Raw genomic sequence first — 125,452 nt, 5'->3', positions numbered from 1 at the left:
GCTCTGAATCTAACAATAGCAGTATTGCAGCATCTCAAAAGAAATACTCTCTTGTCTTCCATAAACTCATTATACTTGAATATTCAATTTATACTCATAAATAATTTATGTCATCACTTCAAATTCATTTATTTTCAGGTTTTCAGGCCCATTAAAATGAGCTCCAAATCATCTGAGGTAGGGCGCATTGCAAATTTTGGCAAGGGTCAAATTAGCTTTTTAGAGGGATTTTCCCATTATCTCCCTGGGCCTGCACCTTCCCATTAGTGAGGGTTGTTAATTAGCAGGTGCTGGGCAGATAAGCTAAACTTTCTGGTAGGCATAATCCCTTGTCCCTTAGCTGTGAACAAAGCCTTCTGCCTTACCCCTACTGATCCTGTGACACATCAGTGTATGCTTCCAAAGCAACTGAATATCCCTGCTGTTTTGGAATGGCTGTACCGTATTACAGATTAAATCCAGATACTGAAGGTTGAAACAGGCAACTAAGAGTTGTGAGAAGAGGCTCATTCTTTGTCTACTTAACCAAACAGTTAGTGGATATTTAGTGGATATATCTCTTCTTAGAGTAAGAGCTCAAAATTCCTTGGGTCACATAAGCTTTATAAAATCTATTGGTCTTACTATAAACCAAGTAGTGGTTTAGATGTAAACACTTGGTTCACATCGAGACAAATAAGAGAGCACCAAAGCTTACCCTGGTTTCTTAATGTACAATACTGACCCTTTATTTCTTGGCTTCACCAAAATATTAACTAATATTTTAGAAAATATTAGTAATTTCAAAAATGAAAATGATGATGAGCTGGTCACTGTGCCAAAGGCAGTGACCTGGGTTTCATCTTCCTCTTTGCCAGAGCCATTTACTCAATTCAGCAAATCTCCCAACACCACTGCACCCAGGCTTAATGTCTACTAGATGAAGAGTTTTAGCTAGCCCTCAAACACTCTAATTTTTATACATCCCAAACAAGTACAGCTTGAGTGTGTAATGTCCTTTGAGTTGCTTTTTTTCTTTTAAATATTTACTATAGTTTTCTTAATACACTTAAACCTTTTATCTCCTTGATGTAGAAATTGATTTCCCATCAGCAAAACTCTCCTTTTTCAGTTCTAATAGCAAAGACAAGAATTCTGTAAATAGCCACACCCCTTTTGCAAAACCACATCACACCAAAAGGAAGTTTCTTTTCTGAAATTCTACTGTCAGTAAAATCAGTTTTGGAGACTTACTATAAATTTTCTTTTAGTTGTTAAATGTGGGCAGAATAAATTCTTTATTATCTTCCTATATAATACGTCCCACTGTGTAAGTGTAATGTGTAACCTCATACCAAAAAAAAGATATTTTTGAAAAGTAGATAAATCACAAAACTTGGCTAATATGGTTCTCTAAAGTGTTTGTCACAGGTCTCTATCTTGTCATACGAATGGACATCCATTATTAAAATGTTTAGTTTTGAAGTGTTTGGTTTGGAAATATTGACTGAATGTGAAGAATTAAAACAAAGTAAAACACATTCATTAAAAGGCCAGGATCCTGGTCCTCACTTGCCATATGCTATGAGATCTTAGTTAAGACACTTACTTTCTCTAGACCTCTGTTTCCCCATTTAGAATATGAAGAAATTAAATTAGATGCTTTATTAATGGCTTATAGTCCTTCAACTCTATGTCAAATAGTTTTTGGATTGTTTAGAAGTCTCAAATTGTTAGAAGAACTAATATTCCTAATTTACAGAAGAAGAAACTGAAACTCAGATAAGCTAAGTAACTTGCCCAAAATCACAAAGCTAAACTGTGGAACAGTTGATCCCTTACCCAGGTCTGTCTGATTCCAAAGCTCATGCTTTTAAGCTCTACCTCCGATGCAATTCTCCCCTTTCAGGAGGCAAAGAAACTTTGGTTTCCGTAACTGTAGCATAAAATCTATATCCTATAGGAGAGTCACCTTGGAGGAAGTACTGGATTGCTTAAGGGTTGGCCTCTATACCTTGTCCTTCAATTAACTGAGACAGTGGTTCTCAAACTGTGACCTGGACCAAAAGCATCAATAACACCTAAAAATTTGCCAGAAATGCAGATTCTCAGGCCCTACCCCATGCATACATACTGAATCAGGAATCTCTGAGAACAGGACCCAGCAGTCTGTGTTAACCAGCGCTTCAGATGATTCTTTTACATAGCACAGCCTGAGAACCACTGCACTGGGATGTGTGACCTTGGGAAATGCATGCAAGAACTCCGAGTTCCAGCTGCCAGCTCTGAAATCCTGTGATCCTTCTGTGACCTAACATCTGAATTATTAATAGGGGGGTAGATCAGATTCATATCCCTAATTCTGAGAACTGATACCCAATAAAGTGAAGAAGGAGAAGGCAGATGAGGACTAAGAGGTCAGCTTTACATATAGCCCCCAATTAGTCGAAGCAGCAGTTTTGTTTGTGATGATTTATAGCAGTGATGCCTGTGACATCCCAATATAGAACATCCTTTTTGGAGCCACTCTGAATGCAACTAGCTCTTTGGAAATTTAAAAATTTATCAGACAACTTGGAGCTCACCTCAAAGAAAGACAAGGATCAATTAAAAATATGCATTCTGTTTCCTTAGCCCTACTTTAAGTCATTCAGGAGACAGTTTCGGGGAATGGAGTCTAATAGATCATTTTTGCAAACTTGAACAAAGTAATATCTCACTTCCCAGGAGTTAAAACCTCTCCCCCACATCCCCACCACCCGAGAAGATGACATATATTTCGGGATTCATTTCAGCCAGAGATGACATAACCAGCCTTCCAGTAGCTTCAGGAACTCATGTTTCCCCAGCTTAGCATGACTCAGCAGATGGCTGCAAGTGTGAATGGCCTTAAGTGCCATACTGGCGCCAAGGGTCCTAGGTCATTATTTATTAAATATTTTACTTGCCCACAGCCTAAATCCCTGTAACTCCATTCTTACGTTTTGCACGCTTTGGGTCAGAAGCTTTTTCATTAGGCCTAGCCCTGAGGTTAGAAGAGATGCCGTTTTCACTTGTGAGGCTTAAGCTACTGATCCGTCATCAAAATATCTGGTGCACAGTAACCATTCAATGAATGTCACATAAAACAGTGAGATAGCTAAAGTAATGCCCAGGCGCTAATTCCGTTTGCAAATAACAGTGATGGTTTTATACCCTTTTGAACACAGACTCTTACCTATTTCTTTCATGATGAGGAAGAACATGAACACGTTCTGAGTGCTAATTAGTGTTCTGGATACTTGTGAATGTTTGTCTCGTTTGATCCTCATAGCAAGTCTGTGGGGTTGGAGTTGTTAGTCCCATTTTGTAGGCAAGAAAACTGAGGCTGAGATTCCTCAAACTGTACAACTGATAAATGGCAGAGCCAGGCCTGGAATGTAATTCTTACCCTCTTACCCTGCTGTCTAATATGGGACTTAGTACTTAGGTGCACTGGCTCCTCAGAACAGGCATTCAGATGTTGGCCCTGAAACAGGGTGATATTCAAGAATCATACATCCTACCTTGAAATAACAAAGACAACTGATTATGGCAGATAAAGGGAGAAATTAGTAAACCTGTACTGTTTTTAGCAAATATTTCATCCATACAAAATAATTTATGGATATGTCATTTATATATAAAATATATATTATATATAGATATTTATATCTATCTAAAAGTTCATATATATATATGTATACATATATACATATATATATATATATACACACACACACACATATAAAGTATCTCTTGACCCAGAAATAACCATTATCTTAAATTTTTTTGTTTATTTTTCCCTTGCTTTTCTTTATGGTTTTATTACATGTCTATGTATATGTATGTGCAAATATATTCTTAACTTTGTTTTTATACTTTATATGTAGGGTATTATCCTGCAAGTATTCTTCTGCAACTTGCCTTTTTTAAATTAACATTATGTTTCTGAGATTCCATTTTGTCACAAAGAGCTGTGGTTCATTTTTACTGCTGTATAGTATTCCATTGTATGGCCATACCATAATCCATTCTTTCTGTCGGTTGGCATTTGGATTGTCTCCCATTTTTGACCATCACAAACAATGCTATCATGAACATCCCTGTACATGTCTCATCCCTGTACATGATCAATATGTTTCTCCAAGTATATACTACCTAGAAGTAAACTGCTGAGTCACAGAGTATACACATTTTCACCTTGATAAAGCAATGACAAATTGTCTTCTAAAGAGTTCGAACCAAAAAAAAAAAATAAAGAGTTTGAACCAGTTTACACTGCTATCAGCAATGGCTAAGTATTTATATATCCTCCCAACATTTGATGTCACACTTTATCATGTTTGCCAGTCTGATGGTGTTTATAACTTTTAATTTGTAGTTCCTACATAATCAATTTGGTTGAGCATCTTTTCATGTGTTTATTGGCTTTTCTGATTTCCTTATCTATGTAGTAAAAATAGTTCATGTCTCTCTTTTATCTTTTCTCTCTCAACCTTTTTATATCCACATGTGGATGAGGAGTTGGAGATAGATGAGTAGTGCTGAGGCAGATGAAGAGGAATGGGGCAGGATGAGTGTTCCAAAAGGAGAAAACACTGTGTTTCAAAGGCCAGAAATCAACAATAATATGGTGTGTTTGAGAAACCAACAGAAATCCCATGCAATATGATGCTAAAATGCAAGATTTTTCTTAAAACTGAGAGAGAGCTGAAACTGAAGCAAGTTCCAAGACAGACTACCCTATAGTAGTTTCAAAGTAAATATCCCAAAACTGGTTATAAGTACGACTTTTGAACCCCAAATGAGGGAATAATTTGGGGAGATGATTTTTTGGAGGAAGAGCTATTTCCTCCAAACCCTCCGAGGGCGAGGGCAAGGGGGTTCTCCTTTTCACCTCAAGATTAGAGAGAAAGATGTCAGTGGGACCAGCAGTATAATTTAATATGTATCCTGAGGTGTTTAGGGGATGTGGCAGACTGATGTCAATTCATTCTTTAAAAATTAGGAGTCATCTGCAGTTACAGAGTCAGAAGAGAGGTCAGCGGACAGCAGCGTGACTTACATTTGGTGTGGCATCTTTGGATAAAATCAGCCAGGAAAGAATTTTAACCCTTTCCCTTACCTCTCCTCTCTTCCCTGCCTTCAAGCCTGTGGTGGAATCAGAAACCAGATTTAGTACATTTGAAGTGGGTATGAGAGGTGGGAGCACTCTGTCAGAGAAAAAAAGAAGAGACTATGACCCACCTCTTCCTCTACAAGCGACCAGTTCACACTGGGCTCCAGCATTGAGGAGGGGCACAATTTAATTTTAAATTGAATTTAGTGTTTTCAATGTCATATGGGACCAGATATTTTGAAATATTCAGCTGAGAATGTGTTGACACTAGAAGTGATCATAATATTGTCTGTTACCCAATAGGAAACTAAAAAGTTATTGAAACTGCTAGCATTTTCATCCAAGTGTGGAAGAAGAGACAGTCACATGAAAGGCTAAAGGGACAGGGGAAGACATATTAAGTTGTTTCCTAATGATGTTCTATGAGTCTTGGTTTTCAAAAATTATGTAACTGGAGAGCAGCAAGGACAGAGATTATAGAAAAGGGACAAAGACTAGATCTGAAGGCAAAATGAGTCACATGAGGATTTGGGACTTCCCCCCAAAGGCCCTAGAAAGCCACTGAAGAGTTTTGGGCAGTGGAATTTTGTGTTCAAAATTGTGCTTTAAAAAAAAAAACCCATCTAGATTTAAGGTAAATGATGACTTGAAGGGAAGTAGAGGCAAAGGTCACCCAGAGAAGGCCATTATTTAGAAAAATTATGTGGTGGCGTGGTCCAGATTAGTGGCAGTAAAGATAAAAGTGAACAGAAAGTTTTGAGAGAAGTGATAAGCTTGAGAGTAATTGGTGATGGACCTGAAGTGGGAAGTCAAGGATGGCTTCTACATTTCTGATTTTAGCGACTAAGTAATTAGCAGCACTATTTCAAAAAACTAGGAATTTTTTTTTAATTTAATTTTTTTTATTGAAGTGTAGTTGATTTACAATGTTAGTTTTAGGTATACAGCAAAGCAATCAGAAACTAGGAATTCTTTTAATCTTTTAATCTTTTGGGAGTATACGGGGCAAACAACAGCATCTCCATCTTACTGATGTGGTGACTAATATTCAAGAAAACCATGTAATTTGCTGAAGTCCACATAACTCATTACATGCTGAGAGCTGTTATTGACTTCCTGCAGTTTCTACTTCAAATGGCAATGCTTGAACTTGTTCTCTAATTGCATTTAGAAACAACCTACCATAGGTAAAGTTAAGTGTGTAATTTAAAGGAAGAGAGAAAGAAACTGGGTTCTGATATAGTCCTCAAGCTTAAGATATTTATATTTTTGACAATTTCAGCAAAAGATAATTATGCATCTTGGAATCATGGAAACATTCTGTGAAACCCTCGATTTTAATATACTTGAGAAAACTCTGAAGTGGCCTAGGTAAAGTTTTGTTTCTCTCCCAGCCACAATATTCTGCAGTTCATCTTTTAGAGTAGTATTTCTTAAACCTTAATGTGCTTATGAATCACTTGGAGATCTTGTTAAAATGCTAGTTCTGCTTCAGTAGGTTTGGGGTGGGGCTCAAGATTCTGCATTTTTAACAAGCTCCCAGGAGATGCCTAGGCTCCTGGTCTGACCTTTGAAAAGGCAAGGTTTTACATGAGCCCTGAAGTCGATGTGGGCACTGAAAGAGGTCAGAAGGAAAGGACCCAAAGGAGCCCCAGAAATGTAATTATGTTGAGGATAAACAGATCTAACTCTTGTGAAATGGTAAAGTGGATAAACTTTGTCAGGCCTATTTCCCTACTTTCTAAATTCCTTTCCTCATTCAGCACCTGCCTACGCCTTAGTCCATCTTTCTATAGATTAACTAATGAATCCTTGCCTAGAGGCAGATTGGAAGGTGGTTTTTTCTGTTACCCTTCCCGGAAAGCTGTATTTTCAACTGTACTCTTTTTTTTTTAACCAGTCAGAAGTGTTTTATTTTTAAAAAACAGAGTGAAACAAACAAAGAAAAAACATTTTAATCAGAAAGTCTGATTAAATTCAGTATTAACTCAAGCTCTCAAAAACCGATTAGGGAAAGCCAACAGGTGCATGAGAGAAAAGCAGGCAGCAGTTGACAGTTCTTTGATGGAAAAGCAAGTTGCATACTTACATAAGCTGCCTTAATGATTATCAAGCCCAAGTTTTGTTTTTCAAAAATAGGTTTTGAGACTCAAAGAATAATTAACTTTAATGTGGAATGACAGGGGATACTTTGATATTTGTGGGGAAGGGTCCCTGATTAGCACTCCTTCAGAGCTGACCTAGACAAATCCTAGAGAAGAGACTGCCAGTTCAAGTGGCTCGTCTTATAGGGAATATCTGATGCTGCTTAACTCCCCATGCCTCCTTGAAATCAAATCTTTAAGATAATCAATCTTTAAGATATGCCAAATATTGAAAAGGAAAGAATTTTCCCCCAAAGAATATTGGTTGGCAACTTCACCCTTGCTTGCTCTGGACAGGACTGATGTGGAAGGTAGGGACATTGTTGAGCTCTCAGTGAGTCAAGGGATAAACAGGTGGAGTTAGATTGGATTAGACAGAATTGTTCCAATTAATCACGCTGAATTTAGAGACAAAAGATGTTAGGTTCTGTTCCAGGTTTGGCCATTTACGTTCTATGTGACTTTGGGCAAGCTATTTCACAACTTTAGTTTGTCTCTTCACAAATGAAATGAAACAACGGGACAAAATGATCTCTGTGTTTCCTTCTGGTTCTAAAAACTGTGTCCAAAATTGTTTCAGGTGAGCTTGAAAAATAGATAGTTTTTAAGCTGCTGGTTTTTACACTGGCTGGTCATCAAAATCACTTTGGAGAGCTTTTCAAATATACAGATCTTCTACCCTGTTCTGATCATCAGTGTATGCAGCCTTGGAAACTGTTTTCATTAAGTTGTCCAGGTAAAGTCTGTCAATCAGATAAGTTTGGGAATCACTTAACCAAGCCACAAGGCGGCGCCTGGGGGATGCTGATTTCCATCTCAAAGATTTTAAACTATTTTGAATATTAAAATGCAAGTAAAATTGATTTTCCATTTCTGTATCTAATTTTACTTCATATAATTTGAAATGAATTTGTAGTTGAAAGCGTCTCTTACTTTTGGTATTTTGGGTGTAGTTTTCTTTTATGTGAGCTAAAGCTATGTTAATATAATACGACTGTAATTTCCAGCATTACAGACATAAAATTAATGTAATCTTTACTATTCAAGTTAAGATTGGAGGTTTAGAGAGTGGCAAACTATCTCCTGATGTGAATGAAGGATAAATGTTCCAAATTTTCTAAGATAATCCCTTGACCCATGGCCCCTACATTTCTTCTGCCCCTTTTTTTTCTTTTGTTTTTTTAAATTGTAGTTGATTTACAATATTGTGTTAGTTCTAGGTGTACAGCAGAGTTATTCAGTTATATATATATGTATTTTTAAAGATCATTTTCCATTATAGGTCATTATAATATATTACATTTCATTCCCTGTGTTATTCAGTAAATCCTTGTTGCTTATTTATTTTATGTATACTAATTTTTATCTGTTAGTCACATACTCCTAATTTGTCCCTACCCATCCCTTTCCTTTTTAGTAACCATAAATTTGTTTTCTATAAATGTGTCTGTTTTTGTTTTGTATGTAGTTTCATTTGTATTATTTTTTAGATTTCACATACAAGTGATATCATACAATATTTGTCTTTCTCTGTCTGACTTACTTCACTTAGTATAATATTCATTAGATCCATCCATGTTGCTGCAAATGGCAGTATTTCATTTTCTATTGGGAAGTAGTATTTAGTTGTATATATACCACATCTTTATCCATTCATCCGTCAGTGGACATCTAGATTGCTTCCATGTCTTGGCTATTATAAATAGTGCTGCTGTGAACACTAGGATGCATGTATCTTTTTGAATTGGCATTTTGTTTTTTCAGATATATACCCAGGAGTGGAATTGCTGGGTCATATGGTAGTTATATGTTTAGTTTTTTGAGAAACCTCCATACTGTTTACATTCCTACCAACAGTGTATATAAGGATTCCCTTTTTTCCACACCCTCTCCAACATTTATTATATGTAGACTTTTTGATGATGGACATTCTGACTGGTGTGAAGTAATACCTCACTGTAGTTTTGCTTTGCATTTCTCTAGTAATTAGCAATGTTGAGCATCTTTTCATATGCTTGTTGGCCATCTTTATGTCTTCTTTGGAAAAATGTCTTTAAATCTTGTGCCCACTTTCTAATTGGGTTAGTTGGTTTTTTGTTATTGAGTTGTATGAGCTATTTGTATATTTTAGAAATTAACCCCTTTTTGGTTGCATTGTTTGCAAATATGTTCTCCTGTTCCATGGGTTGTCTTTTTGTTTTGTTGATAGTTTCCTTTGCTGTGCAAAAACTTTCAAGTTTGATTAAGTCCCATGTGTTTATTTTTCTTTTGTTTCTTTTGCCTTGGGAGACTGAAGTAAGAAAATATTGCTGATTTATGTCCAAAAATGTTTTGCCTGTGTTCTTTTCTGGGAGTTTTATGATGTCATGTCTTATATTTAGGTCTTTAAACCATTTTGACTTTATTTTGTATATGGTGTAAAGGAGTGTTCTAATTTCACTGACTTACATGAGGCTGTCCAGCTTTCCCAACACCACTTGCTGAAGAGACTTTTTTCTCCATTATATATTCTTACATCCTTTGTCTTAGATCAATTGACCATAAGTGTGTGAGTTTATTTCTGGGTTCTCTATTCTGTTCCATTGATCAATATGTCTATTTTTGTGCCAGTACTACTATGTTTTGATTACTATAGCTTTGTAATATTGTCTGAAATCTGGAAGGGTTATGCCTCCAGTTTTGTTCTTTTTCCTCAGGATTGCTTTGGCAATTCTGGGCCTTTTGTGTTTCCATATAAATTTTAGTATTATTTGTTCTAGTTTTGTGAAAAGTGTTCTGGGTAATTTGATACAGATCACATGAAACATGTAGATTGCTTCGGATAGTATGGCCAGTTAACAGTATTAATTCTTCCAGTCCAAAAGCAAGGAATATCTCTCCATTTCTTTGTGTCATCTTCAATTTCCTTTAGCAATGTTTTATAGTTTTCAGCATATAGGTCTTTCACCTCCTTGCTTAGGTTTATTCCTAGGGTTTTTTGTTTTTTTTTTATGTGACTTTAAACAGGATTGTTCTTTTACTTTCTTTTCTGATATTTCATTGTTCATATAAAGACATACAACAGATTTCTGTATAATAATCTTGTATCCTGCTATCTTGCTGAATTCGTTTATCAGCTCTAGTGGTTTTTGTGTGGATTCTTTAGGTTTTTCTATATATAGTATCATGTCATCTGCATACAATGACTGTTTTACCTCTTCCCTTCCAGTTTAGATCCCTTTTATTTCTTTTAATTGTCTGATTGTTGTGGCTAGGACTTCCAACACCATGGTGAATAGAAGTGATGAGAGTGAGCATCCTTGTCTTGTTCCAGAATTTAGCAGGAAGGCTTTCATCTTTTCATCATTGAGAATTATATTGGCTGTGAGTTTGTCATAAATATCTCTTGCCATGTTTTTGGAAGTTTCTAGAATCTGTAGGTTTTGCTTACTCTCTCAAAAACTAAAACTCCATCATTTCCCCTCAAAATATCCCCTCATCTGTAAAATAAATAAGAGAACTCAACCTCATAAGGTTGTTGTGATGATTAAATGAGTTAATATATCTAAAGCATTTAGAGCCGTGCTTTGCATGTAATTAGCAGAAAGAATATGTTAGTTATTCATATTTTTGTTGTATGGTTATCATTACTGTCTATCTTGGCAAGGCTTCCACCACTCAGTTACCCAGTCGCACAACCTGGGTTCCACTCTTCCCTGTCCTTCAGAGAGGCTGAAAATGATAAAGCTAATGGGACAAAATGTTAATGGGTGAATCTGGGTAAAGGATATGCAGCTGATTTATGTACTTTTTTTCAATTGTTGCAACTTTTCTATAAGTTTGAACTAATTTTCAAAACAAAGTTAAACAAACAAAACAAAAACTTCACTGGCTTCCTCAGCATAATGTCCAAAGGCTTTACCTACTTCTTCAGACTCTCCTCCTACTGTGTTTCCCTCTTGATGTTTAAATTTCAGCCACAATAACATGATTTTAGTTCATTACTTTTGTATTTGCTGTTCTCTGAGCTGGAGTGCTATGGTCTTCACCCATTTTCTACCTGGAAAACTCCTATTTATACTTCAATACCTGGTATATAATCCCTCCTGTGTGATACATATGTTATTTGATAGATTTAATCATCTCCTGTGATGGGCTGACTGTGTTTCTCATTTTGACTCCTAAGCCCCTTTCTCATATAGAGTAATTACTGCTAAACTCAGAGTTCTTGGAGAAGAGTCCCTTATGTTTTATCTATTATTGCATCCCAGCATCTGAGATTCTGATTTCTCTCCTCTTGTACTCAGAGAACCAGGCCATGCTGGTTCCTTACCTTTTGCCTTTTGAAGTGGCCATAACGACACTCAGTTTGCTGCTGCCTCTTATTGTTCCTGGCTGAAGCTTGGCTCTGGCCACTCTCCTTGTTTTTCTTCTTTCCTCCATGAGGAGGAAGTGAACCTTTACTGATGAGGAGCTGAAATCTAGTGGTCATCGTTGTTAGTTACAGAAATCTCCCTACCCCAGTGACCTCCTTCCTTTGTTCTGTGTTTAGAATCATTTTACCTCTTGGAAGTCTCAGTTTCCCCATCTATAAAAAGAGTACTTCAGTCCAACATCCCTTATAAGAGAGTTGGGTAAGGGAGGAAAAATAATTTTCCCTCTACCCTTCAGGATTCTTGGCTGAGACTCCTGATGGGGAGCAGAATATGCCACCCCAAAGTATGCCCCTTTGGCATAAGGATTATCTTGAATAGGTTTATTTTTAAGAAACAGCAGACATAGGAGAACCTCTGAAGACTGAGTAGAAGTTACCTTTTTGTAAGAGACATTTACATTTATAAGGGAAATCTTCATTTGTAAGAATGTCTCCTCAGTACCCAGGAACAGAAGGATGAGACTCTAATCTCTAGAAACTCTTTATTAATGCAGAAGGTCCGACTTAAATCTACATAATAAGCAAACCATTGTTTACTATGTTTTCCTGGTAACCTCCCCTAACTGACTTGCCCCACCCCCCAACATCTTTCTTTTGTCCTTAGCTGAAGATGGTTTTCAAAGTGTGTGGAGGGTCTCCTAGAGGATGGAGGGAAATTCTTTTTCCTCCCATACAGCTTTCTGTAATAAAACACAGAGTAACAAGAGAAAAACAAAGTTAACAACATGTATACCTTCTGTATACATGCCAGAGACCCAGGAAGACTGATTAATTCCTCAAAATGGCTCAAGCTACCACCTTAAATACCACCTTCAGCCAATGACAAAAGAAAGATGTTTGGGGTGGGGGTGAAGGTAGGGGAGCCTGTAATGAAATGAAAGGTTACCAGGAAAAGCACTGTAAACAGGGGTAGTTTGTTATGCAGATTTAAATCTGATCTTCTCTGTTGGTAAAGAGTTTCTAGAGATTAGGAGTCTTACCCTTTTCTTCCTGATAACAAAAAGGGAAAAAATCCTTACAAATGGGGATTCCCCTGTACATGTAAATTTCCTTCCCAAAAGGGCAACTTCTACTCTGTTTTCAGAGACTCTCCTGTGTCTGCAACTTCTTGAAAATAATCAGCCCAACATAATCCTTATACCAAAGAGGCATATTTTGGGGTAGCAAATTCTGCTCCCTTTCAGTTCTATGTTATTTTCTATTCCATTTGCTTAGGCTTTCTTTTAGAGTAGGTCATTTCATTTAAAACTTCCTAATTTGTCAAAGTTCATCAAATGTCACTAGAAACTAATAAGGTATTTTTTGAACTTTATTTAAGTCAAAGACCAGTTTGCTCTGGTGAACGTATGTCCCTTTGGATTCTTACGTTTTTATTCTATGGAGATTTTAGGGTACGGCAAGCTTAGCATAGTTTATAGCAATAATTGCCTCTTCTGAAAGTTCCACATTTTCACTGCTTGTTTTTACTGCCATTTAAAACAATATGTTTTGTGGTTAAAAAGTGACCTGACTACTTGAAGAAGAAAAATCTCGAATTGGCAGTAAAACGCATTCACTTTGAAATACCATTGTGAGGACTGAGTAGTTTCTACACTGTTGAAATAGATCATATGCTTAAAATTTGCCATTGGGAGAAGAAGTATGACTCTGGAATGAATGCCTTGTCTTTCTTACTCAACACTCTATTCTGGTGCCTCAGACAGTGCCTGGCTCAACAAACATTTGGTGAATGAATAAAGGAATGAGGTCAGTAAGCCTGTTTGGGGAAATGTCAGAACTTAAAGGGCCTAAATATGTTAGAGCAAGTGACAAAGAAAACCCTGAAAAGAAAAGTTCTTCAAAGTCCAAAATTTGCCATTAAGAAACCATTTGGTGCTTCTGATTGATCTATGATGAAGAAAATCAGCTGCACCTGGTCCAGGACTTTTCATGGTGGATAGTCTTCAAATGTTTCTGAAATTGAAGGTTGTAACAATATTTTTTGGTCCCTTTGTGTTCCTTCTGTTTGTTGCACGCTGTAGTTTTTTGAGCAAGGGTTTTCTGGAGAAGTTTTACTGGAATAAAGGGGTGACTTACTGACAGCCCTTCCCTTCTCATCTGCTCTTTATCAACATTGTACAGTTTCCTGTAGCTGTTAGTAATGGGGAAATGATACAGGGACATTAGTACACGTGAGTAACCCAAAGTTATGTTGTATTACTCTTCCGGCTCACATACTCTAACTTTATTTGTATGTTAAATGATTTGCAGTTATTTTCTTAAAAACACATTTTATTTTCTTGTTGAATTACTGTTTATCTGCTGTCTCAGGTTTTCTGAAGGCTCTTCTCTTTTTGCTGCTCTTCCAGTCTGGAGAATTAGCAAATGACTATATTGGGGCAGTGGGAGAGTGAGTACTCTATAAATCATCAAAATGCGATGTACTGTATATTCTCAGCATGAACTGAGATGGAAAAAAAAAATCTGCAAATTGGATTGATTCCTTTGGGCTTAACTTGGATTGGCTGCAACACAGATTCTGCTGTGGGTTGAAGTCATTTTCTACTTTGGCACTACGAAGTCCATGGGGAGTGGTGGAGTCATGATATAGCAGGAAGATTCTGGGAGCAGGCCAGCATCTACATCTGTTCTGAACTGTAAGTGGACTGGAAAAGTGCTTTGAAAAAAGAAAACCAGAGGAGGGAGGTGAAGGAAAACACAAAACCTTTACCCTCAAAAGGCCACGGAAAATGACTTGATCAATTGCAAGGAGATTGGATTTAGAGAAAAATTTTTATAGAAATAAAATATATACAATTCTTTCTATGTCTTTATCCTTTAAGTCTCTCTCTTCTTATAATAAGAGAATCATAATATATAATACAAGAAAATCTTATTAGGAAGGACTAAAGCATCACTTACTGTACTTGGGTTGAGTCAGTGATGGAGTGCAAGGCCTTGATAACACCTTCTGACTTTCAACATACTTTTAGTGAATTGCGTAATGGATCTCTTTTCTCCAAATGTTTGACTACACCATCTTGTAGGAATCCTTTATTTTTATTTTTTTATTTTTTTTCTTTAAGTTGTACTCTATCAATTGAATGTCATGAAGACCATGGGTGGGAGAGTGTGGCTGATTTACTGGAAAGAATTCACAAACAGGCTGGCCTGGGTTCAAATCAGACTCTATCATTTCCTGTCCTGTGACTTCATGCAGATTGCTCTCTGGCCCTCAGCTTCTTCACCTGCAGTGGGGGTAGTAGTATCTAATTCACAGGGTTGTTGTGAGGATTAAGTGAGCCCCTTAATGTTTCCCTTCACATGGAAAGCAAGGGATAAAATATTAGGTTTCTGTCTCTCTATTCTCATGAGTTCCCTTTCCCTTTATCTTATTGTGCTGCAGACACTGTTCAATATCCAGAATCTTGATTTCCAGAGAAGGTAGAAGGTATTTTTGTCTGATTGAAATCAAAGAAACAAACTTGGCTTGTCTAAACTTGAAATTATTTTTTGTAACTAGCTAAAAGTGGCTAGAGAAACCAAGAGAGGAAACAGGCTGCATGGCACGTACACACAGAAAGGGAGATTCTAAGTCTACTTGGAATAAACAAAATGGATTTTGCAAAAAAGCTGGGGCAAGGATCAATTGAGTTGTTTAGCTAACATGCCAGATTCTTTTTAGAAAGACTTTCTGAAAATAGCAGTCAAATTTCAGTAAGAGGCAAATAGAAGCTTCAAAATAATGGAAATCATAGAAATAAGTTCCACATGATTTAGGAGAATTTTTTTTCGTCTCTGAAAAGCACTTTACATTTTCTACTTAGTCCCTGGGATGTATAAAGAGAATAAAATAGCTCTGAGGGGTCCCAGGGCCCTACTCAGCCTCTTTGAGTCACTGTAAAATGAGAGAATTGAAATGAAATTCATTATTTCTAAGGTCCCTTTTAATTTAAAATTCAAAGATTGTGTGCTTTGTTTAAACTGACATTAAAATTATTTTTATACTTTATATATTAAAAACAAATAAGAATGATTTACTGAGAACTTAACTTGGTGTGCTACAAGTTTTTTGCTCCCTATAATTACCCCAGGAAGCAGGTACTATTTTTTTTTTAACATTTTTTATTGAGTTACAGTCATTTTACAATGTTGTGTCAAATTCCGGTGTAGAGCACAATTTTTCAATTATACATGAACATACATATATTCATTGTCACATTTTTTTTTTCTCTGTGAGCTACCACAAGATCTTTTATATATTTCCCTGTGCTATACAGTATAATCTTATTTATCTATTCTGCATATGCCTGTCAGTATCTACAAATTTTGAAATCCCAGGCTGTCCCTTCCCACCCCCCGCCCCCTTGGCAACCACAAGTTTGTATTCTATGTCTATGAGTCTGTTTCTGTTTTGTATTTATGTTCGTTTTTTTTTTTTTTTTAGATTCCACATATGAGTGATCTCATATGGTATTTTTCTATCTCTTTCTGGCTTACTTCACTTAGAATGACATTCTCCAGGAACATCCATGTTGCTGCAAATGGCATTATGTTGTCATTTTTGTGGCTGAATAGTATTCCGTTGTATAAATATACCACATCTTCTTTATCCAGTCATCTGTTGATGGACATTTAGGATGTTTCCTTGTCTTGGCTATTGTAAATAGTGCTGCTATGAACATTGGGGTGCAGGTGTCTTTTTGAAGTAGGGTTCCTTCTGGTTATATACCCAGGAGTGGGATTACTGGGTCATATGGTAGGAAGCAGGTACTATTATTATTCCCCTTTTATAGATGAAGAAACTGAAGCCAAGAGAATATAAGTAATTTTTCCAAGGTTGTCCAGTTAGCAAATGGTAAAACTCAGATTTAACTGGAACTCTGATTCTGTCTCATGCTTTTAACCTACACCTATATTGTCTTGCAGTGTATAGTAAACACATTGCTTACTGACAGTGGGATAAGTAGCTACATTGGCAACAGAAAATTCTACCTTGCTGAAAAACATTCTCTTAAATAAATGATATACTGAATAATTATACATATCAGAACCGGGAAATTTGTCAGTGCTTTGGACTTTGAGTTCTAAGGGTAGGCAAAATGTTTTTTTATTTTGTTTTGTTTTTAACCTTGACTCCTGCTTCCCAGGTACAATAGGCACTGAGTAAATTTGTATTGAATGAAATGTATATTGTATAACTTCATTATAAATCATTATAAAGATTTTGAAGGCTAGAAGCAACTTTATAGCTCATTTAACCTATCTACCCCCCCCCCCCCACTATTTTATAGAAGAAGGAACTGAAATTCAAAGAGGGGAGTAAGGAAAACAAAACTAACACCCCAAGACTCCTAATTCACAATCCAGAGCTCTTTCCACTTTGCTGTTACATGGAATCCTTTGCTTCCTGGTAGTGTATTCACAGGGCTAAATGCCTATTCTCTTCATCGGTTGAGATGCTCAGGTCTCCAGTTTACAGGCTCTACTTTTTTGCCCATTGTCCACCCTTGAAACAAGCAGAGAGCATTGCAGGAAATTCCAGCTGGCATGGAAAAGCACTCCCTTGAGAAAGGACCAATTTTGCCTGGCCTTGGGGAACTTGCTTGCCTTTTTTCAGCTGTGTCTGAACCAATATGGCTGGATTTACAAGAGCCAAGAGGATGTTTCACCATCTGCCTGTTAGTGGGGGAACTGGCCTTTCTGTTACTCTAACATGGCTCAGGGCCAGTCCACTAAGGCACTCCTCCTTGGATTGATTGCATGTGGCTAAAGGAAAGGAAGCTCGGTGCTGAGCTCCAGAGCCAAGGGTGACAAATGGCTTGCATAAATGTGCAACAACAGCAAGTGTGATCTGAACACAATTGCACACTGTTACAACTTTCTCCTAAATACATGTTGTTATCACATTGGGATAGTAAACTGAGAAAGGCTTGGCTTTAAAGAAAAGAAATTTTTTCCTAATTACAAAAGTACTACAAGTTTTTTGTAGAAAATTTAGGAAGTACCAAAAAATAAGAAAATAAATGTCAACTATTAGATTACCATTCTGGGAGAATCATCAGGAAGTTTTTGTTATATATATTCTTTATAGCTTTTAGAACATATGTATATGGATTTCACATGTGTGTATGTGTTTTTTTCTTAAAATATATCATAAACATTTTTTATACCATTAAATCTTATTTACACTATTTTTTAGCAGCTGCTTAGTATTTCATCATGCCTGTAACCCTATTGCTGGGTATTTAAGTGCTCTTCGGCTTTTTGTTTTTTTAAAGTAATGTGGTGATAGACCTCTTTTTTGTGCAGCTCTGATTGTATTCGTAAGTAAAGTCTTAAAAGCAAAATTGTTAAATCAAAGCTGTGACTAGCGGGAGGCTATAGCTTGGTGGTAGATCACATGCTTAGCATGCACAAGGTCCTGGGTTCAATCCCCAGTACCTCCATTAAAATAAATAAGTAAATAAATAAAACCTAATTACCTCCCCCAAAACAAATAGACAAACAAAAAAAGCTGTGACTAGTTTCTAATTTTAAAATTTTAAAGCTTTGATATCTACTGTCAAATTGCCTTCCAGCAAGGTTATGCCAATTTACATTCCCACCAATGGTATATTAGCAAATTGCTCAGTGTCTCAGCTAACATTGGGAGTTGTCTTGTAGAATCTTTGCCAATGTGTTAAGTGAAAAATGTTAGCAGTCCACCTTAACACTTAAATATAGGTGGCTAACCACCACAGGTTGCCTTAATTGAAATGCAGCTGAAGTTACAAAGACTCATACACAGGTAGGTTTGTTCCCAGACAATCATAATTGAGCCATTTCTGCATGTATAATTTTTTTCTAGTTAATTACACAAAAGCAATGATGCCGTCCTAGGCTCAGTTTTTCAGTTTGCAGATGGTAATATTCACCCTAGAGTAGATAAGCCTTTATCTCTCTTTTTTTTTTCTCAGAGAAGAGAGGTGGTCATTGTGTCTTTTACAGTTATGAAAGGAATATTTTCATCAATTGTTTATTTCATGGGTGTCATAAGTTTGCTGCCAGGAAAGTCAAGGTAAATGCTTCTGTGTAGCAATATTTTGATAAGAAGGAAATGTATTGTGTTTTGTGTTTCACACAGTAGAGGTATTGTTGGAGTAGACTTTTTTTCAGTTTCTGGAAAGGAAAACTTGAAACATTTTTGGTGGAGTTCTTTACGGGATGTTAGAGAGGAGCATGTCATTCTGGTTGGATGATTTCAATCATCAGGAGTAAGTATGCCTAGGTGGTTGTGCTCAAGAGAATGACTTACTCGTCTTTGTATTCCTAGTGCCTACAGCTGTGCTAGAAAATATGTTCTATTCAGAATTTAGTATTTCTCATGAAAGTCTGCACTTGCTCTGAGAACAAAACCATCCATGGTAAAGGAGGTGAAAATAAGTTCATTATGTTTCTTATCAAAGAAATGGAGATGATTAGATAAATGTCAATTTTAAGAAATTTGTGTAGTTGTATTTTATTTTGAGTAAACTAGTACAGTGATACCTACTTTTGATTTCTCTAATATTTGCAAAATCACCTTTTATAGAAATACATACACAAAAAATACACTATATTTCTGAAGTATTTATAGTTTACCATTTGGATGAAAAATGTTTGTAATTAATACTTTATTTAATATTGAATGTTTACTCTCAGTATAGCAGAATAGTTTTTCTGTAATTGTAGAAGGGGGAGAAAAATTCTAAGAAAGCTGATTTAATTTCTGTTTTAAGATGTTGGCTTTTCTTATGTTATGGAAGATCTCACTATAATGCAAGTGCTGTAGCTAAACTCTTAGCTCAGTGTACTGTGCTAGAATGGACACAGGAGGTCAGGGTCTATGGATCTAAATTCTGATCCCACAGCTCTGTGACCAATGAGGGAACTTAAGCAGTTTAGCCAGGTAATGCCAAATTTGGCTGATGTTGAATCTAACAAAAGCAAACATCATTTTGTGAAGTATTTCTTTACAGAATAAGTTCCTTTCTCTTCTGTTTTTTTCCCTTCCCTTTTTGGCTGTATGATATTCCTATCACTTAAAACAATTTTTTATCTTTATTTATTTATTTGTTTATTGGGGGAAGTAATTAGGTTTATTTACATATTTATTTATTTTTATTTTTAAAATTTTGTTTGTTTGTTTGTTTTTAATGTAGGTACTGGGGATTGAACCCAGGACCTAATGCCATCACTTCTTATGTTGTACAGGTAGAAATACAGTGTTTCCCCTTTCCTCACATTCCAAAGGATATCATATGCCGAGAGAGGAAATGGAAAAGAAGAAACCTAAATTATTCTACAGAAGCAAGCATAAGGAACTACCTAAGGAAAGAAAGGAATGAGGAGCAAGAGAATTGGGAAGGAAGGCTGGAATGGTGAATGCTTTAAGGAGAATGACTGAAGAAGTTAGAGCAGCTGACATTGGGGAAAAGAAAAGGTAAGTATTTGCTAAGGAAGACATTATAAAGGTTTGCTCTGTGTTGTACAATAAGACCCAGAATTAAGATCTATAAAATTCTTTGTTGCTCTTTGGAGCAGGATCTTTCTTTCTTATAGACATGACAATGTGATGAACCTGGACATGAGACAGTCCTATTGTTTTCAGGTTAGACTTAAGAACTAGAGAGCTATTTCAACTGTAACCATCACTCACAAAATAATGTTAGGAATAAACAGAAAAACAGACCATTTATTATGTGCCAGCCACTTTGCATATATTTTGTCTAATATTTTGAACAATTCAACAATGTAGGGTTTTATTTCCCCCGTATAAAATTCTGCCTCTGGAAAGGTGGGCATTTTTATCTTGAAGCATTGCATGCCTATTTTTAGGAAAGTCTTAATGAATTGTTGAATCAAATCTTCAAAAGTTTGTAAATTTCTGCAATAACCTCAGCCATTGCTATCTGTTCTTTGCTGGGTTAAAAATTAAGTAAGTCTGAATTATATTAATATAACATTGTTAATATTAACTCTAGTTAAATCTTTAAGTATACCATGGATAAAAAAATATGAATATATTCTTTCAAACTAAATATTTGAATGAATATTTAAATGATAGAAATACAAATTTTCATAATTATAACAGCAAAGTGAAAGAAATATGAATCCTTCTTACACTGAAAATGGGTAATTAAAAACCAGAGCAAAGCCTCTAACTGTATGTGGAACTTGGTTCCCCCTCTTTCTTTGTATGAAGTTACTCAGGAATTGGTATAGCTGAAAATAGAACCAGGTCTCCTGAACCCTAGGCCTTGTCTGATTTTTGTTGCATGAGCTGCCTCAAACACAAAAGACCATGTTCTCAACTCTCACTCTTTGTCCATTTTGCCAGCAGCCTCTAAAAACAGCCATTCAATTAAAATATTTGGAGTCTGAACTCAGGCTCTTTTGGGTGCTCAAATGATCGGGGCATCATAAAAGGCTTAAAGTTCCACACAAGTGCTGTAGCAACCTATCCCCCGACCCTCCCAGCTCTGATCTCCATTCATATCCACACTGGCTGGGTTATTATTTCAAAGAGGAAGAAACCAAGAGCAGGAGGCAGATGTACTTAATAATTTAAGTCTTTGGTTCTCTCTGCCTAATAGGCAGTGGTGCCCTCTCCTGGCAGAGCATAGCATAGCACTTCCAAAAAGGAATGGAGACTGGCTGATGGCTTCAGGTGCTTGAATAAATCATTCCATAGCACACACTAAGATCTTCCAACTAGTTTTTATTTATTATGAGCTTTATTTGAGGTAAAGGTAGAAAATAATGTACTTAGATTCGCAATTTAAAATAGTTTACAGTAATTCCTTTTATATATACTTCATATTATCCTTTTAGACATTTTTTAATATATAAGGAATAAAGTTAATCATTTATGAAGTTTAACAATAATCAGAAAATTGTCTTCAAAAGAATTTTCTTAGTGTGCTATTACTATAAATCTCATAATAGCCAAGATATTTATATGAAGGGCACGATCCCAAGTCATTAAATAAAAATAAAAGTACACTTCTTAAAAAGGGGCTAAAGAAGAGAGTACACCAAAAATATGCATATGCATACTTTTCAAAAGGACATAAACTATACTTTTAGCTACTGTCTTCTCTTCAGATTTCCTTTACCGACAATATATGGCAGAACTTTTGATGTCAGGGTGCTGCTGCAGGAAGATCTCTAAGGCAATCGTGTACAGAAAAGTTTGTGTATAATACAGGGAAAATATAAAGATATCATTCCAGAATTAAAGTTTGCAATGATAATTGATACCAGAAAGGACTGGAGTGCCTTCATATAATTATAAAAATGTACATCTATGTATAGTATGCCACTGGAGTTAGGTCTTGAATGTACTTGATGTACAGAATCTCCATCTTTAAGTGACTTAAAATTTACCACACAGGCAGATATTTCACTTCTGTGCTTTTTTTTAAATAGGCTGACTATGTATAATAAAGTTTATTTGTAAACAGGATGTTTATTTATAATAAATAGCTGATCATTCATGAGTGCTAACTCGTAAGCCCTAGTATAAAATAAATAAATTCTAAATATAGGATGTTTAACATATAGGATATTGGATTTTAAAAAATGACAATCCTGAAATCCCCCATGTTTCATCATATTGCATAGCTGAAATTCATCTACTTTTATAAAAACATATTCTTTTTATTCACACAGAATTTTGCTCCAATCCCCTTCAATTTCTTTCTATCATACTACATAGTGGAACCACAAGTTTATTCATTAAACCTTTAAGCAGTTCACAGTTTTAACTCTTAATTTTAAAGCAGCATATTCATCATATACAAAAATAGTAAATGGTTGCTGCTGGAAAGGTGAAACTGTCCACATGTGCCTGACTCTTTCCTCTGTTGCCCCATACAGGGCAGATGCTTTGTTGTGCTTGTTAGGAAGATAATTAACCCCAAAATATAGATCTATTCCTCCAGCTTCTTTTCTTTTCTTTTCTTCTCTTTTCTTTTCTTTTCTTTTCTTTTCTTTTCTTTTCTTTTCTTTTCTTATGCATCACATTCTGTTTGTAAATCTGCAGCATTCCCATCAAAGATGTGAACGTTCTTAGGATCTATGTCAATATGCTTTAAAAAGTGATTCCATGTGAAAGAATAGTAGCTTTCAGGATGATTGCTGGGAAATCCTATATGTTCATGCATGTTAGGTGTCTTCACATATTTAAAAGAAAGGTATGACATTCTGTTAGATTTTTTATAAGATACTGTAGGCATTCAGAGCAGGCATCCCCAAGATGCGCCACCTTGGCAGTGATTATTTTGAGCAAAAGGCAACGAAGACTCTGTGAACTGAAGAGAAACTACTGCCCCTCCCTTAGGTATCTAGAGTAGTTTAACTGGGGATTTTTTCTTCCCAGAAAAAGAATTACTACCAGAGATAAATTTTATCTAAGTGGCCCCATCTGTATGGCAGGGCAAACATCTAGTTATCAAACATCTGCTCTTCTTATTCTGTGAATGACCCTACTGTCCTTGGAAGCCCCAGGCCCTTATCCCATTCCTAAGCTCAGGATGGCATACAGACCTCGTTTTACTTTTCTGTCTTAAAACCTCTCATGTTTTTGAGGTCTCTGACTCTCTCGTATATGTACGTACAAAATTAAATTTGATTTTTCTCCTGTTAATCTGTCTCATGTCAATTTAATTCTTAGATCAGCCAGAAGAACCTAGAAGGGTAAAAAGTGTTCTTCCTCCCCAACAATACTAGTGGTGTATATTTGTACACCCAGTGGACTGACAGATTCTTCTGATGCTAGAGCAACAGGAGCTTTTCCAGAGAGAAAAATCACCTGTTTTATCTTAAGTGATTACATACTCAACTATGATGCTTTCATTCTCCTCCCTTGGAAAGAGAGCTGACCACCTACACAACACTAGCTTCTGAACTTGCAGTTATTTACAGAGTAACTCGGGTGATGCTACAATTTTAGGTGCAATGACCCAAACCCCATTCTACACAAAGAAATAGATTCCACTTTCTTTTTTTTTTTTTCATTTAAACTATTCTGTTCTTAATCATGATGATTACCTAGCTCTTTTGTGCTGGTTTAGACATGTATTAGCATCATAGCCAAAGATGATGAGTCATTTGACCATGAACCAGATTTGGGGGGGGCAGTCTGCGTGCCATTTATTACCAGAGTGCAGCAAAATAACGATACTCACTCTGTATTTTCTTTTCATGGTGTTATTGCCAGTAGAGGCCTGATGCGATCCCACAGCCCACCACTAAGGACTACTGCATTTTGAGACATGAAGGATTTGTCACAAGCAGCCTGACATTACTGTGTGGTATGAATTGCTCCCATCTTATTTTTATTTCCTGTACATAGCATGAAACACTTCCTTAAGAAAGGGCTCTCTTTATCTATGGTAAATATTCTAATTCAAGGGCCTACCTGCCACACATAGTAAATGGCCTAGAAAACAAGTTCGGTTTCAAACACTTGGAACTGGGGCAAGCGGGCCTCCTTTTCTCTCTGTTGGCACCCCTACCAACCTTGCTAAAACACTATATTGAATTTCCTTAAAGCAAGGGAAAACAAAAGCCTTTTATATTGCCATGTATTTTTAAACCAATGGCTTCTTTTGCATAGCTCTATTTATTGTGTAATTAAGAAGAAAAAAGACTATTCATGCTGAGATGAAAATTCTTTTTAAAATGTTGTTGCAGCTTTTGGATCTCAGTGTCCTCATTTTCAGATCTTATTGTCCTCCTGGTCCTTCAACCCTCCCCCAAAGCACCTCAATAAAGTAGTTTGACCCCCAAAACATTTTTAATAAACAAACAAACAAAATGTTGCAAACCTTGTAAAACACAGCATATTATGAAAATTTTATTTTCTTTCAATAAAATTTTTTTTTTTAAGATTAAAGCTTAATATTGACAATCTAGTAATTTTAGGAGTCTATGTAGTAGTAGGTTTCAGTGTAGTAAAAAGTATTCTGCAGTGATGGAAGTATGCCACACTTTATATGTAATTCATGCTCTTTACAAAGAATATGACATCTTCGAAGACAGAACAGATAGAAAATGGAACCATATGTTTAAAAAAATGATCTGAGGCAACTCCAAGCATCACATATGCTGAAACTTGGCTTACCCTGCTCTTGTTAAAGGGCTCAGGCAAATTTAAGCCTTCACAACATTTATATATCTCACATGTTAGAATAAATATTCAAAGACAAATAATAATATTAATAAAAATAAAATGCTCTCTGTCTTAACTTCCTCATTTGAAAAAAATCTCCTCAAAGCTAGACTCATATTATTAAAATTTGCTAGAGGCAATAATATTAAAAATTGTAAGCCCATGTACAAAATTCTTGAGCTTTGCTTAGTAACAACTCAGAACACCTACTGCAAGGAAACTGAAGCTTAGCCTGTCAGGCCTTTTAGAAAATCAGCTTGAAAAATATTTGGTAACCTTACCCATGCTTACTAATGACCTTGTTCACAGAGGGAAGCCCAAGTGGCTTACAGGTCACACCATTATTCCTATGGATCCTATTTCGAGCTGTCGGTTAATTTTACAGCTTGGTTCTTTCTGTTTAGGTAAGGTATGAAGGGACCTGTACCCATTTTAATCTCTATTTTATTTTTTAATATATAAATGACCATGCTGTGAGTAATTTTTAACATCAGGTAAACTTTTAATTTCTACAGTTTTAATTTTGAGTGTATTGTTTCCTACTGAGAAACTTATGAAAAAAGGTAAATAACAAGTTTAAAAGAAATTATATTGAATGTAGTACTTTTCCAAAGTTCTCATTTGTGGTGCTCACTAAATTGGTGGATTGTTGGAGAGTGTCACCTTCTAACTCAGTTCACTAAGCTTATTCTGGGAGGCAAAAAAGTATCTTTTTCTGAAAAGACTGCACAAAGCTTCACTGTAAGGCTATCGTTTAGATAGTGCTGTAATATTGTTATAATGTGTGACAGTTTATAAAACATTTTCACATTTGTTAATTCATTTATTTCTCTTAACAACCCTAAAATAGTGAAAACAGACACTATTATCCTGTTTTATAAGGTTCCAAGGGTAACATATGCAAGGCTTTAAGAGGTAAAGGCAAGCTTTGAACTCCAAATTTTTGTGATTCCAAATCTCAAGCTCTTTTTACAACCTTAGAGTAAAATTTTCTCAATTCTTTTTTTTTAAATTGAGATATAATTGACATATAACATTATACAACCATTTGTACAACATAATGATTCAATATTTGTATACATTGTGAAATGGTCCCCACAGTAAAAAGTAAGCGCCTTCCAAAAGCAAACTCTTACTGCCACCAGTATTCCTCACTCCTCACCAAACCCAGCTACTGGGCCTAAATGGTGGCCTTCCTGGGTCACAAGGAAAAGAAGGAAAGACAGAGGCGAGTCTAAATTCCTGATGCTCACTGGAATCTTGGCAGCGAGTTATGCGCTGTCACAGTTTTACCCTAAAGGAGTAAACTTTAGTAAAGTTTAAATAGATTAGGACCGTCTGTTATACAATTCCTTCCCATCATCCCATCGCCATAGCAACCCACACTCCAAATAAGCAAAAATATATCAGGAAAACTTAAAAGAAGGTGCCAGCAAATGTAGCCTCCATTCCTGGTTCCAGAGTTATTTCCAGGATCTCAGCTGGTGCTCCGTCTCCTTGCTTCCTAGCATCTTGTGACATTCAGCTCTCACCCACGAGCACTGGAAAAGTCCCAGATGGATTCCCAATACTCCCAACATTTGGCACCAAAGGTCTCACTTGGGTTTTTTCATGACTTTCCCAATATCCAGCCCCCATAGATAAGAACGATACTAACATTGCATAAACACCACTGGTTTAAAAAAAAAAAGGAAAAGATTTCTGTTCTAATAGATTGTACAAATTTCAAAAAGGATTACCATTTATCCCTGAATAGCCCTTATGATAATAATGGAAAACAAAATTTATTGAGCATTTCTTATATACCAGGGAGTGTGCTAAGAAATTAACACGCATTGTATTATTTAATCCTTGAAACCATTTCATGACATGAGTATTATTCCTGTCCCCATTTTACAGATGAGGAAACTGAGTCTCAGAAAGTTAAAATAGCTTACCCATGCTCACTTCATTTGAAAATTAAGGAGCTGAAATTTTCATCAGGGCTCAGAGCAGGATGTTGATTATAAAAGCACTGAGACAAAAGGAAGGACGTATGGGCCAGGGGGTGGTTGAAATAACCAGTGACTTCCTTCCTTAAGCCTAAACCCAGTTTCATTATATAAAGCATCTATGATTTGGCAGGAAACAAGTGAAACTAAAATGAGTCATGAATGGGCTCTAATTCTACTAGGATCTGGATAATTGATCAAATATTTGTTGTGCTGTTGTATAAATGATGTCCTATGAGAAAATCCTTTTCTGCCATGCAAGTCAAATGCAAGAAGCTTGCAGGACAAACACATAGTTAAGACTGGACTACAAAGTAGTTTCTTAGTGCTATAAAAGCAGATAGAGTAAGTGATTTATTATTTTTAAGACATGTTTATCTTTTTGTATTTGTGCTTTAATATAGTAAAGAAGGCCAAGAAACAATTTTCATGGTGGCCTTATTTTGTGTCTAAAATGCTCACAAATACACCTATGTTATTTCTTCATTCATTTCATCCTGACAGTTATGTCAGGGATTTTTCCCATGTGAAGCTACTAAAGGAGAAATAAGTTATTTGTCCTGCAGATACTGGGTAGGCTATGATTCAGAGGGAGAATCTTCCAATCCTGTGAAGAAATTGAAAGAGGAAGAAATGCCTCTCACACACAGGCTTTGATGGATTATCTCTCTCTTTTTTTCCCTCTACTGGAAAGTAGCAAAAACAGTTTTCTGAAGAATAGTAAACGATACTCAACCTGGGAACTTCCTTTTGGGTGCCTGTACTTGGGATTCTTTTTCATAGGAGAAAATAAAAGCAAAGAAACTAACAAACAAAACTACGTAGCTGAATTTCCTGACTTTTCCTTCATATGTCATTTTTAAAATTTAAAATTAGTTTATTAGTATAATCTATTCATTAAGTATACTTTCATTCACAGATTTTTTTTTAGAGTGTAAAATAAACCTTATTTTTAAGAGCAGTTTTGGGTCACAGCCAAATTGAGTGGAATGTACACTTATTTCTGATATATTTTCTGGCCCCTCACATTCATAGTCTACAGCATTATCAACATCCCTGATCAGAGTGGTACATTTGTTACAATTGATGAACCTACACTGATACATCATTATCACTCAAAGTCCATGGTTTATTCTAGGGTTCACTCTTGGTGTTGTGCATTCTACATGTTTGGACATATGTATAATGACACCTATCCACTTTTATTGTATCGTACAAGGCAGTTTCACTGCCATACAGATCCTCTGTGCTCTGCCTCTTCCTCCCTCTCTACCCCTCACCTCATCCTCTGGCAACCACTGATCTTTTATTATCATGGATCCATGGTTTTGCCTTTTCCAGCATGTCATATAGTTGGAGTAACATAGTATGTAGCCTTTTCAGATTGGCCTGTTTCACTTAGTCACATATATTTAAGACTTCCCCACTTTTTATGGCTTGACAACTCATTTCTTTTATCACTGAATAATATTCCATTATTCAGATGTACCACAGTTTTATTTCCAGCCACCTACTGGAGGTTATCTTGGTCGCTTCCAAGTTTTGGTAATTTTAAATAAAGCTGCTACAAACATTAACTGCAGGTTTTTGTGTGGACATATTTTCAACTCCTTGGGTAAATACCAAGGAACACAATTGGACCGTGTGGTAAGAGGACACTTAGTTTTGTAAGAAACCACCAAACTGTCTTCCAAAGTGGCTATACCGTTTGTCATCCCCACCAGCAGTGAAAGAGAGTTCCTGTTGCTCCACACCCTTTCCAGCATGTGGTATTGTCAGTGTTCTGGATTTTGGCCATTCTATGTATGTAGTAGTATCTTGTTTTAGTTTGCATTTCCCTGACAATACATGATGTGGAACATTTTTTTTTCTCATTTGCCATCTGTAAATTGTCTTTGAAGTGTCTATTAATGTCTTTGGGTAATTTTTTTAATTGGGTCATTTATTTTCTTATTGTTGAGTTTTAAGAATTCTTTGCATATTTTGGACAGTAGTCCTTTATCAGATACATACTTTGCAAAGTATCTTCTCTCAGTCTGTGGCTTATCTTTTCATTGTCTTCATAGAATCTTTCACAGAGCTGTTTTTCATTTAATGAAATCCAGTTTATCAGTTATTTCCTTTATGGATCATGCTTTTGATAGTGTATCTAAAAAGTCATTACTAAATCTATTGTCATCTAGATTTTTCTCCTATATTTATTTCTAGAAGTTTTATAGTTTTGTGTTTTACATTTAGGTCTGTGATCCACTTTGAGTTTATTTTTGTGGAGGGTATAAAGCCCGTATCTAGATTGATTTTTTAAAATTTTTTTTGCATGTGGATATCTAGTTGTTACAGCACCATTAGCTGAAAAGACTGTCGTTGCTTCATTGTATTGCTTTTCCTCCTTTGTCAAAAATCAGTAAACTATATTTACATGGGTTTATTTCTGGGCTCTTTATTCTGATAAAATCCTGGGAGGTTAGGATCTGGTCAAAGAGCCCTTCCTGAAGGTAGATCTTGTTAAAAAGAACAGAACGATCTGGTGTATTTCAGAATGGTTTATTTTCCCCTCTGCCTGCCAGGAGAGACTCTGGTAGAGCTCTAGGAGGTTAAACTTACAAAAGTGTGTGGTCTTCCTGATATCTGAGTCCTCTAGTGTTTTTCTCTCTCAGACTTGTCCCCATTGAACCTCTAGCAATTCATTAATTACAGTTCAGGTTTCTGTACCCTGGCACTGATTCCCGCCGAGGTTTCTGCCTTGGCAATTTATAATTCTCTATATCGACCTATTGGTCTCACCAATTTCAGAGGCAGTGGTTTGCCCTGTGACTTCCTCTAATGAATCTGGGAATTGTTGATTTTTCAGTTTGTTTAGCTTTTTACTTGTTTTTACATTGGAGTGGCAACTTCCAAGTTTCTTATGTGCAGGATCCAAAACCAGAAGTCTCCATACATCTTTTAGGACTGAGAAATACTGAGATTAAAACCTGTTTCCTTTCTTCTTTCTATCTGTAGATTTGTAGCAAAGATTTTATTCACAGAAGAATCTGTATGTATGTAACTTAGTCTTACTACCTAAAAAGAAATACATTTTATGTGTTAGAGGCTATGATTTGAGATATTACAATATCTAGTGAACTGTATGGCTTTTGGAGGCAGATATACTGCGGTTTGAATATTGGCTTTGCCATTTAATGACCTGTATGGTCTTGAGCAGGATATTTAACCTCCCTGAGTTTCAGTTTTGGATCTTTAAAAAAATGGATAATATATAAAAATATTAAAATATATATACTTAAAGTAAATATAGAAATAAAATAGCATATAAAATATAAAATTTGAAAATACAAAACATGTTTTGAAAAGGATAATAATGCTTATAATGCAGAAAAGAGATAAAAGATCATAGCGTAAAAAGACAAAGCAGTCCCTAGATTTCTGTCCCTTGAAAGGCCTGCCTGCAAGCCTAGCCCCTTGGCTGGCACCTGGGAAGCTGCATTTGGGGAGAGTTCCCACCATTTTCTTATAAGAGGAGCTCACTTTGCTTAAACCATTTATGCAAACAATATGGTTTGTATTGGGCACCTGTTTTCCTTCTGAGTGTCTGGAATTTTAGTATATGCTAAGCAGAGAGTGTCTATGTGTGCAGCCCTCAGTAAAAATCCTGGGAACCGAGTCTCTAATGAGCTTCCCTGGTAGACGTCATCTTACATGTTTTGTCACAACTCATTGCTGGAGTCCTCTGTGACTCTCCTAGGAGAGGACTCATGAAAGCCCATGGTTTCCTCTAAACCTTCACCCTATCTACTTTTTCCCTTTGCTGATTTCTCTTTGTATCTATTTACTGTAATAAATCATAACCATAAATATGACTATGTGCTGAGCCTTGTGACTCCTCCTAGGAAATCACTGAACTTGGGATTGACCTCATGGACCCATCACAAGCCTCCTTTACTAGATTTTCCCAAGTATTAAGTGTAATTACACTTAGCGCAATATAGTAATAAGTAATAATAAATACTAAGAAATGATACTTTGGAGTATTATTTATCTTGTGATAACCTGGTAGATTTGAGTCATATGCTAAAGGATATAGGACAGAAAAATGGCACTAACCAAACTTGAACTTTTCTGAATGCTTTTCAAAGCAAATTCCCTTAAAGTAACCACAAATAAGTACTCAACTTTTATTTATAGTAGAACAATTAGGATGCTATATACTTCTTGGATCCTTCTTCTAGACTTGGGTCAATGACAACTTACACATAACAGCCAGATATATTCTCAGATATCTTTTGTGTGTTGGGGGGAAGGGTGGAGAGGAAGGAGCATAGTACCATTCTGAGCCTTTGAGAAAATAATTTGCCCTAGCCACTTCCTGTGTTTGAAGAATTGTAATGTAAAAAAAAAAAATTGCTATGTATTAGCATCTGACAAGAGCCCATTTGAGATTAAGAAGTGTAGACAACAGGATGTACTTTTTTCTTGTCAAGGTAGAACTCTCACACCTGGCTAATCAACTAGAAAGTTTGGTTTTTGCATACCTCAGGAAGAAAAAGTCCTAGTGGCTTTGGGGTCATATTCTGCAGTTTTTACTTACTTTGGGTGGGTCCCTACATGCAAATTGAAGTACTTCTGCTGGGTCCCCCAGCTTTCAACTACTTTCATCATCATGTTTATCAAAAACAGATGAAAACTTGAAGCCATATGTATGTTATGGTTACTGCTTCAGCTCATAAGCTCAGTGACATGAAAGACTGCCAGGTGCACGTAGGGCCTTATGCAGGAAAGTGCTCTGCAGTGGGTCCAGGCTGAGATGTGAGTAGCCTTGTCACCTGGGCCGTAGGATCCTGCAGACCCCATGATGTTGGAGGTATCAGTGGTAGGAAAAGATGCAGTATGGATTTTGTGGCAAGCCCCAGCAAGAGAATCACAATTCAGGGCCTTGAGAATTGGCAGCAAGGCCATGATACTGTAGTAGAGAATCATATGCCTTTGAAAAACTACTCCTGCCATGCTTTAAGGGTCTGGTAAAGACAGAAAGCCTGTCAGTGGTCACCAAGTGACCATGCAGTGAAACGTCTCATCATTAGCTGTGGCCAATCAACCAAGTCATAAAATAAGCAATCCATCAAAAAAAAAAAAAAAAAAAAAGTGCTACATCCAGGATTGAGCATAAGCAGGACCAGAGGGCACAAGTAAGCTGCATGAGCAGTAGCCCAGACCACCCCCTGCATGGTACCTCCCATGGTTGCTCCAGTACCCCTCTTCAGCTCACACCCATAGCTGTATGGGGAATTCTGCATGACCAAGTGAAGGAGGAGAAAATAGTCTGAGTTTGTTTTGCAGATGGGTCCAATCTGTATGTGAATGCAAGTTGAAAATGGATGGTAGCTTCCCTGCAGTCCCCTCAGAGGTGGCCTTGAAAGACAGTGGAAATAGAAAATCCTCCCGTGGGTAGTGTTGAGTGGAGCTCTTGGTCATTCATTTTATATGGAAAGAAAAGTAGGCTGAGGTTAGAATATATATGAACTTATGGTCAGTGGCAAATCACATGGCCAGTTTGCTAATGGTCTGGAAGGAAAAAATAAGATTGGACGTTTGCAGACAAGGAGGTCTGGAGCAGGGGCATGTGGAAAGACACAGGAGTAGACATGAAGTACATCAAAGAGAGAATCTACAGAAGAGACACTAAACAACCAAATAGACAAAACAACCTGGCCAGTTGACTGACAGCCAGCCCCTGCCATTGGCTACCCAAGTGCCACCATGATGGATGTATGAATCAAGTGGCTGTGGTAACGGGGATGGAGACCATGCAGGGAACAAGCATTGTTGATTCCTACTTACCAAGATTGCCACTTCTGAATGTCCAGCTGCCAGCAAGAGAGACTGAGGAAGAAGTTGACTCTTTTGGGCCTCTATTATCCTGGAAGTAAGTAGTTCATTCTCAAGAATAGTAGCACATTCTGGGTATGGGTTTGTCTTTTCCTGCATTCTGGGCCTCAGAGAGAACCAATCTCTGAGAGCTTATGAAGTGTTTAACTCACTGGTATGGGATCCCATGTAACTTTGTATCAACCAGGGACTCACTTTACAGCAAAGGAGATGAGGGAGTAGGCCCATGACCATCGTCCTATCACATACCACGCCACCCAGAAGCTGCCACACCGAGGGAGTGTTGGAATAGCCTGCTGAAGGCATAGCTTGACGACCATTTTCGAGGCACTACTCTGTGAGGACAGGCCTGTGCTGGGATTCCCCACTGGGACTTGCTCGACACTCAAGCCAGTACCTTTGACACCATCAAGTCTGAGAAATCACATGGCCCAACAGCAAGGCTGCTAGCACCACAGCTGAGATTTGATGCAGAGATTTTTCCTATTCTGGGCCTCACTCAAGGCTGGCAGCCTTTTGCATCACCTAGTACTTGGGCCAAAGCCATACCTCTAGGTGTGGAATGTTGTTGCCCTTCTTTATGGTAGGAGATAAGATGCAATAATTAGTCTTTTACATTGGAAGGATATACTGGCATACCCCTTACTATTGGGCCCCTTGACATTTTATAGATATGGCAAGGCCTGAATCGTCACAGGGTTTCTCTGTTACTCTCTGGAGCACATGTACCTTCCTAAGGCTCTGAAATGCTAGCCGTTTCTTGATCATTCAGTCCAGTTGACATATTGCTACCAGAGTAATGGATCAATGTGATGTTCTGTAGGATGTCCAGATGGTCCAGATCTCTTTGGACTATATTGTGACAGAAGGAAGGAGAGTTAATATATTCCCGAGGGAAAACTGAAAATATATATATTGTTGTCTGTTACATGTGAATTCAAACTGTTTCTGGTTCTTCTTTTCTGACTGAGATAGAAAACAACATAGTTGCAAAATCAAAATCAATTTCTGAATTGCCGTTGTCCCAACTATTGAAAAAGTTCACACAGAAATATTTTCTAAGTGGTTACAAATAGTGACTGTTCTCTGGGATATTTACAGATGGCCTGTACGATGTTTGTACAGGTGGTATACACGATAGCACAAGTTTCATTGCTGGAATATGGCTTTGTAGGGAAAATACAATACTGTCTGGAAACTCAAGAGTTACAGATACTTGGTAACCACAGCCAAAGCTGAAGTAGAATGCGGATAGGAATACAAAAATGATCAAGCAAACAAGCTTGATCCATGCAAAGATATTTTGATATTCTTCCAAACTGGAGGAAGAAAGAGATTTCAGCTGCTGGCTCAGTTACCATTCTGAAGTGGGGTTTTATTGGTTTAGACCTCAAAGGTTGAGACTTGCCTCAGAAGTCAAGCTAGATCATCATCTGTGCTTACGACTGATACTGCTCGGTACTTGTGTCCAACAGAAGTGTCTAACAAATAGTCTGCCGATGGGTCCTCTTCAGTCTATATTCCTGAGGCCATATTAATCTCTATCAAACATATCACATCTGGCCTGGTGTCTGTGATGCCAGAATCCTACTGGATCCATTCTGCAGGTGGCAGACCAAGGAATTAATGGAGCTATGATAAGAACCACAGGCCCTAAATCCTTTAGATCTTAGGGTGCAATATTGTTTGTTTCTTAATAAGGAGGTATGGGCAACATCTGTAGCCTCAGAAGGTTCAAAGAGATATAGGGAATCAAAACCTTTGAGAGTGTCTGCCCAGATGTCCCAGCCCATGTGTCAGGGTCCCTAGATCCCTAAACAGGGCCCTGATCTTAGCATAACAGAGTTTCCTTGATTAGGCTTTTAATCATCTCTGAAGTCCAACCATTCTATTAAGATCTGGGTTTGGACCTTGACTTTCTCTACTTTGTTGCTGCAGGAGATGAGAACTTCTCTGCAACCAAAGAGGCCCCCTCTTTCACATCTGGCTTTCAGTTCCTTGTATCTTAACCCTCAGCTATTCTCTATCTTTAAGTAGCATATCAGTGGTCCTTAGCAACTCACCATCGGTGGACGTTTATGACAGAGCTTGTGTGCTTCAATGATGGAGTCCTTATCTCCAGTCTGGGCAGTGAGTGATCCAACTCTAAACCCCATCTTACCACATGCTCTTTCAGACCTCTCCCAGTACAGTCCAGGTTTTCTGGAAGCAGATGCTGAGACAGAGTTTAGGTTGCAAGATATTTGTTGGAGATCAACACTTTTATAAAGAATAAGACGCAGAGGGAGAAATTTATCTGTGATGTAGTCCTGACAAAGCTTCCAGCAATGCAGATGGCAACCGTGGAGTGAATTTGCCTATCATAGTTGTCCATCATTGGGCTGAAATGGCTAGGCGTTTATAACCCTTGTCTATTAGTCACCAGGTACAAGCTGCCCCGGGAGCCCATTGGAGGAGGTGGCTTTCTGCAGCTAAGGCAGACCCCGAGGGACTGAGAGTTGGATTGCAAGTCTTGAAGGAAGATCTGGGCAGTGCCTCTCTGTCTGCTACACAGACTCACCTTTCTTCATGCATTGCCCTCCCAACCCCCTCAAGTGTTCAGGCTCCCACTCTCTCTCTCTCTCTCTTCCATTCATCCTTTCTCTTTTCTCCTCTCTTTGTCCTTACCCTGCAAAATCCTAGGCTGCCCCCTACCCTCCCATTCCCCAATCTCCCATTTCCAAGAGCTGAGTGCAAGAGAGTAGTGGGAGAACCATTTCTTTGTTTTATCACTTCCTTCTTTTTAGTGTCCGCCAGGTCTGAGCTGGGTTAAGATTGAATTAGAGGGGAGTAAGTTTTTAAAAATAATTCCTTATATTTGCATAGGATTCACAAAGCCCTTTCAAATACATTTTGAATTTTATTTTTCATAACTGTTCTGTGAAGAAGCTAGCATTATTTCTCATCTTTCAGATGAAGAATCTGAGGTCTCAAGAGATTGTGACTTACTCAATCTAAACAGGTCCTATGGGGTGTCGGACTCAAGTCTTCTGATCCCAAGTCCAGGGCTTTGGCTGCTGTGTCTTAGCTACCATATCTACCTAACAGTGGGAAGACTGAGGAAAAGACAAGCAATGATTTGCATAAAGAAAATAAGAGCTAATAGTATTCTAGTACCAATTCTGGAAACTAGTGAGGGGTGTGGCTTCCTACATAGCACCAAGCAATTTTCAGACATACGACATGTGCGTCCTGCAATTCACCTCAATCCTGACACTATCTACCTAAAGATAGTGTCATATTCCACAGGTTAAGGGCTTAGTCCTACAAGACTGCCCTGCAACCCCCACTTCAGATGCCAATGGCAAGTCCAGTTTATCACCTGGGCTTCTGACTGGCCAGCTATCGACTGGAGGTTCCCACAACCCCCTCCTTAAGTTGGATTAATTTGCTAGAGGGGTTCAGAGAACTCAGAGAAACATTTTATTTACTAGGTTACTAGTTTATTATAAAAAAAGATATTACTCAGGTATAGCCAGATGCATAAGAAAATGTGGGGAAAGGGTGAGAAGCTTCCATGCTCTCCCCGGACTCACTAGTCTCCTTGAATCTCCATATGTTCACCAGTCTGGGAGCTCCCTGAACCCTGTCTGTTTTTATGGAGGTGTTATTACATAGCCATGGTTGATTAAAGAATTGGTCATTGATGATTGATTAAACCTCCAGCCCTTCTCCCTTTCCCCAAGGTCAGGGGGATGGAATTTAAAGTTCCCATCCTCTAATCATGTGGTTGTTTCCCCTGGCAAGCAGTCTTTATCCATAGGTTTGGCCCCAAAGCCACCTCATTAGCATAACAAAGACACTCTCATTACTTAGGAAATTCTAAGGATTTTAGGAACTCTGTGCCAGGAATGGGGACTGAGACCAAATACATATTTCTTATTATAAATTACAACATCACAGCTAATGTTAGGTGGTTAATTGCTGTTTTGTTTCCAGGACCCACCAGCTAGATGTTGGTGACATCCTGGGTAGAATGAACTGGTCTAAAGGATGCAGTTTGATCCCGATAATCTTTGTATCTATGTTCTCTTCCAGGGCCAAAACAATCTCTGGTTACCATGAGGAAATGGAAAATAAGCATTCCCTTTTCTCTTCTCTGCTTTCACTGCTCATCCTCCTACTGTCTCTTTTTCCCATAGCAGCTGGAGTGACCCATCATAAACTGTAAGTCAGACCATGATACTGCTCTCCTGAAAACCTTCTGGTTGGCTTCCCATGACTCTTGGAAGACAAATCGAAGTCCCTCCTTTGGCCTCCAAGCCTTTAAGTGGTTTGGCTCCAGGATACCTCCCACCACTCTCTCCCTTACTCACCTCCTTCCAACCACAGTGGCCTCCTAGCTGTTTCTTAAACACATGGAGCACATTCCCTCTTCAGGGCCTTTGCATTTCCTGTTCTGTTTTCCTGGAAAACTCCCCAGATGCTTGCGTGGCTCGCTCCTTCAGTCCATTCTGGCACCTGTTCAAATGTCTCTTTCTCAGCCTTTCCTAACTGCTCTCTGCCAAACAGCCTCCCCATTGCTTTCTTTCTCCTTCCCCTGCTGCGTTTTCCTTTCTGGCACTTACAGTATGACATTATATCATGTAATGGTTTGTTTATTTGTTTATTGCCTCCCTCCCCCACCTCAACAAGACAGCTAGTTCCCCATGGCAAGCACTTTGTCTATTCTGTTATGTCTCCAGCTCCTGGAACGAGGCCTGGCATATAGTGGGAACTCAATATAGATTTGTTGAATAACTGAATGCATCCTCAGTTTTCTTTCTTTTTCTTTGTAAGGAATCATGGACTCTTGTCCTTAATTCACCACTTGGGACTATGGTGAATTATTTATTCTGAAAGGCATTGTTTTAAGTCAAAGTGTTAACCAGAAAAATACATCAAATTCCATCTTCTTCCTTTTTAACTTTAAGTTCCCAGTTGCTTCAGCTACATTTAAAGTAGCCAAGATCCCTTGTGTCAAATAGAAACACATGAGCTGGACCTCCAAAGCTTTTATGGTTGATTCTGCCTATCATTACCAGGTCCAGTTCTCTCCTACTATGACTTAGTTCAGGGATCCTTAACATGGAGTTGGTGAACCTCAATGAAATTAATGGATGGGATTCTGGGGACTCAAGAATCTCCTAAAATTGAGCCAGAATTGTGTGTGCACTTTTCTGGATTCTAAAGGAGACCCAACACCTCCTACCGAGGTTTAGAACTCTTCAAATCATGACAGTTGTCACCATTCACCATGCCTTCATCCACTCTTTTTTTTTCACTTTTAATTAATATTTTTTTTAATTGAAGTACAGGCAGTTACAATGTGCCAGTTTCTGGTATACAGCACACTGTTTCCAGTCATGTATATATATATACATATATTCATTTTCATATTTTTTTCATTAAAGGTTATTAGAAGATATTGAGCATAGTTCCTTGTGCTATACAGAAGAAACTTTTTTAAAAAATCTCTCTTTTATATATAGTGGCTAACATTTGTAAATCTCAAACTTCCAAATTTATCTTTTCCCACCCTCTTTCCCTGGTAACCACAAGATTGTTTACTATGTCTGTGAGTCTGTTTCTGTTTTGTAGATGAGTTCTTTAGTGTCTTCTTGTTTCTTTTTTTAAATTCCATGTGTTATTGATATACAGTATTTTTCTTCTTCTTTCTGGTTTACTTCACTTAGAATGATGACAAAGGCTTAATTTCCAGAATATATAAATAGCTCATACAACTTAATAACAAAAAAGCAAACAACCCAGTCCAAAAATGGGCAGAAGACCTAAACAAGCAGTTCTCCAGTGAAGACATACAAATGGCCAATAGGCACATGAAAAAATGCTCAATATCACTAATTATCAGAGAAATGCAAATCAAAACTATAGTGAGGTATCATCTGACACTAGTCAAAATGGTCATCATTCAAAAGTCTATCCACTCTTTATTGCCAGCACAGGACTATTGATTGGGCAGAGGCTTGAGGAGTAGTGGATGGCTGAAGTTCTCTCTTTTCTTCCTTAAGAGAGTGTGATAACACACAAAAAATATAGTTAGTGTGAAAGTTGGCTTTAAATACTAAAGGATGAAAACCTAGGATCAATCTAGTAGTCTATCTCTCTTCCCAGTGACCTCCAGTTCTTTGTGGAATGATAAGCCATGCACACATATACGTATTTGTCTGCCTATCCATCCATTCATCTGTCCATTCATGTATCTGTCCATCTACCTATCCATCCAAAAAGTTCCCTACAGCATGTCATTTTCAAAAGAGGAAGACACATTCTGTTTTCTCTTCAGATTCTAACCTCTGTTCTATTTTCAAATACACCTGTTGGTGTGGCTTTCTTCTCTGCTATTTTGAATCCAATTCTGATCTTGGATATTAAGAATAATGCCTCTAAAAAGAGAATAATGCCTCTAGTAACAATTTTATAACATCATTCAACACACTTCTGGAGGTGGTTAATGTTCACCAGTAAAAGTGAAAATGAAAAAGCTCTATTTGCTTCTTCCTGAAATGAAAACTATTTTTCCTGTTTACTGAAGTAATAATTGATATAAAAATTGACACTTCACTAAATATGAAAAAAGTCAGTTGAAATCAGTTCCAGTCTTGTCTAGAGGCCATTGCTAGTGATACTTCGGTGGATTTATTTCCTGACTTTTTTCAGTTCTCATACACACATTTACTTTTATGAAAATGGAATTATACTATGTATGTGATTTTAGAGTTTGCTTTTCCATTTCATATATGATGGGCATCTTTCATTAAATATATATTTGCATTGTTATTTAATGGCTACAGAGAATCTAATGTATTGACAAAATAATTTTTAAAAACAGCATCCCATTGATGGCCATTGAAATCGTTTCCTTTTCTCCCTTATTCTAAACAGTGCTGGGTGAACACTCTTGTACAACACCCGTATGCACTTGTCTGATCATTTTGGTTGGATATAGTCTGGGTCTTGGTCTTTTTTTCTGTAAAACAAGAAGTTGAATTGGCTGATCATTAAGGTTCCTTCTAAGAATCCAAATTCTGAAAGATATCTTAAGTTATAATTTGATTTCTTGCTTTTTTGTAAACATTTCTTAACACATCCTAGATAAAGAAATATTTATGCTATTTTAAAAAGTAAAATAATTAAAATTAACTCAATTAAAGGAAAAGAAGCCCTAGCTTTTAGGGAGTATAAGAGAATCTCTTAGTAATATGTTTTAGTGCTAAATTGTTATAGTCATCAATTATCTTTTTGCCTAGCTTAAACCTTATGTTGGCATGTAAATTTATTTAACTATTTTTATTTACCAGTCAAGCCTCTCTGAACCTTCTCCTGGAGAATAATGCTCTTTATATATACTTTCAGGGTTTAACAGTTAAAATTTCTCTTCTCCTATAAATGTAATTCTAGCTTTTCTTGGATAAAAGAGAGGTTGAATTAATAAAACACTTGGAATTATACTTAAAGAGAGTTACTAATTTTGTGTGTGTGTGTGTGGCTAAATTAAGGAGAGTATACAAAACAACCAGCATATACTCTTCATTGGTCATGTTGTGAAAGACAGAGAAAGGCTAAGGGACTGTTCCAGATTAAGAGGGACTGGAGACACATGACAACCAAATACAATGGATGACCTTAGACTGCATTCTGAACTTCAGATTGGGGGAAATTCTGTAAAGGAGATTGTTGTTGTTGGGCTAATTGTCAAAGTTTGAATACAAACTGTGTATGGTAAAATTTCTGATTTTGATAATTATGTTGTTGTTCTGTAAAAAAAAAAAAAAAAGTCCCTGTTTCCACAAGATATACAATGAAGTAGTTATGGGTAAAAGGGAATGATGCCTGCCATTTATTTTCGAATGGTTTAGAAAGCGTACATAAAAGTGTATAGTCAGAGAGAGGAGCAAATGTGGCAAAGTGCTAACAGTTGATGAGTCTAAGGGAGGGACACTCAGGAGTTCCTACTAATCTTGCAACTCCTGTAAGTTTGAAATGATTTCAAAATGAAAAGCAAAAATCAAAAAACAAAACAAACAAACAAAAAACCTTTAGAGCATCTTTTTTTTTCTTTTCTGAGAAATCTTTTTCACATTCTTATGTGTTGGGCTCCCATTTGTAATCTGGAGTAGTGCAGGGTGGGATGTGACCAAAGTCAGTTATAGCTATAAAATTTCACTCAAATGAGAGATCTGGCCTTTTCCTCCATTTATGTCTGCCACAAAATTTTTTTACACAGAAAGGGAGTCAAGGAAAAGCTAAAAATACAAAAAAAAAAAAAAAAAAGTAGACGTTTAAGTGTGGAAGAATGAGTTACTGTTTTCTTCAACAGATTTTCTTTAACTTAGTATGAAAAATTTAAGTCTATAGTAAAACAATTACTGAGATAAACACCTATAAAGTCGTAACCTAGAGTTAACAATTGTTAATATATTGTCACATATGCTTCATTATTATTTTTTGCTAACTTTTAAAAAGATGTTGTGACATTTCATGCCTAATCCTTCAATGGAAAGCTCTAAAAATAAGAAAAATTTTCTTTGTAACTACATCACCATTACCACACCTAATAATATTAACAATAATTCCTTAATGTCATCTAATTTCTAGTCCATATTCAGATTTCCCCATTTGATCCCAAATGTGTCTTTCACTGATTCGTTCAAATCAGAATCCTGTCAAAAACCACACATTACACTTTTTAAGTCTCTTTTAATCTATAACTATTTCCCTTCTTGCTCTGAGTTGTAATTTTTTCCCTTTTGTGTCTAGCAAATGTAATTTTGGGAGAGGGTTGTAAATAAGGAGTTTGAAAAAGGCTGAGTCTTTGTATACAATATAGGCTAATCATACAAAAGTATTTAATTAAAAACCAGGAGATATTTTTATTTCTTAGAGACAAACTGAATACTGTTTTGAGTAGTTTTTACCATTTCGTTGAACCTCACATTTCTCATCTACATTAACTGGGATGATAATCCTTGTCATGCTTATTCTACAGGTGTGTCACGAGGATCAAACAAGACAGTGTTTGTGAAAGCATCTGTTCAGTGGCATGCAAATGTAAGTCAGCACTGCTATTATTATTCTCTCCAGCAGGATAACTTTTTAACTTGAGGATTAACATGAGACATTAAATCTAAATGCTGCTGCAGGTAGAGGGGAACAAAGGAAGAACAGTCCTGTAATGACCGATTAATCTTTCTGGTCCCTTATCCCTTCAGACTCCAAACCCCAAGCCTAAATCCATGGGATAACTTTTCAAGCCAAAGTTTCAAATACGTAATGTGGGTTCCCCACTGCGCCCCTCCAAACAGCCTGAGCCGTATAAGCGGTTGCCAGACGTGGCCCGGTGCGCGGAAGCGAGGCGCAGCAGAGGAGCCAACAGCCGGCTCTCCCACCCACGCCCTTTCCGCCCTCCGTGCGTCAGCGTCCCGCAGCGCGCCGGGAGCCACGGAGTTGCTGACTGTTATTTCCTGTGTGAATTAAAGTGCAAAAGAATGGAGGGATGACTGGTTGTCCTGTCACACTGGTGACACCTAGGGCCTGGCTTTGGGAAACATCCCTGGTTCACTGCCCTGCCTCGTAAAGCCAGGTGTTCTCAGAGCGACAGTGAGTGGTGTGCTCCCGAGTTTGGGAGACAGGTGCCGCGCCTTTGGCCACACCACGTGGGGGCCTCCCTCTACTGCTTCGCGTTTTAACCTTTTTTGTCTGACCAGGTTGAAACCCTTTAGCTGTTCACACCATACTAAAATTAGGGGCTCATGGGATCTCTGTGCTGGAAGGAACCTCAAGATCATTGATGGCAGCACCCACCCCGTAATAATCAAATGTTCTTCATACTATTGCTTATATATAGTTAGTAAAGCAGTTAAGAGCAAATCTCCCTGGGTTCAAATTTCTGGCACCTACTAGTTGTATATTCTCACACAGATTACTTAGCTGCTCTGTTTTAGTTACCTCATCTGTAAAATGTGGATAATAATAGTATTTATCTCATAGGGTTTTATATGAAGGTTAGCAGAATTTATCTCTATCTCTGTCTCCAAATCCATATCCATATCTATATATCTGTATCCACACCTATATTTATGTCTGTGAAACACACACAGCTGGTCCTTGCCCAGGAAGCATTATATAAGTGTTGCTATTTTAATGTACCTGTGCAGTCCCTGCGTAAACACCTCCAGGGATGCAGAACTCCATAGCTCATGAAGCAAACCATTTAATCTTTGGTCTATTCCATCCATCATATGCAGCTCCTTATATTGTTGGGGGAGGAAGGGAAAGAAAGGTAGTGCCAAAAATAGACTGGGCCCTGTGGCAGATTTTTTGCATGTACTGTGTTGCAACTCTGTGAAATTATCCTCATTTTATTGATTTACATGTGACCAAACTGAAGCACAGAGGATTTGGGAACTTTGCCCGGAGTTGAATAACGATTAAATGTTCCTGTTAGAATTTGAACTTGGGCCTCTTAGGCTCTAATATCTTTAATTATTGGAAGATAACTGTCTTTTTCACACTGAGACTTGGGGTTTTTTCACACTGGTTGGCACATAGTAAGTTCTCAAATGGCAGGAAGTATTATTGTTAATTTCCATTAATACTTTATATGTTCTAACCACTCTTTCCCTCTTCTTTTTTCTTGCTGAGGCAGGCTACTTACAACAGTCTCCTTTACTTGATTTTACCTGTTTAAAATATTAGTAGTATAGTCTTGCCTCTGGTCACCTGTGTCCACAGAGACAGTGACTCACCAGGTAGAGAAACATTTGACAATGAATCTTTTTGAAGTTAGTTCCTTCTGTCCTACAGAAAGTTTTAAAGTCAGAAGTCAGTTCTTCAGTGGTCCTGAGAGGAACTTCTCTTTCTGCATTTTCACTGGAACCATTTTTCTTCCTGAAGACTCAGATAGAATAATTAAATGTAAATAGGCATTTATTCTAACCCTCTATCAGCTTCTTAGCTGTGAGCTTTTCTTACACATGGCCGGGATGGAGTGCTCCTGAGGCAGCCTGTTCATTTTGGATAAACCCTTATTATTTACTTTACTTATTATTTACTTACTCAACAAATGTTTATTGAGAGCTGAGAGCTGTTGCCAAGCACCAAGCTAGGGACTAGGGATACAAGGAAAGTAAAAATAGCGAGTTTTTCATAAGACTGAACCAGATTCTGCATCCCTTGATTTTCTACCTATTGATATCCCTTCTGCCTTCTGGAGCAACACAACAAAGTTAATTTCTGGTCCTCACAATAACCCTTCATAATTTGAAGATGGTTTTCCAGTTGCCTCTGTAACTAAGATTTTTTTTCCTTCAAGCTTTCCTTCTAAAAGATACTACTTTCTTTAATATTGGCAAGTGACCTAAAGGTGATGAAAAAAGTGGGTCTTACATACTTTCTCTGAATGTCAGTTTCCTTATTTGTGAAATGAAGATAATTATACATAATAGGTGACTGAAATTTTGAGGAATTATGTTACTTGTCTGAAATAGAGTGTGTGTGTGTGAATTAGTGTGTATTATTAGCATTAAATAACTCTAACTGCATATATGTACCAGGTACTCTCTAAATGATTCACATCTATTAACTCCCTTACTGTCATAACAATTCTGTAGTGAGTATGTGATTATTGCCATTTTACAGATAAAGAAACAGGCACAGAGAGCTTAAGTAACTTGTCCAAAGTCAAACAGCTAGTAAGTGGAATTGCTGAAGATCTGAAACACTGTGGCTCCAGACCCTTGTTTAAGGGTCCCTGCTTGGTAGCCATTTTTATATTAGGAGAGGCTGAGAGAGGGATGAGAGTTGAATGGTTCTGAAGGTGAAGGGGAGCTGAGGTTGAACTTGGAGGCTGACCAAAAGGTGATATCTACTGTTTTAAATAATTGCCTACATTTTGAAATTCAGTCTCTCGGGTTGTCAGTCTAGTCTCAAAGGAGGCTTCCTTCTTCCCTAGTTGCAGCACCCTGTCCATTCAGCCCCCTACTCACGTGTGCTGGTTTCCCCTGTACCTCACAGTATGGTTTTTGGCAGCAAATAGTACCTTTCTTTCCACAATACATTATTTATTAGTTTCTTATGCTTGTTCAAATTGTGGCTTACAAACATGTTTTTGCACTTGAGTATGGTTTTCTTGTATGGTATAGTATGGTTTCTAGCTATTTACCACTCTAAATCAGCCTGAGAAATGGGGAAACCATAGTTTCAACTCAAATTACAAACAAAAGGATAATTTCCTTAATGCATATAGAACTTTTACAAATTAATGAGAATAAGAAAAACAGCCAAGTAGTACAATGAGCAAAAGATATGAACAGACAAGTCACAGAAAAGGAGCTACAAATGGCTCTTGTATATGTGAATAGACACTAATCCTTGGTTATTAGTAGATAAATGTTAAAGTTGTTTTTTTCCTGTGGCAAAGATTGGTACATATTTCTATGTCTTTATTTATATATCTGATCTTATATACTGCTGGTGAGGTGATAGGAAAATAAGTACTCTCATTCATTGCTCTTTGGAAAATACGTTGGTATAACCTCTATAAAATACTGTTTGACAGTTACCTATCAAAATCATAAATGTGTATATCTTTTGTTTAGGTCAGAGTTTCTCAACTGGGCATAATTGACATTTTGGGCCAGATAATTCTTTATCCTGTACATTGCAGGATGTTTAGCAGCAGGCCTGGCCTCTGTCCCCTAGATGCCCATAGTACCCCTCCCTCCAATGTGACACCCAAATTGCTTCCAGACATTGCCAAATATCCTATGGGGGACAAAATCCCCCTCAGTCAAGAACCACTGATTGAGATTTTTAATTATTGCATAACAAAAGCTCAGTGGCTTAAAATAACAACTATTTGATTTGCTCAAGATTCTGAAATCTGGATTGGGCTCAGCTGGGCAGTTCCTCCGCTGTTTTTGCCAGTGTTCGCCCATATGGCTGCATTTATTTAGTGAGGCACGTGGGGCTGACCTCAGCGGGGATTCTGAGACGGCTGGGTCTTCTCGCTCTTTCGTATTATCTCTGGTCTTCTCTCCTCACACATGGTCTGTCTGTATAATGAGAAAGTGAACGTACAACACTCTCTCCGTGTAATTTCTCCAGTAGGGTAGCCAGATTTTTACATGGCAGCTCAGGGATTCCAAAGACACAAAAGTGAAAGCTGCCAGACTGTCTTCAAACTGTTGCTTATGTTCAACTAAGCAATTTTCTACATTTCTACATAAAGCGAAGCATCTGTCCAGAAAATTCTTTGACCTTTATGACTTCTTTGGATTTATTTGGTATCTGGAGAAGACAAGTCCAAGCAGAAATTGGGCAAAAAGTTTGCAATTGGTCTCTCCTGGGTCCATAACATTCCAAGCCTAGATTATCTGGTCCTCAGGGCTAAACCTACTCTGGTCTTTTCTTTTTCACCATCATAACTCATCCTCCTCCTGAAATTTCTTCTCTTAGGGTTAACATCCTTTAGATCTTAGCTTAACTGTCACTTGCTGTGTTAAGTTGACCCTTTAACAACTTGGGGGTTAGGGGGCACTGACCCTACGTGCAGTTGAAAATCCTGGTATTAACTTTGCGGTTAACCCTCAGTATCCTGAGGTTCCATATCGGTAGATTCAACCAACCTTGGATCACGAAGTACTGTAGCATGTACTTATTGAAAAAAAATCTGCTTATGTAAATCTGCAGAGTTCAAACCTGTGTTGCTCTAGGGTTCACTGTATTCTGTGACCACATTATCTTAAATTCCTCTTCCCCCACCCTACCCCCAACAACTAGTGCAAGGGCTTTTGAAGCTTCTACTTACTTCATTCTTCCATTGTTGCATTGGCCAAAGCAAGTCACATGGCCAAGTTCAGAGTCATCGTGGGAGGGGATCTTATAAGAACATGAATACTTGTGTTCATTTCTTTAGAGAAGTTGTAAAAATGTCACAAAAGGGATTTGTGGAATTCATTTGGACTTAGGGTAGTTTCTGGCAAGTTGTTAACTCTGGATTTTCAAATCACTGATGATCCCAAGTTTCCTGAAGAGCACTTCTGTCATCCAGGTGGTCCTGAGTCTACAAGGATTTATTTTTTCTTGTACTTTATTTAGTCTTTAATAATAACTATGGAAAATGCAGAGAGCTTTTGATATAGTATATTTTTTAAGCTATAAATTTATGCAGGTAAGTTGCTTCTAATCTTGCTTTTCCTTTCTAATTATGCTCCTTTGAAGAGTTCACAGAATTTTAATCTTTCAAAGTAGAGTGAGTTTATGCTCCTTTGCTGGCTGCCAGGAAGGGAGGAACAGGAAAGAAGGGATAAAACCTGAGAGATAATGCATGATTTCAGGATATTGGTATTATTTCAAATTAAAATCTATATCCATAGCCAGCTTTCTCAATTCTTATACAAATTCATTACTTAAAGTCTATCAGGATACATCTGTATGTGAATATAATGAAAAGATGCCACATTTCTCGTGTATTTTTTCAGTTTACATGTATCATGCAGTCCTCATACAGCAAACAAAGGGTAGTGGTGGTAACACCGCATATATCTTAGGCATTGTATAAGAAAATCTTAATCCAAAATAATAGTAGCAACTCTTACAGTAGCAGCTTCATTCTAGCTGGGTGACCTCAGGCTATTCACTTCCTTTCTTAGGAACAGTGTCCTCAGTTGTGAAATGTCCTCAGTTGGGGAAATGTCCTTTCTGGTTCTTGGGTTTGGGTGCCAGCATCAAAGAAAAAAATCACTTATATAAAGATAGCTGTAAAAGCCCTTAAAATAGAAAAATACCAAAGGTATCTAACTTTTTAGGGTTTTGTGCAAATTTTGAAGCTGTTGGATAGGAATCAGGATGGGATCTCACTTTTTTCAGAGTAAAGGTCATATTTTTTAATAAGGGAAACAAAAGATGATTAATTCCTACTTAGAATTAGAGGCTTAAAGTAAAATAAATAATTTTTTCCTTTCTTTGAAATGACTGTCAGAGTTTTAGCTATATCAGAATTGCTTACATCATACTTTAAAGCAAGTATCTAGAGAGTTGAACTGAAAATATATACAGTCCTCATAACAAGCTGATGAAGTGTGAGAATGAGGTTAGCTGGATGGAAGGACATAAAGAAAAGATGGTTTTGTTGACACTCAGCTGTACCACAGCAGAGAACGTTCACACTAACATTCTTTAATGTTATTGCGCTGGGTCACTGGGGAAAAGTTCTTCTAAGACTTTTAATTAATGTGAGGATGGCAAACAGCTCATCAACACCTTCCTAGTGAAGCATTAGTCACCTGTAACCAGGAAGAAGTATGAATAGAAAAACATGATTTAAAAATGACCTGCTCCCACCCTCATAGAATGAAACACTGTTGGTAGGAATCAGTTTCTCCAGCCTGGGCTAAAACAGAAAGGAAAAGAGTAGGTGATAGTCAAGCAAGGTTCTATCTTAAAGGGTTTGGAGCTGGAAAATGCAAAACAAGCAGAGGTTCTAAGTGCTGAACACAGAGGTGCACAAACTCTTTCCAAATCATGATATTTGGTCCTCTACCCTCTCTTAAAGGGCTTTTCGAACTGCTTGTCACCTGCTCAGCAATCAGTGTCACTCAACTACTGTGCTAGGCCCTGAGGATTTAAAAATGAAGTTCCATCTTGAATCTTGGCATTCTCAGGTCCCCGGTCTGCCAGCTGTGAGGGAGTGGGCAAGATGGGAATGGCTGGGGCTAAGATTTGTTTTATTAATCACAGTGCAATGTGGTAAGAGCTGTAGCAGATGTGTGCAGAGCCATCGGAGCTGAGGGGAGGCCCTGACTGGTGACCGTAGAATGTGCACAGAGAGGGTGACATTTGAAACAGTTCTCAGGAGATGCAAAGGACAGTGATAAGTGTGGTAAAGGGTTGGGCCAGCCAGGGGACAGAATGGGAGAACTGACATTTCAGAGAGATAGGGAAAGGGAAGCACACACAGAACCAGAGAGGTTTGTGAAATAAGACGTGTGGGGAGTCCAGCTGCAGTTTCTCACCATTAAAAAGAAAGTTCTCATTTCCTTTAGGTAATGCTCATTGTATGTATCTCATGGCCTTCACCCCCAACCTGGATCCTAAGAGCACTCAGTTTCCTATCCCACCAAAAAAGTTATTGTGAGTGTAACCTGATAAAATATTCCAATTTAGCGAATCATGGAGGGCTAAAGACATGACCAGAGGCACCAGTAATACAATTTGCTGAGCACTTATGAGGTGTGCAGCTAAGCCCCTTAGAGCATAACCATATTTCTCATAATGACTCTCTGGGCTAGGTACGATTATTATTTCTATTTTTAAATTAAGAAGCAGGCATTGAGGCATCTTGTTCAAAGTTATACAGCAAGTGAGCTATGCACTCTGACTCTAACCAAGGCAATCTGACCAAAGTGCCTCATGTCTTAGCCAGTGTACTATCCTGCCTCAAGACTGTGAGCACTGCCACCACTAGGAATCAAAAAACACCATCTGAGCATTCCACTCATCCTGGGGCTTTCCCTCACAGGGAAAGGACAGGTGAGGGTGTTATATACTGTGTGAGTGGGTAACATGGAGTTTGCCAGCCAAATCTGTCTTCAAGGGAGGACATGCTGCCCAGCTGAGTGCTATTGACAGCTGGCCCTCTCATGGACTGCTTCAGCTGGTGAGTCATCTTGCCAAGGTTGTTGCACTTCCCAGGATCCTCCACATTCAATGACTAGTTCAGGAGGAGGCTATTTAAAGTCCCAGGCATCTAGGCCCAATATCTCTGATGGGTCATGCTAGCTGCAAGGCCTCTAGGGGAGAGTGGCCGAGCCTGTTGCTGGGTTCACATTGAAGCTCAGATACTTCCTGTTCCATCCTGCTTCCTGTCCCTCCCTCCACAGGTGTCGACCCCATGGGCATTCCTTAATGAACATCCCACCACTCTGTCTCAGAGCCTGCTTCCCTGGGAACCCAATCGGTGATGATATCAGTTCCATTCTGTGACTTCTCACTTTGTTCTGTATCTTTTGTAACTTCCTTTCATGTTAGTTTCAAAACTATTTGCCTTTTTGCTTTAAGGACCTTTGGTTTTTCATGTTCCAGATAAATATCTAAGAACAAAAATTTATTAAATTCACAAAAAAAAAAGCAGATGGTACAGAGAGTTCCCCTATATACCCTGCCCTCCCCCCACATGCACAGCCTCCTCTACTATCAATATCCATTTTCCTTGGTTTTGGCAATAGATACAGGTTATAGAAGTAAGACCTCTTTAAAACCAAAACTTTCATTAAAATAGCTTATGTGAATTTTTAATTGTTATTTTTGATGCTTGAGTTATTGGCAGACTTTATTCCAATATACTCTTGCTGTGTGAACTTGGTAGTCTCCTTAAACTGTCTAAGTCCTAGTGTCCTCATTTCTAATTGGAATAGTAATTATTGAGAGGATTAAATGAGCTGGTGCAACTCTAAACAAAGTGTCTGGCATGTAATAAAGATTCAGAAAATGAGCATTTTTATGTAAAGTTGGCACTGCACAGGCCACAGGGTATATTTCTTTCCTGTGGTTGCTGTAACACATTACCACAAATTTGGTGACTTAAGACAACAGGAATTTATTCTCTCAGGGTCTTGGAGGACAGAAGTCTGAAATCAATGTGTGAGCAGCACTGCTCTCCCTCTGGAGGCTCTAAGGGGAACCCTTCCTTGCCTCTTCCAGCTTCTGCTGGCTGCTGGCATTCCTTGACTTGTGGCTACATCACTCCAGTCCCTGCCTTCATGGTCACATTGCCTTTTCCTCCCTGCCTTCATTTTATAAGGATACATGTGATTGCAGGTAGGGCCACCCTGATAACCCAGGATAATCTGTTCAACTCAAGATCCCTAATTAAAGCTGCAGAGGCCCTGTTTCCATATAAAGGGACATTTCCAGGTTCTAAGTTCCTGTTCTGTTCTTACAAGGCATAGTCCTGACCATTTCACATTCAGACTACTAAAACAGTCATTTGTTCCCTCCAGTTTGTCATCATCTGGCTTATTTTAAGAACCTTCATCTCTCAAAAGAGACAGTGGCTTCCAGAGTCCCAGGGTGGTTTCTTTAAGGTCTCAGCACAGTACTAGACTGTGGTGCTTTTTTAGAGGCCTCTTTGCAAGGTTTTATTTAATTCCAGGATGCACTCTAGCACTGTTCTTCAAACTTGCATATTCCTGGCATCTCTAATTCAGTGGGTGGTGTTAGATCTGGGAATCCAAAATTTTCAAAGTGCCCCAGGGGAATTTTATCAGCCAAGATTTAGAAACATTGATTCCAACAAAGTACTGAACCAAAACCCTCGAAATAGGGAATTCCCTTTCCTGCCTACTGGGTGTGTCATCGTTACATGACAGAGTTTTTATTAAAAGGATGAAGGGGGAAAAAAAAAGAGCAGTTCTGAAAACTGAACAGTCCTATCCGTACAGTATTCACTGAAAGAGTTCCACAGCGGGAAAACTTCCAATTCCGAATTTAGTGGCGGATGACGGCAGCCCAGATTTGGCAGTTCTGCTGCTGTCACTAGCCCGGGACCTCGTGGGTCTGACTGATCAATCCCGGGCCGCACCCTCAGCGGGAGCCAAGGCTTTCCTCTGTTGAGAGCAGCTCCAACACTGGTGGTGGCGTGGTGGCGGCGAGGCTGCTCCGGTTACGCTGGAGTGCAGGAGCGTTGGGATGGGCCGGGGAGTGGCTTTCAGCGCCACTCCTGCAAGTGGTAGCCACTCCAGAGTGCCGTAGGCAGGGGGTGTGGGGAGACGTAGGTATATTTATTCTGGCGTGACAGCGGGTTGCTGGGACCGCTCTGTGCTGCAGGAGGAGCTGTCCTGAGTCTGGGAGCAGGCTGTCCTTCGGAAAAGGCTAAGAAACCAGCACCAAGGATTGGCCAGGTGGGGGCGCCCGTGGTGCGGTGGCCAGAATCACAGGAAATTCTCGGGAGTTGTGGACGTCTCTTTGGGGACGCTGGGGCGCAAAGTCTGGTTCAGCTGGGAGCGATGAAGGGGCAATGTCCAACTCAGCTGTGAGATGCTGGGGCGCGAAGTCAGGCTCATCTGGAAGGTGATGGAGGTGTAATGTCTAGCTCAGCCTTGGAGTGATGGGGGTGTGGTGTCAGGCTCTGCTGGGGGTTTTGGGGCTGCAGTGCCGGGCTCAGCAGCGAGGTGATGGAGGCGCGGGCTCAGGGTCAGCCAGGTGTGCTCGGCGCCGCACTAGTAGGAGTTTGCAGCCGCATCCGGGGTGCATGTGCGTGTGTGTGTGTGTGTAGAGGGGGCGGGGCGCTGCCCCGGCGGCCGTGCAGTCGAGCGCTGTTCCTTGCCGCAGCGGCGAGAGGCGCTGAATGCTGGCGTCCGCAGCTCTCGGGGAGCCCAGGCGGCGGGAGGAGCCCTGAGCGTCCACCGCCTCCTCCAGTCGTAGGCTCCTCCTCTCCTCCGCCTTCTTCGTCTCGTTCACCCGCTCGCCCGCCCAATTCGCAGCCCTCGGCCCTGCAGAGCCGGGCCGCTTGTCTGGCCGGCGGAGGCTGAGCGCGACCCTAGCGAGCCGCGGCGCCCGCCGACCAGGGACAAGCGCGACTCCTGGCGCCCCGCTCTGCCCAGTGCTGCCGCCTTCTTCCCACTGTTTCGGGGACGCTCCGACCGGCGCCTCCCGGGCCGCGATTCTCCTCCACTTCCTCCCGGAGGGGAAGGAGCCGAGAAAGAGGAGCGGCTGCTCGGGAGAGAGCGAGCCGAGGCCCCTGCCCCCGAGGCTCAGGGCTGGAAGAGGAGGAGGCGGAGGCGAAGGGAAGTGCGCGTCACTCCCGGGAGGAGAGTGTTTCACCTCCAGGCATAAGCTGTGGCTGCCAGTTGCGTAAAAGCAGCAGCGGCGGCGGCGGCAGCGGCGGCGGCGGGCGCTGAGGCTCGAAGGGCTCCCTGGCCATGGAGGTAAGATCCGGACCCGGGGACGCCAGGAGTTCGGCTCTTTCTCTTTGGACCGCTGTGTAGGCACCTGAATTAGCCGACGCTAACCTGGGAGGGGAAGGTAAGAAGCGACGGGGGTCACCCGCCCCCCGCCCCGCCCCCCTTGCTGCCTGCTGGGGGCCACTGCGAGGACGCGGACCCTCGCACCTTCCTAGCTCCCCGCAGTCAGGAATTTGGCCATTTTTACTGAAATGGAAAACATCCTCCCGCTCCCCCCACGCTCCGAAGCACCCTCCCGCCCGCCCCCCGCGTGCCGCCTTTCCCCTCTTTGGATTAGGAGTAACAAGACTCCCCCGGAGTTCTTTACATAAGTCCTCTCTGTAAGAAAGGGTAGTTGGGAACCATGTCTTTATTTCTTTCTCTCCCTCTCACTTTTCATTACTTTTACGGGAAAGGAAACAATGGACCTTTGAAAGTCGGTGTGAACAGCCTTAAACTTTCTGGAGAGGGCTGGTATGGGGGAATAAACCCCACAGGAAGCCGACTACAGTGAAAGGTTGGTGGAATGTGCATTGCAGAGTTTCGGCTTAAGTGCGCGCGCCTACGCGTTTGGAGTGACCTTTGCCTCTTTATTTGCCTGAGGTCGTGGGTCCCCCGCCTGTCTCCCCAATTTCTGTTAGTTAAGGCGACGCTTTAAAATCTCGTGCAGCTTTCTTTAAAGCTGGGGAAAGACCCATCACTTCCATCTTTCCTCTGCAGAATTGGGAGGTCTTGGCATAAGAAGGGGGTCCTGCTCTGTGAGGAACGCTAACCGCTGCAGTTAATGCTGGTTGCTACACCCCTTGCAGTAAAACCAAGGTTCTGATGTCCCTGGATGCTCTCTGCTGAGGGTTGATGTGTGCTACCACATCTTGCCTTGAGCGGAAACCTCTCTCTTAAAGTCTCTGCATTAGGTTAGAAAACAGACTCTGATGTATGTCTCCTTTCATCAACAGTAGGGGTTAAGGATAGAGGATTTAATAATTTTAAGAACTTTTATTCCGTACAGGAGCCACTGGCTGTGTTCCCTCTCCTTGTTTCAATGTGACAATGTGATGCGATGTTGCATAATTTCACGTGTTAAGCGTGTGCAGATATTTTCATGAGCTGTTCCCAGTACAAAGTGAGAAGAATTTAAAGGAAGGTGGGGAAGGGGCGATTTCACCTGAGCTGAGGGAGACCTGAATCAAAGCAGCCAGACATACCTGTTGGAAATGACTTTGTTTCAAAAACAAATGCATTTAAAACGTTGTTTTATGGTTCTTTGGTTGGCTAGAATGAAGCTATTAATGTTTGTTTCACCTTGAAGAAAACTTGCTATTTTCAGAATTGGTCTGGGCATCATACTTTGGTTGTGTGCCTTTGATTAGCTATTCAAAAAACTCTTTTGAGTTTGCATTTCTGGGCAAAGCAGAAGATAGTGCATTTCCTCTGCTTAATAAACATTGGGTAGCACCTTCTGGTGCTTTATTCTTTACATTAAAATCACTTCTCTCAGCTTTCTATTTACCTGCACTACAGGATGTGTGTGTGTGTGTGTGTGTGTGTATGTGTGTGTGTGTGTGTGTGTAACCGGGAGTCTTGTCCATGGTTTTCAGTTCAGTTCACCTGATGTTTTATCTGAATGTGTTTACAGGCACAGAAAAGTAAGGTTAGAAATGAATTCAGAGCCATCACCAGTCCCACTTTAACAGTCTATGAATGAGACAAACAAGCTAAAGACCGGGCACTCTGTAGACAGGGGAATTGAATGAGTGAATTCTCACATAGTGCTTATTTAGATTTCCTTTGTCACAGATAATTGTATGAGTAGTCTTTTTTTTTTTTTTTTTTTAAATAGGGTCCTTTATTTGTCTGTTGTGGAGTAGGTAATTAGGTCGGTTGGTCGGTGGGTCGGTCTGTCTGTCTATCTATCTTTCTATCTATCTAATTTATTTTAATGGAAGTACTGGGTATTGAATCCAGGACCTTGTGCATGCTAAGCATGCACTCTACCACTAAGCTATACCCTTTCCCACTCCTTTCTTGATCTGGCCTGAAACCCACAAATTTTCAAGTCTCAGATTTCACAATAGGAAATCTGAATAGGACACTTCATGTTCTAATAGACATAATCAAGCCTGTTCTCAACCATCTATCTTGGAAATGAAGAGAAAGCAAAGCAAGAGAGTACAGTGGTTTTATGGGCCATTTCTGAAGTTGAAAAGTTGCTACTTAATTAGCTATGTGCCTCTGGGCGAGTTTCTGAAATTGAGAATTATGAATCACATGTTAGAAGGAAAAAATTTAAATGATCGTTATCAAATTCAGTTTAGACTCATATGGGACACTGTATGTAAATGTGTACCTTGTAAAGTACTGTAAAATGTGAGTATTGCATCATCCACCTACCCACCATCCATTTAGCCTACAATTATTAATCACTTACTGTGTGCCAGGCTCTCTGAAAGCAATCTGATTGCCCACTCTCTTTGCGGAGTGTTCTTTTTGGAACAGAGAGGGAGTTGGATGGAGTAGTTAAAATTTGGGAGGTCACAGGGAGTGAAGATAATCTGTGTGGTGGCTTCTACCTATAAAGAAAACAATCTCTGTTGTTGAAGAAGTAAGTCTATCCAGGGAGAAAAGGAAATAAACAATTAGAAGTCCCAGTAAAGTGTGTGCTTGGAGAATTATGCATAGAATGCTTTGAGAACCCAGAGCAGAATTAAATTGGGCAATGGGGATGGTGGTGGGGGAGGAAGCCATTTAGTGAAAAATAAAATTTACTAAATCAGACAAAACAGTAGGGACTGAAAACTGATGTCATAGGTACCATTTTGAAATGTAAAGATTAGGGGACTTGAAGTCAGAATGGAGTTTAAAACAAGGCTCAGACAATTGCTAACAATTTGCAATTGGGCAAATCCCCTAATTCTTCACACACTGTTTCTTTATCTGTAAAATGACTTTACAGAATTCTTGAGGATTAACTTCAATTTAATTTGCTGTGTAATATGATAAAGTACCATACAAGCTAGTGTGTTTTGGTACTTTAAAAATATGTTCTTTTTAAAAACTATAAATAGATACAAGTCATAACTTAGTCTAATTTGGTCTCAGTCACAGATTTCAATTTCACTGGCCATTTCCAGAGTGTTCTGAATCCCATCTTGAGTGCAAGTCTTCAGACTTTAAGTTAGCTATTATCATATGGTATACGTCACTTGTTCAGGCATCTTCATCTCAGCAACAGGAAGTCTTTCCATTACTTTGGGATTGTGAGCACTAATTAGAAGGATGAGCTGTCTAGTACAGTACATCAGTTGAGAGGGGCTTGTCTGGGTCTGTACTGTAACGTCTCCCTGCCTGTACTTTTCTCCCTGCCTCCCAAGTCAGGATAGCCCTTCTCCTTTCCTCTATCCTAACAAGATGAATATAGGGGGGAAAAAAGAGAAAGGACAAAAAAAGCTATGCATCTGCATTTTTGAGAGCGTGAAAATCACCCTTAGTAATTTTCTCCATTTGTAAAGAGGTGTAATTTTCAACTACACTGTTAAAGAGAGGCTGTGCTCTCAATAGCAACAGCTGCTGTCTAGGTGAAACTTGAATCTGTAAGCAATACTTGCTTTAATATACTTGCCTTAATTCTCTGCTTGAAATGGATTTAAGCTCATCTGACATTTTAATAGATTGCCTTTGATAGCAATTCATTCTCAGATATTTAAAACCGCCATGTTAAATGTCACTTTTGGGGGAAGGGCAGTAGGACTATAAATCACTTTTCAGGACAGTTACACATGCTGAATCTTAGCATGCAGTTTGAATGGGCCTCAAAAATAATATTAAAATGAGGAAGTTGAGACCCAGAGAGGCTAACTAATTAGGTAAGGTCATGTAGTAAATTAATGGCTGAGCGGAGACAAGAACTCCTTTGTCCCTATTTCCAGCCAGCATTTTTTTCCCCTCCAGTATACTCTGATTTGCTCCTGTTTGGTTTTGTTAGCAATTTAGTTATTTTAATGTTTTAATAGTGAAATAATTTGCATTTTGGCTTAGAAACCCATTGCGCCCAAGTATAAGGCAAACACTTTACCTTTTTCATTTGGGAGAATCTACACAGAGTGGGGTGAAGCTACTTGTAATAAATTGTCAAATAAGAAACTAAGTATAAAAATAAAGTTAGCTTTACTTGCATTTTCTATAAATAGTATAGCAATTTAAAATATTGTTGAAGTACACATTTTTTTTAAAAGAAACAAATTCCTGGAAACGTTACAGATTTGTGTTGTGAATCATAGGATAAAAGCATATTAAAAATAGGTTTTCATGTTCTTTTGCTTTCCTTGTACTTGCTTTGGGAAACCTTTAATGCTAGTTGTCAGAAAGTATGTTCAGCAAATATTTTATTGCATTCCTAAGATGTACAAGGCACTGTGCAAGTTGCTGTGAATAATACAAAGATGTATGAAGCATAGGGTCTATTAAAATGTCTGTTTACAAAAAGTGAAACAGACTCAAAGCTGTGTATGACTTATAGAATTGCTATCTCCCAACAAATCAGTCCTTTGATCTAGTGGGCAAATCTACTCTGAAATTGTTATTATTAGACTAACCAGACTTGTAACAAGATATTTATTTTCATTACATGATGACAAGTGATAAACATTTATTTTATCGGGACTCCATCTTAGTTTGGAATTTAAGTAAAAGTTTGGCAACATTTGATGAGATTTTATATTATGAGAAGTTTGCCTAGGAGAGCTTGTGGTAGTCTTAGCTTTAATTTATTTTAAAAAATGACTTTAGCATTGCACAGAAATGTGACTGGAACATTGTTGCCTGAAAGCATTGCAATTTAAAACAATCCATGTTGAGCCACCCAGAAAAGAATTGTCCTTAATGACTTTAAGTTCGATACAAGTATCTTAAAACATATGTATATTCATCACAAAGTCTATGTCCTCGTCATGTCTGATTACTAAGTCTCTCCGGAGTGAAACTGTTATTGGTTTGGGGGCTCTTGCCTAGTTATTGGCTTGTACTTGGAGACACCACTAATGGTGACTCACTTCCCTGAAGAATTAAATTTTTTTTTTGCTTTTTTACATACAATGAGGTTGGAAAATTAATTATTAACATTTTAGGGATCGGAAAGATTAAGTTTAGCACAAGGACAAGTACCTGATTCCTGTTTCAGAAGGAATGAGAAAAATGAGACATTTTTTAAAAAATTGTGGATAAAAAAACCACACATAACATTGTTTTTAATACCACCAGTGCCACTGCTATAAAATCAACTTTATATAAAGATTTAAAAATATTATACTTCATTAATGCAAAAGATGTCACTTTAATTGTTCAATAGGTACTTGGTGATAGCCATTCTCCAGCCATCCAATGGCAGATGCAGACAGGATGAAGTGCTAGTAATTTGGTAAAAAGTAGACTGTGTATGAAGGTATAGCTAAAAAGGCCAAATGAGAGATAAATTGTCTTATCTGCATGGTTAATGACATCTTTTGATGAAACTTAATTGCTACTTTCCCAAGTGCCTGTGCTGATTTAGACACTGCCTGTCTTTACCATATGGCTACCCTTTACAATTTATGGTCAGCTCCTGGATAACTTCCCAGCTGCTTGGTTACCATGTTGTCCGATCTTGGCGTTAGCCTCAAAGTATTTCTTCTTGCTCCCTGTTTGTGCTTGTGGCTTAGCTCCTTTTTGCCTGTCCTGCTGCTGCTGGCGGTGTTCTGTCCGTGTTCAGCCATGCAAAGACCAACCTCTGCTCCGGTGCTGAGTAATTTCTCATTCCCTGGGGGTCCTGCCTTTCGACACTCTGGTATCCTTGAGTTTGATGGATGTCGAGGAGGTTGTGGAGGAGGTATATTATGGTCCCTTTGGTAGGCTTAGTCTTCACAAGCCCGAGGAGGACAGGGACGGTGGTTCTTTTGTATTTTGGCCAGGAACTTATCTACAGGTGACACCCACCAGCCAGCCTTCCAGAGAATAAGAAAGATATCATGAGTCTGTTGGTTTTTCCCCATATTGGTTATTGCTGGATGATGTGCTGTCATTTTAGGGGCAGAGTTCAGTGGTAGATTTTAGTTCACATGTACAAAGGAAGTTATCAGTAGTAGTCTGATGGTATATTTGGATAGGTAAGTTTGGGATTTAGTAAACTCAGACTGTCACCTCTTCAGACATACCAGCCCAGTGTCTGTGCCCTAACATGCATTGTCATTACTTGTTCACCCATGTCATCTCTTGACCCCCCAGCACTAGGCCATGAGCTCTTTGAAGGCAGAGATGTAGAGATCATGTATACATTTTGCATTAACTGGGTTCCCATCCTCTAGCAAAATCTATGTCTCATAAGGGATGTCCAAGCCTGAATGTGTTTCCTGTTTGGTAAGGCTTTTCTCTCAGTAGTTAAAGTTGTATTGAAAATAGACTGTGTGTTGTGGGTAAAAGAAATAGGACATTTGGATTCTGATCCTGGCCCTGCCATTAATAGAAACTTTGCTTTGATGGTGGATCGAGTAGCCCTGGATCACTTCAGTCTGAGCATCTCATTATTCATCTTGAACATTTCATAGTTGGAAAGGCATGTCAGAATATACTTGTTACATGTTTCCTACTGTCTTTGCTTCTTGATGTCTGTGTATCACTAGATCATAAACTTTCTGTACATCTATGCTTATTTATCAGACATGTATCTGTTGTCTTTTCTTTATCCCCACCTTTCAACATTCTACCAACATAACTTTCTTGGATTCTCCTTCTTGAGAAGTATTTTAAAGCTTTATCTCCGGCGCTCAGCAGAGAATGCAGCCCACAGGCAGCTCTGCCCTGTGCTATAACCTTAATTAAATCAGCCCCCCTCAGGTCAGACTTAGGCTTTGGTTCTTTCGAAGGCCAGCTGCAAGGCTGATGACATGCCTGCGTCTGCCATTGTGTGCTTCTGCACAGCCATCCGTCACTGTCAGCAGGTTGGAAGTCTCTCTGCTGTGTCCTCCCAGCCGGTGGGGGATGGGAGGTGGGGGACCGAGGGCGAAGGGGGATGGTCTAAGGGGCCTTGGGAGGGAGGGGAGAAAAGAGAACAGCTTTTCAATAGAAAGAATTAAGGAGAAAAAGGAATCCGAGGAATAATAATCAGAAGAAAGGAAACAGAAGTGAAGAGCAGAGGACTGGTAGGTAAAGTGACCCTCTCCTTCTCTCTCCAGTTTTGCAAGTTGAACAACAATCATTCTTCAGTTTTGTTTATCCTTTAGTTCTTTACTTCCACCCAAAGGCCTATGTACTTTGCTCTTTTTTAAACTTTTATTTTTGACTGGGTGAGGAGTGTTAGATAGTCTTCATTGTCACCCTTTCGCTCACCTTGGTTGACAAATCTGTGTTTTTACTCCTTTTGCTTTTCTTTTGTTGCCTGTGATAACGTTCTCCAGCCTTTTCACTCCATCATCCATCTTGGCTTTAGGGTCAAGCATTGCTTTTCATGGCCATGCTAGCAGATTTGAAAAAAGACAGGATTAATGAGTATATTTGGTGGCAGGAAAGTCAGACATCTGCCTCCTATACCTTGCATAAATGAGAGGAATATAAGAATGAATTAAAAATATTTCTTAAAGATCACTTATTTAATTTTAAAGTGAAAAGTGTTCACTTGTTTTACTTTGGGCATTAGATATTATAAATAAAGACTTTTTGTTTTGAGGGATCCATATTTTAACAGGAGATTCCAGTATAATTTGCTGAGGCTATATCCCCTTTAGTGAAATTGTAGCTACTTTGCTAATCGTAATTCCTTAAATACAGACCCATGAGCATATAGTGTTTTGTTGCTTTCCACATAAGCAAACTCTTGGTATTTTTAGTTAATTTTTGTTTTCCTGACTATAGTTTTCTAGCAAAGAGAATATAGCTTAACTGAAAAGTGAATTTCTAAGAAGGAAAAAAAATGTCTTCTAACTTTAAATTATAATTACTCCAACTCATGGTTAGTGGCAAAAACCATTTCTTAAAGTACATTTAGTGTGTTTAAGACTATACATTGGAAGAATTTTTATAATTTTTCTGCATTGTAGTTTAATAGAATGAGTGTATATTGGGAGAATTATTTCCTTTTGAGAGAGGAGATAATGTGAACAACACATGGTACCAAACTAGAAGTCAGGTGTATACTGGTTTCTATGTAATAGTAGCTTAACTTTTGAGTATAACATTCATCATATGTGTCTAAATTGACCAAGTGGAGAAAGAAGGTAGAATTAAAGTGTCTCGGTCCCTTGTCCTTACTTCATAGGAAACTGTTTATAATTAAGAGTTGGTACATTTCCCCTTTACCTCTGAACATTGGCCTGGGTAGATCAGGTTAGTAAAAATGAACCCGAATCAATGCAGGTAAACTAACTTTGCATTTCCTGGGAATGTGCCAGACATTTGCAGGTGACAATGCCCCATTCTGATTTTAAGAGTTAGAGAGAAACAACAGAAAGACGGGCTGTGATCAGTGCTGGGTAATAATGGAGAATGTGTCTTGTGTGAATGCGGCAGTGTGAAGGCACTGTCCTGTTTAAAAGTCAGGGTATTCTATTCTTTGGGAATCTGTTTACACAAAGCTAAGCAGATCTCTGAATGAAAGTAAACTTAATTTTTCCCCACCATCTGTCTGTTTTCTACCAAATAGCTATAGGAATAGACGTAGCATTTATGCTGAATTCCTTTGTAGTGGTTGTTGTAGAAAAATGTTTTATCTTGTGTGCTCTGGGGATAGAAAATGTAATAAAATATATTCTGCTAAACTATGTATAAGAGAATTCCGCCCCCCCCGAAACTCTGTGTCAACCTTTGTTTTTGAAAATCTTTATGTATTTAAATACATACTCTTCATGAGAATCTTGATCACACTTAAATATGTGACAGTTTGTGAAAGTAAAGGTCCTAAAAGTCAACTTTGCTAATTTTGTTTCTTAGCTGAATAGTTTTGTATGATTGAGGCATTGAGCTCATTGTTTATCACCGACAGATGTGATCTGAATTTAAAACAAAACTAGATGAACATCTTACCCCCTGCTCCTCCCCCCACCCCCCCAAAAGACCCAAACCTGAAAATCACCTTGATGTTATTCACTGTTGTCTTTCTCCTAAAAATAGGAGATTGGAAATTGAAGCCATTAATTGAAAGCTCCAGGCCAACAGAAGACAGTTAAGAATTTTATTAGGTCATGATTACTAGTAATTATAAACATTTATCATTTGTTTTCATGATAGTGCATGAACACCTCTCTTTCCTGGCATGTTTTACTTTTTACTGTGACTGAGCATACCAGTCAATATGTTACAAAGACCTGCCAAGATCTGAATAAAAGGAAAAATTTCCTCAGCTAAGTTTTGGCCAGTTATACTGAAACTCTTGGAAAGTAAAGACCAACTTGTAGAACTGACCTTTAGGTTGGATACTGTTTCAAGAATTATGTCCTTGATCAAGGAAGGGATAGACTTGATGAGATCATGCAGGCCTCTTGACTGTTCCTATAAGCCTGAATTTTCCATTCAAAAATAAGTTTTCATACCAAGCTTAGGCAGGATTTAAAAGAGCTTAAATAAGTCAAAAGTGTTGCATTTTCATTAGATTTTTCACTATGATCAGCCAATATGCATGGCATAGCACTGGGCTGTGGGAGCCCCCTGCATTGGGTTGGAAGGGCCAGATGATTTTGCAGACTGTAGGGCAAGGTCCTCAACTACCGTGCAAGTGATCAACACTTGTGGTAGGCAGTTGGTCTTCTGTATTAGCATCTCGACAATAGAAAGAAAATGGAAACTCAGCTCTTTTAAAGAGCTCATATGAGTTTTGAATTAATTGCTGCTACCTCTATATTGAGAAGAGTTTTCCTTTCATCACAGCATTTATTGGCTCTCAGCATAAAATATAAAGTAGAATGGAACATTTCCTTTTTCCTAAGTACCTACTACATTTTATAGTGTGTGGTTAAAACTTATAAAATATTGTGAAAGGTTGAGCTTGGCTAGATGGTTTGCTGTCCTTTATCTTTAGAATTCCTACTTGTGGTTGTTAATAATACCTTTTAGTCACCCACTGGATTTATATTAGGATTGCATTTGGTAAAAATTAATGTGTTGACTTTTTTACCTGAAGTGGTAAATATTCTCAATTTTTCCCAAGTTAGAGCAACTAAATATAAAGATTAGACAAATTTCCTAGAGCCTCAAGGATGTTGAAGAGGGAGTGAATAGGAAATTCCGATCTCTGTGTGTGCATGTCTGTGTGAGAAAAAGGAATAGAGAAAGAGAGAGGGAGAAGAACAGAAAGAGAAAGAAAGGAATAGTGTAAGTTCTGAGTACTTTAAGCAAGTACTGAGTACCTGCTATGTGTGAGGTCCTGTGAGAATACCAAGATGAGTAATATGTCGTCCCTGCTTTCAAGAGGCTTCTGGTCAACTGCAGGAGATGGAGAGGTGCGTAACATTAACTACTGAAACATAAGACAGAAAGCAAGGTGATTGAATAAGATTTCTAAAAGAGTACAGGGATGAACAAACAAGGAACTTATTGTGGAATCCTGAGACTTCATGGATGAGGTAGCACAGTGTTTGAAAACTTTATATCCAAATATCTGTTTTCTTAAAATCATACCCCTTTTTAATAGGTTAAAAAAAAAGACACAACTATGATCTCCTTTAATGTTATTGAAATTTCAAAATAAATTACTTTCTGTGATTATTTACTGTAATTTATAACTGAATAATTGAATGATCTTACTAATTGTATAAGCCCCTCCCACAGTTATTGTTTGAGATTATATATTTAAAATAACAGCAAATTTTTAAAGTTTTTTTTTTTGTGAGGCAGCTGAGAATTGGACAAAAGTACTAGGTTTTAAATGCTTCCCCTTTTTCTGGCATTTGCATTTACATCTTTGATATGATGCTTTCATATTTTTAGTGATTTATTATCAGCTTTTAACTTTTGCCTGAATTCCCTCTGCATATTTTTAATTGCATGATTTAATTTTTCTCATTAATTATTACCAAGCCTTTGGCTACTAGTTTTTTAATCATCCAGGAAATAAATCTCACAAGACAATTTTTTCAAGGAACATCTAAATACCAAAAATTATGCTTCAAAACCTTTGTGGAGTGTATTTCCAGATTCGGTATGAATGACTTGAATTATTCCTCATTTTGGATTATCTGTGTTTAGGAGTTTAGCACAGTTTGTAATAACTCTAAATATGTATCTTCAAATACTGGTGTGTTCTTTGTATACTGTATGCTTTCCACTAGAAATACAGCCCTTTAAAAAATAACTGGTAATATAAACAAATTAACAGTGTATTAAGTAAAATTTGGTCTGTAGGAAAAATTTGAAAATGGTACCTAATGCTCACCTTGAATAAAGTATTGAAAGCCAGAGGAAACACTTCATCCTCTTTCTTCTGTTAGGTTTCTCCTTTGTTCTTAGGACCCCAGACTCAAACTAATACTACAAGTAATAAATAACAACCTTATTGATTAAATAGCCTGGGAACCTATTATAGTATTTCCTTGGTCAGTTTCACTCTTCTTCAAGCAAGTGATTTAAAATTCAATTTAGGAATTACATTTCTTGGGGATATTATAAATCTTTTGTCTTTATCCCCCGTGGTCCCTACCACAATTCTTTAATGACAGCAAGAGCTCATAATTGCTTATGAAATGAGTGAAATGTCCATTTTTTTACATGAATAATTTAAATCTATAACTAGCAATCAATATATTTTAAAGTAATTGATTCATAATACTAAATTTACCAAATGAGTTAACTCATAAATGTCAAGTGCAATCCTAAAACAATGTATTTGCATCTTATATATTAAAAAATCATAATAAATTTAGAGGGAAGTTTGAATATAATGTGATTATTTTCTTGTAAATTTATCCTAACATTTAGTTGCAATACTATTACTTAGGAAAATAATGAGTGTATTTGCTGCTTATGTATTTACATGTTTTTCAGTAAAATAGAGCTAATTGGCTCAGAATATATAGAAAAAAAATATATAGTTTTGCAGAAGGGTTATAGGGAAAACACAACCATGATTATTTTTGATTTATTGACCATGGTAGTTTGTGGCAGACACCATCTGAATTTTCATGTTAGGATACCATTTTGTGAATGTGAAGAAAGAATTTTTCTCAGTGGGATGGTGACTTCATTTAGCCTCTCAATGCCTTTTATTTTGTTGTGGGTACATCTGGAGACATTATCTCTCACAAAAGGGGCCTCCAGCCGGTTAAGTAATAACAACCTTTCTCACCCTGAAACAATGAAGTATCAGATGATTGCAGCCTCAAACAAAAGATTCCCACTCCCTTTCAGAGGAGATTATAGTCTGATTCCCCTCTCACCCTGGTGAGCCTGACACTCAAGAATATCTGGTTTAGTCCTTTCTTTGTTAATAGACGATCATAAAGGGGTCTTTGTCCTACTCTCTCATTTGTTCCAGCAGGATGTATCCATTATTTCGTTCTGCTGCTTGGCACATGCAGCAGTTTCTTCAATAATACCTTGAACTGTGTTGTTTTTCCTCTGTCATGGAGCTTAAGCTTCATCTAAAGAATTACTTTTGTTCAGAAATCAAACCCCACAAACCAAGTGTTTTTGACAGACACAGTGACTCTGAGAATGTTCTTTGCCCCATATAAAATCAGCATCAATTCCTGATTAGATTCCCTTTCTGTCCCCATTAATTTCCAGGTTGTTTGGATCCTGGGAACACTTATTTGTGGCTTCTTTAATGACCACATTTTGTGTTTAATGGATTTGCTGTAGTTTAGAGCAGTTTGGAGGTACCCTTATTCCTTGTTTTGGCAGAAGATGAGGAGGATTAACTACAAGAGCACTGAGTGAAGTCAGGTGACTCAGATGCTGCAGTTGTTAAGGAAGGGCGATAATAAACATCATGTTTCTTATTTTTCCACAGTTGTTGCAATAAGAACATTAAATGGCACAGCATTTCTTTCATTCTTTCCCTCCCTTTCTTTCTCCTTGCTTTCTTTTTCTTTTTTGCCCTCCCTCCCTGCCTTTCACTTGGCAAAGCACAGAGTAAGGTTTCATTCAGAAGTTATTCTTGTATTCAAACACTTATAAGTACTTACTGTAAAGAGTATAAAAAGTACAAAGGACAGCCCTTTTTTGGTGTGTCAGCTTCTCTTAGATAAGAAAGAATCATATATAGTCTAGTGAACTTCTGCATGAAGAATTCCTGAGAATATTACAGCGCCCTTTCAGACTCAACAGGTTCTAGTTACACCCTTGCAGAACTGATTCTTTGAAATTATTGCCTCTGGATTGTTTTGAAAGACACATTAGTGTAACTGTTAAGAGAATTAACTAGTCAGAACTCGTGGGTTCGAGTTCTGGTTCTCTGTACGTGGGCTAATTAACTTTTCTAGTCCTCAGTTTTTCTCACGTGTAACATGGAGATAACGGCACTTACTCAAATATGTTGCATTCAGTGTATGAGATGAGTTAGCACATATAACGTGTTTAGAACAGAGCCTGGCCATAAGCACTCTATGAACGTTAGCTATTTTTTAAAAATCATCTTAACCATAATATTTCAAAGCCTAGTATTTTTTAAGCAGAATTTGAGGATTTAAAGAGATAATAGACTTTCTCACTAAATGAATTCACAGTCTATAGTTAGGTAGATAACATGGTTAAAAATAGTTAAAGAGGGGAGAGTATAGCTCAAGTGGCAGAGCACATGCTTAGCATGCATGAGGTTCTGGGTTCAATCCCCAGTACCTCCTCCAAGAAGAAATAAATAAACCTAAGTACTACTCCTCACCAAAATTTTTGCTTTACCATAAGATAAATCTAGTGGGGAAATTAAACATCTAAACATGAAAGCTTGCCTATTGGAACTTGTTAGGGCCACCTTGTGATCCTCATATGGCACATGGATTTTAACTTCCATTTGAAAAACTTACAATAATGACACTCAAGTTGTAACTGCCTGATTCAGTGTCACCAGGATATGTTTTGAAAATGTGAAATCCAGGGCCCTCTTTCCACCAACTAAGCCAGAATCACTGGGGTGGAGAGCCCAGGAATCTACATTTTTAACAAGCTTCCCTGGTGATTTTATGCACAGTTGAGGACAGTTGCTATGGAACAGTGGCTCGCAACCTTGATGCCTATTAGAATTACTTGGGGGGCATTTAAAAGATACAGATGCTTGGCTCCTGACTTAATTGTTTGGAGTGTAGCACTGGGCATTAATGTTAGCGAGTGATTACAATGTGCAGGGTGGAGGAGCAGTGCCATTAGAAGACGATTAGTGAAGGTGATTGTTGACGTAGTTTATTATATCAGGATGTAAGCTGATTGTATTTTCAAAACATCATTACACTAGGGACTGGGGAGAAGGAGAAATCAAGAATTATTGCTGAATGGCTACAGAATTTGGAATAATGAAAAAGTGTGAAAATGGATGATAGTAATGGTTGTACAACATTGTGACTGTGCTTAATGCCACTGAACTACACACTTTAAAATGGTTTAAATGGTAAGCTTCGTGTTATATGTATTTTACCACAATAAAAAAATACTTAAAAAAATCCATTACAATTCTCACATTTCTGAGCCTTAATTTTTTTCTTTTCACAGTGACAGTGTATCATGCATGCCACTGATTCCAGGGGACACTCCCCTGCTTTCCTGCAACCTCAGAATGGAAACAGCCATCGCTCCTCTGGCTATGTTCCAGGGAAGGTTGTCCCACTGCGCCCCCCTCCTCCTCCAAAGAGCCAAGCTTCAGCCAAATTTACCTCCATCAGACAAGAAGCCCGGGCCACCTTTGCTTTCTCATCTGAGGAACAGCAAGCCCAGAGAGAAAGCCGAAAGCAGAAGAGGCACAAAAATACTTTCATTTGCTTTGCTATTACTAGTTTCTCATTTTTTGTTGCACTTGCAGTCATTTTAGGAATATCCTCAAAATATGCTCCAGATGGTAAGTGTGTATGTGTGCGTGTATAGATGCATGTGTGCATACAGAATATATTCTAGGTGAAGAAAGAAGGGAAGGAAACAGTAGAATAAAATTCTAAAAGCTTTTATGTTATCTTAACTTGGCTCTAGGTAATTAATATATAATAAAATAATATGAAGTGTAACTTCTTATGAATGAGAACAATTGTTAAAGGAATCCCTTGGAAATGATAAAATTAATGGATTGCTCTTTCTTTCCATTTTGCCACTTTGCCCCAGGGCTCAAGATGGTTTTGGAGCATTTCTTTTCCAAATAGTAATTTTAAGAGTCTTTATCGAAATCTTGTGGTAGCACAATTTCATCTTTTGTGCTAGGCATGATTTTCAAACTGCTAAAAATTTTTAGTAATAAAAGTTACTAAATGTAGTGATAAAGTATATTTAATTGAAAAAAAAAGTGAAAGCGATAAGATTTGTGTTCTGCTGTTTGAAACTGGCTGAGGAAACAGTTCCGAAAGAGAAGCTTACAGTATTTTTGAGGAACAATGTAAATCCTTAAACATCCATTAGGAAGTATAAGTTCTGGTACACTTGTCTAAAAATCACTCATTACTTCATGGTTAAACATTATTTAGGGAGATTTTAATTTCTTAAATGGCCTTTGCTTTTCAAGTTGGTAATATGGCAGTACTTTGGATGATTTTGAAAAGTTGATTGTCAGTCAGCCTCAATATAGTACCAACAAAGAATGGCCTCATAATAGATCCCATCCATCTCTCTGAAAATAAGAGGGCTCAGGGCTGTGGAAGAAGTAGATCAGGCCACCTGAATTGGGCACCATATTTGTCTGCATTTTTTTATGGTCTGCAACAGATTTTTGTCGAATTAGTTCCTCCTTAAATGGATGTAATATTTGAGAAGCATTTTACCATTTATAAGACTTAGAAATATTAGTTTATTTACTTTCCATGGGTGACTTAGGGGTCTTATAAACTTTAAGGTTTTGGAAGAGCTACCATCAATATTTCTAAGAAAATAGATCTGAAGTAAGAGAGATGTTCATTCAACTCTGTTGGCCCAGCCAGTAGACCACAAAAGGAACTTGTGACATTGCTTTCCATTGCACTAGCGTTGACTTTCTCTCCCCTTTTCTCCAGCAGAGTAACAAGTTGACTACTGTTGATTCATTCTTTCCAAGTAATCTGCAGTAAAGGGATGCTGGATTATGGAAAATCAGAGCTGAAATAAATCTGTGGCTTTAATTGGTGTTTTCATATTCCAGCTAAGACATTGAATTGCTGATGTGGTTCCTTAAATCAACATTTTTCGTTTTCACATTTTGGTAGTATAAGGGCAGAATATCAGTGGAAACATTTGGTATGCTGAAATATTTCAAGATCAGCCTCACTGTGGTTATTGCTGTTATGTAACCTTGATAATGCATCTACTGGTCAACAAGTGGGGGCTGACTAAGCTATTTTTTGATGCTTTCTGCAGACTGCATATTTTCTCATTAAGTGTAGTTTACAGGAAGGAAACAGATTGGAATTTTTGGTGATGGTTCTAATGAAGCATGCTTTCCTGGGGAATAATTATAAACAATTAAGAGGAATTATATAACTATGTAGTAGGCTCTAGATCTCAAAGACTGGATTTCCTTTTCTGGGTATAGTTCTTGCTACGTGGGGCCTACATTTTCTTGTGATATAACATCATGGAGAATTCCAGATAAATGTTTTATGGGAAGAGAGAGAGAGGTAGGAGGAAAGTTCAAGAAATCCTCAGTATTAAGTCAACAAAGTCAAGAGATTTCTTATTTCTTCGATGGGAAGAAGAGTTAAAGGATTATTTTAGTATAATAGTGATGATCATTGATTTATCAGAATTAAATATCAGTGATTATGAAATTGCTAGGAGAAAAATTAATTCCATGAAATAATTGCCAAGGACTTAACCAGTGGGACTAATTTTAACCGTAGTAGTTACTGTCACCTCAAAGGGAAAATGTAAGCCTAGTGCAACATGAATGCTTAGCAATAGAGGTTTGCATTAGTGCTGTGCAAGTTCAAATGAGGAAGCAAAATTTTCTTTCTATAAAAAAATATTTTGTGATGCACCCAGTATTTCTTTTTCTCATATTCTTCCCCAACATGTACCTTCTACCTTCACATGATTCCCAAGCATATCTTGCCCATTCCTACCACTCTTTAGTTTAAATATACTGAGGCCTGTGTTTAAACTTACTATTCTAACTGAGCGACCAAATGGGCTTGGATAGCAAGGGATACTTGCATCACTAGTATTTTTATCTCCCCTTCATGTTCTTCTTATTTAAATACTAGCCACCCTTTGGGGGTCTAAGTCTAGCGTCACCTGCTCCATTGAAGATGCTAAAGCAGTTATTTCCAGCCTAGCTCCTCCTTTTTCTGAGCTCTTTTGCACCTAAAGTAACTCCAGCATTGTTCAGTATTATTTCGAGCATGGTGGCTTTTTCTTTCAAGCTAGATTATAAGCTCTAGGGGCTGTGAGCTTATTCTAAATTTTATAAATTACACACTTCACAAATTTTGTAGTATCTAGTACAGAGTAGACAAATTGATCCTCAATAACTACTTGGTCATTAGTTGGTCAAAATTTGTGTGAAAATACCCCCCGCCCTCCTTCTTCCAAATTATAGTGGAAACTAAAGGTCTCATGCATTAAATAGCTGTGGCAATGCAGACTACTTTTATGTTTTCATCATCACCTATTCAAGAAGCAAACTTTCATTCTAGTGAAGGAACACTATAGGAAAGTAAACTTCATGTTTTCTTTCCTTTTAGTTGTCTTTATTTCTCTTTAGATTTGGAGGTCATTTAGTACCTTAAGGGGAGAAAGACAGTAACTTTAATTTGAAAATACTTAAATGTCAAAAAAACACCTCACATTTAAAATCAATAAAATAATTATCTTAGGGTAGGACAGAATGGGTAAAAATGCTTCATATGTATTTGTGGGACTAAGGAAATCATCATAAAGAAAAAAATATTTTCTTATATGTCAGGTGTTAGATTTCTAAACCAAAGTCATACTATGTCTTGTAGATGGTAAACCTCATTTCTTAAAGGCAGACATCCTTATCACTCAACTTGTTGAGTAATCTTGGGTTTGACTTCTCTAATCAGCAGTCTCCTCATCTCTGAAAATGACAAGTCATGTCTTTGGCCATTTGCCTCTTGCAGTTTTGTTGAGAAAGTGTGTATCTCTGAAGATAGCGATGTTTATCAGCACCTGGCTCTGGAATGAAAGAAGTGCTGTTGCTGCCTACTTTATGACTCACTGTGCATGGGGAGGAGCTTAGAAAGACCTGATATACATATTGCTTAGCAGTTTCCATTTTTTACTTACCAGTATGTTGTGAACATATTTTCTTTTCTAAAATCACTTTCTAGTGTGGGTCCAAGGACGATTTATTTCCAGAGTAAATGGCTTAGGGATACTCCTCTTTTTTTTTTTTTTTTAACCTTGTAGACTTTGACTCAACCTAGGTGATAGCAACTTGGTTTTGTGGTGAAACCTTTTTTATGTGCTGAGGAAGTAAATGATTTGACATATCTCTGCTGGGTGGGATGGGATGAGATTTCTTTCCTTATGACAGGAAATTAAAATACATCAGCCCATTACTTGTAGGTTGCAATAAATGATGATAGTGTTTGGATTTGGCAGAAGATATTTTTGCATATTATTGGGTTAATGGGATAATGTTGCATTGTTTTATAGAGAATTGCCCAGATCAAAACCCCCGACTCAGGAACTGGGATCCAGGACAAGATTCTTCAAAACAAGTTGTTATCAAGGAGGGAGATATATTCCGTCTGACCTCAGATGCCACAGTGAATTCTATAGTCATTCAGGATGGAGGTAAGTAATGTTCCTTGTCTATGAGAACTACAAGGTTGCTCTTTACTATGGGGGAACATTTAATGTTCTTTATTTAAAAGAACTTAGCTTTTAGGATATGGTGTCACTCTACCTACAGAGATAATAAAAGTTCCCAAGGTAGAACGGTAGAATTCAAGAGCTAGAAGGGCCTTAGAAATCATGCAAGACCTCTGATTTATAGAAAAGGAAATAGTTTCAGAAGGTGATCTTTCAGAGCTCAATCTTTGTTACAACTATGGAGAGTGATGAGAGAGTTAACATGGGTTAACATATGTAAAAACCATATAAAAATGAGATTCAGATTTATAGGGTCTTAGGTATTTTTCTAGAAATGATTTATCTTTAAAGTAACTGGATTGAAATTCATACACATGGGCATTTTAGGGTGTTGAAACTCTCCATTTCTTCCTTTACTGTGTTTTGAAAAGGGTTCAATTTTCTAAGCAGAATTTTAGTAAATTCTTTTTCCCAATTTAACTGCTTTTTTTCCCCTCTTAAGATGAAATCTATTTCTCTGTATCTCAGAAAGATGTTTCAGAAGTTGGCTTACTTAGTGTTATTCCCTGCAGGACTGCTTGTATTTGGGGACAGTAAAGATGGATCCAGAAATATTACTTTGAGGACTCGTTACATCCTGATCAAGGATGGTGGGGCGCTTCATATTGGAGCAGAAAAATGCCGCTATAAATCCAAAGCAACAGTTGTCTTGTATGGCAAGTCAGATGAAGGTGAAAGTATGCCAACATTTGGCAAAAAATTTATTGGTGTGGAAGCTGGCGGGACACTGGAATTACATGGGGCACAGAAGGTATCATGGACGTTGTTGGTGAGAACTCTGCATTCTTCAGGCTTGATCTTTGGCTCCTATGCCTTTGAAAAGAATTTTTTAAGGGGCCTCAATGTGAGGGTCATTGACCAAGACACTGCCAAAATTTTGGAAATTGAGAGGTTTGATACCCACGAATACCACAATGAAAGTAGGCGACTTCAGGAATTCCTGAGAGTCCAGGATCCAGGACGGATTGTTGCCATAGCAGTTGGAGATTCAGCAGCCAAAAGCCTCTTACAAGGAACCATACAAATGATCCAGGACCGGTTGGGAAGTAAGCTGATCCAAGGACTAGGCTACAGGTGGGCACACATATCTTTTTCCTTTCCTTGCTGCTATGTAGTAGTGTCTGTGTCTGTGTGAGAGGAGAGGGAGTGTGGAGAAAAAAACACAACATATCATAGTCTGACTTCAGGTGTCAGCATGGTCACTACCCTTTGGAAGTCCAGCTGTCTCTTGCTTGGAAACATGGGACGGGAGGACAGAATAATGGTTACAAAGCTCTTTTCTTGGCTCTGGTTATGAAGCCCTGTGTGAACTTTTGCACTGGGCTTATGAAAAATCAAGAACAGAAATGTGGTACTGGAAAACAATCAGGCAGTTTAAGGAAATTGACTTTCTTCTTTTATTATCTTCTGAAGATCATATGAAACTCAGGCTAGTCAAGGCACCTTATAAGTTGAAAGGTTAGAGTGCATTTCCATGCTGAGTTGTAAAAGTTGTCTTAAAAGCCTAGGGGCTTGGTAAGGGGTGGAACATGCACAATTTTCTTTTTTCTTTCTTTTTTTTGTGGGACGAATCCTGTGCATGCTAATTTGAACCTGCTTGTTTGATTGGCATAGGCCTATGAAGCCTTGGCCCATGTGAGGAAGCACAAGTTGGAAGACTCAGAGGTTCATCCAGATAGTAGGATTCATTTCTATGATTTATTCCTGTGTTCTTGTGCTATATTCTAGTTAATCATGATTTCTGAATGCAGTTCTGGGGAAGTAGCTGGCTCAACATTTAATTAGAAAAAAAAAAAGAAGTTTTTATTCTGCTTACTGTTCATAGTAAAGTTGGGGAATATCTGCAGTGAAACGTAAGAGGACTTCAAAACTCACATGTTGAGATGATCTCATTATTTTTTCCTTTGATGGTTGGTTGATCTAGTTATTAGTTTTTCCTTTGGTCAGTGTTGGAATGGAATATTATTTGTAGAAATTGTAGAGGAAGTTAAGAAGACAAAAATTAGTGAAGAAAGAAAGTCTGTAATGTTCTAAAAATACTTTTTACTCACCCAGGGAATATTTAGGAGTTGCTAAGTGCTGGGTACCCATAGATGCTTAGATGAAAGCACACCGTCTCAGAGCCCTCCTTTAATCTGATGGATAAACAAAGACCTAAATAGACAAGGATCATACAATGAGACACGTGGTGCAGCTACAGGCTGTGATGGGAGTGCAAATAGAAGGAGCCACAAAATCGGCCTTGGGGAATCTGTGGCAGCTTCCCAAAGGTGAGAGACCCGAGGGAAGTTTAGGGGTATGCTATGTAGGCTGTAGAGAAGGAGGACTTTCCAGACAGAGGTAATAGCATGTGCAAAATCTCAGGGTTTTTTTTTTTTTTAATTAAATATTAAACCCATAAAGAAAAGTGCTAAAAACAAGAATGTAGAGTTTAATGACTTCTACCCTGTGATACCGGGTAGCTACCACCGAGGTCAAGAAAGAGAACATTGCCAGTGGCCTGGAAGCCCCTGTCCTGTCCCTCCTATTCACTGATCCCTCCCTCTGCTCACCAAAGGGAGGCACTCTCCTAGGTCTGTGAGATCTTAAATTCAGGTTTGCCTGTCTTTGAACTTCATATAAATGGAAGCAGACAGTATGTCATTTTTTGTGTCTATTTTCTTTGCTCAACCTTGTTATTGAGTGTGATTTGTCAGTGCATGCAGGGCTGGCTCATTTTCATCGCTGTTTATTTGCTATTGTATGACTGTTGCACGGTGTATTTACTGCTAGACATCTGGGGAGTTTAACAGTTCGGACCTCTGTTATTAAAAACTGCTTCTCTGAATATTCTTTTATCCATCTCTTCATGCTCACTGTGCACATATTTCTATAACTTTCAGACCTAGGAGTGGAAGTGTGATCTTTTCAAAGTCAGACACCTACTTTGTTTCATTATCCAGTAATGCCAGCACTTACAACTTCTGTTTATGTCATTATTGTTCTAGATTTGTGTGATCACTACCTATGAATATTTTGTTTGACTTTTTTTGGTTTCTCTCCCTACTGCTGTCTAAATTCCCTTTAAAATATTGCTGCTGATTTGATGGAGGAATTAGAGTTATGATCCTTTGCCAACGTTCCATTTCATTGACATTCTCTCCAGTGTGCATAAACATGCCCCTTTGAAGATAATGTTCTGGCACGTTGAAATTTTCCTCAAGTGGAGGAGGGAAGTAGGAGTGTTTTGGAGATAATGTCAATAGAATAGAACATTGTTTTATAGTTGCTGAGGCAGTTCTGGTAAATAAAGGAAGCCTCTGATATTTTTCCTCCCCTTCCCTCTCACATAGGAGATAATAAATTGAGACATTCTTCATTTGATTCTTTCTGCTGTATCAAGGAATATAAATAGAGCCATAAAGCATAGTCAGCCAAAGAGTAGCTAATCCACACAGGGGCGGGTGTGGAATTTGTAAGGATGTAGGCATGCTTTGGTTAACTTTCATCTGTGAATATCCAGCCATCTGTCTAGCATAGATTACATTTGACTTTTTTTCCCCCTATAGTAAGAAGTTGACATTTTTCTTTTCATGTCTTAAACCAAGAATATTGAGGCAAACTTTCTGACTTTTTGTCTTTGTTCTTTCTTTTCTTTTCGGATTGATTTTGGGCACAAGCTTGAGCAAAGTCCCTGGAATGTTGATTACAGTATCACAGAAATAAAATGGTGTTTTTCAGTCATATTGCTTTCAACAAATAGATATAAAGCATGTAAAAATTGAAATCTGTTGAATAGTGATTCTACAGCTTTAATTTAAGAATATTAAAAAACCAGTAACCCAGTGGTTCTCAGCCTTGCTTGTATACCTGAAATCTTAAAAAATTCCATGCCCAGGACCCACCCTAGATCATTTACATCAGGATCTCTGAAAGGTAGACCCACCCTCCCTGCAATTTGTGTAGTCACGGTTGATAACTATTGCTCTAACCTCTGACCTCTAACTCAGGGATCTCAGTGTGGTTCACCATCACCTGGGAATTTATCAGAAATGCAAATTCTACAGCCCTCACCTCAAACAATCAGAGGGTGGGGCCCAGCAGTCTGATTTAATTAGCCCTCTAGGCGATTCCGATGCCTACAAAGTTTGAGAACCACTGCTCTAACTTGGTGGTTCTCCTGGGTGACTGCACAGTCATATCATCTGGAGAACTTTAAAAACATACTAATTCCAGGCCCCACCTGTAAAGAGGATGATTGTATTGGTCTGGACTGAGTCTATAAGCATGGATATATTCTCCCATGATGATTCTGTGATGCAGCTAAATTTGAGAACATTGCAGAGAGGAGAGTGGAAAAGAGAGCAAGTAATAATCAATTAAGAAAAAATGGGTTTGTGCCCAGAATGATATATGAATGAAATGGGTGTGTATTGAGGAAGTCAATGATTAATTGAAGTCTTAGTCAGTGGTGTTTCACCTGTTACAGAGCTGGATAAACAAGGATTTAAAATCCAGGTGCATTTCCTCCTGTGATGTCAGTTATTTCAGTCAAGTTTGGACTTGCAACTTCATATGGAAAAAAGAGGTGGAGGGATTCACAAAAATGAAATAGAGTTAACAGCACCTGTCTTAACATCTGTGTCAGGGATTTGGTCAGCACCATGACAAATGATTAAATGCATATGCTCTTTTTTTCTTCTAGGCAAGCTTGGGCTTTGGTTGGTGTCATTGATGGTGGAAGTACTTCTTGCAATGAATCTGTGAGAAACTATGAAAATCATAGTAGTGGAGGGAAGGCCCTTGCTCAAAGAGAATTTTATACTGTGGATGGTCAGAAGTTCGCTGTTACAGCTTATAGTGAATGGATTGAAGGTAGGCAAGTACAGTTTATACTCTTTAAGACATTGGTAAATATTGCGACAGATTTTTTTTAAAGTAGTAATTGTATTCAAACGACAGTCTGTTTAGATTTCTCAACTGGATGAACATGAAACCTATAGTTTCCCTACTATTCTTGATATTTTAGTCTCAAGAATTCTTTCTGGACTAGAAAATGATCTAACTTGGGCATCCCCTTTGTTCCTCATTCTTGAGTCATATGCTGTGGTTAACTAGTAGAAATGGATTTGTTTCCTGGATTTGGTACCAGTTGAACCAATCTGGATATGATAGGGTGGGGTGTCTTTGGTTATGTTTCATGACAGTGAAATGATCTTGTACTTTGGATCTTCTCCTTATGTAGATGTATTAGTAGATACTACCTTTGAACACATGCTATGTAAACAAACTTTGATTTTCTTAGCATTCATCTAATGTTTATTTTACAGACAAATTGGAAAACAGAAAAGTACAAAGTAAAAATTAATCTTTAACCCTGTCATTCAGACATAATTGGTATTTTTTATCTTTTATACATTCCCTTCCCTAATGTTTATTTTGTTCTAATCTGCTATCCTCTCCTTAAATAACATATTGTAAAGTTATCTTAGGTTTTTCTGTACATTTTTTCTTCAACTTTTTTTTTTACATTTTTCTTCAACATATTTTTTTAAAATTATAATCCACCTTTCAGAAGAACTATCATGTCTAGCACTGATGTTCTGATTTTTTTCTTTTAAGGATGTTCACTGCAGAATTTCTGTAACCACTTTGCTGTTAGATTTTTTGACTCCAAGTGGACTGGTAGCCTCCTGTCTGTGCTTGCCCACCTCCTTTCTTTTCCAACCCAATATTATACCAAAATTAATGTGAGATGAGTAATTAAGAGGTGCTTTATTACCTCTGTAATTACCCAGAAAGGTTTATTTTATACACTGGGTGCATACCTCTGTTTTGAGCAGCACTGTAACAAAGTATTTACTAAAATGAATTTCTGGAGACAGAATGCCTGGGTTCATATCCCAGCTCTTTTACTTACTGTATGATGGTTGGCATATGACTTTAAATTCCTAACCCTCAGTTTCCTCATCTGGAACATGGGGACAGTAATGGAAACTACCACATAGGATTGCTGTGGGTATCAAATGTGAAACATATGAAGCACAGTGCATATATTACCCATTCAGTAAAAGTTAGTCAATGCAAACATGACTTGGGTTATAAAGGTGTATTTTGTTTCCTTGCAATTAAAAAGAGAAAGTCTTTTGCTTTAAAACAAACAGATAAATAGAGTTCCTGGTATGTGACAGGGACTTTCACATATTTCATCTAAGCAGACTTCTGAGTTTAGGGTGGACTCTGTTAAGCGTGAGGAAGCTGGAATCCAGCCTCAGCTTTCTGCCTCCAAGACTGCTGCCCCTTTGACCACATCATGGTTGCCTCTGGCAAAAAGCATAGGTAGATGAGAAGCATTTCCTAGCAGAAATTTGGACCCACACAAATTGTTTATTAGAACTGCTTCCAGTAAGATTCCAGGCAGGGGATAGCTAGTGATAAACTGTGAGTCAACATTTCCTTTGTGGGAAATTTTGTTTTCTTTTCCACATTACTGATAACTATTCATTTCTGAAAGATGGTACATTCTAACTCTCTATCGCAGGATATTATTTGTGTCCCGTGTTCTCAGTGGCTCTTATTTTCTGGAAGAAGTGAACATTTCTCTCCAGGAAACAAGGAGGATGTGCTTATTTCCTTTCATACTTACAGTTTAGTAGTGCTAATAGGAGGTAGCTCAGGCAGGATTTTGTTCTAAAGCCAGAAAAAAGTGAGGAATTATTGAATAATGCAGATTTTCTCCATCTAGCTTTTTTTTTTAAACAGAAACAAATTCTAATGATTTTTTTTTCTTTTGGATAAGTTTTTTTTTTTTTTTTTTTTTTTTTTGGTGGGGGATACTGAGGTTTGTTTGTTTGTTTATTTAAGTGCTGGATACTGGGGATTGAATCCAGGACCTTGTGCATGCTAAGCATTCATTCTACCACTGAGCTATACCTTCCCCCTTCTAATGATCTCTTAAGTCAAAACTTAATTATCTAGTTAGCTTTTTTAAAAAAAGAATTATTGAAATTTTACATAAAAAATTAATGTTTCTTAGTTGCCCTTTTTTGTTAATTTTAAGTAAAAATTGAAATTTAGTGTAGTGATTGTTGTTGCTGCCATCAGGTTTTTGATTATCTTTGTTCTTAACCTGCTTATTTTGATTCTGAGAAGGCAGAATAATACGGAGGTTATGAAATTGGACTCTGGAATTAAATTAACATTCATTTGTGAGCTCGATCATTTCTCAGCTGTTATTCAAACTCCCTAACCTTTGCTTTCTTCATCTCTAATGCATGTAATAGTTCCTATTTCTCAGAGTTGTCTTGATGAGAAGTTATTATACATGTGAAGTCCTAACAACTGTTAGCTGTCCTTACTGTTAGTTATTAAGCATTTAGACAAAATTCTATTAATGGCTTTAGTATCTGCATGCAAGAAACATAAAAAAGAAAACAGTTCGTATTTATTAGGTTCCCTTTTGGTGCTTTGTAGAAACAGAAAAGCATGATAGATAGAGTCTAAAGGAACAGAATTGAAGACTTTCTCAGGTTACATTTTATCAGGATAGCTGGCTCAAGACTGTAAGGATATTTGGATTATTCCTTGTGTGAATTTCCCTGTTTTTGATTCCCCTACTCTAAGTAAATGTGTCTTTTTTACTTCTTTCATCAACTTTTAGAGTCAGTATCTTGAAGTAGCCTCAGAAGCGTTTGCCTGTTAGAAGGATAATAGTGAAGTACAGATAGTTAGTAAACAGATCTTTGAAATGTGATGTGTTCCCACATTTCCATATTTTCCATAGCTTCCATCTATTCCATATTCATTTGCATTGAATCAACTTTTAGATGACGACAGATTATATCATGGACATTTTAGAAGCAAGAAACACTTCCACACTTGGTTGCATGTTAAAGAGTGTAAGTTATGGATATAAATTGGACCAACTTTTCAGTTTTCATCTGCCTAATTGGGAACCAACTCTGAATTTCGAAAGGAGGTATTAGGAGAGATCAATAATTAGTAGCCCCTGGATTGCACAGCTGACCTTATCCCAGGAAAGGCGCTGAGCTGGACTGGGGCACTATGATGTGGCCTTTAGGTCACGTTGCAGATCATAGTGGGAACACTCCTCTCTTCAGCAGACATCTATGAGTCTGCACTATGAAACAGAGCAGTGAATATACTGATGGATGTACTTTGCTGCCTTCACTGATGTAGCTTCCAAGGAGGAGAGCTGTCTTCCTGTTGGAATGATATGAATCATACCAGAGAGAATACTAGAAAGAGAATGCTGAAGAGAAAGGTTACTTCCAGCAAGGATGTTGGGGAAGTCCTTAAAGATTCGCCTGAACTTTATAAGATGAATAGTATCTTGGTTGGTAAATTAAGAGTGGAAGGATACTGTAGATAAATACTAAAGGATGAGCAAAGGCCCAGAAATGAGAGATTGCATACGGCAAGCTTTTATTCTTAAGATTGTATATGTGCTAATTCCTACCTGTTGTCCTGTGTGTAGATTAAATTGAAGCACTGAGTCTTATTAAAGACCTATTCTGTGTTTGGCAGCTTCTACCTGAGTGTGATGTGTTCTTATTACATATTAGGATGGTGTGGAAGCAGTATTACAGTTTTAGCTCTGAGTTGAAGTACAGCAAGAGATTTGGGGATTGGGAGCCTTCTTCAAAATTATAAAGTAATATTCTATTGAATTGACACCTTATATTCTGTCATTGTTAGGGGTGCATGGAGCTTTCTCCCTGGAGGGCAGGGATTTATATTTTCATCTTTTTATCATTAGTATCTGTAGAATGACTGACACATGGTTTGCATTAGTAAAAATTAGCTGATTTGTGTTTATCTGAACTTTTGATTTGTGAATCAGTGAGGGGCTTAATTTAAGAGAAAAAAAACAACTCTTTTTTTCTTGCTTTTTGGTCTAGGTGTTTCTCTTTCAGGTTTCTGGGTAGAGGTCGTGGATGGAGTAAAGCTTCACCTGCTGGATGATGTTAGTAGCTGGAAACCCGGAGACCAGATTGTGGTTGCAAGTACAGACTACTCCATGTACCAAGCAGAGGAGTTCACTCTTCTCCCCTGTCCCGAGTGCAGCCGCTTCCAGGTCAAAGTCAAAGGTATCATCAGACTGCTTAGGATGCTTCTTGGGAAACACTCTTCTTGAGATTTGATTCCTGGAATTATTTTTTTTCCCTTCAGTCATCACCACCACCACCATCATTATCATCATCAATACTGAAGGTCTTAGCAGTGGGGTGCTTTGAACACTAGAATCTCAGAGGATGTTAGATTCAAGTAGTCATTGAGCAGTAATGTTGCTACTAGTGATATGTAGAAGACAAATCAGTGTTTTTGTGCCTGTTTCTATGCTTAAAAAGAAAAGATGTAGACTAGATGGATTGATTTTTCCAAAATCCTTTCTAACTTCTTTTTTATTAATTCTCCACTATCAAATAATAGTAAACTGGATTTATTTTTTAAATAGAAGTGTTTCTTTTTTTTAAATCAGAAAATGGAAAATGAAAATCATGGTTTTTGAGTATCTATTTTCTTGGCAAAAAGTAGATCTCACCAATAAATAAAGCTAAAGAAGTATTTTTTATAAAACTACATTTCCCATCATAATCTTGAATAATACATTTTTTGAGAGAGAGCAGTGTACAATGAGATTCTTACTGTAAGCTGTGTTTAGAAAGAATGACTGACATTTACCAGGTACTTGTTTTGAGCCTGGTAATAGGGAAAGCTTCTTCCTCCATTGCCTCAATTATGGAATTCATTGGGCATTTTACTCATTATATTGCTTTCCTTGCTTCTGTAATAAAGATTATACATTTATGACACAAAACAAAAGGATTTATAATAACTTTATTAGGTACTCACTCAATGGGTAATTTAGAGCTTTGAAGTTTGAAGGAAAATTTTTTGATTTAAAAAAAAATAGGATTGGCTCACTTGGCACTTTTTTCCTGCTTCATTCAGTGTTGTACTTTTCTTTCTTGACAATACAAGGTGTAAGTAGACAACAAAAAGCTAAAAAACCATGATACTATCTGACATTAATTTTGTTTGGAAATTCCTACTCTTGTTAACAAGTCTACGTGATAATGAATCTCCATGATCTCAACTCCTTGATTTATTTGTATTTTTCTTTTCTGAGTTTATATCATAAAGACATCATATAAAAACTCACTATTAAAGTGTTCCTAAGCTTCCAATAACAGTGGGAATTTTTTAAATGCATAATAATAAAATAAGAAGTGGGAAAGACAAGATGGTAACTTCTGTTAGTGTCCAAATGCAGATTGCTTTAACTTTGAAGTAGAAGCAAAAACAACTGGACACTTTGTTATCAGCATCTACAAAACCATTAGTTTTCCTGGATTCAACATGCATTTGGGTCTTCATAGGTCCTCAAGGGAGTAGAACAAGAGCATGTGGATGGGAACCAGAGAGAGAGAGAGCATGGGTTCTTAGATTCCAGGTTATTGGGTGCTGTTCAGAGAAGAGCAAGCTCTCTGTGTATGGGTTTGATAGTTGGTAATGAGGGTTAAAGCCTTGAGTGGGTGATTAGGCTACATAATTTCTTAAAATCTTTCCTTCCTGGGAGTCTGGTTCTGATGTATTGAAGAATGGAAGCAAACAGTAAGTTTTGATAATGTCCTGGAGTTACAGAATAAAGAGAACGTCTTTTTGAGATGAGTTTTATACTTTCTTTTTTCTAATATTCTTTTTCCCTTTCCCTCATCAACCAGAAACCCCTAAGTTCCTGCACATGGGTGAGATTGTAGACGGTGTAGACATGAGAGCTGAGGTTGGAATTCTTACCCGGAATGTTGTAATCCAAGGAGAAATGGAAGACTCATGCTACGGTGAAAACCAGTGCCAATTCTTTGATTATGATACCTTTGGGGGACATGTCATGGTAGGCAAAAGGATTTAATGAACTCTTTGAAACCCTGGTTGCTAAGTACATGTTTGAAAAAACTTTCAAATTTAGGAATGAGATCTGTATGGCTATTGAAATCATACTTTATTTCTCTATCTATAACAGTGAGATTTTAGATAATTAAAAGATAAAGTTGTATCTTCATTTAATTGATTTGGACCCATGGTTAAACCATTTAAGAATTGTCCCACAAAGAATTAAATCAGTTTACATTGGGAAGAACCAATTATATGAACTAAAAAACCCAGTAATCTTGGTATCATGCATCTCTGAAAGAATCAATTGGGTTTTTAAAATTTTTTTTATCAAAATTATTTTTTGCCTTTTTAAAATTGAAGTATAGTCAGTTTACAATATTGTATTAATTTCTGGTGTACAGCATAGTGATTCAGTTATATACATTATATATATATATATATTCCTTTTCATATTTTCATTATAGCCTGTTACAAGATATTGAATATAGTTCCCTGTGCTATACAGTAGGACCTTGTTGTTTATGTATTTTATATTTAGTAGTTAGTATCTGCAAATCCCAAACTCACAATGTATCCGTCCACTCCATACCCCTTTTGCCCTGGTAACCGTAAGTTTGTTGTCTGTGTCTGTGAGTCTGTTTCTGTTTTGCAATTAAGTTCATTTGTGTCATTTTTTTCAGATTCCACATAAAAGTAATATCATATGGAATTTTTCTCTTCATTTATGGCTTACTTCACTTAGTAAGACAATCTCCATGGTTTTTTTTAAAACGTGATATTATGAAAGGGCAGGCAGTAGTAACGTACACATATAAAATATGTTTCTGTAAAAGTATTTTTTGAATGCAGATTTTTATTCAGTATTGAGCATTGCTCTATGTACTAATCTATTGGACTCCTGGGCTGCATTTTTGCGACATGTGTCTTAAAATCACCTTTTGTGCATTGAGTAGGCTATTATTGTTAGCATCATTTCTGTTACACTCATTTCTGAAATGTTGGTCAGTATTATTTCTTTGTTTTTAGTAGTAGGATTGAAAATCCAGTGTTTATAAATATTGAGTGCTAAAGTTGTGGATCAAAGAAGCATTTTTAAAAAGAATGAAGTAAACAACATTATGTGCTAACTAAAACATTGAGGGAGGATTTAGAAATAATCATTTATCAAACTATGGTGGCAATTATAGAAATGAAAGAACAAGATGAGATTGGAAATGACTAAAATGTTTGAACAAATCCAGACATATATACAGAAATCATTTCTGTATCTTTCCTGGTTGCATTTCCTTTTATTCCTAATAGGAGGCTATTTTTATTACTCTTAAAATACTCACTTATGTATAGAAGCATTTGCTAAATTATAAACTGGGGATCCAGCTAAACAGTATGCGAAAGAAAAATGCCTTAGTGCCTAATCTCCTTCAGATATTTTCTATTAAAACAATATTTTTTGCTACTTTGCTTAAGCTACTTTACTTATATATTAGTGTGATTTTGGTTGTCTTGTCTTATAGATAAAGAAAAATTTTACTTCAGTCCATCTTTCTCATGTGGAATTGAAACACATGGGTCAGCAGCACCTGGGGCGGTATCCTGTTCATTTTCACCTGTGTGGAGACGTGGATTATAAGGGAGGGTACAGACACGCAACATTCGTGGACGGCCTATCTATTCATCACAGCTTCTCAAGGTGCATCACTGTGCATGGGACAAATGGCTTGCTGGTAAGTAGCCTTATGTTATGTTGATGCGTATTATTGAAACAGTTCTCTCTTCTTCATTCTCATGACTTCTTAATTTTATATAAGTAAGGTATTATACCACATGTCTTACTCCATTCTCCTTTTACTGAAAATTGTGCTGTTTTTTTTCTGTTCGCTTAAGAGATCAGTAAACACTGACATTTGACTTTCCCCCATCAGCAAAGATTAAAACTTCTTTTTTGTTTTTGTACTGAGCATGCCTCATGAATAGCAGTTGTCACTTAAACCACAGTCTTGTTACCAATGACATTATACACTTCTATTTCTGCAGATAAAAGACACCATCGGGTTTGACACACTAGGTCATTGTTTCTTTTTGGAAGATGGTATTGAACAGAGAAACACTTTGTTCCACAATCTGGGACTCCTCACCAAACCAGGCACCCTCCTTCCCACTGATAGGAATAACTCCATGTGCACCACCATGCGGGAAAAAGTGTTTGGAAATTACGTCCCTGTGCCTGCCACTGACTGTATGTGAGTAATTGGTGGAGTAAAAAACTCACATGTGATGGTCAAGGCCTGCTGGCTTTTGCAGAAGACATTTTGGGGAGAGGTTTTTAATAGGTGGGATTTTTCCTGACGAATGTTTCAATCACCTTAAAAAATGCCTTTCAGGGCTGTTTCAACTTTCTGGATTGCTCATCCCAACAATAATCTGATTAACAATGCAGCGGCAGGCTCACAGGTAAATGATATTAAAGTGCTTTCAGTTTTTTTGTATTCCTGTTTGTAAGTATTCTGGTTTATATATATGCAGTGTAGTATGTGGTAATCTGACTCAAGCACGACCTTGATTTCTGGTACTGCTTATTTCGTTGAGAGCAAGCTATGGTTGAGATGGTTCTTCTGTTTCTTCTAAATCATTTGTGCCAGTTACTGTTAATGAGTGTAGTAAGACAGATGCCAAGTGGAGGAAAAGAGGTGAGCTAATAAATAGGGGTACCCTGTCATCTTCAGAGTGCTTTTAGTGTATTATGTACAATCTTTCTGGCTCCTTCTAGTTCAGTCATATTAATGAGCAAAGAAAGCCTTATGGGAATGGATTATTCTGTAGAATATTATGACAATGGTCATTCTGGTCAAAGGGGCACGTCCTTTTGTTAAATGCAAGGATTGTGTAAACTTAAGGATTTCATCTCCTTGGTAAAGCAGCTAAACTCAACTGTGTGCCTTAAATTAACTGTGTGCCTTAATTGTTTCACATACACAGGGATGACTTAGAATAAATGAACTACTTTTGGGTGACAGAAATGACTCCAGGGTTAGCTTGAAGAAATTTGCATTTATAATTGAGTATATTTCAAACTGCTAATCTATAATGTAAAAATGAATCTTTAAGACAATCCTGTGGAGTTATATCTGTATTGAAAACAGCAGTACAGAAATATGAGCTTTGCAGCAAAACCTGTATATTCACATGTATACATTAAAGGCTATTAAAATTTTGAAAAGGGAAGAAACACCTAGCATTGTTTTACAGGATGAAGTAAAAAATTGGTTGAAGGGAGTATCTCTTAAAGATAACCAAAAAAACAGGTATCACTAGGTAAGGATGGAATTCACATCCATGATTTTTCTTAAAAACATAAAACATAAAATTCTTATTTGACAGGATAGAGACCTGGACATTTAATCATTTCAGGCTTCTATTCATTTATTTTTCATCAAATATTTGTTGAGCCCATATGGGATTTGTGTCGAGAGTTTCTTACTGGAAGGTGAGATTTTGGGTAAAGATGACCGAGAATTTGATGTGCAGTCTTACTCCAGGATCATCTTCTGATCTATGTTACATTACAAATGAACAGCCAGAGCAGAGATTCCTTTCAGCTATTTTCAGAAGTCATGGGTTTAAGATCAAAGCAAATTGCAAATAGTCCATGAAAAATATAAGGTGAGGTTGCCAGAAATCCTTACTGGGGCTCATGTGAGAAAAGGAGAAAGCAGGTCACTCTCTTTTCCATCTCATATATGTTCTTCTTCCTTTTCATTGTGTGAGTTCTTTCTTTTTCTCTCTAGAAAAACTGTTCTGGTAAAGCTCATGTTTTGGCAAGGACTTTGCTCCCAAAGTAGATCAAACCCCTTCTTGTACCTTTCCACTGCCTTTTTACAAAGCTCCCTTCACCTGTTTTGACACCACAGTGCTGCTACCTCCTTACCCCTCTTCTTCCATCCCCAATTCCAAATTCCATTGCATCCTGGGAGGGTTCACTCTGCCCTCAGCTTACAGGGCTATGGTATGGAGCCTTCTTCACAGCCTTCTAGCTCTGCTTTGTGCCCAAAAGAGTAGTGCCAAACACATTGTTCAGAGTAGTTTTTTTTATTAAGACCCATCTGGAAAATTTTATCACGGAACAATGCTAAATATTGCATTCATTTTGGTGTGTAGGTATATATGCTTTCCACAATTTGCCTCTCTGTGCTCCTAAAGGACTTTGTTACAACTAATATGGAACTTATTACATATATTATATTTTAGTTCACTCTGTATTTCCCATTAGACTATGAATTCTTTGAGAACAGTCTTTATTGTACACCTGGCATATACTGGGCAATAAATAAATGTTGGCTAAATTTGAATCAATACCTTTGGACTGTATATTTGAGTTGTACAACAACCTGTTTAATTAAACAGTGTGAAGTCCTTCACATTAGGCTGGTTTTTAATTAAATTGTAAATTAAAAAATTAGGAATATTTCATTTCAATTTTTATATCTCATTGAGTGTCAGAAATGTTCTGGTTAAGGTAAATTACACTGAAATTGAACAGGCAGGACCCAGACTGAGACAGCATCCTGATTCATGCATGTGGTGGTTTTTTCTCTTTGGCAAAAACTTGCCTTGGGACAGGAAGTGTATTGGAGTTGTTTGAAAGAAGTCAGTGAGCTCTACATGCTGGTGGATAGTTGTTTAATAGGTATGACTCATCTATTGATCAGGTTTGAAGGTAAACAGAAAAAACACCGTATTGCTAAAAGGCTGTGCTGTCCTGGTCACATGGAAGGAAGGGAGGCTTGTTTGGTTCTAATTCTGCATAACTTTTTAAAGTAGGTAATGATGGGAAAGTTATTTTGAAAGTAAATTTTGGTGTCAGCCAATTATTTCTGTCTTTGGTCCCATCTTACAAGCAAAATTAAAATTTGTTTCTTTTTTTTTAAAGCCTAAGATGCTGCTCTGAGGGTGCTGGATTAGTGCACAATTTTATAGAGTTGATTCTGAACTTGAAGCAATGAATAATTAGTATTAAAAAGATTAAACTTGTTTGTGAAGTGCTTAGTTTATGTGAAGGTGTTTCACAGAGTGGTTTTATAAAGAAGGCTTTTACTGATTTTGCCCTTTTTTTTTTTCTGATTTTGCCATTTTAATTATAGGATGCTGGAATATGGTATTTATTTCACAAGGAACCCACAGGGGAATCCAGTGGATTACAGCTCTTAGCGAAACCAGAACTCACTCCATTGGGAATATTTTATAACAATAGGGTCCATTCAAATTTTAAGGTAGGTTCCTAAGTTTTTAACAATCAGTACATATGATTTACAGTGTAAAGGATAGACTACTGTGATTACAACTGAGAAATACCAGTTTTAGGTAGAATGTGTCATCAGAGAAAATAATTCGTGAATGAAAAAGCAGCTTCCTAACACTGCCATGTTCAGAGTGTATAGACAGATTTCTGCTTATACACACAGAGGAATATATGCTAGTGCACACGTGCATATGCAATCTGAATAATTGTAGTATTGGACTTGACCTGTGAGTCCTCATCCTCTTCCTTCCTTCCCCTTACCTTCTTAGAAGTCTTTAATATCATCATTACATGTTTCTAAGAACGTACGCATTAGATAATATGCTTCTAGGGGTTAAAAAGCATATTTTCTCTCTTCTCTCAGTGCTGATAGGATGTCCTTTGGACATTTAATACTAATTATGTAAATGGTGAAATCTAGTTTAAGAATATTTGACCTAATTTAAAATGATACAGGTCAAGTAAACTAAAGGCCATTTAGGAACTCTAATTTCCATGACATTTGGCATTCATTCCTACCTCCCTGGTGATAAATACATCTGGTTCATTTTATGCTTATAAGGCATCTTGATATTTTCATTATACGATAGATTCAGTGCCCAGATTCTTTGATCCACATCAAAATTCAATTAATACTTTCCATTTACGATATTCAGAGGATCCTTTAAAAACCTAAGTGTCATATAATTTGAAGAACTTAGAATCATTTGATGAAGACTTGAGGGAGGGAAAAACTTTATACAGAATTATGGTTTTTGTGAGCTGAATAGTTGATTATGGCTAATAATGATTGAAAGCAACACTTTAAAATGGAAATTCTTAAAATTTTCTAATTATAAGTGGTATTACAAAAAACACCTTATTCTAATCAATTTTTTAAATGTCATATACCATGAGGACATGTAGTAATCTACTCTATTAATTTTTAAAATATTAGATCTAAGCAATGAGTGGATGATTATGTTTAAATTAAATCCAGAACAATATCTGTCTGACTGCCTGCTGAGTACCATTTAGATGTCTCAGGGACACATAAATAAAATGTGTTCAACAGGAAAATCCTTATCTTCATCCACAGACTCATTTCTGTATCTCTGTTTCAGTGAATGAAGCCTCTAGCCACCTAATTGCCCAAATTAGAAATACATGAACCTTTATTGCTCGCCCTTAGACATTTTGTTAATTACTAAATGGTATCAGTTCTACCTAGTAAAGAGTTCCCACTCTATTTTTCCTGTTACTACTGCCACAAGTCTAGGTCATCTTTATTTCTCTTCTGGATTACTGTAGTCATCTCCTATTTTTCCTCTTAGCTCTTCTTTTGTCCCTTTCTAATCCATCATCCATCGTGTAGTTACAGTATTCTTTCTTAAAATGCACTTGACTACATTGCTATTATTCAAAGTCCCTTTGTCTTGACTCTTCAGTGTATCAGCTGTGCATCATCTGGCATTTGCTTCTCTTTGTTCTTCTTTCTTAACTTTCCTCCCTCCTTACATTTCCTATATGGGATGTTTTTTCCCTCAGATGTGCCATGCTTTCTTTCATCTCTAGACTTTTTGTTCAAATGATTCCCTTGAGTACTTTCCTCTGGGTTCTTCAGCTGTTTCCCACCTACTCCCTGACCTTCATCCCTGACCTGTTCTTTCGTGTGGTTAATTCCTCCCCATCCTTCAAATTTCAGCTTTAGAACATCACTTCTTTTAGGAGACATTCCTTGAATTCTCTCTCTCCCACCTTCACAAAAAGTCTCATCTTGGTGTCTTTCTTATGTGCTGCCAAAGCATCATCTCCTGCCTTTGATGTATATTTGTCCTATTGGATTATAATTGTTTATTTGAGTGCATGTCTTCCTGATGGTTTATGTGTCAGTAACAGCAAAGACCATGGTTTTCTGGTTGATATATAATGCTTAGTGCGTACTTTAAGGTGGGCACTAAATAAATGTTTAATGAATGACCAAATAAATAAAATTATAAAAATATACAGTAAAGTAGATGTTTTTGCAATACCTTTGTTTTGCTGTTTATACCTCCTCCCTCCTCTTTTGGTAGATGTGATGACCTGAAACTGATTTTCATGAATCATTATATATGTATATAACTTGGGATTCATATTCATTTCAGTCCATTATTATATTTTCCAGGCTGGCTTATTTATTGACAAAGGTGTCAAAACAACCAATGCTAGTGCTGCTGACCCAAGAGAGTACCTCTGTTTGGATAACAGTGCAAGGTAGAACCAGTCCTTTTAAATCATACTCAAACCATATCTTGCCAAAGGAAAATTTTCTGAGTTAAGCCATTGTGCTCTTTTCTCCAGTAACACATTTAAAATGAAGCTTTCAAAGTTTGTAGGAGAGTTTTGTAAAAACATTTATTTTGCTGTTCTAGGTCCTGTGGCTGGGCTATTTTATCTTTTTGAGATGCCAAAGAAACTGCTGCTTTTTCTCTTTTTGACAGTTGTAAATTGATGTTACAATTGTAGAAAGAGAAAGAAAAAGAAGAGAGATATGTTGAAAAAGGGTCCAAATTTGGCCTAAAGTAGAATATGATTCACTGAAAAACAAGTTGAGCTAAGATGTTTTAATATAATCTCTGAAAACCAAGGCATATGTAATTTATTGTTAGTGGTCAAAATGGAATGTTGCATTAAATCTATTTCAAAGGGAAAAGTCTCAAACTTGATGACCAAGCTAGTTCTGGGTCGGTTGTTTGTAGTCTCAGATTCACATCATAGCTGGGCTCTATGTTACTCTCCTTTATAACCACAAATGTGGTTGGGATATGGATCAGCATTTTAACAGAGGTTTTTTGTTTTTTGTTTTCTGTTTTTTGTTTTTGTTTTTAAACATGCTATAAATGAGCCAAAATAAATAAAATGTCTCCAGTGGAAACAAAATTTTCTGGGAAAGATGGCAGCTTAAGGTCATATTCAGTAGAAACCGTGTGCGTGTAATTTCCTATACTTCAAGTTGATTGACCAACTAAAGGATTTGAAAAGGTGCTAGATTTAATAGGTTCCGTTGGCAGTCATTTAAGAAAAGAATGCCAAGCGCTGTTGTTCACAAGGGAATCAAGTAAGAGCCACACTGTAGGTCGGTGAAGCAGGATCCTTGAGACAGAGTAATAAGACGTGAGGTCAGGAGAAAACTGAGGAAATAAGTTAGTAAAATTGCTCATCATTAAAGGTCAAGTTGAGCCTGAAATATTTTAAAGCAATGATTGGAGAGCATTTGAGAAATGGAGAAATTGTGGGCATTGGTTAAATAAAACACAAGGCTCTGGACACCTAATAGCTGACATGGAAAAAGAGGAGATAAATTTAAAATGAAAAAGGAGCATATAGGTAACAACAAATTATGAACCAAGAAGAGAATATTAACTAACAAAACAAAGAAATCTTTGCTAGGAGATTGCTGCTGCTTTTCAAAAGAGTTTAGTATAACTGGTAGAACTAGTAATGTGTGCTTTGCTAAGTTAGTACTAACAGAAAAATCTTTAAAACACAACACAATTGACTCTCTTACCTGCCGTAAAAAATTATGTGTGTGTATATGAATGGATGGATAAGAAAATACATTTCAGAATCTACTGATATTTTAATTATACTTGACAATAAAACAATTTATTCATAATGGCTTAAGTTCTTTACTGGGTGTGTGCATGAATTATGATAATGGTAATCTTTGCTCTGCTCTCCATTACTTTTCTTATTAGTTTATAAATGTATACACATTGGTAAGAAATTAGACTCCATTTGGAAGTTGTTAGTGAAAAGAACTGATTATAGAAGGAAAGTAACAAGACATTTGGCAGCTAGTAAAGATATTTAATTTTGTATAAACTAATGTATAAAATATGCCCACATGCATTCATACAGTCCAGACATGAGTGAAAATGATAAAACTCAAACACAAATGAGTAATGAGCCAGCCCATGAATTAAACATCAGGTTCATGGGACCCAGAAGATATTTAGTCTTTTCATCAAAGGGGAAGTTGACTCAATAGTTAATCAGATGAGCCTTTGTGTCTTCAAGATGTGAAATTACAGGAATCCAAAGATAGGATATTTTAGCCCCAGAAAGCTCTCAATTTAAGATTGGGAGATTTCATCTGAAAGTAAAAGAACATGAGAACTAACTTGTACATTTAAAGCAGAGGACAATTAAGGGAGGATTGGAAAGTGTGCTGAAAACTCATAAATGAAGATGATGGAAAATTAGGACAATTAACTGCATTTTCTACATACCATGTGGAAAAGAGGATGAAAATAAAAGGTATCCACGCAAGTGGTCAACGATTGACTTATATGGATAGGAATTTCAGTAAAAGTGAGATGGCTACAGCAAATATCAGATGTTGCTGTATTGTACTTTTTTTTTTTGGCTTTCTTTTAGAACATTGTGTAGTTTCCTTTCCAGAACTTTTCCATCTGCTTGATATTATGTAACGACTGCAAAGCTGTTTGGCAGCAACTACAATGCCAGAAGAGTGGGTGATGGCTCAGAGTCAGACTTTTTACCTCTTGGGTCAGAGCTATTTAGTGTAAGGGGTCACACTCACAGTCTAAGGGTGGATGTAATGCTTTCCAGGTTGGTCTCCTTACAGTCCATTCTCTATAATCCTTTCACCAAGTAGCGGTGAGATCTGGTTCTATCACTTCCCTGATTTCATGTTTCTGATGACTTTGTATTACACTTAGTTATTTACCCACCTACTTTACTGAGGTATGACTGAAATGTAAGAAGCTGTGTATGTGTGATGTATAGAACACGGTAAGTTTGGAGATTAAGTACACACCCATGAAACCATCAAGACCATAGGCATATCCATCACCTTCCAAAGTTTCCTTCTACCTCCTTTATGGTCATCATTTTAAAAAACTGTTTTTTAATTTAATTTTATTTGCAGTAAGAACACTTACCATAAGATCTACTCTCTTAGCAAGTTTTAAGTACCCAATACAGTATTTTTAGGTATAGGTACTATGCTGTAGAGGAGATCTCTAGAATTTATTTATCATATATATAACTAAAGCTTTGGTACCCTTTGACTATCACCTCCCCATTTCCTCCTCCCTCCAGCCCCTGCAACCACCATTCTTCTTTTCCCATTGCATTTAGGATAAAGACCCGCATCCTCACCTAGCACATGCCCTCCTCTCTGTCCTCTTCCTCTTGCTTCTTACCAGCCAACCTGCTTTCTGTCCCTTGAACACACCGAGCTCACTTGTGCCTAAGCACCTTGCACTTGCTGTTTTCCATGTGTAGCTGCTTCTCGCATCGTACATACTTGGTGAGCATCTACTATGAGCCAGCAAATTTCATAGTAGCATTTGTACAAGTGATATTTCACGATCATATGACTGAAAATCTCAACCTGCTGAATTGGTTTTTGTAAAGCTGTCTATTCTCTGCCCCCTCACCCAGCTTTGTAAGATTAAGATGGAAATGATCTTTTTTTTTAAATTAGGTGGCCTTATAGAATTATTTGAGTTGTTATAGTTAAGAGTTTTTGACATCGATTTTTGTGGCCTTTCCATTAGGATCTTTGTTTTAGAAGGAAGTGAAAGAAAAAGTAAAGTTCAGTCTTTATAGTTAATAAGTCAATTAAATACAACCTATTTTTTTTTTAAAAGTGCTGATACTATTTTTTATTGAAGTATAGTTGATTTACAACATTATGTTAATTTTGGGTATACAACACAGTGATTTAATATTTTTATATTGTACTCCATTTAAAATTATTATAAAATAATGGCTATATTTCCCTGTGCTGAACAATATATCCTTGTTGCTTATTTATTTCATACATAGTAGTTTGTATCTCTTAATCCCACACCCCATCTTACCCCTCCCCCTTCCTCTCCTCACTAGTTTGTTCTCTATACCTGTGTGTCTCTTTCTATTTTGTTGTATTCATTTGTTTGTTCTGTTTTTTAGATTTTTAGATTCCACATATAAATGATAACATACAGTTTTTGTCTTTCTCTGTCAGTGAGATGTTCACTAACCATAATACCCCCTAGGTCCATCCAGTTGCAGATGGCTGAATTTCACTTTTTTTTTAATGGCTGAATAACATTCCATAAATATAGTCTATTTTAAATTTAGGTATTTTAAAGATATTGAACCCAGTTTTATCTCTATATCTAAAACATTTTACCAGCACACAACTCAAATAATACTCTGGTTCAGATATATGTATGTTGAAATATGTGATTAATTTGTTTAATAAGTTTATATTAATGTCATGTAGCTGAAGAATTTGTGAAAACATGCCATATTTCCTGATCTGAGGTCTTTGTTTATTTTTGAAATGGTTTCAGTGTTCAGAATGTTTTGCAGTGTCCATTCTGTAAGTTGATTTTTTAAAAAACTATGAAATATGAAAGCAGTTCTTTGGAAACTTATAATTTTTTTCAATATTTAAAATATAAGTAAGTTCTATCTTAAGATTTGTTTTTGTTTTGTTTTAGTCAAATTTAAGTCCTGCTTTTTGAAACTTAAGCTTACAATCGTAAATAGCTGATTTCCATTGCCTTTTCATTACTTTTAAAAAATGTCCTTTTTTCCCCCCAATCCCAAGGTTTCGGCCTCATCAGGATGCAGACCCTGAAAAACCACGTGTTGCTGCTTTAATTGACAGGCTTATTGCTTTTAAAAATAATGACCACGGAGCTTGGGTCAGAGGGGGAGACATCGTCGTTCAGAATTCAGCGTGGGTATTCTCTATGAAGTTATTATCTGATGACACTGATGTATTTATTTTTAAGGCTATTTTTAAAAACCCAGTAGACTGAAAGTACCATGGTGGTTTCTGGAATCATAGTATCATTACTAATAGACAGGACAGGCTCTGAGGAAGTATGCTAGTGTTAACTGACTGCAAATGTTTGGAATTGTCTCATTCTGCTGCTTTTATTGGAACTGAACTTGTCTGGTGACATGAGAGCTTTTTGATGAGATTGAACAGAAACTGGGAATTTAACTTTATGTAACAAACATGGTCTATGTCAGAAAGCTAAATAAAGATTTTGAAACTACCTAGATTTTTTTCCTTCTTCTTGGAAACTCAGAGTTTCCTGATGCTCTTCTTTCACCGCCATTCAAAACAAAAGTTTTGAATTCCACCTTAATAAGTCTGTTGACTTATGTCTTAACATGGACTTGAGGCAGTAAGCATCTCACTTCTTTTCCATTTGTATAATTTTAGGAGAAGTCTGATATATCTTGAGCTAATATTTGATGTTTAAGAGTACAGAAAAACATTGTTTTTTCCTGGCTGGCACTGACATTAGCTTCTTGGCATTTTTACCATCATCTCTGACTTTTCTTGTGCAAAAAAATGGATATTGTATAAAATCTATAGAAATGGCTTGGGTATTAATGTTGAAAAGTTTTGAAGAAGATACCATGATCTAATTGTTGTTAAAAATAGCTGTTCCTTGGTTTTTGTCGGGGATTGGTTCCAGGACCCACCATGGGTACCAAAATCCTGATGCTCAAGTTCCTTATGTAAAATGATGTATTATTTGCATGTAACCTACACACTTCCTCCTGTGTACTTTAAATCATCTCTATATTACTTATAGTACGTAAGACAATGTAAATACTATACAAATAGTTGTAAATACAGTGTAAATGCTGTGTATATAGTTGAGAGCACTGGAAAAATTTAAGTTTGGCTTTTTGGAACTTTCTGGAATTTTTTTCTGAATATTTTTGATCTGCAGTTGGTTGAATCTGTAGATGCCAAGCCCACAGATATGGGGGCCAGCTATAATGATAAAAATTATAATTACAGCTAATACCTTATATGCTGCTTACTCCATGACAGCGTTCTAAATGGTTGAAACTAATTAGTATTTTAATGCTTTCAAGTATTCTATGAGAAAGCTTATATTATTATTTCAATTTATAGGTAAGAAAATTAAGGGACAGACAGGTTGAGTAACTTGCCCAAGTTCACACAGCCAGTAATTGGCAAAGCCACGGTTCAAATCAGGTGCCTTTACTGAGGAGCCTTGTGCTTTTTAGTTATTAGAAAGTGAAACTTGTTTTGTGGCCTTGGAGAGTAACATTGGCAATTCCTGGATTTTATGACAATTAAATATTGAGAGAATTACCTCTTATTACATGATGTGATAAATTGTTTCCTAATTATCTTTTTCTCTTACAGATTTGCAGATAATGGAATAGGACTGACCTTTGCCAGGTTTGTAATTACTTTAAAAATACTTACCTGATTTTTTTCAAACTGTAAGGTAAAAAACCCTTGTTTTTTTTGTTTGTTTGTTTTTTTTTGTTTGTGTTTTTGATAACCCATGGGAACGTTGTATCATTTATTAGCATTAAAAAAATGAGCTCTCACTTCCTGGTGCCACTAGAGGGCCAAAAATACATTTTTACTGAATTCATACCGAAGTAGTAGGTTAATCTACCTGAAATTACATAGAAGGGTAGGTTCATTATATTTTTTGCTTAGGAGAAAACACTTGAGCTTTAGATTAAAGATCTTAAAAAGTAGGCGAATAAAGAGGAAGGAAGTAAAACCTGGGAGCAGATTAAATATTTTCTTTCTTAGAAGCTGTTCTGATTTCACAATGTTCTTTAAGAACTGAGCTTTTTATATAGTATCTTTATCTCCAGATAATAATAAGAAGTATGTTCATAATTTGGAAGCACTTTTTGATGACTTGCTAATATGTATTAGAAAAAGCTACCCGCTACTTTGAAAATTTTAAACTTTTTAAAGTTATAGCTTGCCTTCATTTGAGGGTCAATTTTAATTTCCTAGAGATGAGTGGTTAATGATTATTCTCATTTTAACAGTGATGGAAGCTTCCCAAGTGATGAGGGTTCCAGCCAAGAGGTATCTGAATCTCTCTTTGTTGGGGAGAGCAGGAATTACGGCTTTCCAGGTGGTCAAAATAAGTATGTAGGCACTGGAGGAATAGACCAGAAGCCTCGGACGTTACCCAGGAACAGGTAAGTGTTGCTTCATCAGAGGAGTGTTAGATTTAACAACAGATGAAAGCCTAACCCTTACAGAAGGTTCTGTGATGACCCTTCATGGGTTGGTTCCCACCGTGACACTTTCCCCACCTTATTATTATTAAAGTGGTTATTATTACTGTTACTATTGTGTATATTCGCTGGAATTCTGGAGCATTAGGTATTAAATACTTTATAGATTTCATTATCAATTTTATAATGAAGGAACCTATCTTGTTTCTTTGTTTTTCTGTTTTTCTTTCCTTGTATAAGACCTTATATAAGCTGGTTATCTTTTTTTTTTTTTTTTTCTTTCTTGAGCCATAGAAAGTTGCCAAACCATAAACTGTGGACATTGGTTTGGTTTTCCCTCAATATGTGATGTTAGTTTTCAGAAATAGCCACTGGAAAAAGGAAATTGCCTATTGAAAAAAGTCCTAGAAAATGAGTTGATAGATGCCAAAGCTGACTCAAAACCTAACCACAGCTGTATAATTATGATGTTTCAGAAGTTGAAGGGGTACTGGGGTAGACTTTTGGCATGTTTTCTGTCAAAATAATCACAGACTCATTATAATAGTACTTAGCACTGGAAAGATTCTTCAGAGCTTTTAGGGAACTATTACCTAATCTATACCTCAGTTTTGAGACACAGTTTGGAGTTGTTCTCATTTTACTTGTAAGAAAACCAGGTAGAGAAGAACTAGTGTTCTAAAAGCCTTACATCAGAGCTGATGTCAGAGTTCATCAAGCATCAGTTTCCTTAAAGCTCTACACTGTGTCTGGATATTGGGCTAGGACAGGTCACGGGGGGTGGTCAAAAAGACTGCTGGCTTTGGGGGACAGATGGTGAGGGTTGGCAGAAGGGCTTAACTAGCTTCTCTCAAAGGGCGACCAATGCTTTGCTCCTCTCCCCTGTGCTTGTTGTTGGGAAATATTGAACATCATTACTGTGTGCTACACTATGTGTAGAACTCCTGTTAGTCAGTTCCTAGGAAAATAACTTCTTAGACTTTCAATAGCTAACATTTATTAAATGCTTTTGATGTATTGGGCCCAGTTCTAAATACTTTACTATTTTTTTTTCTAAATACTTTACTGTTTAGTTAATCCTTGCAAAGCCCAGTGAGGTAGGTACTGTCATCATCCTGCTTTCTAAATGAGTAACTTACTAAAAGTAGCAAAGATGGGACTCAAACCCTGTTAGTTTGGCTTCAGTGCTCTGCTGTTTACAATTAGGCTATAGCTGCCTCTTCCAATATGTAGATTAAGGAAACAAAGTTGTATTAGTTGGGATATGGATTGCAGCATGATGGTGGCCAATTGAATACCATTGTTTTTATTTTACACTTGCCTCCAGATTTATTTCAAAATGCTTATTGCTTTTTTGCTAAGGAGGATTTTCCAAAATGAAGATTCCTCATTGGTTAATGGATTCAGTTTTTATTCTACTGTATCTTTACAACCTTCTATGGGAGAGGACCATTTGGGGATATATCCTTAGAAATATGTCGAGCCATAGATTTTTAACCGGGTTGTTTGATTTTATTGTCAACATACATGCTTTTATTGTACAACACTGCCAAGTTGTAAACTGATTAGTTGCTGTAGAAATCCTCTACAGTGTCATTAAAGAACTTTATAAGGGAGAAATCTTAAGAGATCCAGAGTGTTACAAGTTTTGTACATTAATTATAGTTAATGATAAAGGAGGAAAATGAATAAAATGGATTTCTCATCCTAGCCATCTACTTTGACATAGTAAGTCTTGAGGATTTACACTTTTATACTTTTAAGTATATCATTTCTCCTTATTACTATCATTCAGTGGCACAGAGAGAGTCTTTTGTTCTCATGCTAGAGATTTTGAAACCAAAACTATAGTATGTTACCAAATGAAAGATCTTAACTGGGTTGATTCAAGGAAGCAAAAGTCACCTCTTCACAGAGGCCTCCATTCTGTTCAAAATGACATCTCTTTCCTACCTGGTCCATTGTATTACTATGTCTTTAACTTCTCCAAGCACTTATTATCTGAAATGGTTCATTGTTTTCCTGTTTGCCTTTCTCACTGCAGTATGTATTTCATTTGATTGGCGATCTTGCTTGGTTACCACTATATCCTAGAATTGTGTGTGTGGGATATTCAACAGTATTTATAAAACAACTGTGTAAGTGAAGTGCTGTTAAATTTATGGGCCCATATGCATTAAATAAAGTCTTATATTTCAACAGGACATTTCCAATTAGAGGCTTTCAGATTTATGATGGACCCATTCACCTCACCAGGTGCACTTTCAAAAAATTTGTGCCAACTCCAGATAGGTATACCAGTGCTGTTGGCTTCCTCATGAAAAATTCCTGGCAGATAACCCCCAGGAACAACATCTCCCTCGTGAAGTTTGGTCCACATGTAAGTATGTTCACATGGTTCCCACACAGTGACTATGGTGGAAAGAGGAGGGATGACACATTTCTAAAGACGGAAACACAAACAAAGGATTTGTACTGAGTTTTTATGACTGGGAGGTGAAATCTATGCAAGAGAAAACTAATTCCGCATACTCTGTCCCACTGAGTTCAAGGTGAGAACTGAAGTCCCATGGGACCTGGTGTATTTTTGATATTCCAGTGATATCTTCAAAGGGAAAATGGCTTAAAGTGATGACAGAGGGATGGGAAGTGAGAAATTTTGTAGGAATCAGGACATATAATTTTGGGAAATTCTGTATAACAATCCATGAAGAGATTTGGGTTCTACCTGGTATTTTACTTGTCTGGGGCCTATTCTTCTGGGAACTAGAGGATAAAAAATTGCTAAAGAAGAATACTGAGGTGGTACGAAACAAACTGGGTTATTTCTGATATAAACTGTTGGAAGGTTTTTATGAAGATTGCGAAGACGACTTAGAAATAATTGTTTACAATGCAGTAGCCCACAGAAACAGTTTTCTTAGTAGTTTCCTCATTACTACCCCTTTACCATTAGTGCACAGGACAATCTGGTTATATACCCCCAGCCTCCCTGCATCTTGCCACTTCTAGGATGACAGTAGCATAGAGATTACGTCTCAGACGGTCTTGCTTTCTGCTCCCACAGGCAGTCAGGACTGGAAAGTGGCTGATAGGTCTCTCATCCATGACCACAGGCAAACTCTGTGGTTGCCCAGTTTAAAACAGAACTTGGGATAATTTACCAGTCTCTATCTAGTTTTCTTGAGTAGCTGAGGCATGGAACAGGCGTGCAGGTGCTCCAGAGAAAGAGGAAGAGCTACACGAGTGGCTAGGGCCCCACATAAACAAATAGGGCTTGTCTTGGATTACCTCTTCGGTATAGAGGTTGGCTGTTCGCTTACTGCCCTCCCCACGCATAAAGTTTAGTGACCACTGACGTGGTACTACTGAAAAAACAGTTTTTAGATGTTGCATTTCTTGCAAAGCTCTAGAGTTCTAACAGTCTAAGAGAATCCATGCTAGTCACGCAAGTCTAGTGTTTCATCAGCCTGGAATTCTGTAAGGTGGCAATGTCTGGAACCATTCTTAGAGGGAATGGTCTGCCAAATTTGTTCGGCCTAAAAAGGTGGACTATATACCCTAGACTTTTCTTAGATTTAATCATAGGAGGTATAAGGAAAAACAGAAGAGCCTAGAACAAAGAACTCAGAACCACTTGTCCCACACATCGCTGATTTTCCATTGAGTTGCTTATTTAGATGTTCACTTGATTGTAAAACTTCCCAGGACAGTGAGTACATTTTAGAGATGTACCTGCATGGCTTGAATAACATTAGTAATTTACAAAAGAAGCAGCTAATAGACGATGAAGCATGTCACCTGCAGATTGCTTTGCAGCTGTGTACTATGTGTTCGATAAAGGCATTGAACTAATGTTACCTGACATGAAAATTACTGAGCTGGGCTTGGTCTGTGTTGAGGAGAGAGAAAATAACACAGACTTTTCAACAGCTTCTAGTGAGTTCAGTGGTCTCCCAGCCATACCAATGCAGCACTTAGACTGTGTTCCAGTTTGGAACTGTACTTTTTTGGTGGGAGACATAATCAGCAAGTAACTAAAGCATTTGATGTGAAATAAAATGATTAGTTCAGGAGATAGAACTTTTAATAGATCTTTATATAACTGAGGTATATAATTTGCATAGAGGGAAATGCAGAGATCTTAAGTGTAAAGTTTGTAAGTTTTAACAGGTATGTGTGACTACATAGTTCCTCTTCTCACAACTGTTCTAGTTTCTCTTACCAGTTTTGTCTGGGAAACAAATAATAGTTTTTAAGTTGAAAAGGGAAGACACCAAAGATGAAGTTGAACATTTGATGTTTGAACTTTACAAGGCTTTGGGAATTTTTTTCCCCATGCATGTCATAATTAATCAAAAACTTTGGTTGATAAGTATGAACGGTGACTCAGAACTGCTTTAATGTTAAAGAAATTGTGATGGCTATGAAGTTGGGTCCTTGCAGGGGATGCTGGCTAAAATGGCAGGAGTCCTCATTGTGTGATGTCCTTGTTTTTCACTGCTGTCAGGTCTTCCTCAATGTCTTCTTTGGAAAGCCTGGCCCCTGGTTTGAAGATTGTGAGCTGGATGGTGACAAGAACTCCATATTCCACGACATTGATGGCTCTGTGACAGGATACAAGGATGCTTATGTGGGAAGAATTGACAACTACCTGATCCGCCACCCAAGCTGTGTAAATGTTACCAAGTGGAATGCAGTGGTGTGCAGTGGGAACTATGCCCAGGTAGACAGAACACTTTGTGATGCCTGATTCCCTTCCAGCTCCGGACAGCACTGCTTCTGGGAGGAGTACTCTTCCATTTCTTCCAGATGATTGATACTTTACACAGCATGATTTTTTTTTAAGGAAAAAAATGAAAGAAGGGTAAAATTTTTAGGAATCATAGACTCATAGAATAGTATTTAAAGTTCCCATACTCCAAGTCATTTTAAAGGGGAAAAGTGAGCCAAAGAGAAGATGATTTGCCCTTGGTGAAATGTGGCTGGGATATAGTTGGGGTGAGAACCCATATTTCCTGAAACTTAGGACAGATTTTCTTGCCATGTTACAGCAGTACCTCCTGAGAGGGCACCTCATTCTTTGCTTTCAGGATTATTATCTCTATTTTATCTCTAAATGAGGAAATCTGACTTGTGAGGCAGAATATCAATAGGTCACATGGAAAGTGAGATGTTCTCAGAAACAGAGCTGGGAATTGGAAATGAGTGGGCAAAGAAGGAATCCAAGGAAATTCTTCAAATTATGGTATGGTATAATATCTGTGAAAATATGAAGGGGATGATATAGACTGGGAAGTACTTCTTTGAAAACATTAAGCTAGTGTACACTTATTAACTGGATGCCCAGTATAAGAAGATGGACTAATTTGGGAGGTAGTATGTTAAGAGCACAGACACTCAAGCCAGACTTCATGGGTTTGAATCCTGGCTTTGTTATTTCCTTAAATATGAGCTGGGTAAGTTAATTAACTACTCTGTGCCTGTGAGCAATGAGGGTAATATTAGATCCTCTCATAAGTGGCTGTTGTGAAGATAGAATACATGAGTATTTGTAAAATGTTTCACCCATGACCTGGCACAAGTGAAGTGCTTGCCGCCATTAGTATTATTTGAGGAGCAAGGCTCTGAGTTGCAAAGATGATTTTAATAGTGATATTTGGATGGCTGGAAGATTGCAGAACAGAGGTACCAGTTGCCCAGAATTTTGAAGAGAACTGAATTTTATTTCTGTATTTTAGACGATTAAATGGTAGTATTTAATAATAGATGTCAAAGGAGCTAAAAGAATAAAGGAAAAGGATAATTGGAATATGGAGAGGAGAATTAGGGAAGAGCAAAGTATCTTCCCAGGGGTGTTGGGCTCTGACAGTCTCAAAGGCAGGAAGGAAGCCTCCCTTGATGTGCGGCTAAGTGCTCTTATTTGCAGGGTATGTTCTTCCTGGGGGAGGACCAGTTCTGTGATGTAGCCCCTTTGCTGAGCTTTGGCTACTTTGCCTGCTAAGGGTGCATTCAGGGCTCTTGCTTTTCAACTTCTTGAGCCCCCTGAGCTGTATGTGAATTTCTACCATCTAAGCCTTCTATAGTGGGAGCTTCTTGGAGCAGAATTCTTTATTATTCTTCAGACTTTGAATCATGACTGTTAAAGAATGCTGTAGTTCTTAAATTAAAAAAAAAAAAAACCCTTTAAAAAGAGTCACATCTGTAGACAAGACAAAGGTCTTAAGAGGGATAAAGATTAGAGAGATTTTTCTGGTTTATTTTAATGGAGTATTCTTTGTTGTGGGATTTCTCATTCCCATGGGGGCGGGGGGAGTCATACTTGCCTAAGTTCTGGGAAGGACAAGAAAAGGATGGAGAATTAATTACAGTAAAATAAAGAAGAAAAGAAAGTGGTTGAAAATGTGATTTCTTTTTCCATTCATTTTATTCTTAACCAGAGTTGCCCTGTAAAATTAATTTGACCCATTAATACTTAAGAAGATATAGAAATCCTAGAATTAGAATAGAACAAAAATAAAAAGCTTTTAATTCTTTTGTAGCTACAGTTTTAGTTAAATTTCTAGCTGTGCTAGCCATGTATATTCAAAGGAACATGTATCAGTCTGTCTTAAAGTGGTATGTTCTCACTAATGAAAACTTTATATTTTGTTATAAACGTGTCTGTAAACTCTGTGGCATTCTAATGTATTTGAGAATGTGAACCTGATATTTCTATCTTACAAAGCAGAGTAGTAATTATATTTTTATTTGAAGGTGAAGAAAGAAATAAGTTGTCTAATACTTCTCAGAAGGCTCTGGGAATGGTAGGACAGAAGTTTTCTCCTGAGAATTTGGAATTTGGGCTGGGAGCCCAGGTCTGCAGCCATTTTTGTTCCTTGAATGATGTATAATACTATACATTTTTAGGCAACAGACAGAAGCAATTGGATCTCAGGATAGAACGATCATTATTTAGCTATTTGGAATGATATTTTAATGGAATGTCTGCTCTTTGCTGACCCAAGGGATAAAGGTGCTCAGGAAGAGCGGTGGAAACATAAGGAGAATGTGCCACTTCATATCCTTCTTGCATTTGGAGGAAGGCAGGATATATCTCTGTGTGTGTGCATGTATATATATACTTTGTATTATATGTAACCTTTAATTTTTGTAACCTATTATACAGTGAAATATAGGTTAAATATAAACAAATAATAAATATAATATATTAACATACATATTAAACATATATATTTAAGTGAAGATAATCAGTAGTCTCAAAACATATTTCCTGTCCCTTTATTTTAATCTTTAAGTGGTGTCAGAGAGAAGAGTCTTCTATTGAAGTAGTCAAACATGAGTGAGAGTTCAGATTTTCTGTCTCAATGGATTTATAATTGAGGAATTAATATGCACAAAACTGTAGAAGTGACAGAAAAAGAAAAAATAGAGAAGTAGTGTGGATTAAATGCAGTATTCTACAAATGTTTTTATACTTCTGGGGATTTCTGTTATAGGATACTGGTTTGTTTTAAGAAGTTGTTCTGAGGTCTGTTCTTTGGAGGGTGCATTTTGGGAAGATTTTGTTTTGGCACAACATGGGGTTCAGATGCCACTGGAATAAATTCAGGACATGCAAATTTGCCTCAGTTTAATATGTTTTTCCAGTTTTTGCAGAATGCTTTATAACTTTTTTTAAGGGGTGAAAAATGACTTCTTGGGCTGATGTAGGTCATGGAAAATTGAAAACCCAAAGCTCTAAGATATTTAAAATTTCCATCTCTTGTTTCAGGGGAAAGTCTTTCAGATTTGACTAGAGGGTATCAGATTTCACATTGATTTACTAATTTTTTATGTGTGTACTCAGATTGGGGGCTTTCTTTGACAAGCTGTGTAAACCACCAAGGTTTTATATTCTGATGAATCAGCTGGCCTGTTGTGAAAGAGATGATGAAGATCTTGGCTAGCAGAGTGCATGATCTGTTTTTACCATTTTTGTTTAAGCAGGCTTCGTTGTAAGTGGAGCTTAGGATGAAGTTGGCTACAACTCATTTAGTCTGGCACAGGTCGTAGAATCTCTCTTTTGAAAGTACAGATGCTTAACTTTGCGCTAGAAGTGTTTTCTTTAGCTACTTAAATTTTTATTCTCTTCCCTTTAATTCTTAATTATTTTTTTGAAGGTATATGTGCAGACATGGAGCACTCAGAATCTGACTATGACCATTGCACGAGATGAGTATCCTGCCTACCCTATGGTGCTCCGGGGAATTAACCAGAAGGCCACCTTTCCACAGTACCAGCCTGTCATCATGCTGGAGAAGGGCTACACCATCCACTGGAATGGGCCGGCCCCGAGGACTGCTTTCCTATACCTCATAAACTTCAATAAGTATGCTTCTAGTACCATTAGTTCAAATAGCTGAGCAAGTAGTACTTTTGTGGAGATTAATAATAACCTGTCTCCTCTGTAGCAAGTATACTATGGCAGCTTCATGTCCTTTGTTCCTCCTGTGGGGAGGCTATATATATTATGTTGATGGAATTAAGAGATTATACAAATTGAATCCCGTCCCTTTAAAAGCATGTCTTTTTTGCTACTGTGGTCGATGTATTGTGTGCAGAAAGCCGTTTACAATAGGTTTTAATACAGTCTGCTGAATACTTTAATTCCCCATAGCTGGGATGGGAAGAAATTTTATCTGGTGTTCCAACTGAGCGCTTGGTTACCTGGAAAATAAAAAGATTTTCAAGGCCAAGTTTAGACTTGACAAAAGAGAGTGGTATGATTTGATTAGTAATGTCAGCAGTGGGCAAGAGGTGGAAGAATTGTGGCATGAATGTCAGATATTTGCCACCCCTGCCTGAATATGGAAACATCTTTTCATCTCTTTTTGATTTCTCAGTTGTCTGCCCTAATAATATTACCTTCAATCAAGGACTCTGTTTTTATGTTAATTTGTTCAGGTGCTTACTGTGTGCCACTTGATATAAAGATGACTGAGAGAGGTGCTTGCCCTTCAGTAGCTCACAGTATACAGGTAGAGCAAAATTTAAGTGACTTGATAAACCAGTACTAATTTTTAGTGGACAAGGGATAAAAGCAATATATCTGCCTGATGGAGCTGGGCCAGTCTGCACTGAGGAAGTGATACTAAGTCATCTGTTTTGTTATAAAAGCAATAGATTTGGGAAAGGGTTAGTTCTGCTCAGGGACTGATGGATTGGGTATGATAGAAGCATAGGGTGTACATCAGGGGAAGGGACAGAAAATGAGACTAGAAACAAGAGCTGGGCGTATTTTGAAAGGCAGAGGCAAACCAGTCTAGATATGTATGATGGTTAACCCACGTGACTCCATGAGACTGCTCAGATACGTACTTGAAAGACTGGAATGGTTTGTTCACCTAAATGATCATAAAGCTTGGCTTATCAGAGCTCTCTTAAAACAGCCAGTTGAAATGAACAGAGATTGATGCAGAACGTGTAGGAATTCAGCTCCACATTGGTCACTTTCAAGGAAGCCTGAACATCATGGTGGATGCTCTTATTCTGAGATGTTAGGCCTCTGTCTGGCACATGCTCTAAACTGAACCATTACTGTTTTCCTATAGCATTTGCTGCTGCTTCTCTATGCCCTTGATGGAGAATCATAACCTACCTACTGAGTCAGCTAAGCCCAGGAATCCCAGGACTCATCCTTGATTCTTCCTCATCTCTCTGCCCCTTCATTAACCAAACCCTATTGGTTCTATCTCCTTAATGTTCAGATCTCTCCACTTCTTTATACCCTCACTGCTCGCAACTAGTTCAGGCCATTATCATTTCTTGCCTGGATCCCTGCAGCAGCCTCCTCCCCACACCCCACCCCACCCCAACTGTTAGTTCACATTGTGTCCAGGGTGAGTTTTCTAAAAGCCAACCTGATATTACCACACCCATCATTGAGCTGCATAGAAGTCAGTGAAAGAACAAATGATTGTCAGACAGGATAGAGGAGATATGTCCAGTGATCAGCAATCCAAAAAGTTGTATCTGGCAGGTTATGAATCTCAGGCAAGATATTGCAATCAAATGGTACACAGGGTTCTGTACATACCAGGCATAACTTCTGAATAAATACTGAGCAAGTAAAAACATTTTAAAGTGAAAAAAAAGGCTGAGCCCAGAAGTTTAAAAAAATCCACATGGGCTTGAAATTCAGTCAAACTTCACTCATTTAATTATCTACAAGTTTGTAGAAATTATATCATGGATAGAGGCAAGAGGAAAAGAGGGATACTTTTTTCCCCCAAAATTTAATACAATTATAGAGAGGTCATGCATTTTGTCATAGTGGCACTTTTGAAAATAACAATTTAAAAGTTATAAAAGCTGCACTTATTCACTAAATAAAAATAAGGAAAATACAGAAAAACATAAAGAAAATTGCAATAACCTATAATTTGTCTATTCAAGGTGAGGCATTTTGAACATTTATAGGGTTCTCTTCCCTCTCCACCTTCAGGTATTCTCTGAGCATGTAAATATACTGAAATTTATTTAACTACTCCATTCTCACATGAACATTTAGATTGTTTTTCTCTGCCTCTTTTCCCCTTTTGCTATTATAAATGATACTGCACAAAACATCTTTGCTTCTACATTTTTAGTCTGTATTTCTAATTCTGTAGTGGGATTCCTGGGTGAAATCTGTTTGAACCATTTTAAGGCCTGGTTACATATTGTTTGAAAATCCTTTAGCATGATTAAAAAGTTCTGGAAATGGACAGTGGTGATGGTTGTACAATTTTGTGAATGTACTTGATGCCACTAACCTGTAAAGCTAAAAATGGCTAAAATGGTAAATTTTATATGTTACTGCATTGTATTTATTACCACAGCTTAAAGAATGGCAAAGAAAGCAAGTGAAAAGGAAGGGGAAAATATTTTTAATGGTTTTCAAAAAGTATTAATTGTATATCTGAGGACATTAGGTAAGAAAAAACACTATGGTGTTTTGGTAATATGCATCAAAGACCTTAAAAATGCATATACCTTTATGTCTACCAGTTTTACCACTAGGAATTTATCCTAATGTAATTATAAAGATAAAAATATATTTATGAACAGAAAATTCTTTGGGGAGATTTTACCAGTGTACACTTCCACCATCAGGCTATTAGTGTTTCTTCTGTTATAGTACAACTGTACCCAACCACCTCTCTTGATTTTATTATCTGTTTGCAATACCTAAGAACATTTTATCCAACTTCTATTTACGTTCCTTTGAAACCAAGACTTTTTTGTAAGCCATATTATTGTTGTAAATATCTTGATGAGAAGAATTTAGGGAACATACAAAAGTAGATGATCCGTTAGTGTGTTAGGGTTCAGGACTTTAATTGTTAGTGGCTTAACACAGCAGAAATTTAAGGAGGAGACAATCATGGCTAAAATTTGCAGAAGCTGTAAAACTCAAAAGATCCTGGCTCACATGTGAATTCATGTTTTTATTGTCTCTCCTTTATAGGAATGACTGGATTCGAGTTGGCCTCTGCTATCCGTCAAACACAAGTTTTCAGGTTACCTTTGGCTTTTTACAGCGGCATAATGGCTCGTTATCCAAAATGGAAGAATATGAGCCTGTGCATTCGCTGGAAGAATTGCAAAGGAAGCCGTCTGAGAGGAAATTCTATTTTGACTCCAGCACGGGGTAATTCTGGGCAACCAGTGAATGAGAATTATTGCTTTTTTTCTTTAATGGTGAAATTACCAGTTCTTCAGTGTAACTAAGAATAGGCTGTGATGTGATGGCTATTTGGAAAAGCAGCTGATGTGGGTAATTCTCTGCTCATCACTATTAGAGGTTTAGAGGAGAACTAGAATGACTCGTAATTATAGTTGGCAGTAGGAATCGAGTGAAGATGTTTGCCGTATACCTATTAAGGCAATTTAGAGAGAGAAATTATCCTTGTCTATAAAGAACCAGTAGGCCCAATTGAAAATTAAAATAATTTTTTCCATAACAAACTGTTAAGATGATTATTTCCATATGATATAGTTCATATTTTAGTGAATGCTCATTTTTCTCTTCCTTTAAGGCTATCTCTCAGATTGACCTTGGGTTTTAAAAAAAATCACTGTGTAACCGTGGCATATTTGCTTTCAACTTTCTCTAGGCTGCATCTTTCCACTTTTTAATTCTAATCCTGTTCACCTGGGGTCCTGTTGGCTTTGTCTGCTTTTATCCAGTTACAGTCTCTCAGCCTTTGGGTTATGGTAGGCTCGATCTCCTGTACTCTTCCAGAAAGTAGCATGCTCCTTCAATATCCATTCCTTAAGCTGACATTTCTACTCTATGCCATTCATTGTCCAGGTACTATAACGATTTCCTAATGTAAATAAGATACATTTCTTCTGCAGATTCACAGTCCATTGGAGGATGTGAGCATGTAAAGCAATAACTAGAGGGTGAAAGTTTTAAATGTTACAAGTTGTATAGTGAGATATTTAGTATGCCCTTTGAGGTAACCCAGAAGTTTAGCCTTGCGGGGCCAGTGACATCCCGAGGGTCACACTGGGGCAAACTCTTGAGGAATGAGTTGGAGGAGATGGATAGGGTTCCAAGAACAGTATGGATAAATGCATGGAGGCATGAGGAACATGGCATGGCATGTTTGGGGTAAGACGAAAGTTTAGACTGGAGAGAAGGGTGGCAAGATTGACTGTAGGGGAAGGAGCTTGGGTTCAGTCAAGTGCTTTGTTAGCTTTTGAATAAGATGCAATTTATTTGCCCCCCAGGGCCCATCCAGCAGCCAGTGTGATCAGCTTAGATCTTTTCTTATCGTAATTGTCTCTGATTTTCAATTTCTAATTAGACTTAAACCACCTAGTTGGGCTTTTATTCTATAGATGACAGAACTTCCACATTCCCAGTTGATTTTCCACAAAAATAAATGGAACATCCAAATTTGTAAGGACAGTCTGGTGATCCCAAATTAATGATTAAATTTGTGAAAATATTGGAAGTATTTCTTAATCTGGTATTGCTAGAATCCTTCAGCCTTTGAGGTTCAAATTCTTCTAAATTCTATTCATTTTGATGATTTTAATTATATATCAAAGGGCATATGCCTAATCAGTTCCCTGTCATTCCTTTTGTATATATGTTAAAATTACTGGATGTTGGAACAATGGCTGATTTTTGTCTCATAATCACAACTTTGTGATGTTCGCTGACTATTAAAATGTGAACTCTTAATCTCTAGTAATCAATCACATTTTATCAAGTCTCTTTTAGAATCTTGACTTCCTTTGGTTTAAAAGGACTAGGTTTGCTGACAATGCTGGACTGCTGCCTGGAAGTTACTTTTCCATTCATCTTGGCAGTAGAGGAGAATTCAGAATGGTTGGGATTGTTCATTTCACTTGATTTTGGCCGAAGTACAGAGAGAAGGACCCCTGGCCCTTCTGCTCTTAGTAACATTGCAGGAATTGATTTGAGACCATATCTTAGCCTTAACCAAATAAGTCCCACAGTTGCTGTTTTTATTATTCCAGTTTTGTGCCTTAAACCAAAATGATTTATAAACCAAAATTAAAAAAAAAAAAAGAATAAACCACACTAATTTGCCAAATCCTATACTCAACACAAGTATAAAGTTTTCCAAGGAATTTTTGAGCCAAGCCAAATTCCATCCTCCCAAATTACCTTCTGAACTAATTCAAACCAGAAATCAACTTTGAAACTGTCCATAACAACTGAATTAGGTTATCAAAATATTTTCTAAAGTGGTATTGCCTTTGACTTAGAACCCTAGGAGGATAGAAAGGAGAGAGAAGCTAATTTATTAGTTTTGTAATTTATTTTTCTTTTAAAGAAAAGTTACTTTATTGGAGGGATATCCCTTTTGGCTATGAGTTAATTTGAGGAATTTTGTAAGTTTTTGAAAGTCTGTCTAACACCCAGTGGATTGGTTTGTTTTGTGCAGGTTGCTGTTTTTGTATCTCAAAGCCAAAAGCCACAGAGATGGTCACAGTTACTGTTCATCTCAGGGATGTGAAAGAGTCAAGATCCAGGCAGCAACAGACTCAAAAGACATCAGTAACTGCATGGCCAAAGCATATCCCCGGTATTACAGGAAGCCATCAGCACTCAAGCCAATGCCGTCCATGCTCAAGGGACTCTGTCAAGGCTGCGGGACCCGTCAGGTAAGCAAGGAAGAAAAGTAGGCTGTAGCCTGAGAGGAAAAGTCAAAAGGTTTCTTTGTAATAGATGTATTTGTCTTTGAAACATGGTGCTGACAATTTATAAATATTGCATGGTTTCTTCGGAATTTTGGCCCTTTCTAGAATGTGATGCTCATAAGAGGCAAAGCAGTCTAAATTTATAATAAAAATACCTTCCCCCCCCATGATACATCAGTTTACCCTAGATGATTGTGGATTTATTGGTTGTCATCTTTTCTTTCTCAGATATGATTCTGTTACAATATTGCAATTGGGTTTACATGTCAATGATGTTGAAAATATTTTGTTTTCTTGGCAGTGTGAAATTTCTCATCAGAAAAGGCACTCAGGAAAATTGTTTCCTTGAAGATGGAAAGCCACTCTTTGGGCAAATTTTTATGTATTTATTTATTTAGGGGGGAGTGAGGTCTAAGCATGTGCTCTACTATATGAGCTATACCTTCCCTCTGGAAAGCCATTCTTAATTTTGAAGCATGTACTATTATGTGTACCTGTAACTAGAAGTACAACTACTTTGGCTAGAAGTGAAGTGCTTCTTGTGACATATTCTTAATGAGGTGGTCTCCTTCTAGATCTTGAGAAAACATGGCAATGAAAGTAAACCCAAAGTATGAGCTCAAGTCAGGCATGGGGTTTCGGGAGGAAGACCAATTCCAAGTGAAAAAGAAATACAGAGTTAATATTGCCCTAATGAATATTTAACCTTTATACAAACAAATGTGGGTTAAGGGAAATGGTTCTCAAATTGTGGTCCCCAGACCAGCGGCATCAGCATCACCTGAGAACTTGTGAAAAATTCTAAATCTCAGGTCCCACCCCAGTGCTACTGCATCAGAAACCCCAGGGGTGGGGCCTAGCAGTGTGTGCTTGAACAAGTGCTGCAGGTGATCCCGATACACGTTCATGTTTGACTTTCATGGGCCTAGAAAAGTTTTTTAAAAGTCCTTATTGCTGCAGAAGTGCACACTGCCTATTAATAATGGAGAAAACCTCTAAATCTTTCTTTTCATTTCTTACCATTCTAAGTGATTTGAGAAAACAAAAGCTCTCCCATTGCACAAGTTCTTTGTTTCTAATTTTTCTTGTTTCTGTCCACTGGTGGCAGTAAGAGCAGAGAAAGGAAGAGGGATTTATGTTTCCTATTATGATATAAATATTTTTTCGATGGCAACTCACTGTCACAGTCTTGGTCTCTCATACCTTTGAACCACATCTATTCTCCAATTCAACTAAACCAACCAACCAACCAACCAACCAACCAACAAAGCAGGAACATGAAGAAGTTGTATGAATCCTTACCTGTCCCATGTAATGTTTTGTCTGTTAAAGTGAAATTTTCAGATAGTCTTTGTGGGGAAGTAAATTTTGCAGCCTAATATTCCAGCTGAATTTTTTGAGGAAGTCCTTCATTACTGAAAAGGCTTTAAATAAATTATAATTATTATAAGAAATACTATAATTAATAAAATAATCTAATCATCTTTGAAACTTTTCTAAGCCTATCTTGTTCAGTGGTTCCATGCAGTGATGTTTAGCCTTCTTTGTTCTTTGGGCTTGGAATATTGACCAGAATTCATTCATTCTTAAAAAGGTATTAACTACTGATTTAGCAGTTTACAAAGTATTTGAAGCATCTAGGGACATCACTTGTACTTGGAAATTTGAGGGGAATTTTGTTTTGAATATCAAAAACACATGTGTAATAGCAATAAGTAGGAAAATTCACATGAATTTTTGACTTTAGACCTGAAATGTCAAAAAAATGTCCAGCTCCTGGATGCTTGGTATCACAATGGTTTGCTCTTGTCATGAAATTGTTGGTATCGATTTGTGAGGACATATAAATTCAAGTGCTAAATTGTGTGAAGAGGTTAGAGTGCTTTTGAATGAGAAGAGAGCCTTTAGGGAGGAAGTAGGTGGTGGGATGTGGAGATTGGGGATAATTTCACGTAAAAGGAGAAAGGGTTTTCTTAGGGGAGGGAATAGCATCTTCAAAAGCAGGGTAGCAGAAGAGGAGGTGAAGCACTTGTGGGAAAGTAAGGGAACTGCCTGGCATGTTGAATGTGATAGAATAGTGGGAAATACGGGCTTGTGTATAAAATGTGAAACATTTTACTTATTTGTGAAACATTTTGCAGGTCAGGTGGAGGAGTTTAGACCTATTGATGCACAGGCCCCTAAAAGTTTAAACATGGTAGTTCTTGTCATCCACACTTCTGTCCTCGGTCCTTTAAAAAGATTTATGACTTTTTGCATGAAATATTTAGAAAGATTTAGATGTAAAACATGTTTATGTAGTCACTTGTAGAACTGATTTTATTAACAGGATTACAATGATTTGAAACTGGGATTGTTCCAGAAAATGAAGGGCAAACACTTTTCCTATTAAGTCTGTATCAAAAGATGGAATTCCAGGTCATGAAGCAGTACAAAAAATTCAGGCAAAAAATCCCACTCACTGGCTTTGATACAATTGAGTTTATTTTTATCTTTTTGGAGATACAAAAAACAATGCAGTTGACACATAAAAAACTTCTTCCCTGTGTAGGTGGTGTTTACTAGTGATCCTCATAAAAGCTACCTCCCTGTGCAATTCCGGTCACCCAGTCAAGCAGAGACTCGGCGTGGAGACCTGCCTGTTATTTCTGTAAGTGCTATCTGGTGTGTAGACTGCCTCAGCTTCTTGCTTTTACATTCCATCCTAGTGATGATGAACTATCTCTGGCAACATTCGTTTGTAATAACATTTTGATTTTTGGTGGAGAGCAATACAATAGAGGTGTAAATACCTCCTAAACACATGGCGTTTTTAAATAAATTAAATGAATTAAAATTTTTTTCAATTGATTATACTTATGGATTACTTTTGGGTGAATGTTAAAATTGTTTGTATTACTTTTCACTTACTAATAGTGTTTCAGGTGATCCAGTTTTCTTTTCTACAGGAGAAAAGGCATTTTTGGTTACAAAAAAATTGCCATAGGTAATTAATATGTAGAAAACTGTTTATCGTTGGTTTTTGAAACTTAAAAGAAGCTCCCCAGTTATTTCTTTAAAATATGGAAAGTGAAGGTTTTAAAATCTCCTCAGCCGTTTATTTTGAGGCTGCCTGGCTCATTTTTTTCCAGACAAGGAAACTGAAGATGCAAAGTATTAGTCATCTTTCCTAAGCAGGTTAATGGAAGTATAGGCCTGAGCCTCAATGTCAACACTAGAATTTGAGCTAAGAGCCAAGTTAGCTAGCAGTAACCAGCTCTGGGCATGTGGTCTGTCTAAAATCACGTTGATCTGAGTGCATCCATATTAGGGCTCTGTAAGTAGCAGGCATCTCGCCATTTCACTGAGATCCAGCCAGGGCCTGGGCCCAGTCTCATGCGGTCTCTTTAGGAGCTCGCTTTTTTTTTTAAAGTGGTGGACATCACATTTACAAATCCACATACATATGGACAAAAATAAATCTTTCTCTTTTTTTTTTCTTTCCCTATCTCTTTTATTGTGTTAAAATACACATAACATAAAAGTTACCATCCTGATGATTTTTAAGTGTATATAATTCAGTAGTATGAAGTACATTCATATTATTGTGCAACCATCACCACCATCCATCCCCAGAACTTAACAACTCTGAATTAAGAACTTTTTAACAACTCTGAATTTAAAATATTCCTATTTTAAGGCAGAAGGATGAAATGGGGAGTTATTAATCAACAGTCATAAAGTGTCAGTTGAGCCAATACGTAAACTCTCAAGATCTGCTGTACAACGTTGTCCCTGTAGTCAACAATAATATATTGTACACTTAAAATATTTGAGGATGGATCTCATGTTAGTATTCTTACCACAATAAGAAAGAAAGAGAAATAAAGAAAGATCCCTACTTAAAAGTAATTCAAAGATTTCTCACGTATGTATTCATACCTGTGGCCCTACGTTAGCATTTCTTCCTTTGTAGAATGAATGTGCTATGCGTTCATGATGTAATTTTATTGGTATGCATTTTATTAGTTCAACATCTTAATGCAGTCAGCTGCAGGAAGAACCTGATTCCAGTTAGCTAGCGTGGAACTTGGTGGGTGTCAGTTGCAAAGGGAAGCAAGTGGATGCTGAGTCTCTCTGCTCTACTAGAGAATTAAAGAAGATAGTGTTTTGCCCAACAGTCTCAGGTAGGGCATTCTCCTGGGTCTGAAGGCATTGTTTGACTCCATTGTTGCACACTGGGTGCCCGGGACTCTAGAAAAAGTCGCAGAGGACTGTGTTTTGTCCTATTTACCTCTAATGCTTTTCACACGCATTATCTGAAGAGTCTTTGCTGGACATGGCCTTGCATTAGTTTTCATGGAAAGTTTTGTTTCCTTAAGCAACATGTTTTGGAGGCTACTTTTCAAGAGGACAGTTTGGGTATATTAAGGATCATTATATATATTTTTTATCAAATGTGTCTTAGTTTTTAGTATTCAGTTTTTAAAAATAAGAGAATCACTCTGTCTTTTTAAATATAAAATGGCACTTTCCTCAAGCACTCTACAACTGAGCAATTTAAATACAAGCAAAAAGCCACTTTGAATTCCTGTGAGATCATTAGCGATTAGAAGTAAAATTTAAATATAACTTCTCCAAGCAAAGACAGGTATAGTGATGAGAGCATCTCTCCTCTGTTAGCTTTTAATGTAGTTTATAATTTTACACATTTTAAACAGAAATAGTGCCTATGGCTTAAATTAGTGTTAAGTCATTTTTCAGTCTAGTAAGTTTTTTTTGCTTGCTTTTTGGTTGAGGAATTAATGATATTTGGATGTGTCTGGAATTCCTTTTTCTTGTAAAGGTCTCAAACCATTAATTTAAAGGGGATGACTGGAAATTTCAGTTCACAGTAATTTTGAACAAGATATAGTAATACTCTGTGGCTTAAATCCTGGTAAAATTATCATTTTTCCATTTTGATTTTAAAGAAGAGCTATATGGGACTAAGGAAATGAAGCAGTCTGGCTCCTTTGATGTCCCAAACCTAGACTCTAATGGGGAGTTTATGTGAGTTAAGGCCTGATTATCTATCTATCTATCTATCTATCTATCTATCTATCTATCTATCTACGAGATATCTAATGAGGTATCTGGATACACACATACATACATACACACATACATAACATACATACATACATACACACACATATGTTTGGTTTTTTTCCTGAGCAAATGTGACAGTAAGTGAGCTATCTGAGCTGCAGTATAGAGGCTGCCACCTGATCACTGAGTTAGAAAGCTCTGACTCCAGTGAGAGAGTATGTGTATAAGAACGAAGGCCCTGAACCTGCAGAGAGTTACCCGGCTTAGCTGAGTTTGGACTGCCATACTTTGCTTGGAGCATCTTATTTAGTCCGTAAAGACCAGTCAAGGCAAAAATCAATGAGAACGTAGGCTTAATTTCAAATGTTGGCAGAGGAAGAGTAAATAGAATATGCAATTAGAATATTGGAATTATTTGATTCATGGGTTTAGAAGGCAGAGGCAAGGGGCTAGAAAGATGAGTCATCTTGGAGATACTGAAATGGTGATGACAGCAGACACTTTTGTATTCTCAGATCAACGGCACCGACTTTACCTTCCGAAGTGAGGGCATCCTCCTCCTGATCGTGGATGCCTGCAGTGTTCCCTTCCGGTTGACAGAGAAAAAGGTTTTCTCTCTTGCTGATGTCAGTCGTTTGGAAGAATATTTAAAAAGAGGCATCCCTCCAAGGTAGGTGAAGCTTGCTCTCTAAGAGGGATAAGATACCTTAAAGATGACACCTGAGCTTTGGTTTGTCTACCTGCCCTTTTACTCTGGGCATTTAGGCTCTTGAAAACTAGTCATTCCTTCCCAGTCTCAGGTTGATGCATGCCTGTGTGAGCTAAGCTGCTTATTATTGATAAGCAAGGACTTGGATGTTAGAAGAGTTTGCAAATAATGAGAAGGCTCTTGGAAGGAGAAAAGCTCAAAATTTTGAAACATTATTCTCCCACTTTTTAGTGTTAAGTTGATCTACATTGCACCCAACTCACTCAGAAGGCTCATTACCATTTTAAGACAATTTTATGACAATTTTACTGTTGCTGCCATCTGTCCCACTGGTGAACCCTCAGACAACACTGTGCTGTGACAGTAGTACAGGCAGTCATCACCTGGGTCCGTTGGAGATGACTAGACAGGAGTAAATTGATTTTTAAGTTGGTGAGTGTGTGGTCTCTCTTCTAAGAGCTCTAGATTGGTTCATTTTTCTTTGTTAGTCTCTGAACAAAAATGCCTAGGAGAGAAACCTTTCTTTCTTTATGTTAGGCAGACCCTGCCTGGAGGCAAGAAGATTCAGTCTCCTTTCTGCCCCCTTGGCTTTGCTGCAGACACTGATTTATTCATTTAGTGAAGCCGCTAAGGGGGACATAGGCTTCCCAGGGAGCAAAGGCCTGTCTAGCTTTTGGATTATCATCATTTGATCTGATCAATTATGCTCTTTATACTTTACAGAACCAGATCTCATAAAGTCATTGGATCATTTGAATATAACATTCTATGAGTATGTGTAGCTCTGTTTTCTGGTTCAAGACACTTGTGGGGAATTCCTTTCTAAGATCTCAGTTTTCTTTATGGATTTAAAGATTTCTCTTAATGTTAAAAATACGTGCCCTTACTCACTCCACCTAAAGTAATCAAAGACGTAAATCTCACCACAAATGTTGAGGACAGCACAGTAGCCCTGCAAGTCACCCTGTAGATTTAAGAGTTAAAACTAACGTATTAAAAAGTCACAAGGTTGTTTCCAGAAAGAGGACATAGTATTTTGAGATACTGATAGTGCTCTGTTTATTGATCTGGGTGCTGGTTATATACAAGGGTGTCTAGTTTGCAAAAAGTTAATGTGCTGTGCACTTAGGAATACTATTCTATATGTATGTTGTATCTTAACAAAGTGTTAACTTATGGCGCAACTGGCAGTGACTTCCAGGGAGGCTGGGTACATGTTGGGGTAGGTGTAGGTGATGGGGGACCTGTAAATGATCTCATGGAACTAGCCTGAGTAATTTGGACCCATTGTAAAAGGTCAGGCCTGCAGGGTTGCTATGGTCAGATGTCTGGTCTGACTCTGAATTGAATCACCACTGCTTTAGAAAGACTTCAGCAAAAAACCCATACCAACATATAGCTCAGTGGTAGAGGGTATGCTTAGCATGCATGAGGTCCTGGGTTCAATACTCAGTACCTCCATTAAAAAAGAAAGAAGGAAAGAAAAGAATTGTAAAGAAATGTCAAGACCCACATTAAGAAAAGAAATACTTTACTAAAGGATATACAACAAGAGTTGAATAAAAGGAGAGACTCTCCCTGTTTCTGGATGGAAGAATTAATACTGTAAAGATGTCATTCAATCTAAATTAAAATACAAATTTAACACATTTCCACTGGTCTCAAAGTAGGTTACTTTTCTGTTGCATTTGGCAGTTGATAATGAAGTTCATCTGGAAGAATAAATGTGGGAGTAATAAAATATTTTTAAACAAATTACAGTAATACAAGGGGCTTATTTTATCAGATATAAAATAAACCATGAAGCCATAGTAATTAAGCTGGTTTAGTTGTGGTAGAGGAGAGAGAGATCAGAAGACAGAATCCACAAACAGATCTGAATATATGTGTTGATATCCTTGTAATACAGATGGCAATTTAAACCAAACCTTGGGGAACAGATTTTATTTTATTGTTTTTTAGAATTGGTTTTATCCATTTACTTAATAAACAGATAATAGAACAAAGGTAAATAAATAGAACACCTGAGACAAACAAAACCAAACCCCTCCGTTAAAATAGTTTCGTCCATGAAAGAGCTGTGTTCCAAGCCACCCACTAGGTCAGCTGACCTAAATGACTTATTTTCCCGACATTTAGAGAGCCCTTGTAATAGCAACATAAGTTCTAGTTGGGGCATTGAAACAGACACTTGTAATAGCAAGGATGAAAAGGCATGTGAGGTGTCTTTTGTTTGTTTTTTTGACTTCTGCTTTTATCTGGTATTTCTATACTGTATTGAGTTCAGAAGGGTACTCAATAAATACATGCTGAATTATTGAAATTTGCTCTGATCTTCTAACTTTTATAGGTCAATTGTCCTGTTGAGCACAAGAGGAAAGATAAAGCAGTTGAATATTTCAGATTCATTAGTACCTCTGGGATTAGCCAAACCAGCCCATCTTTATAACAACGGTTTGTATTTGTATTCTTCTGTGAAGTTCTTAGGAGGAAAGCAACATAGGCACTTTTATAGTGGAGTGTAGCTACCAGACTATCTTCATGAGCTTGTTTGGCTGAGGCGAGTATCATGAAGATAATTTCTAAATCAGGAGACAGTATTAGAGGAAGTGTGTTGGGATGTGGTTTGTTATTTGGAACAAAAGGTGGGTAGTAAGAGTTCATTCTCTGACGTAAGGAAGTATAGTATTTTTGTTGTTGTTCTTTGTTTCATAGCTGTCTTTGTTTTGTTCACCTCCATCTCACCTCCCACATTATCTTGTCTGAAACTAGTAGAGGCACCAACTTTTTTTTTTTTTTTTTTTTTTTAAATAGGGAATACTGTATTTCTGGGATTCAGTGGAAACTTTAAACCATCATGGACTAAGCTATTTACCAGTCCTGCTGAAGAGGGCCTTGGGCTGCTTGAACAATTCATCCCTTTGCAGCTGGACGAATATGGTTGTCACAGAGCCGGCACTGTCCGCCGAAGAGACCTGGAACTGTTAAGGCAAACTTCAAAAGCACATTAGAGACTAACTGTAACTTAAGTACTGGGGGGAAAAATGTGAACTAACTTATTTAATTTATGGCATTTAAAAATGACACTGTTAACCCAACAGAACCATTTTCCTGTTTGATACAGAAAGGAGAGAAAAGAGTTTAAAGTGATTGCTTGAATACCAGCTCACGCACCTTCTAGTTGTACAAAATGTTAAAGAATTTATTTGTATTTGTTAGGCTGGTATATTTCAGAGAGCGGTTCTCTTACTCCCCACCTCCCACCCCCGTGTTTTGTAGTGACCATAGGCAGTGCTTTACCTTTGGCATAGTGGGATGACGTGGGGTGGGGTGGGGGCTTCTGAGAGTCAGCCGCAGTCCTTGAGGGGACCAGCTCTTGTAGCACCTTGGATACTTGAAGTCTAATGCTCTGTTGTGTCGTTGACGTTGGGTCAGCAGTTGACCTGGGTGGCTGGCATGGCTTGGGCCCTGGTTCTGGGCAGCCTTTGAGGATTTTATATGATACTGAATGATAGAGTTTTAAGTGGCAACTCAGGCCCAGCTCATGCCCTTTTTTTCCCTGGACATGTGCTATTTTTATTCATTTGTATATTGATTCCTTCTAAGGGTTCAACTTTCAAAAGGAAGTATATTAGGACAAAAGGGCTTTTAGGGGTTAGACTCTCTTTAATCTGTGACCATTGGGCAAAATTTTGGCTTGCACCAGGGTCTGAGGTTGGTGGGACCATTTTTGCAGCTTTAATCTTTAGCCTGTTTTGACTGTATATTTGTATTTAAAATGAAGAGCTGAGCTAAATTTTTTTTTTTTTTAAGAAGCAGGCCATTTTCCTGAACTATAAACCTGTATCATTTCAACTTGCACAAAGGAAGTCTGTTCTTGGAGTTGCTTCTGCACCCAGTTTTTTTGTTGTTTTTGTGTGTGGGTTTTTTTTTTTTTTTTAAGCTTTTCTACTCACCAACCTGGCAGGAAGATTGCAAAAAGCTTAACGATACCCCAAAATATTGTACTCAGGGGGAGGAAAAAGGGAGAGCCTTTTAAGGGCCAGAATCATGGAGGGAATATTCAGAAGCAAACCTCTTATAGCCTTAGAGGAATCCTTCACTCTTAAATTGTTAGAGCCAATTTTTAAAGGCATCATGATACCCCATTTTCCTTTCCACTGGGTGCATGCATCTTCTGCCAGTGAGGATTGCATGTAGCAAAAGGAGATTGGTACCGCAGCCTGAGATGTCACCACACCAAGAGGAAAGAAGCATTGAAATACCTTTACTTTTTCCTCAACCTACAATGCATGAAGTGTAGTGGAGGGATGGCCACGGTGAGACGGGAGGGAGTATGTTCAGGTTGACTTTGGCAGTGAGTACAATTTCACTTTTCTCTACTAAGAGCAATGGCTGGTGGCTGGTCCTTTTGTATCCAAGAGAAACTTCAGAGCAGCTCTGTGTGACTTCCATTACTTTACAAATATGCTACCTCAAAGTGATACCGATAAACCTTTCTAACTATAAGTGCTCTCGCGAAGGGCACGTGTCTTAATCAAAATTTAGGTTTTTTTGGTTTCTTTTTTTGTATTTTGATGAATGAGATCTTACCTATTAAATATATTATCGGATCATGGTTCCTCAAGGTGATTAAAGTTTGTGTGTGTGTTTTTTACAACAAATATCTTTTATGTGTGTGTTTTTTTGAGTTTGGCTCTTTAAAGATTTGGAGGATATGTAAGTTCTAAGGCACTTAGTTTTTCTGATTTATATGCTAATGATCAGGGCCTAAGTTAAATAAATAAAAATATGTGTGCATGTATTTTTTATATATGTGTGTGACTCTATCTGTCTTAACAGTCAGTCAATCATTTTTTTTGTTCCATATTCCAGCTGTAAAGAAGCTATTGGCAGAACTGAGGAAGGGAAACTGTGGTCCACTAAGTAGATTTTGTAAGACTAAGCAAGCTTCAGAAGACCAGGGGTCATGTACTCCAGTGCAGAGGCTCTCTTGACTGCATGTTGGAGTCACCTGGGGAGCCTTAAAACTATGAAGGCCTGGGCCCCACCCCTCAACTCCTGCATTCAGATTTAATTGGTATGGAGTGCAGCCTAGGCATTAGAATATTTTTTAAAGCTCTCTGTGTGATGCTAATAAGATGTAGCCAGGTTTAGGATCCACTGCACTAGTATAATGGGCCCACTGTTTAACTTCAGTCTATAACTTTTTTTGTGTGATGAAAACAAAATTACAATTATCTATTATTTTTATTTTTGATTCCTATATTATTTATAGAACTCCCAGCCCTAAACAAGGCATTTCGCTGTTATCTCCTTTCAATAGAACTTTCAAATACAGTTTTTAGTCCTTTACAGTTTTAATTGTCTCAAATTGTTAAATTGGTTATTGAAGCTGATATAGACATCTCAGGCAATTGGAAGCTAGCAATCTGTTTTATTTCTACTGAGAAAATATATTCAAAGGTGATTTATAAGTTCATAAGCATTTTCCATCAGGTGAGGCAGTTGGTTGAGCTCCAGAATTGTGGTTGTCCACAAATCAGCCAGCTGATGAGAAACACAGGGCCTTCTCATATGTCGACAGACTTGGGTTCTAAATCTCTCCTGTGAGATTTCTGCCTCTCCATCTGAGTCAGCATGCCATATATTATCTTCAGAGGCTGGGGGAGAGAGTGCTTGTGAGAAGATGAAAGGTAGACTTATGGCCTTGTAGAATATGACTCCAAGGCAGCCGCTAAGCTGATATGTAGCCCTGGGGGTGGGGAGGAGGTATTTATGACTCCTCTGTTCTCTGGCTCCATCAGAAGAGAACATATTCTCATGCCATTAAATGGATTATTTCGCCTAGAGGAGGGGTGGGCAATGAGGTGATGGATAGAGGCTTAAATGCCACAGATAACGAGGTTTTCATTCATCAAGGGATGAGGTAATGTTTGGATAAGTCCAGTTGAAAGGCATTTCAATAAGCAGGAATGTGCTTAATTTTTTTTTTCAGTTGGTCCTAATTGGTAAGTACTTAGATTCCATTGTGACAATGTTTGTTGATTTCATAATGCAGGGTCGGATTTTACCCTCCAAAATTCTTGTTTGGCTTTCAAATACTTATGAAATCATGTTTAATAACTTGAGAAATTCCCCGAGAAGTGAAGACTGTGAATGGGAGTACTTGGGTAACAGTTTTGTGTCATTACAGGTAGTCTTCACTTGGTAATAACCCAGTCTTTTAGAAAGGAGAGCACTCTGAACTGAAGCTCATTTACAACAAAAGGTCAGGGAGGAAAAAAATCAAGAAATGGCATCTCCAGTCCCTCGCTCACAAATAACAAAATACTGTTCACATCTTGGCTGGACTTAGCATCATTTGGAAGATTGAGGGTGTTTTACCCATATTTATCTTTAATATGAGAGAGAAGCTGAAAAAAGGATGCTAATTAGGCCCTGGTGTGAGGAAGGGCACACACCACTTTGTTCTGATAAAATTAGAGAATGGCTGAATCCTGAAGATTTCTAAATGAGAAACTATGCCCCAGAGGGCATCCAAAAGTACCAGCTATAGCAAGATGTGAAAATGTTTTATCTAAAAATTCAATGAATAGTGGGTCACATTTGTTAAAAAAAAGCAAGAACAAAACTTCTTAGATTGGTTTTTTTAAGTGTTTCTAAGATAGACAATATGATTAGTCTGGATATGAAAAACAATAACATTTAAAGTTCATCCTCAGAAAAGGCTTAGACTTTATAATCAAAATTGATTCATCAGAGGTTGGCAAACTGACCTGCAGGACAAACCTGTCCCCATGATTGGTTTTATACTAATTTTGAGCTAAGAATGCTCTCACATCTTTAAATGACATGTTGGAAAAAGTCAAAAGAAGAGTAACATTTTATGATGTGAAAATGACGTAAAATTTAAATTTCAGTCTCCATAAATTAAGTCTTAACTGGAAGACAGCTGTGCTTATTTGCTTACATATTGACTAAGGTTTGGATAGGGCAGTGGCAGGTTTGAGTAGTTGCCACAGAAACTATATGACCTGCAAAGCTGGAAATATTCACAGGCATACCTTGTTTTACTGTGCTTCGCTTTATTGCGTTCCCTGGTTGTGGCATTTTTTCTAAATTGAAGGTTGGTAGCAGTTCTGGGTAGAGCAAGTCTATTGGTACCATTTTCCCAGTAACATTTCCTCACTTTGTGTCTCACATTTTGGTAATTCTTCTAGTATTTCTATCTTTTTCATTATTATTGTATTTGTTATTGTGATCTGTGATCAGTGATCTTTGATGTTACCATTGCAAAAAGATTATGACTCACTGACGGTTCAGATACTGTTGAGCATTTTTTATCGATAAAGCATTTTAAAATTAAGGAATGTATATTGTTTTTTCAGACATAATGCTATGGCACATTTAATAGACTACAGTATAGTGTAAACATAATTTTTATGCACTGAGAAACCAAAAACTGTGTGACTTGCTTTATTGTGGTACTTGCTTTATGACTGTGGTCTGAAAGCAAACCTACAATGTCTCTGAAGTATGCCTGAACTGTGTTCCTTTACTGAAAGTCTGGTGACCCTTGATCTTGGTGAAGGGTATATTGGTGTTCACTGAGCTGTTCTCAGAACTTTCCTAAGGCTTGAGAATTTTTAAAATGGAAAGTTAAGGGGAAAACCTGCATCAGAATCACCTGAAGTGCTTGATGAAAATGCAGAATCCCAAGCCCTAACTCAGAGCAGAGAATTGGATCTCTGGGAATTGCAGCTGAGAATATAATTTTATAACAAGCTCCCCAGTGTTTCTTATGAACACTAAAGTTTGAGAACCCCATAGCATGTAGTGAGCCCCTGTTATTTCTCTTCCTCTTTTCTTCAGTAGAAAATACATCTGAACAGATCTGAATGCTATAGTTTTTTGACTCTGGTTGTTCCATCTACGCTGTCTTCTCCACAATTTTTTGTGACTAATGCAGGGCAGATTTGATGTACAACACAGTATGTAGCCGTTTCTGGGGCAAAGGTTTGGAGCCCGTGGTAAAGTCTTCTCTCCACTGTCTAAAATTCTGTTAGAATTATTCCTTTGGCTACAGTTATTCCTACAATGAAATCCCAGCCATCATTGCAAGTTCTTTTTATTATTTTAAGCAGTTTAAAGGAAAATGTACATTAAGCCACAATGAGGCTGTACAGACTAAAAAAAAGAGGTTTGGTTGCTTTCAAATGGAACTGTATTCACCTTAGTTATTTTACATTTATGGAAGCACTGATTGGCAATTACAGATTTTTTTTTTAAGGTAGAATGAATTATTTCATATAAGCAATTTGCTTTGTAAGCAAAAGCCTTTTCATACATGAACTTTATAGAGGGGGTGGGTGGTGGTTGGGTGGACTTGAGGGGGATAATGAAGTTGGTCCTTGCCAGGAAAGAGGTTGGGACACACCCTAGGGAAGCATGGCAGGTTTATCTTTTTCCACCTTCTCCCACCAGCTTATATTGATCATAACAGCCAGTTCCTGAGGGAGGGAGGCTTAGGTCCAAGAGGTTTCTGATGTGGGAGAACGTAGGATCTACGA

The 125,452-nt window shown here is 37.6% G+C and overlaps 1 protein-coding gene across 7 annotated transcripts; it reads left to right on the top strand.

Annotated features, from left to right (window-relative positions):
* Positions 1-41,799: 41,799 nt before the first annotated feature.
* On the top strand, positions 41,800-121,690 carry CEMIP2 (cell migration inducing hyaluronidase 2). 7 transcript variants are annotated; one of them, XM_032477823.1, is made up of 25 exons: positions 52,259-52,792; positions 67,112-67,264; positions 67,366-67,708; positions 71,446-71,586; positions 72,177-72,738; positions 76,349-76,518; positions 80,565-80,753; positions 82,392-82,561; positions 84,078-84,287; positions 84,598-84,803; positions 84,945-85,014; positions 87,702-87,830; positions 90,006-90,094; positions 94,452-94,583; positions 96,045-96,080; positions 96,698-96,853; positions 99,095-99,272; positions 101,403-101,618; positions 105,055-105,263; positions 108,384-108,566; positions 110,845-111,064; positions 113,652-113,750; positions 116,686-116,840; positions 119,230-119,333; positions 119,694-121,690. In XM_032477823.1, exons 3-25 carry the CDS (start codon positions 67,378-67,380, stop codon positions 119,888-119,890), a joined length of 4,152 nt encoding a protein of 1,383 aa, XP_032333714.1. In that variant the 5' UTR covers positions 52,259-52,792; positions 67,112-67,264; positions 67,366-67,377; the 3' UTR covers positions 119,891-121,690. The 7 variants fall into 7 exon arrangements, with proteins under 7 accessions (XP_014423273.1, XP_006194786.1, XP_032333716.1 ...); XM_032477824.1 differs by lacking the exon at positions 52,259-52,792 and adding an exon at positions 53,131-53,227; XM_014567787.2 differs by lacking the exons at positions 52,259-52,792; positions 67,112-67,264 and adding an exon at positions 41,800-41,818.
* Positions 121,691-125,452: the final 3,762 nt, after the last annotated feature.

Source organism: Camelus ferus, chromosome 4, assembly GCF_009834535.1.
Source record: "Camelus ferus isolate YT-003-E chromosome 4, BCGSAC_Cfer_1.0, whole genome shotgun sequence".
NCBI classification, from domain to species: Eukaryota; Metazoa; Chordata; class Mammalia; order Artiodactyla; family Camelidae; genus Camelus; species Camelus ferus.
The sequence above is the reverse complement of the archived record's forward strand: the minus strand, read 5'-3'. Positions and strand labels throughout refer to the sequence as shown.

Excerpts from the sequence above, each read along its gene's own strand:
- CEMIP2 (XM_014567787.2), top strand. The coding sequence starts at position 67,378 with ATGCATGCCACTGATTCCAGGGGACACTCCCCTGCTTTCCTGCAACCT. Across the intron at positions 84,804-84,944 it reads GTGCCTGCCACTGACTGTAT|GGCTGTTTCAACTTTCTGGA; the intron begins GTGAGTAATTGG and ends AATGCCTTTCAG. Across the intron at positions 101,619-105,054 it reads GCAGTGGGAACTATGCCCAG|GTATATGTGCAGACATGGAG; the intron begins GTAGACAGAACA and ends ATTTTTTTGAAG.